Here is a 144,179-nt window from a genome sequence, read left to right as displayed (position 1 = left end):
GGTTTCTTTCTGAGAAAGTTGCAGAACTCACTGGCCTCTGACCAAACACTTGGCCTTGTGGCACAACATACTCGTCTTTCAAAGGGAGGCAGGACTCATAGCAGCGATAAGCATCAGTGTGTAATTCTTCTCAGCTAAAGTGGAAACCTGCCCAAAGTCTAGGTAGGATTGTGGGGAGTATGTTAAAACTAGTTTTAGTGGTCCTGGCTCTGCCTTGAGGAATTCTGGTTTTGTTTTTGCTACAGCATTAAAATATCTGTTGGAGAATGTTCCACATGGACTGGGGGAAACCTCAGAAAACACATCATCCCAGACTATAAAAATGACACCTTCAGTACTTTACAGTTCAACCTCTACACCTATATTATTTTAAAAGATCACTAAAAAAAAGATTCAAAGTGAATATTCTGAAATCTTTTTCTTACAACGAATTTTAACCAAATTTTGTTTTGTTTAGCTAGTTTAGAGTATCTTTTAAAGAGAAGGCCAGTACTATGTGATGCATATTGACAGAACTGGTGCAGCAGAGAAGCTTTTTTGTCAGGAGCAACTTGAGAAACTGCAAGTCGCTTCTGCTGTGACAGAATTAGCTATCTGCAAGGATGTTGCCCAGGGGACGCCCAGATGTTTTTACCATCCTTGTGGGAGGTTTCCTTCATGTCCTTGTATGGAGCTGGAGCTGATAGAGGGAGGTCATCCACTCTCCCCAGGTTGGATTCGAACCGACAACCTTCAGGTCAGCAACTCAACCTTCAAGTCATCAGTCCTGCCAGCACAAGGGTTTAACTCACTGCACTACCAGAGGCTTCTAGCATAGCAGCTGAAAAACCAGATCAGGAAAATTTGGAGTTCTCTGGCCAAAATTTCAGCTCTGTCATAAATCTACTAAATGACCTTATGCAAACTACATTTTCTCTCAGGTTCTCCTCCATCTAATCTGCAATAGGGATTGTATAATATTGGATTATTTTGCAGCCACCAGAAGACATTAGGGCACAATCTACCTTTGCTGCCTCTGAATCTTTGGCAGTGGCAAAATCAACTTTTTTTCCAAAGGTGAACAAGATATGCTTATTCCGTACCATATGTTTTAACCTGCATCATACTCTTGAAAACTTTTTTTAAAAGGTACATATTCTACATAAACATTATTCATGTAAAAAAGAGTGTGCAGGCAAGAACTGGGCACTTCAGGGATCACGTTTGTCTTAGGCTTGACATGAGTGGGAAATGACTTTGGACACCCTACAAGAGCTTTATCCTTTGTTTGCCACAAGCAGCAAAGTCTCTTGGGGTGACCACAGCTATTGTTCTACATGAGAGCTATCCTTGACTCAGAAGTTTTGCTTATTTTCTGTTCCATAAAACTAGGGTGGGGGTGTTTGGGATTTACATGTAATACCTCCTCTTTCCGCATAGCTATTAACCAGTTCACTTTGCCAATCTGGCTGCAATGCAACTGAATACAAGAAAGTGGCCTTACGCGTAGAAAATTAAATGATACAACTAACCACGTGAGCAAAACAATTGGCTTACATATCTGAAAATTCTCTAGACCTGAAACCACATTTGGTTTATTAAAAACATTTTGGATATGCCGAGCATCATTGTGCTTTATAGAAAAACTGTTTTCCTCAAGTACATGTTGGTGATGTAATTCAGAAATGCTTCCCTGTGTCACATGCTCCAGTGTCTCATCCCATTACAGCATATATATTTCATACCGGGAAAAAAACATTGGCATTTAGAGGCATGTTGTTCTTTTAATTTCTATTTCTGTGAAATGCAACTCAAGAAACTCAAGAAACTCAACTCCAAGTCAGTGTGGATTTTGTATGTCCTTACTATTGCAAAAAAAAAAAAAAAAAAGCTTGGGTAGGCACCTCAGTTAATATAGCTCCTGATAAAGAAGATATCTCATTTTTAGTCTTTTGGTACCCTACTTCCTCCTTGCACTCTGTGTCTAACTGAAAGTCCCCTCTCACTTTTACACTACCTGGATGGAGAAGGAGGGCTGGAGAAGCACACATTTTGAGTGTTGGATTGCAGTGCCATGGCTGCAGTAAACACTGCAATAAAGCTTAAGCTGGGGACAAAAGGGGTCTTCCTCTAACTGATCTTATTGTATGTATGCATACCTGCCTGTTGGACAATGGTGATTGCCTCCCATATACCTTACTGAACAGCAAAACAGAACCTCATCAGCTACCACCCTCTCCCAACACGTTAAAAAAGCCAAAATCTGTTTTGAAGTTTTACATCAAAATAGAAACAATAAGAAAAGTGGAAGCTGGTGAAAAAAAGTTTTCTCCCCAAGTGCTCTTTGAAAGAAGCTTCCAAGAGGTTTTTTAGAAAAGTCAGTGTTTTTGTTTATTTACAGAGTGTTTAATCTGATTGTTTCATTTTGCATGTGTATAATGTTAGTTTTGGATAAAACGTTTGCTGGCCCACATTGAAATGCTCTTCTTTTTTGTGGTGCAGGAAGTTATCCCTATTCTTTTTATGTTTTTTCTGCCTCTGGTCCCAATTTTTTAATTAAACAAGCAATGGCCAGGAACACATCTATTTTATTAATTGTGGTATAGCTGTGCTCGAAAGCTGACCATCTATTGTTCAACTGTCAGAAGACCCCATTACTTCAGCTACTCATGAATGGATAATTAATGGGTGTCAATTTCAAGAAAATGTGTTTTTGGAAATATAGTTGTATATATTTACCAACTTTCATATATAGCAGGCATAGGCAAACTTTGGCCCTCCAGGTATTTTGAACTTCAACTCCTACAATTCCTAACAGCCTACTGGCTGTTAGGAATTGTGGGAGTTGAAGTCCAAAACACTGAAGGGCCGAAGTTTGCCGATACCTGATGTATAGTATAGTCTTTGTATCTGTAGGGGACACATTCCCAGACTTTGTGTAGATATGTAAAACTGCTGATAATAGTGAACTCTAGTGAAATGCTACTGATTCAAGAAGGTCATAAAGCCACGCTGGAATACTTAGAAAATGCCTAGGGAGGGCATATTTCATTGGATATGGAGAAATAAAACCATGAATATCAGTTCCGCAGATATAGCGATCATACTGTATGATATAATTCCCCTTCCCTCAATTGAAACCCACCTTCTTCCCTACTACTATGTGATCATAAGGCAAAGAAGAAAAGTAGACAAAATGAATAAAAAAGAATATTGGTTCTATATGAAACACACTTTTAAAAAAGCACCAGAGCTTCCCAATTTTGTCCCAACTGTATATTATCAAAAGTAACATGCAAAGCAATACTAGCTAGATAGTGTAACAGGAAAAGATAAAACGGCTGATCAGCCAAAGTATTTGCAAGGCACCCAAGCCAATGCACCTCCTTGTCCCAACCTCACCCCCCCCCCGCCCCAAAGAAGCCTACCCTCTGTAGGTGAAGCCTGTGGAACTGGTCTGCAATGCACTGCAACTTCCGTGCAATCTGAACTTCAGTACGCAGTTCCTGTGGACTCTCCTGGGGCTCCTCCTGGAAGTGTGGATTCAATGAGAAACCAATTGGGCTGACGTGTAAACGGTACCCAGCATTCCCTGTGAAATTTCACAGAAGAATCAAGGACTTACAATCTCTCAGCATGAAATACACAGTCTTTTTTGCCATAAAAAGCACAACATAAGATAGCATAGTTTGACAAAGTGTTAACTAAGATAACTCATTATTGATTCCCATTAATTTACTCCTTGGAGGAAAAAAAGTTGAATTAAACATAGCAATGATCACAGCTAAATTCCAATTATCTTTAGCAAGTTGACATCTGAAGCTGTTATCCCCATTCCCTGACAGGTTGTACAAGATTTTGCTTTCTAAGCACTGACAGGTGATAAAGCAGTTTAATTTGGGGTGGAAAGTTGAAAGTGGTCTTTCCGCAGCATTCCCTTTTTGGAGCATGGAAAAATGTCAAACAATTCCCTTAAATAAATGTTATAGAACACGTAGCTCATAGGTTTCATGCCCCCCCCCCCCATCCTTTTACATGGCTATTGTTGCATTGATTTTGCGAAGGAAATTTAGTGATGGGGCAGACTATATTTTTAAAAGGTAAGGTAAATGTTTCCCCTGAGGTTACGTCCAGTCATGTCCGACTCTGGGGGTTGGTGCTCATCTCCATTTCTAAGCCGAAAAAAGAAGAAGAAGGAAGCCTATATCTTGCTTTAAGGTACATTTCATATATCTGCAAGGCCTCTGGAAGTATGAATATTTTAAAGTAAAATGTATACATCCTGCATAAGGTAAAGATAAAGATTTCCTCTTGACATTAAGTCTAGTCATGTCCGACTCTGGGGGTTGGTGCTCATCTCCATTTCTAAGCCAAAGAACTGGCATTGTCTGTAGACATCTCCAAGGTCATGCAACCGGCATGGCTGCATGGAGTACTGTGACCTTCCCGCCAAAGTGTACCTATTGATCTACTCACATTTGCATGTTTTCAAATTGATAGGCTGGCAAAAGCAAGGGCTAACAGTGGGGGCTCACCCTGCTCCCTGGATTTGAACTGCCAAGCTTTCAGTCAGCAAGTTCAGCAGCTCAGCAGTTTAACCCACTGTGCCACAGGGCTTGGTATTAAAATCTAAATGCAATTAAAAGTCACACACCCCCAACAAAGAAAATGCACGCTACTGGCTTTCCAGCACGCCAGTATACTCTCCAACATTTAAAGGTGAACATGGGGACACATGTAGAGGCCATCAGAGAGTGGCCACAATGGTAGAAGTTATTAAGAAACTGAAACACACCAGCTACCAGAGAATATAGCAGTCTGCTTTTGCTGGAGTTTACTGGAAAGAGCAAGGTTCTGCACCTTTCCCTTCCTAAATGAGTTGACTGTAATCTGCCTTTGCACTTTTTTTGCCCAGTTTGCAGAAATGGAAATATGTTGAGGACTAAGGGTAAGTGGAAAGAGCAGAGAGAAACTGAGACGTTTTAAAAGCAGATGAAAAGGTGGGATGACTGAAGTTGCCAAATCAGGACAGCTGAACTCCCCACAAGGAAAATTACTCTGAGATTTATGGATGTTATACGTTATCGTCTTAGACCAACACAAAGCCCACTCCATGACCGCTGCATCACTTTTCTGAAAAGGACCAAGAAATAATCATGATAAAGAGCAAAGAGATACTGGACTTTGCATTGTTGTTGTTGCTGTGTGCCTTCAAGTCACTTATGTTGCATGTAGACTGTAAAGCAAGTCTGTCACAGGGTTTTCTTGGCAAGATTTGTTCAGAAAGGGTCTGCCTTTGCTTTCGGCTGAAGTTGAGAGAGTATGACTAGCCCAAGGTTACCTCATGGGTTGCCATGTCTGAGCAGGGATTTGAACACTGGTCTCCAAAGTTACAGTGCAACACTCAAATCACTACATCACTGGACTCTGAATCACCCCAATTGTAATTTATTCATACAACTTCATACTTGAGTGTTGTGTGGTTTCCGGGCTGTATGGCCGTGTTCTAGCAGCATTTTCTTCTGATGTTTTGCCTGCATCTGTGCCTGGCATCATCAGAGGATCCAGCCACAGATGCATGGTCATAACGCCCGGAAACCAAGCAACTCTCCAGTGACTCCAGCCATGAAAGCCTTCGGCAACTTCATATAGCCACTATTTTCGTAGCCTGCTGGGTTTTATAGTATCTTTTAAACTAATAGGGGTTTTATTGCTGTATTAATGTAAAATTGGGTTAATTTGATTTTTATTATTTTTCTCTTTCTGTATTTTGCTGTATTTGTATACTGCTACACTATTGAGAGCTTTCTGTGGGCCGCCCGAGTCCCTTCGGAGATTATTATTATTATTTGTGGGTTGGCTATATATACACATAAAACCTAGTCACTTAGTCATATGATTTTAAAAATGTATTAAATGGATGTAAAATAAATAACTTGTGCTCATGTGAGAAGCATTATGTTTTTTATATATAATGACTCTGAATAGAGGCATTCTCGCCTCTTTTCTTTCTGGGAAAGATGTCTATGTCAACATGCTCTCTGTCTTCTTCTATTAAAGATAATATCAATTTTAAAAAGATGTATGCAAACAAAACAAAATCTTTTGCATACTGAAATTCTATACACATATACTTTGGAAATTATATACCAAAATACTTTGCTTTTTTCCTCTTGTTTCCCCTCGAAAATGCTAACTGCAAGGGATATTCTGTCATTTCCTGACACTACTTTGGAGCTGAAACAGGGGAAAACAAGGCATTTGAAAGGGGTTGGGAGGGTTCTGTGATTGCTGAAGAAAGGTGATTTTCCCCTGAAAGTTGTGCCAGCGTTTCAATATAACAGGGTTCAGGACTGGTGAATAGATTTGGAAGACACAAAATGGGAGTCTTGCATACTTTGCTGAAGCTTTCCAAGAAGATAAACTTATAATTTAAAAGAACAAAAATGTAAAAATGCCATAATTCTGAAGAGATTTTTTTTAGTATATTTGATTTAATATTTCACACTGAACTACTGATCATAAAGATTTCTAAATTGTCCAGATTCACCATTTTCTTCAGAAGAAGTGCCATAGATCAAGAACCAAGTCCCAGCCTTTCTAGAGTCCCAGGTTTGCAATCCTACTTTCCTTATTATATAATTATTATTTAGTTGGGTTGCTGTGAGTTTTCCGGGCTGTATGGCCATACTCCAGAAGCATTCTCTCCTGACGTTTCGCCCACATCTATGGCAGGCATCCTCAGAGGTTGTTAGGTATATTGGAAACTAGGCAAGGGAAGTTTATATATCTGTGGCATGTTCAGGGTGAGCGAAAGAACTTCAGGCTTTGAAGCTGCAAGGCTATTCAGTGCTAATCAAGTTAGCCAATTGCAACATTCACACTTGCCTCAAACAGACAAGAGTTCTTTCTCCCACTCTTGACATTCCACAGATAAATAAACCCAACTTGCCTAGTTTCCAACAGACCTCACAACCTCTGCGGATGCCTGCCATAGATGTGGGCAAAACGTCAGGAGAGAATGCTTCTGGAACATCGCCACAAACCCCGGAAAACTCATAGCAATCCAGTGGTTCTGGCCATGAAAGCCTTCAACAGCATATTATTTAGTTATTTCTTGGCTTTTGTACATGGTTTTTACTTCATTCTAATGCCACTGTAAGTAAACTGTTCTGGGGTTGGGGTGGACTTTCCTTCTTTGGAGGCCTTTTGTTGAATGGGCATTTCTTATGAAGTGTGTTAGTTATTCATGGCAGAGAGTTAGATGGGCCTTCGCACTTTATGATTCTATGAAGTTTAAGACAGTAAACACTTTGTGCTGCCATGTGGTGATATGTTTGGTCCTTTCCGTTTACTTCACGCACCTCTCTCCCTTTTGACCTGAGAATGTTTCTGAAATGTAATTCAGCCTACAAACTTCAGAGACCCTTGCTATTGTCACAGATTAAGGCTAGGCAACTGTTTAGATGCCAATTTCTACCCCAACTGCCCCTCAGTGAGAAGCATTTCCAACCAGACAGGAGGTGACATCTCTTCCACTTTCAGTTTTGCTTAGATTTCAGCCATCTGGGGTGAATGCCAGTGGGGTAAGGAAAAGGCAAACCAATGTATTTTGCAGGCTTCAGGGATATTTGAGGATTGGGGATTTAACAGTTCATGGGGTCAGGTTTGGAGGATTTCTTGGGAGTGCATTTCTGCAGAATGAGACATGCCTCCAGAAGAATAGCTTAATAATAAATAATACACTTAATTTATATAGCTTAGTGCAGTATAACCCCCATATCCATGGGAGAGAAGTTGTTGGACTTCGTAGTAATAAACAAAATCGCAGACAATGTCGAACCGTATTCAAATGAAGAATGTCCACTGAAAAATAACTTTAAAGTCATACTGGAGGACCTTGAAAATGCTGAGCAATTACATATTTTAATTGTACTGTACAATATTTGTACTATACTATTTTTATGAGAAAAAGCTCACATGCATCACCCATGAATTTAATAAGCTTTTTAAAGTTTCTCAAGTAATTATTTTGTCTATTCTATCGCGTTTTTCAGATTATTTATCAGTGCCTATATTCTTACACTGATATGTGTTAATTGATCACTGTATTCTTGGGTGGTGGTGATATTCCACTGTCCTAAAAAGTCACTGCAGAAAGTTGGAGGAATCTCTAGTTTCTTTATGTAAAGCACCAGATGCTATATGACTTTGAAAGTTAAGCACAGTCAATCTTGGTTGGTACTTGGATGGCAAACTATCAATTAATACAAAGTGCTGCCGGATATAATTCAGAGGAAGGCACTGTAAAACCCAACTCTGAATATCCCTCATCTAAGAAAACTTTATAAAATTCATGGAGTCTCCATAAATTGACAAGTGACTTGAAGGCACATACACACATTAGAAGGTGCACAAAACAAGGTTGGGGGCACATGAAACCTGTGGACTGTAGTTTCCCCACTCCTTGCCACAGATACAGACGATACAGGTTTGTTTGCCCTAAAGCAAAGAAAAACGTAACATTTGAGCATTCTTACCATAGAAGAGTCTCTGGGGTTCTTCTGTGACTCCACAAGGTAACATCACATCCTGGCTGGAAGAGGATGGGTTGAGTGTTTGTGTTGCCTTGTCTTGCTGCCTGGCCTGCCTACTGCCAGGGCCACAACAGTGTGTAAGTGGGAAGAGCTGGAACCTCCCCAGAAGACAGTTGTAGGATTTGCTCTGAGTGAAAATGCCAGGAAAGGTCATCTCACTGGGTTGACTGGCAAGTCCACAGTCTTCTGCATGGAACACATCATCCTCCAGCCCATCCAAAGTGGAGAAGTCATCATCCAAGTAGCCGGGAGGATCCATTTTACTGCAAAAATAACAGATACACACATATTATGAAGCTGTTACCAAATGGTAGCTCCAAGAAGAGATCCTGCTTCTTTTCTCTTTGCATCTTCTTCAGAGAGCTGTCAAGGACAGAACGCCACAAGATTCAAAGTAACAGAGTTTATTAGATTACAGAACTCAAAAATGCCCGTAAAACACAAGGGCCAGGCAGTTTTTGCCTTTAGGAGCAAAAAGGGGCAAAAGTAAATGTTCAAAAGATAAACCGGATTAAACCGGAGTTTAATCCGGGTAAAAACAAACTGCTTGCTTCAGCCTGGGTATAAACGAAACGAAAGCCAAGGAACAAAAGATACAAAGAATGCAACTAATTGGCAGCAGATTCCTCTCTGCTGCCAACACTGTGCTTAGAGTAACTTGCGTCGCTCCCCCACACACACAGCAGACAGGATCTCCAACACGAGTAAATCAGCCAAGGATTGTAGCAGTTGAGTAGACCAGTTCCGTTCCGTAGATCAAAGCCAGAAGCAGACGTTTGTAGTTTTTCCAAGTCCAAGAAGGGGGGAAGACAAGCCGTGGTCAGTTCAGTCCGAGTTCTCAAAGCAGGAGATGGCGTCCGTCAAGAAGACGACGGAAGGTCAAGCTAATAAGAGTAAGCACAGGTTTGCACAAACAAATGCCCACACAATCCCTCCCGCCGTCTGACCCTGGATTCCAATCAACTTACGTCACAGCACAGGAAAGCACACAAGTCTTCAGGGAAACGTCCCACACACACACGGATCCCAAGCGTTTGCCCAGATTACCTTGCCCAACGCAATTTGCAATTGCTCTCAAGCCCCATTTTATGCCAGTTACAAATCTTCATCACTGTCAGCTGTCCTCCTTAACCCGGGCGTTTCCTCATCACTTTCCTCGTCAGAGCTGGAACACCTCTGACTACGCCCAACAGCATCTCCAGCTGTGGATCCCGTCCCATCCCTCCAGCTAAACCATGGGTCTAATCCTGAAGGTCCCCATTCATCTTCTGTCCCATCATGGCCAGTGGCACCCACTTCCTCCCTTACCCGAGTCCAATCCATCTCATCCTCCTCTGAGCTAACCAGCCCCTCCTCCATTCTCTCCGTAAACCCTTCGAAAGACTCCTCGTCAGATGGTGCTGCAAATATGTCTCGCAGTCTTTTTCTCTCTCGCTCCTCGAGAGTATCTGACTCTCGAGGAGTCTTACGCCCACGTCTGTCAGTAACAGAGCCATGAGGCTCAATCATAACACTATCCCCTCTCACAAAGGCCTCCTCCCCCGATGGCGGAGAAGTGGCAGTGATACCCTCCGCTATAGCACCACGACGACTAGAGGTATCAAGTTTCAACAGCGAACGATGAAAGACTGGATGGACCTTTAAACTAGACGGTAAACGCAAACGAAACGCAACAGAAGAAATCTTTTTAACGATAGGAAAGGGACCCAAATACCGAGGCGCAAACTTTCCCCCAGCCTGTTTAATATGTTTGGAAGATAACCACACCAAATCCCCTTCTTCCAACTCCTCCCCTGCCTGCCTGTGGCGGTCAGCCTGAGTCTTCTGCGTTGCCTTAGCTTCCAACAGTAAGCGACGGGCAACATCATGCAATGCAGCCATTTCCGAAGAGCGGTACACAGGGTCCGAAGAGACCACATTGGTCGACGGCGCCACACCTCCCCGTGGGTGAAAACCATAAGTTAGCTCAAATGGCGTATGCTGACTAGACGTGTGCACCGCATTGTTGTAAGCAAATTCCGCCACCGGTAACCACTTTACCCAAGCCGTGGGTTGATCTAAACAAAAACAACGCAGATACTGCTCTAAGAGCCCATTAACCCGTTCCGACTGTCCATCCGTTTGCGGATGGAAAGCTGAAGACACGTTTAACTTAGTCCCCAAACACTCATGGAAGTGTTTCCAAAAGCGTGACACAAATTGCGGAGCCCTATCTGAAATAATCACCTCGGGTGCTCCGTGCAAACGATAGATGTGCTTTGTAAATAGTAAGGCCAACGTAGGGGCCGCCGGAATGGTTGAACAAGGAATAAAATGAGCCAGTTTACTAAATAAATCCACCACCACCCAAATACAAGTATAACCCCCAGACTTAGGCAAATCTGAAATAAAATCCATGGAAATGATTTGCCATGGCCTCTCCGGAACAGGTAAAGACGATAACAACCCTCTAGGGCGCCCAACAGGCGTCTTACTCTGCTGACAAACGGCGCAGCTGTCACAAAAGCGCAGAATGTCTTGCCGCATCTTTGGCCACCAGTAGCTCCTGGTGATAAGCTGTACGGTCTTGAACCTGCCAAAGTGCCCAGCCATGGGTTCGTCATGGTGGGCTCTAATCACCTCCAACCTGAGGGTCCCTACTGGTACGTAAACCTGCCCCCTACGCACCAATACCCCGTCTTGATCCTGGAGATGCGGCAGTATGGTACGGTTACCTGCAGAGAGCAGCATCAGTTGCTCCTGAGTCCATACATCATCCTTCTGAGCCTCAAGGATCTGGTCATGTAACCCAAGCTCATTATCTACAACACACAGAGAGGCAGTAGGCAAGATGGTCTGACATACTACCTGCTCATTGGTCTTAAATTCCGGCTTGCGGGATAAAGCATCGGCCCGCAAGTTTGCCTTCCCCTCCACGAACTGCACCTTGAAGTTAAACCTGGAGAAAAACAAAGCCCAGCGGATTTGACGCTGGTTTAACTTCTTTGCTGTTTGCAAGTGCTCTAAGTTCTTGTGATCAGATCTGACCACGATCTGGTGCCGTGCCCCTTCAAGCCAGTGCCGCCACACCTCAAACGCCACCTTAATCGCCAACAACTCCTTCTCCCATATGGTATAGTTCTGCTCGAAGGGTGTTAGTTGCCGCGAGTAAAATCCACAGGGACGCAAGGTCCCTGAGGAATCCTTCTGAGACAATACAGCCCCCAACGCGTAGCTAGAAGCGTCCGCTTCTACCACGAACGGTCTGTCAACATCAGGATGGGTTAGTATGTTGTCCGATTGAAAACTAGACTTTAGTTGTAGAAACGCCTCGTGAGCTTCCCGCCCCCACACAAATGGCTGTTTCTTGCGCAGAAGCTGCGTCAAAGGTACCGTGAGCTTTGCAAAATTCGGAATAAACTCCCGGTAGTAATTAGCGAAACCCAAGAACCTTTGTACATCCTTCTTAGTCTTCAGCTCCTGCCATGAGTTGACGGCGTCAACCTTATGTGGGTCCATTTTAAGTTCCCTACCTGACACTACATGACCTAGGAACTCCACTTCAGGCACATGAAAGACGCACTTGGAAGCCTTGGCGAAAAGCCCATTAGCCCGCAGTCGGTGCAGAACCTGCTTGACATGTTGACGATGTTCTTTCTCGTCCTTAGAAAAAATCAAGATATCATCCAAATAAATCACTAAAAATTGGTCAATTAGGTCCCTGAACACATCGTTCATGAACCTCTGGAATACCGCAGGAGCATTACAAAGCCCAAAAGGCATGACTCGGAACTCGTGGCATCCGAAACACGTGTTAAATGCCGTCTTCCATTCATCCCCTTCCCGTATACGGATTAAGTTATAGGCCCCCCGCAGGTCAAGCTTGGTAAAGACCTTAGCCCCTTGCACCCTTGATAACAGTTCCGAGATTAAAGGCAGCGGGTACCTATCCCGAATGGTGTATTTGTTTAGGATCCGATAATCGCAGACCAACCTAAGTTCCCCAGTCTTTTTGGCTACAAAGAATACCGGTGCCGCAGTTGGAGAACTAGATGGGCGAATAAACCCCTTGGCTAAATTTTCATCTAGAAACTCCCGCAAAGCTTGCCTTTCCGGTACAGTCAAGGCATACAGCCTCCCTGCTGGCAGTTTCGCACCTTCTGCCAACTTGATGGCGCAATCATATGGCCTGTGCGGTGGTAATTTGTCCGCTTCTCTTTTACAAAATACATCAGAGAACTCCCCATACTCAGCAGGCACTCCCTCCATATCAGAATGAGTAACATTTAGAGTGCAACAATCCTGCCTCTTTAAGATCACTTTACGTGTTGCCCAATCTACATGTGGGTTTACTACAGCTAGCCAATCCATCCCCAGGATCACATCATATCTAGGCAAGCTCGTAATATCCCACACAAACGTTCCCGTTACTCCCTGCACCTCCCACGTTACTGCTGAGGTTTCATGGTTAACCACCCCAGTCTCCAGCAGTCTCCCATCTGCTCCTTCCACCCACACGTCGCATGCCTTGCGCACTCTAGGAATGCCATGCTTCTTAGCAAACTCAATATCTACATAGGAGACCGTAGCCCCTGAGTCCAGCAGTGCCAAAGTAGAAACAAGTTCCCTTCCCCCAACAGATAATGTAATGGGTACGAAAACATGCTTCCTCCCCTCAGTTGACTGCTTGAGGAGCCCTAGTGCGTTGGACTCACGTCGCACTAGGGCTGGCCTTTTCCCGAAAGCTGGGAAGGTTTCACATTACAATTTTTGGCAAAATGCCCAGCATTCCCACAGTACAAACACAAGCCCAGCTGCCTCCTACGGCTCTTTTCCTCTGTAGACAGCTTTTTAAAGACCCCAAGCTCCATGGGCTCTTCCCCCATCACCACAGGTGCCCTGGTTACATGCATGGGTGGCGCACACATTGCTTTTGAGTGTTTACGAGCCTCGAACCTTGCGTCTAAACGCAGCACCTTAGCTACTAAGGCGTCCCAGCTTTCAGCCGGCTCCAAGCGTGCTAATTCATCCTGGAGCATATCACTTAACCCGGCAGTAAATAAAAGCATGAATGCATTTTCCCCCCAATCCAGCTGGTGGCGATACAGGTTAAACTTATTTAAGTAATCCAAAACAGTCCCCTTTCCCTGTTTCAACCGATACAGAGCCCACCCAGCGTTCTCCGTGCGGAGAGGATCCCCAAAAGTATCAGTTAACAACTTTTTGAAATTATTCAAATTGTCCTTGACTGGGTCATTTCCCAAAATTAAATTAGTGGCCCATTGTCCTGCGGGACCGGTCAACAAACTCAAAATAAAGGCCACCTTGCTAGTGTCTGTAGGAAAAGCATGAGCACTGAGCTGAGAAAAATAAAGCTCCACTTGTGCCAAAAAGGTTGGCAACTTGCACCTGGTTCCGTCAAAGCGTTCAGGAGTCAAAACATGTCCTTTCACAGCCTGAGCTGTTTGGATAACGGTAAAAGCCGTTTGCAATTGGTCTACTTTGGCCCTTAACTCATCCATCGTCTTCCTGACGGGTTTATTGCTGCAATAAACTTTTTATGGGCGTTGGGCAATCTGTCAAGGACAGAACGCCACAAGATTCAAAGTAACAGAGTTTATTAGATTACAGAACTCAAAAATGCCCGTAAAACACAAGGGCCAGGCAGTTTTTGCCTTAAGGAGCAAAAAGGGGCAAAAGTAAATGTTCAAAAGATAAACCGGATTAAACCGGAGTTTAATCCGGGTAAAAACAAACTGCTTGCTTCAGCCTGGGTATAAACGAAACGAAAGCCAAGGAACAAAAGATACAAAGAATGCAACTAATTGGCAGCAGATTCCTCTCTGCTGCCAACACTGTGCTTAGAGTAACTTGCGTCGCTCCCCCACACACACAGCAGACAGGATCTCCAACACGAGTAAATCAGCCAAGGATTGTAGCAGTTGAGTAGACCAGTTCCGTTCCGTAGATCAAAGCCAGAAGCAGACGTTTGTAGTTTTTCCAAGTCCAAGAAGGGGGGAAGACAAGCCGTGGTCAGTTCAGTCCGAGTTCTCAAAGCAGGAGATGGCGTCCGTCAAGAAGACGACGGAAGGTCAAGCTAATAAGAGTAAGCACAGGTTTGCACAAACAAATGCCCACACAATCCCTCCCGCCGTCTGACCCTGGATTCCAATCAACTTACGTCACAGCACAGGAAAGCACACAAGTCTTCAGGGAAACGTCCCACACACACACGGATCCCAAGCGTTTGCCCAGATTACCTTGCCCAACGCAATTTGCAATTGCTCTCAAGCCCCATTTTATGCCAGTTACAAATCTTCATCACTGTCAGCTGTCCTCCTTAACCCGGGCGTTTCCTCATCACTTTCCTCGTCAGAGCTGGAACACCTCTGACTACGCCCAACAGCATCTCCAGCTGTGGATCCCGTCCCATCCCTCCAGCTAAACCATGGGTCTAATCCTGAAGGTCCCCATTCATCTTCTGTCCCATCATGGCCAGTGGCACCCACTTCCTCCCTTACCCGAGTCCAATCCATCTCATCCTCCTCTGAGCTAACCAGCCCCTCCTCCATTCTCTCCGTAAACCCTTCGAAAGACTCCTCGTCAGATGGTGCTGCAAATATGTCTCGCAGTCTTTTTCTCTCTCGCTCCTCGAGAGTATCTGACTCTCGAGGAGTCTTACGCCCACGTCTGTCAGTAACAGAGCCATGAGGCTCAATCATAACAAGAGCAGCTTGAATAGGAGACGTGGGGGTGGTGAGAAAAAAAATCACTCATACTGTCCATCTGATCTGCTTAATGATAAATGTTGAAGGGAAGTATCATGAATAAAATGCAATCACACACACAATTAAAAGCTTCAAAAGAAGCAAATAAGATGAAAAGAAACCAAAGTAGTTCATCACAACCATGTCAGATGGCAGGCATTGTTGATTCTAATCCTTGGAATTTAGGCCCCTTTTACGCTGCCATACAAAATCCACATTATCTGCTTTGAACTGGATTATATGGCAGTGTAGACTCATATAATCAAAGCAGATAATGTTGATTATCTGCTTTGATAATCTGGATTATATAGCAGTGTAGAAGGGGCCTCAGAGATCTCAAACAATGTCCTGGTTCTGCAACCACAAAAATGTTTGACGGCATTAGTCAAGTCTCATATCTGAAAGACAGAACTGAATACTAAGATTTAATCATGGATAAGATACCACTGAGCTTCTTGAAGCTTAAGCAGGACTGAGTCAAAATATTTTGGTTTCCAAAAAAATCCAAGACCTTCTTAGCATCTGGATCATTGCTGGAAAAACATATATGAAGAGCATCCAAATCTTCCACCTTAAACACCTTCCTTTGATAGCATCAGACCTGGCGTTCTTCCAATGGGAGGATAAGTAGGCAGAGCAGCAGAGGAAGTGACCAAGGATGCAGCTCAGGGGCTAGTAGGGCAGCTTTAATCTCTGGAGAGGACTTCCAGATTACATAATGTAATTATAGCACTATGATTCCACTTTAACTGCCATGGTTCCACCTATGGAATCCTGGGTTTTTAACAAGTGAAAGTAAAAAATTGTCTGATCAAACAGGCTCAAAGTATATGCATACAAATTGTGTTAGGATACAGTGTTCCCTCACTTATCGCTGGGGTTAGGTTCCAGGACCACCCGCAACAAGTGAAAATCTGCGAAGTAGGGACTCTATATTTATTTTAATATTTATACATTATTTTAGTAGTTATACACTATTTTAAGTCTTTATCAACCAACCGTGTGTTGATAAATCACCTCCTTCTCCTCTCGTTGCCCTTTGACTTCTCCTTCCTCCCTTCCTTAGGCTGTAAATTGTAACTTTTTATGATTTATAATAGTTTTTAGAGTTTATTGAAAAACCGCAAAACAGCAAATCCGCGAAAAGTGAACCGCAAAGTAGTGAGGGAACACTGTAGTGGGAGAAGGTGTAGACAAAGAGTTTAAAATTTACTTTTAGTGAACTGAAAGAAATTTTTTTATAAGATAATGGTATTTAGCACCAGAGATACTTTTAAAATGTATATGGGCAAATGCTGAAAATATGAGTACAATGTTTGGAGAGCATATCACGTGTGGTGGTCTTGAAGAAAGGTCCAGAAATATTGGACTTAAAAAATCTGGTGCTGGAAGTTATTTTTAAAGTTAAATTTAAGATGAGAGTAGAGTTTTATTTGTTGGGAAAGCTAGACAGACATCTAGAAAGAGTAAGAGTGTTGCCTAAAGTAGGTGTGTGCTTATATTATAATTTAAAAGGGAAACAGCCATCAGATAGATGGGTGAAAACATTTAGTTTTCTGTCGGGTTTTAAAAATAATAATCATTCAGTTGTAGTATACAGTATGTAGTTATATTGTTTTGGTAGTTTTATGTGTCTGTAATGCCTGTTTGTGTGTTTCATTTTCTCTCTTTCTTGAATAAAGAAATAATTTTAAAAGAAATTGTGGAATTTGCAGTTCAGCGAGGGGAAAGATGGAGTATAAATTTAATTAATAAAACAAACAAATAAATAATGCCTTACCAAACTTTAATTGCAATCATGGCAGTTCAAGTGGAATCACAGCTCTATAACTTTGTAAATGGTTCTGGCCCAACTTATCTGTTCGAACGTATCTCCCTCTATGAGCCAGTTATAGCGTTAAGATCTTCTGGGGTTTTTTGCAAATGCAATGGTGTGAACGAGAGACAGGGCCTTCTCAGTAGTGGCCCCTTGGCTGTGGAACTCCCTCCCTAGTGACATCAGACTCCCCCCCCCCCCAATCTTCAGAAAAAAGCTAAAGAACTGGCTTTGTACACAAGCATTCGGGGAGTAGTATAATATGGATAATATAATATGGCTGAAGAATGACTATGGGATTAGGCACTATGTTTTTAATCTTTTTTATTGCATTTATATGTTTTAACTGTTTTATAATTTGAAATGTTATATTTGTGTATATGTATGTACACTGTGGCATTGAATTTTGCCATGATATGTAAGCTGCTTCGAGTCTCCTTCAGGCAGAGATTTAAAAGGTTCACTTACTTCTGGTAATTATACCCATACATCCTTGAAAATATAAGCCACACTTGTCCAGTCATACCGCTGGGTCACAGATTACAAGAACGGGTTTTCATATCTCCTTAAAGCCAGCAGTTAGCTCTCATTATTTTCTGTAAAGCTAGTTTAAGCTAAGGACACAATCAAGTATATCCCCAGTCCCCAAACAAGGAAGTGAAATTCAATCTTTGGGTCATCTATTTTGCTGAGGTTTGCGCAATACAACCTGATATAATTTATCAAGAGCCTTGACTATTGCAACCTGTGATAATACTTAGTTGGGACTAAATCTCGTTGAAACTTGAGAAACTCCCCTCTGATTACACATGGCTATAAATCTGGAACCAATTCTATATACTAGTACATTTGTCCCAAGTTTGAAATAACACAACCAGTTAGGCTTCTTTGGTTTCATTTCAACAGCAACCCATTTCAGGACTGGCTTTCCATAAGGAAGGGTGAGTCAGCATATGGAAAGTGATGGGAAAATGCTGGAGAACAGATCTCCATGTGCTACATTATCTATCCTTCTGTCCTTATATGTGATGGAAAACATGTCCTGTCCCCAGCTAGGAGGAAAGGGAAGAAGAAGTGCTAGCAAGTCCTTTGCCTTAGACAGCTAAACTGTTGGAACAGTCCTAACATGCCCAAACTTGTCATATTTAGAGCTCTACAAGAGGTGTGTTAGTTATGATTTATCCCACCATGAAGAGGATTTTTAATTCAGATGAAGATCTGGCAACAGACAACACTATAATTTTCATTAAGAAGCCCTGTCCTAGTATGTTTTGGGAGAACAAAAGAGGAAAGTAGCCAAGGGCAATGCCTTCAAACTGTGGTTCTCAAACTTGGGTTCCTAAATGCTATGGGATGTCAGTTCTCTGAATCCCTGATGATTTGCCATGTGGAACTGGGCTTTGGGAAAATTAAGAACAACTTGTGAGAACAAGTTTGAGATCCATTGGCTGACTACACACCCCTATAACCCAGGAACTGATCCCAAATTATCTGCTTTAAACTGCCAGATAATCAGGGATAAGAAGATAATCTGGGCTCAGATCCTGGATCCAGCCTTATTTACATTTATTTGAGGTTTGAACACAAATGAGAATAGGAGAAAAAAGATGAGTAAGTTATGAATGCATGGTGTTTAAATCTAAATACTGTACACTTACCAGAAACTATGTCTCACAACAATGAAAATAGACGCAAACTTTTTCCAAATATGCATTTGCAATATTATGCTATAATGGTGATTCTGGGGGTGAGGGGGAATTCACATTATCTACAGCACTGGTGGGGAGGAGATGAAAGACAGAAAATTCACATGATAAACTAAGAGTAAATTTCTCCATTTTACTGAAACATTACAAGTAATAATATTTTGTTGGCCCAGGCTTGGAAGAGCATCTCATGCCATCTCCCAGTCATAGTGGGACAATATATGGATATACATACTACTTCTAAGGGGATATTTTTGCCTGCCCTTGAGAACTGGGCCACATGGTTTCACTCTGTTTTCAATGTGAAAGTCAATCAGAGGAAACAGGCAAACCCTGAACAACTTTGAAATGCAATAGGAATAGTGGGAGCATCTGAGCTCCTACAGAACCCAGGGTTTGTTCTATAGGCAGTACCTAACTACACAAGTGAAGGAGGAGCAGAACATTTGGTCATGTTCAGCACTACTATTCTCAGATCTGGCCTATATGTGCAGTAGGTAGAAAAAAACTCTTCCGTTTAAGACTATAGGAGATAATTTTTTTTAGGAAAAACGTACTCGTTTATGTAAGAAATCAATAACACTGCCTATTTGTCAAAAGTTACTGGATCTACAGTAGAATCTCACTTATCCAAGCTAAACGGGCCGGCAGAAGCTTGGATAATAAGGAGGGATTAAGGAAAAGCCTATTAAACATCAAATTAGGTTATGATTTTACAAATTAAGCACCAAAACATCATGTTATACAACAAATTTGACAGAAAAAGTAGTTCAGTACGCAGTAATGTTATGTAGTAATTACTGTATTTACGAATTTAGCACCAAAATATCACGATATATTGAAAACATTGACTACAAAAATGGCTTGGATAATCCAGAGGCTTGGATAAGCGAGGCTTGGATAAGTGAGACTCTACTGTATATGCAGCTCCTCCATGTGGTGAACAACTGAATTTAAGGGAAAGACTATTAGACCCTGGAACAAACTCTAATGCCTTTCCTATTCCAGTATAGCCTTACTTCACTTACAAGATATTATGTTTAGATATCTTCCTGTATCCTTGATTCTGATCTATTCCTTGGTCCTGGTTAATGCCATGTCCAATGGCTTCTGGCTCATCTGAAACTGCTATTCATGGCCATAGCAATTGGGAAGCTTGTTTTGGGGGGACTCCAATTCTCAGAATTTCTATCTCAGTACCACTCAATATAGCAGTAATGTGGCATTGCTTGTTTGCATTGTACGGTTGGCCTTCCACATTTGCTGGTTTACTTTTTGTGGATTTGATTATTCATGGGCTTGATTATTATGCTTTTCTAAGAAACTCAAGGTCCTCCTGCATGACTTTGTAGTCAGTTTCTGCCAGAAATTGACCACAGAATTGCACTGCAAAGTCTAAAGATTCCTAGAAAGAAAACTTTTCTAGACACTGTAGATCCACTGTAAAACTTGATATGCTCCATGTCACTTTGTGATTCTCATTTTACTATATATTCTGATAAGCCTAGGTTACAAGTGGCAGAAGATGACAGGAGCACACAACCTGGGAAATTCTAAACTACCAGAAGGAACAGGAAGGAAGCTGCCGGCTCCATCCAGAGCTCCTAACATTTCATTCCAGTCTTAACCGCATGTTATCTAGTAAGGTGAACCCTAAATACTGAAGTTGTGACAATGGCACTGAGACTTATTTCTGAGTCCGCATGCATCAAATTGAGCTGTTTGTATGCTTGGTGAGAAAATATCTGATCTCTCTCACTTGGCTTTCAACTACATCCACACCTTGCCCCTAGATGTACCTACTATTAAATACCTCCCTCTCCCCCACAACCCTTCACAACTTAGAATGTGAGCCATTGGCCAAGAAAGTTTCCTTATCTGTCATCTATAGGCGCTCAATGTCCATTTAATCACTGCCACAGACTTCTGAGGTACTCTCTATATATATTTTCAGGTGAATCTACATAACAATCTGATGCTACTTTAACTCCATCCTCCAAAACCTTGGGATTTGAAGTTCAAGTACCTCACCAAACTACAAATCCCAGGATACTGTGACTGTAACCATGACCAGTGCCAAACTGCTATAATGGTACAGGATATAATTAAAAAAAACATCAAGGCATCCAAACATGCCTCAGAGATTAAGTGGTAAGAAGAAATTTCTAGCATAAGCTTTTCTAGAGAAGTGTTTCTACATCAGGTACTACGGATATGGCCTTGAAAGCTTACGCTAAAGATGTCTTCTTCCCAGTTAGTCCCAAAGGTGCTACTGGATTATGCTTTCTTTAGTGCCAAAACAGGTTATTACAGCTATCTCTTTGAACACAGGTTCGCTGGTGTGAGGTAATGTAGTTCAAATATACTCATGGTGACCATAAACAACAAGCTAGAAGAGATCAATAGAAACGCATTCAGTACAAATCTAAGTGACACAGATCTCACTCCAAACATTTACCTACAGCACTGTCTTGCACATGTTTACTCTGAAGAAAGTCCCACTGTGTTCATAGGTCACTGTGACTCACTCCCAGCTAAGAGTGTGTGGTTTTCTGCATTGGGCTCAGTTACTATTAAAAGCAAGTTGAAGTGCCTCCTCCTTTGTGAAGCTTCAGACACGGCTATGAGGTCTGCCATCCCTAGAAGTCTGAGATCCCTTGCCAGGATATAAACAACGTTTTATTATTATTATTTTCAAGAGGAAGGCTTTTTTAAAATCAGGAAATCCTTCCAGAGAGCATTTTCAGGATAAGGCATTTACAGTAGAACCAAGTATTCCTTAGAAATCCCCTACGGGTCTTAAGGGCATAATGCTGTTAGATGGTAGATGACTTTTAGCAAATCCCACTCTAGCCAGCATCTGGATAAGAGAGGCTGCCTGAAATCCCATGTAAATAGTTCCTGAAATGCTGAAACAAGCAAAACAAACCACAACCATATCTTCTTGAAAGAAGGAAGTCACCTCTGCAGGCACGTTCCAACATAATAATGACAGTTAACAATAAATCACAATAAAGTGAAAATAGTTCTGTCCGTTCTCCCTGGAAACACCTGTTGGAAGCCACACAATGCCTACATTCTTCCATCTGCATCCAGCCTTCTCTAACAAAAAAAAGGGGGGTACCCCTACATACACGGCTTGCTCAGAAATGGAGCAATAAGGATGGATAGAGGGCGGCCTATAGGACACACAAACAAAACTGCAAACTGGGCTGAACGAAGGACTTCTCAAATCTTTTGTTTCTCCCCTTCCCCTCCTGTCCTACATTTAAGCGCTGCAGACTCAGTGGTACCTTTACGCCTTAAATGCATTATTTCAGCTCGAGATGAGGTCAAAACAAATCCCTAAAACTAGATGCACAAACAAAAAGAAGCAGCACTCCAGCTGACTTGACCTTACAGCAGAGATGGGTATATGAAGTCATTTGATCCTTTAAGTACTTGTCTCACAGCACATTAGTGGCCAAACCTCCCAAGTGAATGACTCCTTGCTGATCAGTAATACTAATTCAAATCAGCAGGTTCAAAACCATTCTTTTGGGCAAGCACTTAATCTATTTCTTTGTGGGAAGAGTACCCAATCTGTTTACTACTGACCTGTCTCAAGGGACCAAACCAAGTTCTTTAGAGAATGAATGATGTCTTGAAATCTATTCTTCAGGGCATGCCAGGAACCCCCTCCCCCCCCCCCCACCAAAACAATCACAAGCTATTCAGATTAACTGCCAATTGGTACCGCGAGTAATCCATCCATCCGACAAGGAAAGTCTGCCCAGAAAACCAGAATGGTTACATCTCAAATATACATTCAGGAGATGAGTTAAATTTCCCCTGGAGTTTCTGTCTGCCAAGCGGCTGTTAAAAGCATCTTTTCTCTAAACCTCAGCTGCTGTGGTAATTTATGTTCTCACTTTTCTTTCAGCTCAGTTAAGTCTTAATTTCATAAAGATGTTGTTTCGTGGTGCAATGGTAAATTTTACCAGATAAATTCAGAAGTAATGGTTATAGTGATCTAGCTTCCAAGGAAATCCAGCTCGACTGATTCATTGAATTAATCTGTTTGGTATAATGGTTTGCGCATTAGACGGTGAGTACATCTACACTGTAGAATTAATGCAGTTTGGCACCATGACTGCCATGAATCCATGTTATGGAATCCTGGGATTTGTAGTTTGGCGAGGCTCCAGCCCTCTTTGGAAAAAGCTGAAGACTTGGTAACCCTATAACTCCCAGGATTCCATAGCATGGAGCCATGGCGGTTCAAGTGGTGTCAAACTGAAATAATTCTGCAGTGTAGATGCACCTTATAGATGCATGAGTGTAGAGCCGGGCTTTAGCACAGCGGGTTCACTGCCAGCTGCAGAAAATCTTGCCAACCAAAAGGTTGGTAGTTCAAGCTCGAGTATGGGTGAGCTCCCAACCGTCAGCCCAGCTTCTGCTCACCTAGCAGATTGAAAACAGCAATGTTAGTAGATAAATAGGTACTGCTTTAAGCAAGGATGTAATAGAAAGCACCCATAAGGACATGCCAACGATTCGATCAGAAGGTTGTCTAGGGACAACAAAGCTCCTTGGAGTGGAAAATGGAGCAACAGCACCTCCCCATGGCCAGAGTCAAGCACAGCCTCCAGATGCCGGAGATGGACAAAAATGGAAAAAGCCTATACCTCTGTTTATGTATTGTCTGTCCTTGTCAATTGTATAATGGCATTAAATGTTTGCCGTATATATCCGCCCTGAGTCCCCTCAAGGAGACAGAGCGTAATATAAATAAAGTATATTATTATTATTATTATTATTATTATTATTATGACTCTGGAGAGCAGAGTTCAAATATCCACTCAACTATGTAAACCTCTTGGACAACCTCTCAGCCCAAGATAATCAAATGATAAGGTTGCCAAAGGGCAGAAATAGGCCTTCTGTAAAATGTATGCATCTCAGTTCCCTCATCAAGACTGAGCCCTTATGCCTTCTCCCAAAGGGAGAGCAACACACTTTTGGGTTGCTGTGAATTTTTCAGGCTGTATGGCCATGTTCCAGAAGCACTCTCTCCTAACTTTTTGCCCTCATCTATGGCAGGCATCGTAGAGGTTATGAGGTACTGTATATTGGAAACTAGGCAAGAGAGGTTTATGTATATGGACAATCCAGGGTGGGAGAAAGAACTCTTGTCTGTTGGAGGCAAGTGTGAATGTTGCAATTAATCACCTTATTAGCACTGAAAAGCCTAGCAGCTTCAAAGTCTGGCTGATTCCTGCCTGAGGGAATCTTTTGTTGGGAGGTATGCCTACCATAGATGTGGGTGAAACGTCAGGAGAGAATGCTTCTGGAACATGGCCATAATGCCGAAAAATTCATAGCAACCGAGTGATTCTGGCCGTGAAAGCCTTTGACAATACATCAACACACAGTTCCTTCCCCCAACTACTAGGCGACAAGGTGGCTGATGATTTCATCATTCCTGCTGATCAAGAAAACCCCAATGCTTCCTCCTCTCAGAGGCATCTACACTGTAGAATTAATGCAGCTTGACACCACTTTGATTACAGGACTCAATACGATGGAATCTTGAGAGGTGTAGTTTGGAGAGACACCCAGCACTCTTGGGCAGAAAAGGACAAACTCCCAGGACCCCATATCAATTGAGCCCTGGCAGTCTCAAGTAGTGTCAAACTGCGATAACTCTACAGTGTAGATGCACCCGCAGTAGGCAAATGCACCAAATGGTAATAAAAACCCCGCAATCCGGACATCACCAACCTGCTGCCCCGGTTTCAACGCCAACGCCGCCGCTCGCGGGCTCCTTCCCTCCGAAATCTCCTGCTTTGTGGCGGGAGGAAAAAAAGCGCGGGAGCCGGAAAGTCCCCGGGCTGCAACCTCAGGCGCCGCCGCCGCCGCTCGCGCCACACGGCATTGTTTCCAAAACCCACTTGCTTCCTGGCATGGCCCAAACAGCTGATGGAGGCCACGCCCCGCTGGTGACGCCGCGGGTGGAGCGGACCAATCAGGAGCAGGAGGCACATTCGAGGCTGACACCAACGTGGCTGGTTTGTAGAGAGGCTTCCAGTGCAGGGCGGGCGGGGCTGGCTCGGGAGACCCTTCGGCTTCTGGTTCTCCAGCTCCGTCTTTCCCTTCTGAGTTTAGGGTCACTTGCTCTTTCTATTTATTTACCGGTACAGTAGAGTCTCACTTATCCAACATAAACGGGCTGGCAGAACGTTGGATAAGCGAATATGTTGGATAATAAGGAGAGATTAAGGAGAAGCCTATTAAACATCAAATTAGGTTATGATTTTACAAATTAAGCAACAAAACATCATGTTATACAACAAATTTGACAGAAAAAGTAGTTCAATACGCAGTAATGCTACGTAGTAATTACTGTATTTACGAATTTAGCACCAAAATATCACGATATATTGAAAACGTTGACTACAAAAATGCGTTGGATAATCCAGAACGTTGGATAAGTGAGTGTTGGATAAGTGAGACTCTACTATATTTATTTACTACATTTATATCCCACCCTTCTCACCCAATATATCATATTTTTACAATATATCATATTTTTAGCATAGCACAATATTAGCATTATATACTACTATATTGTACTATACCACTATACTGTAATATTATTAGTAATATTGCATGTAATATATAATTAATATTATAGTGTATTATTAGTATTATATTGTATTACGTTATAATATTATAAATATTATATGTATATACAATATTTTATATTATTTATTATTGTATATTATATTGTGTCACGACCCAGGCTGCAGAGCACCAATAACCATACACAGAGGCCAGAATCTAACTAATATCTTTATTGAAGGAATATATAAAGTTAATAAAAGCAAGTGTATGAAATAGTCCAGAAATAGACCTTTCAGGAAAGGTCAAAATTAGTCCAAAGAAACAATGTCCAATATGAAATATTAAGGTCCAAAGTTGTAATCCAATAACCGAAACACTCACTTTGCCAGGCAAAGTGAGGGGAGATGACAAGGTCTTTTAGCCCATGAAACTTGAGCGAGGCTAGGAAGTAACTTGATTCTTGGAAAAACGAGGCTTGATTCAAGGCAACAAGGAAACAAGGAACAAGAGCAAGATCCGTGGTAATTTCTTGGTAAAATCCGGGAAACAAGACGAGGCTGAGTCTTAGAAAGCAAGGCAGGATTCGTGGAGTAAACAAAGCTGGGAACGAAGGCTTGGCGACAGGAACGGAGGCTTGGAAGCGGAGTAGCTGTCCACACACGCTACTCCGGTTGCTGACGAATTGACTCCGCAAGATCCCTTTGTGGGTAAAACACCTAAATAGGGTCCCGTTTTCCCGCCCAAGAGCAGTTCTCTGGAGAACCAGAAACGAAAGCTATTTTCTGAGTCCAGATGCATGACTCCCTAAAGTTTCCCATGGGAAGCAGGCTTAATCAGCTGAATGCTTAGCAGCTATCCTAGCACTCCTGCGAGACGCCTGATCGACTCCTCTCTGTTGTTTACAAAAATCATGGCGAGAAAACGTAGGAGATTTAGGCTCAGGGCTTGTTTGACAGACTTCTGGAAGACAAATCTCTTGCAGGTGCAAGGTTTCCAAATCTGGCTGGGAAAGTTCCAATTCTGACTGAAACGGCGAAAAACCCAAGTTCTCCTCCTCATCTGGCACAACAGTGCCAGAAACGGGACTACATGGCCCATGACTCATCACATATTGTATATTATATACAATGTTTATATTAGCATAGCATGTTACTGGGGGGAGGGGCCTCCAGCTGATGGCACGGGAGACAAGATGGAGCTGTCTTCCTGGCTTCCCCTCTTCACTCTGGCAGCAGAGCGTCATTGTCATCCCCGAAGGAACTTTTCCCAAGTTGTAACTTGTCTTTTTGTTCTTGCTGTCAATTGTAGGATTAATGCAGTTTGATTCCTCTTTGACTTACATAGCACTACGGTTGCATCTGCACCAGGCATGGGCAAACTGGCTTTCTAGGTGTTTTGGACTTTAACTCCCACAATTCCTGTTTGGACTTCAGCTCCCACAATTCCTGCCTTTGACAAGGTCCCCCAAGACCTTCTGGCAAACAAACTAGTCAAATGTGGGTTAGGCAAAACTACAGTTAGGTGGATCTGTAATTGGCTAAATGAACGAACCCAAAGAGTGCTCACCATCCTGGAAAGAAGTGATGAGTGGAGTGTCACAGGGTTCCATCCTGGGCCCCGTTCTATTCAACATCATGACTTAGATGAAGACCTATAAGGCACGATCATCAAGTTTGCAGACGATGCCAAACTGGGAGGGATAGCTAATACTCCAGAAGACAGGAGCAGAATTCAAAACCATCTTAACAGATTGGAGAGACAGGCCGAAAATGACAAAATGAAGTTCAACAGGGACAAATGCAAAATACTTCACTTAGGCAGAAAAAAATAGAATGCAAAGATACAGAATGGGGGACGATGCCTGGCTCGACAGCAGTATGTGTGGAAAAGACCTTGGAGTCCTCGTGGACAACAAGTTAATCATGATCCAACAATGTGATGCAGCAGCTAAAAAAGCCAACAGGATTCTGGCCTGCATAAATAAGACTATAGTATCTAGATCCAGGGAAGTCATGCTCCCCCTCTATTCTGCCTTGGTCAGACCACACCTGGAATACTGTGTCCAAATCTGGGCACCGCAATTGAAGGGAGTTGTTGACAAGCTGGAAAGCGTCCAGAGGAGGGCAACTAAAATGATCAAGGGTCTGGAGAACAAGCCCTATGAGGAGTGGCTTAAAGAGCTGGGCATGTTTAGCCTGCAGAAGAGAAGGCTAAGAGGAGACATGATAGCCATGTATAAATATGTGAGGGGAAGTCATAGGGAGGAGGGAGGGAGCTTGTTTTCTGCTGCCCTGGAGACTAGGACGCGGAACAATGGCTTCAAACTACAGGAAAGGAGATTCCACCTGAACATCAGGAAGAACTTCCTGACTGTGAGAGCTGTTCGGCAGTGGAACTCTCTGCCCAGGAGTGTGGTGGAGGCTCCTTCTTTGGAGGCTTTTAAGCAGAGGCTGAATGGCCAACTGTCGGAGGGGCTTTGAATGCAATTTCCTGCTTCTTGGCAGGGGGTTGGACTGGATGGCCCATGAGGTTTCTTCCAACTCTAGGATTTTATGAAAACATCTGGAAAGCCAAAGTTTGCCCATGCCTGATCTACACTGTAGGATTAATGTTGCTTCTGAGGTTCTGTTTACCTCTTGTCTGGTTTTAATGTTTCATTCTAAATTTTAACTCTTATCATTGCTTAATTGTTTTTAAGCACGGAACCTAACTCAGCACATAGTGAAGGTAAAGGTTTTCCTCTTGACATTAAGTCTAGTCATGTCTGACTCTGGGGGTTGGTGCTCATCTCCATTTCTAAGCTGAAGAGCCAGCGTTTAACCCACTGCGCCATCGGGGGCTCCACAACTCAACACATAGAAGATAGGTTGGAAAGGCCGCAGATTACAGGAACTGTCTTCATAGAGCTGTCAGCAGCATATGCAGCTGTAAATCATTGCTTTCTCCTGAGAAAAAATTACAATATCATAAAGGACTATCGCCTTACCCCTTTCATAGGAAATCTGCTACAGAACAGGGTAAAGGTTGAACAGAAGCTCTCGGAAGCTTTAGATCAGCGATTCTCAACCTGTGGGTCCCCACGTGTTTTGGCCTACAACTCCCAGAAATCCCAGACAGTTTATCAGCAGTTAGTATTTCTGGGAGTTGAAAGCCAAAATATCTGGGGACCCACAGGTTGAGAACCGCTGCTTTAGGTGTTCTTACTGTCTGTTACAGGGAAAACCAGCTGATTCCTAATCCATCTACAATACAGATGTGTGCTTTTCATCTTAAGAACAGACAAGCATCTCGAGCCCTGAGAATTACCTGAACAGGAATCCCGTTGGAGCATTGCAGCACACTAAAATACCTGGGAATTATTTGGACTGTGCTCAGACTTACAAGAAGCGCTGCTTGACTATCAAGCAAAAAGTAGGTGCTAGAAATAATATCATATGAAAGCTGACTGGCACAACCTAGGAATCATAACCAGATACAGTGAAGACATCTGCCCTTGCGCTTTGCTACTTTGCTGCTGAATATGCATGCATGCCCGGTGTGGAATACATCTCACCACATTAAAACAGTGGATGTGGCTCTTAATGAGATATTCCGCATTATCACAGCATGTCTACACCTTACACCACTGGAGAAATACTGTTTAGCTGGTATTGCACCACCTGACATCTGTCGGGAAGTAGCAACCAATAATGAAAGGCTCAAGGCAGTGACATCTTTGGCCCATCTTCTGTTCGGCTATAAGCCAGCATGCCAACGCCTTAAATCAAAAAACAACTTTTTAAGCTCTACAAAGATACTCGCAGGAACACCTCAGCAAACAAGAGTCCAAAAGTGACAGGTTAAAACCCAGAACCTCAATCAGTGGCTGATACCAGATGAGAAATTCCTCCCTAGGCACACAGAAGACTGGGCAACTTGGAAGGTGCTGAACAGACATTTCTTAAGATTAGCTCTGGCACCACGAGATGCAGAGCTAATCTTAAGAAATGGGGCCACAAAGTGGAGTCCACGACATGCGAGTGTGGAGAAGAGCACTACAGAGTCCTGCCAAATGCAACATTGAGGACCTTCTCTGACACCTGAGGCACTCCAGCTTCTGGTCAAAGGAAATCTAGTATAATGTCAAGTTTTTAACTTTGCTTGTGTTTTTTGAAATACATTGTAACTGTACCCTCAATTCGCTTATGTCATGATAAATGTTTTTAACAGTTTGTTTTAAGGAAAAGGTTTAATACAGTAGAGTCTCGCTTATCCAACCTTCGCTCATCCAACGTTCTGTATTATCCAACACAGTCTGCCTCCCGTCTGGATCCACAGCTGTTTCTCTAGGCAGCAACACACAGCAGGCCAACGCTCAACAACAACACAAGTGCAGCCACGCTCCCAAACAAGTGGCAGACCTCTTGTAAAACATGATGTTTTGGTGCTTAATTTGTGAAATCATAACATAATTTGATGTTTAATAGGCTTTTCATTAATTCCTCCTTATTATCCAACATTTTTGCTTATCCAACATTCTGCCGGCCCGTTTATGTTGGATAAGCAAGACTCTACTGTAGTCTCAAAAGGTGCCTTGCAACACTTCCAAATAAACGTAGTAACCAGGCCTTCATAAATCTATCCTTCCTTGATTTGTCCAATTTTTTCTTACACATTTTGGACACACACACCTTTCCCCTGCTGGACCAATGCAGCTGCTTGTGCTTTTTATATGCCTTCAGAATTCCCAGCAGAGATCATTCTGGGACTCTACTGCTTACTTCCCTCCATTGTGAAAACTGACCATTGATTCATGTCCTTGCTTCCTGTTTTTCAACCAGTCATAGCCCCATGAAAGATACCAGTTTATCTTACAACTCTCGATGGTGCAGGAATATAGACATAAACATAACTATGAATTCTTTGCCTCAGTACAGATGGTAAGACATTCCCTTATTTTTGCTTTTTTTCCCCCTTCTAATTCAAGACCAGGATATTTTGACTGAAACTGGTGCCAGATCCAAATAAAATTCTCCAAAACTGAAACACAGCTGTGATTTCCTTCTTTGTTCACGCCATCCTAGGTGCAACCTGAAACCTGAATAGTACCTAGGAGGCCTGATGGGATTAGATTCCACTATCTCCTCTTATCTTTGCACCTAAAGCTTTGACTAAACACAGACTTTATAATTTTACCATAAAGCTAACCTTTTTCTCCTTGTTCCTTAGCATAATATCCAATAAAGAATTGTGGAGAGATCCATCAGCTGTGTTGTCAAAGACTTTAATGGCTGGAATCACTGGGTTGCTGTGAGGTTTCCATGTTCCAGAAGCATTCTCTCCTGACATTTCGCCCACATCTATGGCAGCCATCCTCAGAGGTTGTGAGGTCTGTTAGAAACTGGGCAAGTGGTGTTTTATATATCTGTGGAATGCCCAGGGTGGAAGAAAGAACTCTTGTCTGTTTGTTGCAATTGTCCAGCTTGATTAGCATTTAATGGCCTTGTAGCTTCTGGAACATGGCAATATACCTCAGACAAGCCACAGCAACCCAGATCAATCAGCTATTTACTCATGTGGAATTTTGTTTATAAAGCACCCCAATGGTGGATTTAGGCATTACAGTACATTGGAATCTCTATTTTTGAGTGTCACAACTTAGGAGCTTTTGCTTATCCTGGGTTTCATTTTTACATATGAGCAAGATTTTGATATAAGAGCTATTGCCAGAATGAGCATTTGCACAATAGTACAGGGCTTCAAGGGAGCAGCCTCAGTGCCTCGTGCTGTTATCCACTTTGGGAGATTGTGGCCTGTTTTCCTCTTGTCCGCTTTGAGGAACTTTGGGTTAGTTGATTTGGTGTGCTTTTTGTTCCTGGTATGTTTGGCTTCATGGAAAGGGGGGGGGGGGGGGAGTGAGAGAAAGCAAGAGAGGGAGGGAGGCTGGAATGAGTACAGTATGAAGAAAATGATGCTTCTGTCTCTTCACTTTGTGCTTTGTGGCTCAAATATGCATCCTTGACACAATTTTGTGATTCAACCATTTTAAAGTTGATCTTTCTTTTTTATTGTTGCATGAGAAAGCATAGGTTTTGCCTTGCCGTTACACTGGTCAACACACATTCTGTTGCCTCAAATGTGCTATTTGTTAAACACATAGTAAAAATGAAGGAGTTACCAGTGGCGGGGGGGTGTGTGGGTGTGTGGAGAGAAAAGATTAATAGCATTTCAATGCATTTAAATGGGAAAATTCCTTTTGAGATAAGAGCAATTTGAGTTAAGAGCTCAGTCATGGAATTAATTAAACTCTTAACTTGAAATATCACTGTAATTTGTTGCCCTATTGTTTGCTGCCTTTACAATGTCTCTCACTTCCATGGTATTTTCCTATTCCCAACATTATGTTTGCATGCTCCTTGGGATCAGATGTCGCAGTCTTAGCTTATGAAATTCTGGAAGGGACTGGACACATTTTTATGGTTCCATTAAAAACAGTAAAGAGTTTCCTGTCACTGGGGATCCAGCTAGAGAAACATAGCTGGACGCTTCTTCACAGCTAAAAGTAAATTAATATACAGGGAGAGGGGAGTTGCAGCAGATAAAAGGTGTTTTTTGCAATGGTGAAAGGAAGACATGTTTCTATGGAAATTTGTGGTGTGCCTATCAATGCAGGATCTTGACCTGGATTTCAATCCAAATATATATTTTGTGCTGGTTTTCATCTTTTGGCCATCTGGATGTTTTGGACTCCATCTCCCAAAAGCCCTTGCTTGTATGGCCAATGAACAGGAATTCTGTGTTGAAATCCCAAATATCTTGAAGACCAATGTTTTAGAGCCACTCTGCAATTCAACTAAGGCTGGAAACAGACTTACAGTTGTGTGTGCTTGTTGTTTATTTGTTCAGTCACTTCCGACTCTTCATGGCCTTATGGACCAGCCCATGCAGAGCTCCTTGTTGGCCATCGCCACCCCCAGCTCCTTCAAAGTCAAGCCAGTCATTTCAAAGATATCATCCATCCATCTTGTCCTTGGTCAGACCCTCTTCCTTTTTCCTTCCTTTTTCCCTAACATCATTCTCTTCTCTAAACTTTCCTGTCTTCTCATTATGTGGCCAAAGTAATAATAATAATAATAATAATAATAATAATAATAATAATAATAATAATAATAACAACAACAACAACAACAACAACAACAACAGCAACAACAACAACAGCAACAACAACAACAACTTCTTTATTTTTGTATCCTGCCTCCATCTCCCCAAAGGGACTCAGGGCAGCTCACATGGGGACAAGCCCAACAACACAAGTTAAAACACAGAACTATCAATTAAAAACAATAAAACATATCAACAGAATTAAAACCAGGACAATATTAATAACTAAATTGTGTAGAACTTTGATAGGGCTACTAGGAGGTATAAGGGCGGAGGAGCAATCTCAGTAAACACTAAAACCGTAAAGGGTAAGGAACAGTGATAAAATGCAATAACTGATAATGAGATGTAAGCGGGCTAAGTATCTGGTGGGACTGCTTACTCTAAGGTGCACTGGAACACCCACGTCTTTAGGTACTTCATTGTTGCCTCTAATATCCTTCCCTCCAGTGAGCAGTTGGGCTTTATTTTCTGGGGTATGGACTTGTTTGATCATCTTGCAGTCCAAGGCACTCTCAGAATTTACCTCCCAACACCAGAAGGTCATCCATTGGAAAATGTAGCCATCCCTCTAATAATCTCTGCCTTTAGAAATCTTATTTTCTGATTCTTTGTGGACAGTGTGGCAGTCAATATTGGGTGTATGCATGTGTATGTGGAAACTGACACTGCTTATTACAGGAACACAGATAGCCCTTCTTTCCTCTTGGATGGTTCTTTAGGGGGAATTTGACTGCCAACACCTATCACTCTGCTGCCTAAAGGAAGAACACAGCTAAGTACTTGCTTTCTTTGGCACTGTGATGCCCAGGAGTAATTCCAAAGGCATGGTGCAAGTGAGCAGGGGGAGACTTTTGCTAATATTCTTTCTGGGTAGTGCTCTTGCATATAATTTTATTCACCATGCTGCGTTGGGGGGGGGGGGGGTGTTGCAAGGAGAGTGCAATGGGAGGGGGGAGGAAGACAGATGAAGGAAACCATTCAGAATCCTATTTGTGGCTTATTGGTATTTCTGTTTATGCTGGTAGTAATTCTTCCAAAGTCAGTTGTGGAAGGAGATATCTATACCTCCTTGTGAAATGCCTTTATCCCCAGAACTTCCTGGGTGTAGCTCTGCCTCTCTCCTCAGCCATTGATTGGCCATAGAGGTGTTACAAGAAGCTGTGCAGCTGCTGTTGTAAATCTAGAACCAAAGAATCAATGTTTACCTGTTGCTGTTTTTTCTCAATTGAGGGCAGCCGGACAGATCATTGGTATATACCTGTGGCAGGGGTGGGGGGTGGGGGAGCCATGCTGCACGCTTGAGCCTCCACTTTGCCATGTCTGCTTGAAGGTTAAGAAAGAGCCATTACCCTTGAACTACCAACTATGCTTCTCCAGTATAAATATTGGTTCTCAGCCAACATCTGCCGCTGAGTACCTTTTTCAGTGAGGAAAATTAATCTTTGTAATGGAAAAACAATAAGAAATGAAAGGAACTTGATGAGCACAAGGAGGTTTTTTTTTTTCCGTGTCAGGAGCAACCTGAATCACTTTTGGAGTGAGAGAATTGGCCGTCTGCAAGGACGTTGCCCAGGGGATGCCCGGATGTTTTGATGTCTTTACCATCCTTGTGGGAGGCTTCTCTCATGTCCCCGCATGGAGCTGGAGCTGATAGAGGGAGCTCATCCATGCTCTCCCCGGTTGGGATTCGAACCTGGCAGCCTTCAGGTCAGCAACCCAACTTGCAAGTCACGAGGCTTTAAACCACTACGCCACCGGAGGCTCCTAGCACAAGGAGGTGTACATACTGGTAAGGCTTTTTCAGAAGATCATACACCCCAGTTGTAGGCTCCCATTCACAGGCAGCCTACACATGCTAGAATTGTGATAGGATGAGAAATAAACCCTTGTGAAAAACAGCTATACTGCTAATGGCATTCGCTCCCCATCCAAATCAGAGCATACATGAAATAGAAAGATATGAGGTGTACAATGCATTCAGAGAAATAAATAAAATTATGTGTAGGCTTCCAATGCATCAGGAAGCCAGAAAGGTGCTCTTGATGTTTGCCCTTTGGCGCTGGTGGGAGAAGGTGGGTTAGTTTGGGTTTGATAGCTGGCATTGTTGAGAGGGAGAAAAAGAGATCTTGCTCACACTTGCCATCCTAAAAGCCCAAACCAGCACTCATACACTACATGGCTTTAGTAGGTGAGTGTCTGTATTTCAAAATGTTACATTATTAGAGTCATCCCAAAAGTTATAAAAATGACCTAAGCCAAGGGGTTTGGTATGAGGATAGGAGATGCGTATCATTTCTTCTTCTAGCATTACAAGGAACCCCTTTGTAGTTATCTTGCTAGTCTTGATTGTATTTAAAATGTGATTGATATTGTAATGAAAACAATCCACGGTAATATAAATTAGGGTCTATTTTTAAGCATTTTAGAAGTGTAACAAGCTGTCTGTTCACCAGATAGACCAAGAGTGCTTTCAAATTAGCAGTGAAAATGTCTAGTAAAATAAATGTGTAATTCCCTTGGAGCTACAGAAGCGAATAATGCAATGAGGTAAGTCAAATAAGGGTGATTAATTGCAGTAATTGCACTGCTATATCTTCTGAAATTTAATCAGAATAGCACAGGAGAATACATGATAATAATGTTCTCCTTGAACTTGCATATATGAGATAGAACAATAGATCTGATTACAGCCAAAGAAACATTTATCTTCTGGCAAAAGAGAATCAGTCAGCATCTGAAAATCTATAAAGAATGAAAAGAATAATTTCAATTAGGTATTCCCAGTTCAGAAATGACAGCCAGGAAGCCCTGTTGGGAGCAGTGAGAATTTTGTGCAATTTTCTCTTGGGACCCTTTTGTACTACATAATTATAGCACTATGATTCCACTTAATTGCCATTGTTCCATTGTATGGATCTGCAGTTTAGTATTTTGAATTCTCAACCAGAGAGCTGTAGTGCCTCACCAAACTACAAATTCCAGGGTTCCATGGGATACAAACTCAGCTACTAGAATAGAATCACAATGCTAAAACTCTAAAGTAAAAAGGACCCAAGAACTTTGAAAATACAATTGGATTTCCTGCACACAAAACAAATACAATGTAAGGTTGATATCTGATTGAGTTTGATTCTAGGATCTGCTATGAATACCCAAACCTGTGGATATTCATGACTCATTATATACAACAGCATAATAACATGGTATACCTCATATAAAATGGCAAAATCAAGACTTGCCTTTCGGAAGCGTTTTTAAATTTTTTATTTTGGTTATTTGGTTTTGAATGATTTCAAGCAGATGATGACTGAATCCATGGATTTATAGGTCTGACTGTATTTTGCATTTAAAAACTGATGTGTATTTCTCTACAAAGTAGTTCCTAAGCAACACTTCAGGATATGGGCAGTATATGATGGAACAATACTTGTTTTCCCCTAAGGTAGGGAGAATACCACCTCTCATATATACTCTTGAATAAGTCAACCTCATGTATAAGTCAAGGGCAGGATTTGGGGGCCACAATTATGGATTTTGATATGACATGTGGATGCGTCGAGGGTCATTTCCCTCCCAGGCATTCAAAAAGGCCAGAGGTGGCACCACAGCAGAGAGCAGAGGGGGCAGGTGTTTCTTTTAGTTTCTCCTTGGATGAATTAACCCATCTACACTGCCATATAATACAGTTTCAGAATGCAGTTTAGCTGCATTGAACTGTATTATATGAGCCCAACTTGTCATATAATGCAATTCAATGAAGTTAAGCTGTATTCTGAAACTATTGTATGGCAGTGTAGATGGGATTTGAGAGAAGGGGATGGTTTCTTTTTGTTGTTGTTGAAAAGAATAAAATTACAGAATTTATATTGACTCAATGGATAAATAAAATAAGGTTTTGGAGGTTGATTTTTGACTAAAATTTCTAGACTTATACATGAGTATACAGTTATGAATTATTCAAACTTGCATGAAAGAAAGAAATAATCAAGGATTTATATCCTTACAAAGGGTTTTTATACATCTGAGATGCAATCGGAGCTTCCAATTAGTGTGTCTAGGAGCGTGTTTTCTTAAATCGAACATTCAAAGTAGGTAGGGAGAGTCTATTTATAATTATCCTATAATTCACTACCATCTTAGTAAAAGGTCTAGTTCCTCAGGATTCTTCACATTTGCACACTAGTATCCTTTAAAAACTCTACCCTGCTTATACAATCATTTTTATAGAACCATAATTCAGAGAGAAGAACAGAGATAGAAGACAATTGCATGTCACCTGATGAAAGATTTAACACAACCAATAAACAAGCAAGATGTAAGCTAACGGAAACCGAAGCCTCTATAACCTAGGTAACAGAGGCATGCAACAAACAGGGAACAGCAACAAATACATTGTACAGAAGCTACAGTAATGGCTAGAAACGAGCCTTTTGAAATGCACTAGTATGCGCTGAACTGATCAGTAGAGGGCAACATTATCAACAGAAAGCAGCTATTGAATGGATGGTGCTTACCATAAAGATTTAAGATTCTGATTAATGAAAGCAAGACTGCTTTGTAGAAGATGTTATTTATGTTTTTATGATCACTGCTGCATTTCCATCTAATTGAGCAACTATTTAAATCTGTTTTAATTCCCTCTGTAATAATGTGTTTTAATGACTCTAGCCACATAAACAGAATTTCTGCTTTCTAAGCATGTTTTTAGTTTGAGTTGTTGTCCAAAAAACATAGCTCCAGAGAGACAGACGATTTTTCAGGAATTTCACTTTGCACTTAAAGTAAGTTAGCAAAGAATTCAAAAACAGAGAATTATGTGGGCACAGCTGAATCCTAATGAGAAATGACAACCTGATTCTTAATGCAAGACTTTCAGACTCCTCGGATTTTCATTTGGCTTATTTTGCATATAAGTATGGTGCTAGGCTTAAAATCAAGGTTAGTGGGTAGGCAAACTGAAGAACTATGAAATTATTATCTTTTAATGGATGTGTTTTTATAGAGAATCAACTCATTTTTCATGTGGTGTTGAAGGAAAGTTAAGCAGATACCATTTAAAGACAAATCAAACTTAACCCCACAACATGACTCAAGAGATACCATTGTACTTTGTATATCTATTACGAGACAACACGATTCACTGGAAAAGACGATAGTGATGTGGAAGACACTAAAAAAAGAGAAAGGACACATAAATTAAACAAATAAATACCCAAACAGGATGGATGTACTGGCTGGAGGATTCTATAGTCTTAATCCTTTTGATAGCCCCAGCTAGAGCAAACCTATTGAATGTTCAATCAACATATATGTAAATCTCACTGATTAAATGGGTTATTGGTAGTTCCCAATCTGTCTAGGGCTGTAATTCAAACAAATATTTTTCTCAAGCTTTCTCCAAGGGTACTGTATGCAGAATGCATTCCCCAACCCCTTAACCCAGCGTTTCTCAAATTGTGATCCTCCAGATGTTTTGGACTTCAGCTCCCACAATTCCTAACAGCTGTTAAACTGGCTGGGATTTCTGGGAGCTGAAGTCTGAAACACCCGGAGGAGCAGAGTTTGAGAAACACTGCCTTCACCTATTGAAAATAATAAGCCTGCAGTAGTTTACGCAGATTTGTTATTTTCTATTTTTTGTGAAGATTCTGAGTGTTGTTCTTTTTTTAGGACATAGTAAAGAGAAGAATAGAATGCAAGTCATTGCATTAAAGGTTGCACTATCAAAATGATAAGGTTGCCTTTCATCTTGCTAATCAAAGATCTTATGGCCCTGGATCCCTGCCACCTTGGATGGCCCTGGTTCCAATAACGAATACAAAGCCATTGCAGCAGATGCCCTGGCAGCTCCTGGCGAAGTCTGCGACTGATTTCGAACTTCATCTGCAGCAGCCAGTGTATTTTCAACCCGAACAATTGTTTGTTTGGGCTTTGAAGACTCCCAGAGGCTTTTGAAGTCTGAGCACTCCACTATGAGGGTAAAGGAAACAATGAAAAACTCTCAAATGTGTATTTATGTTTTTAAGCCTATGTGCCGAATGTGAAAAAAAAATCACGATTTGTAGGAACAAAGAGGGTGAGTAAAGGGGCAAAATATTCTCAGGAGACTTCTCTGGGAAAAGCCCTAACAGGTCACACAAAACATTTGGGGAAGAAAAACAAGAGGCAGTCACAATTTTGGCTACCCCTCCTATTTCTTTTTCTGAAGTTGAATTCTGGCTCTAGCTATGACAATGGTGCAGCTCACATTCCCATCAGAGGCATGGCGTCAAGCCCTGGCACACGGTACAATACCATATCATGTGGTCTTTTTTAAAACCCAAGTAACCTGATCACTAGGCTTAAAGGCTCACTTGTTGTCTGAGTAATTACAATTCCTGTCTTGATAACAACAGAATTATTAGGGTTTGAAGAACAGAAGTAGTTTAGAAACAGAGTTTGAAAAGTAACTTTCTGGACTGCACCTCCCAGATACCGTCCATGATCTTTTTGGATAATGCACAGAATACCGCTGCCAGCATGGCTAGACAATTCATGTACTACTGGGTATTGTTATCAAAAAAGTAATTTTTCCAAGATGATAAAAAAGCGATGCCATATTTTCCAATTTGGCAGAAGACTAATTCTGTGTTGTTGTTGTTTATTTGTTCAGTCGCCTATGACTCTTCGTGACCTCATGGACCAGCCCACGCCAGAGCTCTGTTCACCGTGGCCACCCCCAGCTCCTTCAAGGCCAAGCCAGTCACTTCAAGGATAACATCCTTTTTCCTTCCACTTTCCCCAGCATCATGATCTTTTCCGAGCTTTCCTGTCTTCTCATGATGTGGCCAAAATACTTCATCTTTGCCTCTAATATCCTTCTCTCCAGTGAGCAATTGGGCATCATTTCCTGGAGTATGGACTGGTTGGATCTTCTTGCCATCCAAGGCACTCTCAGAATTTCCTCCAACACCACAGTTCAAAAGTGTCTATTTTCCTTCACTCAGCCTTCCTTTTAGTCCAGTTCTCGCATCCATAGGTTACTATGCAGAATACCATTGCTTTAACTATGTGGACCTTTGTTGCCAGTGTGATGTCTCTACTTTTCACTATTTTATCGAGATTGGTCATTGCTCTCCTCCTAAGAAGTAGAAGTTGTCTGATTTCCTGGCAGCAGTCTGCAGTAATCTTCACGCTTAGAAATTCTGTATCATCCTACTTTTAAAACTGCTTTTGAAAAGTTTTTCTCTTCTTCTCCAACTCATCCACCATGTGTCCTCAATTTGCTTCTATCAAAAGCCATTCAAAGTCTTTGCTATTTTCTGCAAGTAATATGGGGTCATCTGTATATCTTAAGTTGTTGATGTTCCTTCCCCCAATTTTTATGCTGAATCACAATATTCTTCTGAATCTGATCTTGTCTCTTGCATGAAAAAAAAATGGGACACACCTCACATTTTAGATCCAGTGTAGAGATTCCATTTGCTCTGGATTGCCTACACAGGCACTACATGAACTGCCTGAAAGATCAAAGAGAGTTCACAAAACTCCATCAGATCATATTCTAATCCAGATTAATTGTCTCTGGCAAAACCCAGGATTTGATCCCCCTTACCTCCTGGCAAACAGCTTCTCCAACGTTTGCTTTACCACTCCACAAAGCAAGGTAATAAATGTGAGCATTCCCATGGGAACACTGGACATTCGGGGGAAGTTTTGTTTACCTTCTGGCTGAGCTATGCAGCTGCTTTCTTATCCCTACTGCTGTTTACATGAGCATTCCGTATTTTAGCACGCGGCTCTTACCTGTGCTGGTTTAGACATAGAAGCGATTCAGCATATATTCTAGCTAGAATTGGGAATTTTGGTCATTTTTTAAATCTGGCTGTTTCCAGCTGGATGCAAATTGGAGGCAGCACTGGGGGAGGGGAAGCATTTTCTAGACACTGAAATCTCAAGGTGGTTTCAAGCTGCGTATTTTGTTGACTGTGTAAGTGGGACATAAATCAAGAATAATTTATTTTCTAAATTTAGGAAAGTGTTTTTGCTGAGAGCTACCCCTAGGAGGACCATACCTCTCCTCCATGTCTTCCGAATTAAAAAAAAAAACTTGAAAAGGCAGCTTCACATTCTCTAGGAGCTTTGAGAGTGCAAAGTCTGGTCCCCATGTCTCCTAAAAGAGGACTTATGATGACTTAATTATACAAGATTAATTCAGAGGAGATTTGCAATTGCCTTACTCTGTGGCTAAGAGTGTGTGACTTGCTTAAGGTCATCCAGAGGGTTTTTGTGGCTGCGTTGGGATTCATTCTACTATAACCCTCATTCTGCTCCAGATTATATGGCTGTGTGGAAGCCTTAAAATAAAATACAATGCTTTTTTGAGAATTGTAGAGAAAAGGAACCCAAATTTGATCCTTAAGGAGAATGAATCTATAAGGTAGTTACTAGCACTAGTTGATATGATTTCCTGTACCAGAGATAAGAAGTCAGTAATTATGGTGCTAGAGAAAACCATTAGAAAGTGCATATCCTGATAGGTAATTGCCTCATTAGTGTTTCAAACGTAATGCTAGACTAGATGGGGCCTCATTTATTCACATTTCCCATTTTTTGGTATGCTCTCATTCTCCACTGATGAGTTGCACTGCAATATTTTGGTTTAAGCCATTAATAACAAATGGAATAGGAGTTATTCAAAAGTACTGCTAAAGTGAATGAGGCTTCTTCCTTAGCCAATATGTTTCAGTTTAGCAAGACATAAATGAATTAGTTTTTACAGGCCCAATGAACATTAGTTGGCAGTTCCTCAGCCTGTGCATATACCATTAAAATGTTTATATATCATTAAATAAGAGCCTATAACCTGGTAAAAACTATAATTGTAGACTATAGGACCTAATATTCATGACAATGTCTGCTCATTTTCTGTTTTAAAATAAAAGAAAGAGAAAGCTTGTTTAGATTTTACATCTGGGGAAAATGCCAAATGTTCTTTAAAAGAATGCAAACAAAGGCAGCAAAGAATGACTAACAGCCATCCTGCAAGTTAGTACATTAGAGATACTTGACAACAAGTAGTAGGGTGTACTCTTAAAAGTGAGGTGTGCACGAATTTCTACTGTACTGAACAAAAAGATAAGATCCAAACCTCTGACTAGATAAAAATGCTTTCATGGATGTTAAGAGAGAATAAAAGAGCTATGTTATATCCACGTTGTAAGGCTACTATTCAGCAAACTTCCAATATGGTGTAGCCTACCTAAATGTTCCCGATAAGCCCTGGCATGCCATTTTATACTGCTCTTTCATGCAGTGACAGTCTGAAAAATCAGGAGGGATGCTTCCATTCCTAGCTACAGTGTTCCTCTAATAGCCTTTTGGAGTACTGTCCTATATAAAAGAGAACATGTGGCCACTTTATCACTCTGTGGACCCTTCTACACATGCCTAAAACCCAGAAGAAACTGGGATAAAAGGGGTGGTGGTGGCTGAATGACATTTAGGGAAAGTGCAGGTGGAATTGGATAAATGGCTGAAAAGCATGTCTTGAAAAAGTGCTCTTAAACCTGATTCCACCCCAAAATGTGCACCCTTGCATGACTGCATATCCCTTCAGTCAAGGAAAAGATGTAACTTTCTTCCAAGCCCTGTGTGGACTGCTCCAGTGCATGTGTGCATTTAAAAGCCCAAAAGAACTGTTCAGTCTGTCAAAAAATGGAGCTATGGGCACACAGGTGGCTAAATGGAAGCAGAGTTGGAAAGCAATTACAATTATAACTCTTTACAATCATTCATTTGTTCAAATGTTTATAATGTTAAACAGAGCTTGATTTAATAATTGGGTGAAGATAGAGATAAGAAATCTGCTTGTGTTTACATTAGGATCTCCACATGAGCACATATGAGGTCCAGTGTATCTCAGAGATAAAAGTCTTCCACATCTTATGGATTTGTAAAATCTGCTTTATAGGAAAGTGTGAGGATGGTGGGGGAGCATTTATTGGGACTGACAGATCTGTGTGTGGACTTGCTGTCAGATCATGGGATTTTTTGCTCCATTTTTAAAACTCACATTTTGACGCTGTGTGGAAACGCCCTGTGTCTTCATCTCATCCTGAAGAGAAGCAATGATAGATTGGCCTAAAAAATGTGCAAATTCTTTTGTTACTCCAAGTCAGCAAATGTAAATGATCCCAACTAACAGAGAATCATGCATACCCTAAATCTGCTTTCAGCCTATTCAGACACTTGCAAGCAACTCAAAGCCAGTATATGGTATAGTAATTTGAACATAGGACTCTGACTCTGGAGAGCAGGATTCAAATCCCTGCTCAGACATGGAAATCTACTGGGTGACCTTGGACATGTCACTCTCTCTCAGCTTTCACAAATTCTGCCTTAAGGTTACCATAAGTTAGATACGACTTGAAGGCATAATCCAAAACAATATCTAAGAAGAGGAGAGCTTCTCTGAAGGCAGGGTTTGTGTTTCTCTGTCATAGAGAGAATTTTATCAAGTCTTGCCTTCGCTATTTCCATCCCTCCAATCCAATAGGCTTCCTATATTCCAATTACTGTCATGCATGTAAACTGAAATAAGAACTGGGCCTAAAGCAGAAAAAGGCCTTGGCTTTGATAATATAACATATACTTCTGTGGTTATATATCTCTGGTATTGTTTTTCTAAGGAATAGGAGATTAGTCTGGCTCAAAACATTTTGCAGCATGAATCAATGCTGCAAATTTGTGCAAATGCACAAGGATGCACACACACATCACACAAGTATATCTGTTGGTTTTATTTATTTATTTATTTACATCACTTTTACCCCGCTTTTCTCCCCAAGGGGACTCAAGGCAGCTTACAATAAATAGGCAAAAATTCAATGTCTAAAAACAATGTACAAAACAACAATTCATATAAGACATATTGTTCTGGTTCCATTTTTATAAAAAATAAAATAGTCAACAATTTGTTGCCTTTGGGGATGGACAGTCAAATCAGTGGAGGTGGATGCCTTATTCTGCTTAGTGGTAAGGCTGGCCCTTATCAAAGAGGTGGACTTAAACGAGGTAAATACTAGGTTTGCTAAAATATTAATATAAGATACACTGATGTTAGAAGAGGTCCCTAAATATGCTCAAGTGTTGATAACTTTTGCCTTGATTTTAGCCATTTTTACAATACATAGATGGAGACCTCTTTCCTGCTCAGTAAGTATACATTTGCTGATCCTTTACAAAGCTCTTACATTATATTTCCTCAAGGCAGTATTTTGCTGAAGGGATATAGTATTTCTCAAATACTAAAAATATAGCATTTTGTGCCTAGGAAACTGTAGCACTTTCTTCAGGTAGCATATGCATTGTCATTATGGTTTCTCTGGTGTGTGGTTCTTGAGATAGTTTTCCCATTATATTTTATTTTTAAAATTGTTTTTATTTATGTTTCATTGAAACAAAAAGAAAGACATGGCTGGGAAACTTGGAAGGGTTAAAAGTGGAACACAACAGACTCCTCAACCTCATATAATTATATAGATTACATGATAAAAGCATAGCTGAGAGGTGATAATGATGTGATGTATGTGCTTTCAAGTCTTCTATTGATTTATGGCAATCCCATTAATTTTATGGGGTTTCATAGTAATCTTTTATGTAATCTTTTATTTATATCTTTTATGGATGATTTTCATACAGAGCTTGGACAGCCAATGCTGAGGATTGTTTTAGCTGTGAATTTCTGCATTGTCAGATGGCTCAACTTGATGGTCCTTCGGGTCTCTTCTACTTCCATTGTCTCTTTTACACCATACACTTATAGCATTTTGATACCATTTTAACTGCTGTGGCTGCATCCTACATAATTCTGTGGACTATAGTTTGATGGCACCAGAGCTCTATGGCTAAAAATTCTAAATAATTAATTAAACTACGAATCCCAGGGTCCTACCAGATGGAGTCTTGCCAGTTAAAGTGGCATCAGAGTGCTATAACTGTTTGTATGAAAGAGACCAAAATTCTATGATGATAGTATATGGGGGGGTTCCAATATTCCTAATGGATAATCACTAACATTTTTTGTTTTATCATTTAAGGGAGATGTTGACAAGCTGGAATGTGTCCAGAGGAGGGTGACTCAAATGACCAAGGGTCTGGAGAACAAGCCCTCTGAGGAGTGGCTTAAAGAGCTGGGCAGGTTTAGCCTGTTGAAGAGAAGGCTAAGAGGAGACATGATGGCCATGTATAAATATTTGAGGGGAAGTCATGGGGGGCGGGGGGGAGGGAGGGAGCAAGCTTGTTTTCTGCTGCCCTGGAGACTAGGACACGAAACAATGGCTTCAAACTACAGGAAAGGAGATTCCACCTGAACATTAGAAAGAACTTCCTCACTGTAAGAGCTGTTCAGCAGTGGAACTCTCTGCCCTGGATTGTGGTGGAGGCTCCTTTTTTAGAGGCTTTTAAGCAGAGGCTGGGTGGTCATCTGCCAGGATGCTTTGAATGCAATTTTTCTACTTCTTGGCAGGGGGTTGGAGTGGATGGCCCACAAGGTCTCTTCCAACTCTATGATTCTATGTTTTCTTATTTTCCCCCACCTTGACTTAGCCTGATGAGTCACCATTTTCCCATTTTCCATGCTTTCTTTTCTAAAGCCCTTACATGTTTTTATTTTTCGTATCTACAGGCTTTGGCATCGTGTCTGTCATAGATTACTTTGTTGTGCTCATTTTTGTTTCTCAAATAAGTATTTCATGATTTAAAAATAATTCTGTCTGGAAAGAGGTTTTTCATATTTGTAGAGACTTATTGGGTGTGTGTTTTTAATGTGTGTCATGCAGTGGTGGTAACCATGAATGTTACAGGAAGAATGGATCACTCTGCCTCCCCCATGCTAGCAGTTGGTACAGCAAATGTCAAACAATTAACCAAGTTGTGCTTCATTTTTTCAATTAAGAGTTCTTCCAAGATACGAATTATTTCAGCAGCATTGGCATGAGAACTGAATTAATTTTTGCATTAGCATTGAACAGGAAACAGTAGGGGATAGAACCTACTTGAAATTGTTACAATTTAGTTTACACTTAAACAATACTATACATGTGTATCCAATTCATAACCAAGTGGCAAAGCTACATCACATTGTTTGGGGAAAAGTATGCAGAACCTTAAACGCTGAGCTGATGTCCATCACACTCCCTGGTGCAGATTAAATTCATTGTATCTACCTGCCTCTACAAGTGATGCTAAGCAAAGCACAGGTCCCTCGGAGGATCCAAACTGTGAGTGAAGAGCACTTTCTCTACATGAAGAATAGCCACCACACATTTCTATCCTTAGAGGCAATGGAGATTATTGGCTTAGAATAGAATAGTTACTTCCTTTTGAGAAGTCAGCCAATAATTTTACTTCGCATCTGATCTCTTCATTAAAGCACCTTGGCTTTATACAGCCCGTCTTCAAATATCTAATGAGGTGTCAGTCAAAGTGTTATCTGCTACTATACCAGTGGTTCCCAACCTTTTTTTGACCAGGGCCCACTTTGACCAGGGATCACTCTCCAACATTAGTACCAAAAGGGTTACGAATCAGTTTAGATTCAGTTTGGTTATTTGGGGTGCTGATTCAGAAAGTTGCATTGGACAGACCACATCAGCTCTAGTTTCTGATACAGAACATATGTCACCCAGTAGTCGCCATCTGCTCACCCACAGAAAACCATATTTGATGGTTTGGCCTATCCAGTGCAATGGTCAGCTCTGCAGAAAGGAGCAGAAATAAAATAAATTAAACAAAGAGGAAGAAGGTTCGCGGACCTGATTTTTGTTCTCCCAGCCCACTGCTGGGCCACTGATCTATATTAACATAACTCTAGCGGTATAGCAGGTTAGTGTGATAAAGTCCTTAGTGGAATTAGCTAAGGGTGAATTAACGATGTAGTATAAATGCATTTTGACATCATGTTCTGGGATCTCCCATTAGCATTTATGCATTTGTACATATATATTAATAAGAAGCCTTGTTCTCTATTCTTCTGAGTACTGGTGGCAATGGCAATCACGAAGGCACAGAGAGGGTGGGGAGATCTTGCCTCTCATTAGTTATGCTTGGCCTTCTTAGCACACCATTAAATTTTCATGATGTGTTCCTCAAATGTCTCCTTGCTCTTTTGTTTTCCTCAAGCCATTACTGACCAAAGCGACTCCAAGGCTCATCAGAAAAGGAGAGATGGGCTGTGGTTGGGTTTCGGCCGTCTTCAAATATCTAATGAGCTGTCAGTCAAAGTGTAATCTGCTACTACAAGAGGGGCCAGCACCAAGAGCTCATTCTAAAGGGGGCAGGGGTGGTAGTTGTATCAAAACACAGCATCCTTCCTCACCCCACCTGTCTAGATGTCTACACTTTGCCTCTCATCAACACCCTTTTTGGAGGGAACAATGAGACCAGGGAATGGAATAAATGGGAGAAGAGAATGTCCAGTGCCTCCAGTACACTATTATCCACAATTCACGAGCATGGGAAACAACAACAGTAAACTTTAAAAAAACATATAGTCTAATAAACATATAATAAAACAAATAATAAAACAAAATGTCAAGAATGATTAGTGCTTAGCCCAGTCCCTAGGTAACCAGATAGCACTAGATACTTCCCTGGCCCTATGATACATTGTTGCACTATCCCTGGTACAGCCCTTTTATAGTTGGCCACGTTCATCTTGTAATCCTGGTCATTGGTTTTTTGAACTTTTTACTGATGGAGCTACAATAAAATGGATTTTTAATATTTTATTTTTACCTTTAGGGTGTTTTTAGCAGGTTTTTGGCATTTTAGGATGCTTTTAGTCGTTGATATTTTGGTTATTAAGTTAATTGTTGTTGTTCATTCACTCAGTTGTTTCCGACTCTTCATGACTTCATGGACCAGTCCACGCCAGAGCTCCCTGTCAGCCATCGCCGCCCCCAGTTCCTTCAAGGTCAACGCAGTTACTTCAAGGATACCATCCATCCATCTTGCCCTTGGTCGGCCCCTCTTCCTTTTTCCTTCCATTTTCCCCAGCATCATGATTTTTTCCAAGCTTTCCTGTCTTCTCATGATGTGGCCAAAATACTTCATCTTTGCTTCTAATATCCTTCCCTCCAGTGAACAGCTGGGCATTATTTCCTGGATGGACTGGTTGGATCTTCTTGTGCTCTAAGGCACTCTCAGGATTTTCCTCCAACAACACAGTTCAAAAGCATCTATCTTCCTTCGCTCAGCCTTCCTTATGGTCCAGCTCTCGCATCCATAGGTTGCTATGGGGAATACCATTGCTTTAACTATGCGGACCTTTGTTGCCAATGTGATGTCTCTGCTTTTCACTATTTTATCGAGGTTGGCCATTGCTCTCCTCCCAAGAAGTAGACGTCTTCTGATTTCCTGTCTGCAGTCTGCATCTGAAGTAATCTTCACACCTAGAAATATAAAGTCCGTCACTGCCTCCACATTTTCTCCTTCTATCTGCCAGTTATCAATCAGTTTGGTTGCCATAATCTTGGTTTTCTTGATGGGTAACTGCAACCCAACAGTTAATTAAGTTAATTAACTAAGTTAATTGGGCTGTGTTACATTGTTGAATATGTTTATTTTGATGTATTGTCTGTTCAGTTTTCTTTCTGGCCACTGAATAGTTGCCTTACACGTTGGAAACAGTCATGAGCTCCTTTGGGGAGATAGGGCGGTATACAAATAAAGTTGTTTATTATTGTTGTTATTGAGCTATGGCAGTTAAAGTGGTGTCAAACTGCATTAATTCTGTTGATGTACAGTTCAGCAAAGACCTTCATCACAGTAACCTACACATCTGCTAAAGTTACATTAGTGTAGATCAGTGATTCCCAAAGTGGGCACTACTGCCCCCTGGTGGGCGCTGCAGCGATCCAGGAGGGCGGTGATGGCCACAGGTGCATTGGGGGGCGATGAATAACTGTAAGTGGGTGGTGAAAGCATAAAAGAAAGAAGATTTAGAAAAAATGATTTATGTATTCTGTTCATAATGCTTAATTTTTCTTTGAACAACGTACTGGACGTTGGCTCGGTTCCTGCATACTCCCTCACTTGCATTGAGGTATGTGCAATCACGCACTGCTACTGTTCACGTGGTGCCACTGAATTGCCATTCCAAAACATGTGAGCACTACGAGCATTGCTGCGGGCAACTGCCACTCATGCGATTGATCGATCACAAGGCCAAAGCCTGGAACAGCAGCAGCAGTACTGGCTACTGGCAGTACACCAACAGATTTTGGAGCACACTATGAATCAGGAAATTGTTTTTAGATTGTGACAAGTTAAAGTTAACTAACAAATAGTGCGACTATAATTGGCGAGTATTAGTTACTTATTTTGTAATAATTATATGCGCTTTACAATAATATGTTTATTTATTTCATTAGTACTGCATTTGTTTTAGTTTTTTTAACGAAAACATTTCAAAAAATTACAAAAAAATTAATTAAAAATACCTCCATAAAATTTTATTTTTTCTACAGATAATAATGGCTCAACCAAAGAAAAAATGTTGACAATATAATATCGAATATTTGAAATATGGCTTTATTGAGTCGCCTGTAAACAATACATCACCAATGTGCCTGATTTGCCAGAAAGTTTTATCAAACGAAGCTATGAAGCCTTCCAGACTACGAGAACATTTGACTAAAATTCATGGTGATAAAAAAGATAAGGATTTATCTTATTTTCGAACACTAAAAAAATATATCAAACAACCAACACTGGCAAAATTCTTTTCAACCGCAACCACACAAGATGGCGATGGCATGCTTGCTTCTTACAAGATTTTGTTAATGGTTGCCAAATTGGGAAAACCTCATACTATTGGTGAAGAACTAATTATACCGGCTATAAGTGAAGTAATACATACTGTGCTACACAAGCCAACATCTGATATTATCAAGAAAATTTCGTTAAGCAATAATACAGTGCAAAGAAGAATTGATGAAATGGCTCAAGATGTTGAAGATTCATTATGTGGCTATTTAAAAACATCTCGGTTTTCTATTCAACTTGATGAGTCAACTTTGTTAGGAGATGAAGCTTTACTTTTAGCATATGTGCGGTTCACAAAGGAAGAACAAATTTGCCAAGAATTATTATTTGCTAAATATTTGCAAACTGATACTAAAAGAGAATCAATATTTCATGCATTGGATGAGTTTTTTAAAGAAAAAGAAATACCTCCGAGTATTATCAGTAGCACAGATGGTGCTCCAGCGACGGCAGGGTGCTACAGGGGTTTTCTTGCATATTTAAAATGGAGGTGCCAAATGCTTTCACAGTACACTGTATCATCCATTATCAACATCTAGTTGCCAAAAATTTAAGTGCACGCCTACATAATTCATTACAATATGTAATTAAAGCTATCAACACAATCAGAAGCAAATAATTGAATTGACAGATTATTTAAACAGCTTTGTATTGAAAACGACGAAGAATTTAATTGTTTGCTGCTTCATACAGAAGTTTGTCAGTTGTCAAAGCGTGCCTGTTTAGATAGGTTTTGTAAGCTGTTTAACTCGGTGCTGGAATTCTTGAAAGGTAAAAATGATGCTTTGCGATCCAATTTAATTCAATCCAGAAGTGACATCGCTTACTTGACCGACTTGTTTCAAAAATTTAATGAAAGCAATCTTCAGCTTCAAGATGATGAACTGAATTTAATAAAAACAAAATCTGTTATTTCTGCATTTGTGACAAAACTTCTTCTGTACAAATGAAATTTTGGACAAAGGGAATTCAGCCAGTTACCAAATTTATCAGGAGCAGAAAAAAAAGATGAAGACATACTTTCTTATTGTGAGCACTTGGATGCTCTCCATTCAGATTTTAATCAATGATTTGATGATATTTTGAAAATGAACATACCTGATTGGATTTTGGATCCTTTTTCAAGTGCAAACATAGAAAAATCTCCACAGCTACAAAAAGAACTGATGGAAGTAACTACAAATGATGAATTGAAATTTAAATTCAAAAGCAGCTACCAACAATTCTGGCTGCAAAAGGAGATCCCTACGGTTTATCCTGAAATATAGGCTATAATTCAAAAGTTCTTAATTGCATTTACTTCATCATATTTAGTGGAACGTGGATTCAGCGTGGTAACCAATTTAGTAACAAAAAAAAAGAAACCTATTGCAAATAGTCAATCGTGGTGATTTAAGATTACTGCTGACAAAAATAGAGCCAAGGATTACTAAATTGGTAGCAGCATACCAGGATCATCCTTCTCATTACCTTTCTATTCTGAGTTCAAAAAATAGTTTCATAATTTCAAACTTGAATGTTTCTAAATTACACCTTTCTTTACTATATTTTATGAAAAAGGTAGAAACATTAATACATATATTTTTCTTTGCTATTAACATTTTAAAAAACTAATTTCCAGGGAGCACTGAGTAATATTTTTTCTGGAAAGGGGGCGGTAGGCCAAATATGTTTGGGAACCATTGGTGTAGATAGTACATATATACTGGGTTGAGCACCTTCAATATCACCCCTCCTTTACCTCCTGCAATGAGGAGGTTTAACATATTGCCCTTATGCTGGCAGGACTGCTGACAGATAGGTTGCTGGTTTAAATCCAGGGAGAGCAAGTGAGTTCCCTCTGTCAGCTCCAGCTCCCCATGCGGGGACATGAGAGAAGCCTTCCACAAGGATAGTAAAAACATCAAAACATCTGGGCGTCCCCTGGGCAACATCCTTGCAGGTGGCCAATTCTCTCACACCAGAAGCGACTTGCCGTTTCTCAAGTTGCTCCTGACACACACACAAAAAACCACCCTCCTGCAATTCTACTTCCATGCACTCTTGTGACTCCACTTTACTTCACTACCGCAATTCCTTTATTTTTCATTTTGATTTTAATTACGATTACACAATTCCAGAATTCAAAAACAAAAAAGGGAAATTACAAAATTAAAATATAAAACAAAAGGAAAACAGTCAATTTGGGAATAGCAAGGGCATAGGAGAAGAATTCTGCCGGCTGTTGTCGCTTTACTGCTAGCATGTCAGCACAGAAGCAGAAAAGAACATAATGGTCCTACAATTCATTGTATTGAGCATGCCAGCAAGAGAAGCAAAAGAGAGAGAAGTGAGCAATTATTAGGCTCCTAAGCTCATAGTTCCTGTATCCACATGTTCAGGGAGTTTTTGTAAAGTGGTGTAAGAGTAAGTGGTTTCAATATAGAGCCAAGATTTAAACCTCTGACTTCTCTCAATCTATATATGGAGTAGATAAGGGAGTGAGTGCAGTGACTGTACATCCTGTGGGTTGTGAGAAAGCTCAACTTGTACTCTATGTAGTGAGTGTGATCACATTTATTCCTCCCTATCCCCATGGTACATTAGCACACCAGCATGTCCGCTATTGGAGTGATGCAGCAAATTGGCCTCAGTGGCCCCATCTACACTGCCATTTAATCTAGTTTCTGAATCCAGGTTATCTGCTTTGAACTGGATTATAGGGCAGAGCAGACTCATATAATCCAGTTCAAAGTAGATAATCTGGATTCAGAAATTAGATTATATGGCTAGTGTAGATCCAGCCAATGTTGCCAGGCCAAAGGAGACCACAAGGGGCCAGACCTTTATTTCCTTTGGAGCCATTGTATACCCAAATAACAATTAAATGGTTTTTATTTCTGTTGCAACAGATTGTACAAATACATTCCTTCTACTACCTATTTATAACATTGAATGATTAATTGTATAACACTTTATAATCACTGCAGGTAGATACTATCAAACTTAACTAAACAGAAAACATGAAAGTATGCTGTGGCGCAGCTGGCTAGTAACCAGCTGCAATAAATTACTACTGACCAAGAGGTCATGGGTTCGAAGCCCGGGTCGGGTTAAGCCCCCGACCATTAAATAGCCCAGCTTGCTGTTTACCTAAGCAGTCTAAAAGACAGTTGCATCTGTCAACTAGGAAATTTTGGTACGCTTTATGAGGGAGGCTAATTTAACTAATTTACAACACCATAAAACTGCCAGCAACACATGGAAAGGAATGAGGAACTACAGCACTCAGTGTCACTCATGAATGATGAAGCAACAGCTCCCCCTGTGGCTGGAATCGAGCATATCCTCATAAAAAAGCTAGGAAATGTTAAAATTACCTCTGTGTGTGTGTGTCTATACTGTATGTTGTTTGTCTGGTGGCATTGAATGTTTGCCATAGATATGTTCATTGTAATCTGCCCTGAGTCCCCTTTGGGGTGAGAAGGACGGAATATAAATACTATAAATAAATAAATATGCTAGTAAGCAAATAATGCAATCTTAATACATACGCACATGATGTCACTATATTGATATGTTTGCACATAGCTATAGAAAGCCATAAGAATTTTCTGCCCTGGAAGAAATTGTCTGAATAGTTCTACAGTATTTGCCAAAAATCACAAAGACATCTGATAGTTTAATAACGTTCTGAAAAAAATTGAAAAGATTTTTCACATAATTTACTTTCATTTCCTATATATACTGTATATGATGCTATGGTACCATAAATAAAAAATAATGGAGTTATTAAATATTGAAAACCCATTGTGACTTTTGGCCCACCCTGTACAAGCTAACTGTAAAAACTACAGTTCTTGTTTGTGAACTCTATTGAAACTTTCAGGAACCCCTTCCCCCTTGTTAGTTCCTTGTGTTTTAATGAAAGCTTCACATAGAATTATCAATCACAAACCCAAAACATCTGTCTGCAATCTGTATTAATCAGAGTTTAGGCTTGAGGCATCTGCAGTGAATAACAGACAACATTATTACGACTTGAATTAAGGATTTGTGCCAAGATAGGGAACATGAAAACAAGTCTGAGTACAGTGCAGTTGAAGGTCTGGATCATGTTTGCTGGATCATGTTGTTCAAGCCATTAGTGGCCTCAATCACTAGGGTTGCCAAGTGAAATATGGCCAGAACCATGGATTTTGCATCTATGGATTTCACCTCCCATGGCTTTCAAATATTTTTTTAAAAAGCTAAAAAGCAAACCTTGATTTTGTCCCTTTGTATAAGGGGCACCATTTTACTATGCTATTGTTTAGAATGGCACTTGAACATTCATGGATTTTGGTATCCAGAAGGGTGGGGGTTGTAGAACCAAACTTCAGCAGAAACAAGGGCCCATTGTAAGGGATTCGGCTTCTGTCCTTTTAATGATTGATCATGCCAACCGTTCATGGGACATGAGCATTGTTTATATCTCACTTGGCAACCCTAACCTCATAATACATTTAATACAGGGGACAGTGAAACAAGTGAACATTGTTAAAACACTCCTACAATAAAAAATACAGCAAACTGCCACAAAAAGGTAGGCAGGGGAAATCCCTATTGAACACACCAACATTATTGGGATTTTTTTGCACAACACAGTATTTATATTTGTGCACAATTTCTAATATGTATCCACTAGGTATTTCAAATACTTAGTTAAGTTTACTATTTTGTCAATTTAAATTAGGACTAAGCAGTGCCATTAAAGTGTTGTCAACTGAGCCAAAAAAAAGAGCAAGAAGTAAAAGATAGATATATTTTTCATTCATCATAATTACTACCTAATGTTAGCACCTATTGATCTACATTTCTTTATGTTTTGTACCTAGGGGAATCTCTATGATATATTAAAGTTCATCCAAAAGACATAGAAGAAGAGAAATGGCAAACATTTCCTTTTAAATTAAAAAAGTCAAAACTAAATAAAACAACAGCAGCAAACAGACTTTAAAGTTCTACTTCCACAAAAATCCCAAATTCCAAAGTTTATCAGAACTTTGGCAGGTTTCATCTTTTAGAAAATCATCAATTGAGAAAGTCATTAACATGGTGCAATTGTCATTTAATGCAATTGAAAAGGGAAAATGTTGTAGACATTTTCCCCATAATAATAAAAAGGGAGACATATGAAGCAAAGGAGAGACATGAAATAGTCGTCAAAGTGAGGATTAGGGCTGCGAAGTATCAGAGTGCCAGCTGAAGTCACAAGGAACAAACAATTTTGTTTAGAATCAAACAAAACTTCCCAGAAGACATCACAGCCCTGTTTCACCATTGCCTCACCACGAGCTACTTTCAGTGGGACACTGGATTCTATGAACAGAAGGATGGAGTGGCCATGGGGAGCCCTCTCAGCCCAGTAGTAGCAAATTTCTATATGGAATACTTTGAAAAACAGGCCCTAGAAACAGCACCAAAAAAGCCAACTGTTTGGTTCCGATACGTAGATGACACCTTCACAATTTGGAGCCATGGAGAGGAAGAACTCAGCAAGTTCCTGGACCATCTTAACAGCATCCACCCAAACATCCAATTCACCATGGAAAAAGAAAAGGAAGGAAAACTGCCATTTCTAGATGTTCTGGTCATCCGCAAACCCAATCAACAATTGGGCCACACAGTGTACAGAAAACCTACACACACAGATAGATACCTTCATAAAAACTCCAACCATCACCCAAGTCAAAAAAGGAGCACAATCAAAGCCCTGACAGACCGTGCACAAAGAATCTGCGAACCTCACCTCCTCCAAGGTGAACTCAACCACCTAAACTGGGCTCTACAGGCCAATGGATACTCCACCACAGACATCAGAAGAGCTGCAAGGCCAAGAACAAGCCATGAGAGTCAAGACAAAGATCCACCCAGAGGAAAGGTGTTCTTACCATACATCAAGGGAACTACTGACCGCATAGGGAAGCTGATGAAGAAGCACAACCTACAAACTATCTACAGACCCACGAAGAAAATCCAACAAATGCTACGGTCAGCGAAGGACAAGAGGGATCCTCTCTCTTCTGCAGGAGTCTACCGGATACCATGCAGCTGTGGACAAGTCTACATAGGGACCACCAAACGCAGCGCCCAAACAAGAGTCAAAGAACATGAAAGGCACTACAGACTAATTCAACCAGAGAAATCAGCCATAGCAGAGCATTTGATGAACCAGCCTGGACACAGAATACTATTTGAGAACACAAAAATGCTGGACCATTCTAACAACTATCATGTCAGACTACACAGAGAAGCCATTGAAATCCACAAGCATGTGGACAACTTCAACAGAAAGGAAGAAACCATGAAAATGAACAAAATCTGGCTACCAGTATTAAAAAACTCAAAAATCAGAACAGTAAATAAAAAGCAATACTCTGAAAACAGAGGATTTCCAGACATGAATCAACCAAGGGCAGTTAATGACTCTAAACAAAGGATGCCCCAGAGGCAGGAAGAAGACAGCAGATAAGCTTTTCAATGCTAATTAAAGTGATTAACTACACAACATTCACACTGACCTCTCTCACCCTAGACTTTCCACAGATATATATTAACCTCTTTGCTTAGTTTTCTCCATACCTCACAACCTCTGAGGATACCTGCCATAGATGTGGGCGAAACGTCAGGAGAGAATGCTTCTGGAACATGGCCACACAGCCCGAAAGACATACAACAACCCTGTCACAAGGAACTGCTTGGCTTTCCTAAATCTTTAGGGAAGATAAATCTGATTGTCAGAAATGCTAGAGAAGTTATATTTTTGTGTGGTGGTGGCTTTAAAGACTAAACAAAGCAAGAAATGCGGTGCTGGTATTGTGACTCAGGTCCAATCTACACTGTCATATAATGCAGTTTGAAAATCATATAAATGCAGTTCAATGTAGCTAAATCCTTTGTTGCCATGTTACTTAGCTAGTGGCACTTTATCCAAATTTGCTTCTCCATTACTTCTATTACAACACAAAGGGTTGTTGTTGTTTTTTCCAACTCATCCCTGTGGCATAACAAGGACCAACCCCCTTAATCCCCAAATTTGGTCCTGAAATCTCAAGGAACAGGATACTTTTGAACCAACAATGTATATTCTGATTCAGACCTGTGCCAAAATGGGTGATCTTCAAACAGACTTAACCAAATCAGAAACCTTTCCAGAGTGTCAAAGTGGAAACCCAAGCAGATCTAGAGCTTAAGAAATGTTAGTGAATGGATTTTTTTGGAGCCCTCCTTAGTCAGCACAATTCTCTAAAGCTATAAGTCAAAAATCTAACAATACAGCTTCTGTTGATCAACTAACTCCAGTTTCCCTGTCCCACATTTTGTAGCACACTTTTGAACAACAAGAGGGTGGGAGGGAGGGTAATTTAAACTAAGAAATAAAAAGTTAATTATTTTATTAGCATCTATAGCCAAAACCGTTTTCTCAGATAGGAATGGAAAACGTCTCAAACTGATTTGTTTTTAAAAAGAAGAGAGGGAACTAGAAACCAAAGCTTACTTAGAAAAAGGATTGCTCTGTGTTTAGCAGAGAGCATGTCTTATTTAATAGCAAAGCAAGAAAGAAAAGTGAGATAGAGACTATCAAAGTGAAAGATACTGGAGTACAATCTCAGTGTTAATAATTGAAGTGGAATCTGGAATCCACACCACATTATCGGGGACTTGTAGAGACTGCATCTGATCGGAAGAACTGACTGTTACCTGAGAGGTAATGGAGATGCTCTTGGCCCAAAGCTTTGTAGTCTCAGCTCACTGTTGAATAGTGACACCAGGGATATAAGGCTGCGGAGAAGGGGGGCGGGTGAAGAAGGAAATCCTTGAAGGCAGAGGGACTTTCACGCTGTGCACAAAGAACACTGGATTTGAAAACCAGGCACCAGTCCAAAGTCTAAATACAACCTCATAGGTCAATTGTTTCGGGATGCCAAGAGCTAGCCTCCATGGAAAGGATGCCAGGATTTCAACAACAGAGATGCCAGAGTCAATGTGATACTCAAGTGATCAATCTTCACCCACTTTTGCAATTGAGCAACTTTTCAAAACAGAGCTTTCTGAACAGATAGCTTAGACACCTCCAGCCTATTCAGCTACAATTTGGCCAGATGGTATTGCTGAACCTTCAATTTATAGCTCACAAAGCTAGCACATGTATCTTAGGTTCTGTTCACACCTGTAGTGGAAGTAAGTTTTTACTTACCAAGATATAGAACTTTTAATTTAGTATCCAGTGTTACTTGACTTCAGGATCTGATGTCTGGCATATAACAATTCATATATTTTATATGTAGTACATAACTGTGTTTAGTTATTTTACTCTGTCATAGGATCTTCACCTCAACAGGGGTAAGGGGTTCAGAATCTCCACAAAAGAGGAAAAATTAAATGTAAAAATATGCGTTTTTTAAAAATCCGAGAAAACACCCCTCTAGGAAACTCTAGGGACCTTTTCACATGGCCCTTGGAGCCGTGCCATTTTGCCCCGTGCACCCTCCCTCTTTCCCATCATATGGTGAGGATGAGACAAGGCACATTGGTGCCCTATCCCCATCATATGGGAGAAAGGGTGGTCAACAAATGGAAGAATAGGGCAAAAAAAAAAATCCCCATGTGAAAAAGGTCCCAGGTCCTCCTGGTGGACCAGGGGATTCCTAAGTCCTTCAACAGAAGTTGACTATAAAGTTGCTATGGAGGATTGCTAGCGAGAACATATTAATCAAATCAGCAAACAAATCTACAATAGTTAAAGCCACAAATGTAAGGGCCAATTGTATTTATGCAGACTGATATATTACAGTAATTTCCTAACTTTTAGAAACCATTGATATCAGCCAAAGAATCTGCCAGAAAACTAAAGCATTCTGTGTTTAGGGGTTTATATGGTTCAAATATTGATCCTGTGTGGACTGAGATTTATCCTAGAATGCACCCAATACATTTGTTGTTCTAGATGTAATCACAGTCTTATTAAATTGTTGGGATAGAAGTTAACCTCAGACAGTCAATCTAACTCTTGGTTTGTTACAAGGATCTGTATTTGTGCCTCTTCGAAGACCATGGCACCATTGGTAACAGCTGACCTCCAGTTACCACACTCGAGGGCCAGAGCTTCGCAGTTCTTGGTGTTTATACTACATTTTTTAGTTTAGCTTTAAACCTATCTTTAAATCCCATTTGTTGTCTGCTGACATTCTGTTTTCTGTTCTTAAGTTGAAAATAGGAGACAGTGATTAGGTTAACTTACCTCTAGAAGACAATCATACTCAGTCACAAGTGATCATCCATGATGATTCAGAGATTATTATGGCATCACTTTCATAGTGATATGAAAGTACAGTGTTTCCTCACTTATCGCTTGGGTAAGATTCCAAGACCATCCGCAATAAGTGAAAATCCGCGAAGTAGAGACACTATATTTATTTTAATATTTATACATTATTTTAGTAGTTATACACTATTTTAAGTCTTTATCAACCAATCTTTTGTTGATAAATCGCCTCCTTTTCCTCTCGTTGCCATTTAGGTTCCTTTTCTCTCAATTTGGCTTTTCCTTACTCCCTTCCTTAGGCTCTAAATTGTAATTTTTTATGATTTATAATAGTCTTTTAGAGTTTATTGAAAAACCGCGAAACAGCGAATCCGCAAAAAGTGAACTGCGAAGTAGTGAGGGAACACTGTACTTCCATCATGGAAGTGTCCACAAATACATTTTGAGATGTTCAACAGGGCAGTCCATCATACATTTGCATACCTCAATATTTAAACATATTTAAGGAGAGTACACATAACAGATTGTGTATAAAAGTATATCTTTATTCCTAAAGAATAACAGAAATTTATTTTCATGAGCAAAGAACTAAGATTATTTGTACTCCTATTACAATGTAGATCTGTTTACTCTTCTCAAGATATATGAAGATGATAGTGAATAGTGGGAAGTTACCAGATCTTGAGAGATGGGGATCACGTGTAGCAGGAAACACAGTCAAAAGATGATAGCTGATATTTCAGCATCTGTAGTACACTATCCTGTAAGGAGAAGATGGTTTATTCAGTGGCTTCTCAATGACAAATGTCAGTTGTAAACCTTTCCGGGGTCCACATCATCATTGTATCTGAGCTGTATCTCAGCTGTCTGGAAGCCAGTAACAGAAGATGGCCACTTGATCTTGGCTTTTAAAAATCTAATCTTATCTGTCTATCACCTGCTCCTCTGAGTGGTACCTGACCACTTTAACAGAAATTACACAAAGTCAACAACCTTCTGGGAAGAGCCTTTGTGTGTTAAAGTATTATTTACTCCAGTAAATAATGTCTGTCTAATTAGAATTAGAATAGCTGTCTGTCTCTTTCTTTGAAAGAAAAGGAGACTGTTGGGTATCCATATGCAGTGCAAGTAAGTATTACAGGACACAATGTAAGTAGAGGGGAGATGGAGACTGAGAGAGGGGTTCAGGTGTGTTGAGCCCATACTATGCCCATGCTACTTGGAATATGTGACTGTATAAAGATATTGTTGTGGTTATTATCCATAGTATTCACTAGCTGAGACAGCAGGTGTTATTTACACTGCAGGCATACCATCAATGTAATTAACTCCCCATTGATTACAGATATACATCTCATCTTCATTTTGAATTGAAAGCAAAGAGCCAGGTTTGCCTTTCTCCCTTGGGAATGTTAAACGTTAGCCCACTTTGCCTCTATATCTGGAACATATGCAAAGAGAGAATCCAAAACAAGGCAGTAGTAGCAGATATCTCACAGAACTGGTCAATGACTGCACTTTTCCTGTATCAAAACACAAAGAAGTGAGTTCTGTTGTATTGCCAGAACTTATCTTTTTGCCACATTTCAGTGGTAAAGTTTTCCAAATATTGTACCTTCAGATAATCTGGAGTGGGGAACTTTTAAGATTTCCAAATGCTTTAACCTAGGAACTAATGTGGTTGTTTGAGCACTGGATGATCTTGGGCAAGCCACGAGCTTTTCGCCTCAGAAGACCCCATGATAGGTCCATGTTAGGGTTGCTATAAGTTGGGAATGGTTTGAAGGCACACAACAACAACAACACCACCACATAGTGTACAGTTGCCATCAATGCTACCTAGTATGACCAGTAGTGATTGGGAGGGCTCTAGGACAAAACATTTGGAGAACCAAATACAGGGTGTTTAAAAAAGAACTCCCTAGTTTTAAGTTAAAACACATTAAAACCAGGGAGTTCTTTTTCAAACACCCTGTATTTCCCATTTTTGAGGCAACTCTTCCCACATAAAGTTACCTTAGAGAAGCTATCAAACACCTCCTATAGAAGAACATGTCTAACTCATAAAAGATTCTGGGAATTCTGAGGATGCCCCTTCAGTAAACACAAAGTGCTGGTTGGGGCATTTGGGCTTCACTATCAAGCTGCATGAAGTTGTAGTGCAGCCTGGAGCATAAACCTCTAGTTCTGGGTTCAATCCAAAGTTCCAGATTCAACCTTTAATGTCTTAAACAGCCTTGAATCTAGGTATCCTATACATATCTATGCAGAAGTACATTCTGTTAAGTTCAGTGGGATTTACTCTTATGTAAGTCTATTTTGACTGTAGACATAAAAATCTCTGTGTTTCACATGCACTTGCTAGCTATATGCAATGGGATCTTGTAATACCTAGATACCAATTGACAGAATGAAGTTGCTAGAATAAGCGTTTGTAGATTAAGGGTGCATCTATACTGCAGAATTAATGCAATTTGACACTACTTTATCTGCCATGGCTCAGTGCTATGGAATCAAAGCCAATACTATAAACATATACCTATTTTTTATAGCATTGGATATTTGCCTTGTATATTGTGAGCTGCCTTAAGTCCCCTTGGGGAGATAGGGTGGGATCAGGGCCGGCCGGAGATATTCTTTGATGTGAAGCGGGGGTGCTGAAAAGCGCCCCCGCCACCGGCGCCATGGCCCCGCCCAGCGTGCCCTGGCCCCGCCTCCCACGCTGCGTGGGAGGCGGGGCCAGGGCGAATAGTGAGGGGGCGGGGCCAGAGTTGGCCCCGCCCCCGCCCAGCGTGCCCTGGCCCCGCCTCCCACGCAGCGTGGGAGGCGGGGCCAGGGCACGCTGGGCGGGGGGGCGGGGCCAGAGTTGGCCCCGCCTCCCACACTACCCCCGCTCGCCCGTCTGGCCTTTTGTAGCAGGCCAGACTTCAGCGGAGGTTCCTCCAGGCCGCAATCGCGGCCTGGAGAAACCTCCGCTGAAGTCTAGCCTGCTAGAAATGGCCAGACGGGCGAGCGGGGGTAGCGTGGGAGGCGGGGCCAGCTCTGACGCCGCTCCCCCCCCCGCCCAGCGTGCCTTGGCCCCGCCTTCCACGCTGCGTGGGAGGCAGGGCCAAGGCACGCTGGGCGGGGGGGGGGGGGGGAGCGGCGTCAGAGCTGGCCCCGCCTCCCACGCTACTCCCGCTCGCCCGTCTGGCCTTTTGTAGCAGGCCAGACTGCAGCGGAGGTCCCTGCAGGCCGCGATTGCGGCCTGCAGGGACCTCCGCTGCAGTCTGGCCAGCTAGGAAAGGCCAGACGGGCCAGGGCGCACTGGGCGGGAGGCGGGGCACCGTCAGGGCGGTGCCCCGCCTCCCGCCCAGCCTGACGGCGCCCCCCCCGGGCCTGCGCCCGAGGCGGCGGCGTCAGGGGCCTCAATAGTGGGGCCGGCCCTGGGTGGGATAGAAATAAAGTTTTATTTACTTACTTACTTATCTTGAGGCCCCTGAAAACCAACACCATACTGGGAATGGACAATACAGAGTATGACAAAGAGTCTGGTCCAGCCGACGGATGATTCCTACATTTCAGAGCCCACTGGAGAAGGCAACATTCTGAGCTGAGTACAAATTACCTCTGCACTTTGACCTCAATTTGATGCCAACTGAGATTAGCTGAGGACAAAGAAAGAAGAGATAAGAGAAACTAGGACATTTTAAAAGCAACTGAAAAAATAGGATGATATAGGATAAATTGGGACCATCTTTGCCAAATCTTGATAGTTGGGGGTATTCAGCAAATAAAGAAAAAAAAACTATAACTATAACACAAATATTAGTATCCTCTGTTATCTGAACAGCAATCCTCTGTAAACAAACCACATGGCTACAATTTCTGTTGCTAAATTTAAGGAGGCCTAATTACACTCCAAGCCCAGTGCCAGAAGTACTATCCCTTTTTGGTACTGGTTCCTGGCAACTGGTGTGCATGCGTGCGCGCAAATTAATATGTTAGTGTAAAAAGCCTGTGGCCAACACTACATTATCTCAAGTCACACTAAGTTAACAGCGCCTGCAATTAAAAGGAGATCATGTGCCCAACTTATATAAATAAATGAAAGGGACAGAGTCATCCTTCAGAAGCTCGTCACCTTTTAGGCACTCATGCATATCTTAAGCTCACTGGGCCAATACAACAGCCGGGGAACAAAATGAGCAATTAATTAAACAAATGCATAGTAAGAGAGGTAACAGAGTAACTATGAGCACATGGGAAAGCATCCCAGAGCTGTATCACTTAACTAGGACCACTCATGAAAAGAGAAAATAGGGAGTGAGCTAGACATAAAGTCATAACAGACATGTCTCCATCATTATGCCCACTGAATTCCTATTTTACAACAGTAAGTGGTACTTGCTGTACATGTGTGTGTTTGCATAGCCATTATCAACCCAGAGGAGAGCTGCGGTAAAGATGATACAAGTAAATGGCTATGTCATAATAGTCTTTTTATCTGAGACAATATCTCTCTAGGAATCTCTAGGTCTTTCAGCATGCTGAAAGTTGACCTTAGAGTTGTGCTGGAAGACCTGGAGATTGCCAGAGTAACGTATTAATCAAATCTGTGAATAATCAAATCTGCAAAAAATAAAACCCACAGATGTGGGGGGCTGACTGTAAATTATGGTGTGAATTGGAATTTTCAGCACCTGTTGCCATTAAAACAAAACTTGAAATGGAACTATATCAAAGACCATGCACTTTCCTCATTGATGACATAACATAAGATAACACCTTTCTCATTACAATAAAACTTTCAGTACAATTAATTTTACTATTGTTATATTTGCAAAATTTGAATGTATTTTCCTTTTTAGACAGTAGCTATGTGTTTTTGTAAAAGAAACCACCTGACATAATTTTTGTAAGGATGCTTTTGTATTCTATGCAATAAAATAAATTGCAATAAAGACAAAAGAAAATCTTGTGTGTTGATGTGCATTTTTCTGGATTAAGGGGCCATAGTTTTCATTGGATTATCTATGACTTCTTCCAAAAGGTTAAGAATCACTGTGATGATGTTTTATATCTGTACTGATTAATATGTACATATTGTTATACTTTTCTGAAACCGGGCACCCTGATCTTAATTCTACGCTAGTATTACAACTTACTTTTCCTAATTTCTCCTCGTTAGGATTATGTAATACATATGATAAGCTTCTGTCATTTGTACTATGTGGATATTCAGATTAGATGAGATTTCAAACCTTTAACTAATGAGTTAATTAACAGATATGACAGCTGCTTTAATCTGTAGATATCATGCTGTTGCCACTTCTTGAGTTGCACCAACATGAAATCCAAACTAGTTCTCAGGGCGAACTGAGATAAGGAACAAGTATGAGAGTAGTAAAATGCTGCAAAGGCAGTGAAGTGTGATGCTTGGTGTTCCTCCAAAATCTCCAATTACTGTCTTGTACTTTAAGTAAAAGTTAATATGTGGGGCGATATAATTCTATGCTTGCATCACCAAATAACCACATATTTCGAAGAAAGGAAAATAATGAAGGCCCGGGTCATTTGAAAGGCTGCTTGAAGAAAAATAATCACTCCACATCATTTGCTCTGGTTAACTACTTTAGACTAACAGTCTGTACTAACATTTTAGGGTTAAAAGAAGTGCTGCTTGTCAGCGCAATTTTGGACCTTTTACCAAAGCAGCTGGGAAGGGAGGGGAAAATCTTTCTACTCCAGACCCTACTTACTATGAGTATGTTTCAGTATCTCTCAGCTGGATACTTGTAGTAGTGAAAAGGAACACTCTGCATTTCCTTGCAGAAGGTGAGCACAGCGTCTGTAACATCTGCTTTTTGCAAAGGTCTTGTATAAGTGGAGTCTTTCCCTTCTTTCTCTTCTTCTCCCTGTTGTCGTTGTCGTCCTCCTCCTTTGCCTTCTCTTTATTTCTATCCTGCCTTTCTCCCCATAGGGGCTAACAATAACATGATAAAACTCAATAAAATTTAAAAACAAAGCAAATACAAAAAATAAAAAAACAAATATTTGTGTGATTACTACAAAATTAAAATACAGTTAAGATACAATAAAATTACTATTAAAATTACATCTAAAACTAAACTTCCCTGTCCCAAATCCCGTCCACAACATTCCCAGAAACATGCTTTGCAGCTTCTTAAGGAAAAAAACAGGGTGCTAAATGTGTGACTAGTCCTCTTTCCTCTAAGGGAGAAATAGGCAACTAATGACAAAGAGTTTGAGGTGTTGGAGTATTTCGGATTCTGAAAATCTGGATAGGGGAGCTCAACCTGTACTGAGGAAGGTGACCACTGAAAGTCTAGCTTGAGAAATTTTCCTGCCTGAAGCTGAGAAACAAATATCAGCTCATATCCCCAAGTGAAATAGACAAAAAAAAATGCTTCAAAAGTCAGAAAACCCCAAAAGTGTATGTCCCCTCTCTACTATTGACTATAGCCTGTTTTCCAATATGAGAAGCTGAATTCATTAACCTAGAGCTCTCCAAACTGTGTGTTGCAACATGTTAACACAGCGCTTTCCAAACATTTGATGTTGGTGACACTTTTTAGGCACTTGTAATTTCTCAACACAGTACTTCAGCCCCCAGATGGCGTAGTGGACTAAGTGACTTGAAGGTTGGGTTGCTGACCTGAAAGCTGCCAGGTTCGAATCCCACCCGGGGAGAGTGCGGATGAGCTCCCTCTTTCAGCTCCAGCTCCATGCGGGGACATGAGAGAAGCCTCCCACAAGGATGGTAAAAACATCAAAACATCCAGGCGTCCCCTGGGCAACGTCCTTGCAGACGGCCAATTCTCTCACTCCAGAAGCAACTCAAGTTGCTCCTGACACGAAAAAAAAAAAAGTGTTACTAGGAAACCAGAGGTGTTAAACCAGCCCCTTATAAAACACTAGCTGTGCCTGGCCACGCGTTGCTGTGGCAAAGTGGTGGTGGTATTGGTTAAAAATTGTGTCATTTTTATTTGACGTTATTTGTATTTTTTAAAATAAATTTTATTGTAAGTTATCTTTTTATTATATTTTATTATTTTCTTGTATTTTTAGTTATTTTCTGTTATAGTATTTTATTGTATTAATTTTTGGGGGTTTTTAATTATTTTTTAGTGTTTTTTATTTTTTATTGGGTTGCTAGGAGACCAAGTTGGAGGAGCTTAGCCTTCTAACTGGCAGCAATTGGATAAAAGCAATTATTCCTCTCTCTCTAATTAGGACTTTATTTTTCTTTTCTTTTTGTTGTATCAACCTAGAGGCGTGGATGATGGGTTGTGTTGTCAAATTTAGAGGTTGGGGGGCCTGTAGTTTTGTTGTTTTGTGAATTGTCGTGATGCCATCACTCTTTTATATATATATAGATAGGGACACATACACAAATTGTAATAACAAAATATAGGGGGACACATCATATCTCATAAAAAATCATTTATATATTTTAAAATATATGATTTTAAAGATAACATACATTTCCAAGATTTTTGTTATTTCTCTTTACATTTGTGTGGCACACCAACACCCAACACACTAATGTCTTGTGACGCACAGTTTGGAAGGTTTTGGGTTAGTGTGTCAACTACAGTCTGTTGAATGAACATAACGGGAAACCTCTCTGTCTATTTGAAATAAGTAATACATTGTATATATTTAAAATTATAAATTAATTATTGTGTTCCCATAATGTTGTTGCTACAATTTCCGTATGTGTCTAAATCTCTTATAAGGCATTGGTTTAACTATCATTTTGCTAGTGAAACTGAATTACTGTGTTGCAAAATGATGAATATCTAAAAAAGTGTGTCACAAATATGAAATGTCACGAAAGTTCATATAATTCTTTGTTGTTTCTGCTGAGACAGGGTCAAATGGTGACCTGCCCATCCCCACCACAAGAAAATAAAAACACAGTAATACATTAAACAACCCCAGATAATCTCTCAGAAGTGATCACTTCATTCTGCTTAATGGGAAAAGTGGCCTTGGAACCGCTATACAGTTTTGAAAGGAGCATTAAATCCTCTTCTTGAGGAAAAGAAATCTGATGATTCTAGAAGATGGTGAGAGAAATTTCATCTTCCTCCCTGTTACAAAAAGCTTGTATTCTAACAGCAACACCTAGTGGTCCGAAATGCAAAAAGCAAAAGAACACAATCATGCTTGAAGAGCTGGGTCTGTTTAGCTTGCAGAAGAGAAGGTTGAGAGGGGACATGAGAGCTATGTTTGAAAGGCTCTCATGGAAACTAGAACTTAGACCAGGGGTCCTCAAAGTTTTTAAGTGGAGGGCCGGTTCATGGTTCCTCAGATTGTTGAGGGGCCGAATTATCACTTGAAAAAAAACGCACACATTCCTATGCACACTGCACATGTCTTATTTGTAGTGCAAAAAAACCCCCAAAACAATTATTTGTTTGTTTGTTTGTTTACTACATTTATACCCCACTCACTCTCATCCCGAAGGGGGCTCAGGGCAGTTTACAAGTTGTATGTACATACAATATATTATATTATTAGCATAGCACAATATTAGCATTATATATTACTATATTGTACTATACCACTATACTGTAATATTAATAATATTACATTTAATATATAATTAATATTATTATATTGTATTATTATTAGTATTATATTGTATTACATTATAATATTATTATCAATATTATATGTATATAGGTACACATTATTACATAGCACAATATTAGTAAATAAAAAAACAATACAATATTTAAAAATAAAAACAATTTGGATTCAAAGGTGGATTCAATTCCACCTGAACATTAGGAAGAACTTCCTGACTGTACGAACTGTTAAAACTGTGGAACTCACTGCCGTAGAGTGTAGTGGAATCTCCTTCTTTTGAGGCTTTTAAACAGAGGCTGGATGGCCATCTGTCGGGGGTACTTTGTGCTTTTCCTGCAAGGCAGGGGGTTGACTAGATGGCCCATGCCGTCTCTTCCAACTCCATTGTTCAATGATTCATTTGTGATTAGGCAGGAAGCTATTTTGTGGTCATTCCCACAAGAGTTTCAGATATTTCTGCTACCACCCCACACCCATATGTGTTACAAAAAATGATGGGTTACATATTAACAAGGGTAGTGTATAAAATAATACAATGTATAAATAGCTTCCTATATTCACAATCCTATTAAAATGAGAGGGCATTCCTTCCATCCTCTTCTTCCTCAAGATGTAGATCAAGGCGGCTATTCTACCGAAAAGAAATTAACTAGGATGCTCTTGTACTTTTCATCTAGTTTTTCCAGAAGACAGAAAGCCTAATAAATCATTATAGCAGTGAAGACCATGCAGTGACCTAGAATGAACTGAATGAGAAATGTATGAATTGGCAGTCTGGCAGAAAGCTCCTAAATCTAGCTTTCTATCAGCCAAGCATCTTTGTGAAGACCAACCTATCCTGATAGGATGGCTTTATTTAGCCTGTAATTAATCATTTTGCAACCTATGCAAAAACAAATAAACCAACCAACATTATTATAATGTCCAGATTGAGGGAAGTAATTTTGATTTGCTTAGATCCCATCTGGAATACTATATCCAATTCTGAGCATCAGAGCTCAAGAAGAATAGGATGTGTGTGGTTGGGGTGTCCACTCACACAGACAGGCCCCCACTTCCACAAATAGCTATAGCTCCCACTACTCAGGAGCCACTAATAGCCCTCCCTCCAATGACATTGCAGGTTATTGCAAGCACCATTAACATGTCCAAGAGCCTTGCCAATGTCGTCCACAAACACCATATTATCCACCACCCAAATGAAGGCTACCATATGGGGACAATTTCACCCTAGACTTTCTGTTTTTCCTCCACCACAGACATTCCAGTGTTCCTTTCTCTCTTCATTGGTGTGGAATTTGCATGACCCCATCCACTGCCTCTCCCATAACCCTTTCCTATGACACACATCAAACAGAAGAACTGATCAGCAACTGAACATACTAGAGAGGAGAATTCACCATGATTTATAGGAGTTGTGGGGACAAGGATGTATAGTTAACCTGCAATCAAAGAGCACTCTGAACTCCATTAATGATGCCAAACTTGGCACAGACCCACTAAGAAAAACCAACAAATGCTACATTTAGCAAAGGACAAGAGGGATCTTCTCTCCTCTGTAGGAATCTAGCATATGCAGCTGTGGACAAGGCTACATAGGCACCACCAAACGCAGCAATGCCGAAACACGAATCAAGGAACATGAAAGGCACTGCAGACTAATTCAGCCAGAGAAGTCAGCCATAGCAGAGCCCTTGATGAACCAACCTGGACACAGTATATTATTTGAGAATACAGAAATGCTGGACCACTCTAACAACAATCACATCAGACTACAGAGATAAGCCTTTGAAATCCACAAGTATGTGGGCAATTTCAACAGAAAGGAGGAAACCATGAAAATGAACAAATTCTGGCTACCAGTATTAAAATAACCCTCTAAAATCCGAACAGTAAATAAAGAACAATACAGTAGAGTCTCAATTATCCAACATAAACAGGCCAGCAGAATGTTGGATAAGTGGATATGTTGGATAATAAGAAGGGATTAAGGAAAAGCCTATTAAACATCAAATTAGGTTATGATTTTACAAATTAAGCACCAAAACATCGTGTTATACAACAAATTTGATAGTAAAAGTATTCAATACACAGTAATGGTATGTAATAATTACTATATTTACGAATTTAGTACGATGTATTGAAAACATTGACTAAAAAAATTGACTACTAACAAATTGTCTACAAATAAAGATAGGCTTGCATAAAATGAACTTACAGTAACAATATTGTCAGAAATTAAATCCATAAAAAGTTCAATTCTTGCTGCCTAGAGAAACAGCTGTGGATCCAGGCGTGAGCCAAACTGTGTTGGATAATCCAGAATGTTGGATAAGCAAATGTTGGATAAGTGAGACTCTACTGTACTCTTAAAACAGAGAAATTCCGGACTAGAAACAATCAGGGACAGCTAATCACCTCCAAAGGATTCTCCCAGACAGGAAGAAGCCAGGCCTTGAGGCCACAGGGTCATAAAATGCTAATCAAGGTGATTAATTCTAACATCCACGCCTGCCTCCAACAGACAAGAGTTATTTCTCCCACCCTGGACATACCACAAATATATAAAACCCACTTGCCTAGTTTCCAACATACTTCACAACCTCTGAGGATGCCTGCCACAATATGGGCGAAACGTCAGGAGAGAAAGCTTCTGGAACATGGACATACAGCCTGAATGATTAGTTTCCTCTTAGCAACCCAATGATTCCGGCCATGAAAGCCTTCGACAATACAAAGTCACAGACTAACCAGAGCCTGAGAAGCAGGCAGATATCGCCAACTGTTGCCCTGGCTCCCCTTGCATATCTTGTATCTCCTGTCTACTTCCCAAGCCCTGGCTGCTCTAGAAGGCCGGGGAAACTACTACTCCCGTGATGCAACGGGGTGCGCATGGGCTTACGCTTCTCCTCTCATCCAATCAGCGGCGGCGGAGCGAGGCGTGGGCCAATAAGGCAACGCGAGCCCTCACTGGCTGGCTGTTGGCGGTTGCAATTTGAACGCGGTCGGAGGAAGGAGTAAGAGGCGTGTTGAGGCCACAAACTCGCTGGGTGGGTGAGTGAACGTGAGGAAGGCTGGTTCCCAGGGTTGGGGAGGCCTTTCTTTGCTTTCCTCCAGGAAGAAAGCCCCGGTCCCAAGTTTCATTCGCCAGAGGAAGGTGGGTTTTTGAGGCCCGGGCTCCTTGGTGTAATAGGCCTCCATTAAAACGGAGACCAAAATATCGGTAATAAGCTCTTCTTATTTATTTATTTGGGGACTTCTGTATCCCCTTTCTCCAAGGACTCAAGGCGGTGTACAGCAATATTAAAGCATAAGAGTATAAATAATCCATTAAAATAATCCCAAGTCAGTCCTTGTCGGACATAAAATTATCAAAAATGATTAAAAGCACTCCAAAATGCCCAGGACGGTAAAATATTATTATTATTGTATAAAGCATTTAAGTTCCCACTGGTTGTGACGTGAATTTCTAGCGCCACCATAACGTTTTTTATTTATTTGTGTGTCTTCAGGTCTTTATGGCCTCCCTAAGGAGAATTATTGCCAGGTTTTCTCAACAAGGTCTATTCAAAAGGGAGCTTGCCAATGCCTTCCACGGAGTCTGAGAGTGTGACTTTCCTAAGGGCTACATGGCTAAATACATCTATTTTTGTTCTGTGTTTGGAGCAACTTGAGAATCTGCAAGTTGCTTCTGGTGTGGGCGAATAGGCTATCAGCAAGGACGTTGCCCAGGGGATGCCCGGATGTTTGATGTTTTATCACCCTGTGGGAGGCTTCTTTCATGTCCCCGCATGGGAAGCTGGAGCTGACAGACAGGAGCTCATCCCGTTCCCTAGATTCAAACCTTTCGGTCAGCAATCCTGCCAGCACAAGGGTTTAACCCATTGCAGTGCCGAGGGGCTCCAATACATCTAACACTGGACCTCTAGGTGTTTTGGACTGCAGCTCAGAAGAAGGCAATGCCAAACCCCTCCTGTACAATTCTTGCCAAGAAAATGACTCAAAGCCAATGAAGACCACAGGTGCATCTCTATTGTGGAAACAATTCAGTTTGCTATGGCTTGAACTGCCATGGCTTAATACTATGGAATCCTGGGATTTGTAGTTTAGTGAAGCAGCAACCCTTTTTGGTAGAGAAGGCAAGACAGAAAAGTTCTTTCTCCCACCCTGGACGTTCCACAGATATATAAACCCCAATTGGCTAGTTTCCAACAGACCTCACAACCTCTGAAGATGCCTGCTACAGATCTGGACAAAATGTCAGGAGAATGCTTCTGGAACATGGCCATACAGCCCGGAAAACTCACAGCAACCCAAGGCTAAAGACCTTCTAAAACTACAACTCCCAAGGTACCATAGCTGAGAAGGTGGTAGTTCAAGTGATATCAAAATGCACTCATTCAACAGTGTAGATGTGTTCAATGTTTTTCCATTTTGAACACAACAGAGGAAAGTCAGGATATAGATCAGGCAAGGGCAAAGTCCAGCCGTCCAGATGTTTTCGACTTCAACTCCCACAATTCCTAATAGCCTACTGCTACATGTTGCCCAGACTACAGTTTTCTAGCCTCTATTAGCTGGTACACTTGTATTCCAAATGCCTTCCTTGATTCTTTACATACATTTTAAATCTTTCCTCTTCTCCAGTGCTCGTTAAAGTCCAGGAATCGAACACAAGATTCGATGTCTATGTGTTGTGACGAAGTATAAATCATAGGCTGCTATGTCTCTGGAAGGGAATGAGTGGGAGCTCAGCAAGGAGAATGTGCAGCCTCTGAGACAAGGGCGAGTGATGGCTACCTTGCAGGAAGCTCTGGCTCAACAAGATGCTTCCATCCACACCACCATCCAGCAGCAAAAACGGTGAATATGTAATGGGTTCATTCTGGCACCTGCTAGATGTTTTGGACCATGACTTCTGTATTCTACACATAGTCTAATGGTTAGAGAATATGCGAGCTGTAAACCAAGATACCTAGAGAGCCCCATGTTGCCTTCCAGATGTAGGGAGTGTTTTGTGTGTTACATAACTACTATTACTGTGGGCTTGTTTTTTTTAATGATTTCACTTTGAGTGTGTCTTCAAGTCACCTGACAACTTATGCAGACCCAATGCATTTCATAAGGTTTTCTTAGATGAGGAATACTCAGAAACAGTTTACCAGTTCCTTCCTCGAAAATATAGCCTACCATTCTAGCATGAATGGTCTATATACATAGTTAAATTTCTATAGGCCCTGACATCTGAAGGAGCACTGATTCCTCACCTTTGTTTTGAACAGTCAATAGACTATAATGCCTGTATGCTATCCTATTATATATTGCCAATGATATATTGTGTATAAATTCTGCTTCCTAAACTGAGAAATATATAATGTTACGCCTCAAATTATGTCTAGAAAAAAAATGAATTACGCTTTTTGTAGGTAGTATTTAGGTATTTTGCTTAAACAGTTGTCTTTAATTTCAGGGAATTTGAATCTGAAATTCGATTTTATTGTGGAGATGATCCCTTGGATGTTTGGGACAGGTAAGCTTTACTTTTTCAATGGTTAATTCTTATTCTTAAATCTAGGTGGCTTTTTCTTGAATTCATAATTATTTTTATATCTCTAGATATATCAAATGGACCGAGCAAACCTTTCCCCAAGGTGGCAAAGACAGCAATCTCTCAGCTGTGTTGGAGAGAGCTGTTAAAGCACTGAATGAGCAGCAGAGATATTATGAAGATCCCCGCTATCTCGACCTCTGGCTAAAATTTGTAAGTTTTCCTTTTTTATATTCTTTAAATGCTTTCAGTATAGTCTTCTCACTTTCCATCATCTTCATTGTCTACTTATAGTTTTCTTAAGCACAGATACATAAATTAGTTCTCATATGAAATAAAATATTTACAAAAAATCCCCACAAATATTTATTCTGTGGTATTATCATATATTCAACAAAATTCATTTAACTGTTTCCAGACACTGGCCCAGGTTAGCCAATTAGAAGTTGTGGCACCATCAAATTTCCTAATCTCACAGACAGAAGGGGGGAAAAGACATATATAAATCTATTAACCAATCTCTCCATACTGTTTCTCTCATCAATGTTCTTCTTTTCACCACTGCTGGTCTTTTATAATAAAAGTTATTAGGAGGCAATATTTCAGAGCTTTCTTTAAATAAGTTCACCTGCATCTATCTGTTGACCTGTTTTTCTTTTTCTCCCATTTCGTCTTTGGTCAGATTCTTCCTTGTCACTGTCTGAATGATTTCCCACTAGAGTCTTGTGTCATTCCACTTGGCTGTTCTTGTTGTTCTCCATCATGGGCTTTAATTCCTCTTCATTTTTCCAGATCTTGTTTAAATTTGTGGTAATAGTCTTTTACTTGTTGAGGCACGATGATCCTGTACTGCTTCTTGTAGAGAAAAGGGAAGACTTCCTGCTTTTCCTATCTGTAACATATTTATGCAGTATTTCCTTTCTTTCAAGTCCTATCATTGCTTCTTCTCTCTTCTGTTGTTTTTTGATCATCCAAAGAATCACATTTAATTTCCAGTTTATAGACACACTATCAAGTCAGTTTTGAAACTGTTGTTGCTTGCTTCAAAGCCCACTTCTCTTCAGCCCAATCTTCTCGGAATTCTGATTTCAACAAGTCTAAACCTTGTCTCATCACTTTGCAAATCTGCAGTTCCTCCACAAGTCTTGATTCTAATGTGAATTGCAATTCTGCTGGTCCTCTGTTTCTCTTCACTCTGGTTGCTCTAATTGTTTTCATAACTGTCCTTTGTTTAAAATACTTATAGCTGTTCACAGTTTTCTAACAGTCTTATCTCAAAACCTGGCTCTGATACTCTGAAATGATGTTTTGTTTCGTTTCTTGCTGTTTCGTTCTTAAAGGAGAAAGCTAAGCTTTTCTCAGGGGCAGGTCTATGCAGGAACACCCAATCAAAGCACTCCTGACTGATTCTCATCCAGCCATTGGTCAGGAACAAAAGAAAATAAGCGTTTACCCTCCTCCATATATCATACTTTCAAATATTTAAACATGGCTATTATGTCATATCTTAACCTTCTCTTTAAGTTAAAGAGTTCGACAAACTTTGGCCTTCCTAACAGCCGGTAAGCTGGTTGGGATTTCTTGGAGTTGAAGTCCAGGAAAGGCTGAAGTTTGCCAATGCCTGGTCTAAATCATGGAGAGTAATTGTACTACTCTATTCTGCTTTGGTCAGATCTTACCTGGGAAACCCTTGAAGAGAAGGTTAAGAGGTGATATGATAGCCATGTTTAATTATTTAAAAGTATGACATATTGATTGAGGAGGGTAAAAGCTTATTTTCTGTTCCTGACTGATGGCTGGATGGGCATTGGTCAGAAGTACTTTAAATGGGTGTTTGTCTTTTTCACAGGCCATGATACATACTGAACTCTCTAGTAGGATAGTTCAAATGAGTTGATCATCTTTCTTCACTGTTTAGCCTTTCACAAACATAGAGGCAGGAAGTACAATGGCATTGGACAATCCTGAGTTTAGTATTCAGTGATATATCCTCACACTTGAGGATCTTGCTTTGTTGCTTCATAGTTGCCTTTCCAAGTTCTAGCCTTCTTCTGATTCCATAGAAGTATGAAGTTTGAAGAGGACACATGGGCCATCAGGTCCAACCCCCTGCTTAGTGCAGGATCTTCAACTCCTGACATCCAGAGGAGGAGATCCTATCTAGCTGATTTCGCTGTTGAACAATTCTCACAATTCTCACTTTCAAGAAATCCCATCAAGGGATATCTATTTAAAATAATTAGACCTAGTTCTATCCTCTGAGATAACAGAGAACAAGCCTGAGCCATGATGTCGCCTGTATCTGGAATAGAATCCTCTTATTTCCCAGCTCAGCCTTTAAGGAATTGTTTTTGCAGACATGATGTAGCAATTTAACACTGAAAGACTGTTTCTCAGCCTTCTACAGCTTAATGCTGATGTGGCTATTAAAAATATCTAACTGGACAGAAGACAAAGTAGAAACCGGGATTGGGAAGCGTAAAAAGACTTTGTCAACAAGAATATCTTTGTAGAATCTTTGTTAATTGATGTATGTTGTATTTCAATACCTTCATCACCTAATTTCAAGTTATGTAAATTATCTATGGGTTTTGTTTTGTTTTCTTATTTTTCAAGTTTAAACTTGCCTATGCACTTTCTTCTTTCACTTTCATCAACAGCGTTTCCAAATCTTTGTTATGTTCTTTATGGTGTTACCTGTAACCATTGTTTTTCTGTCTGTTGGCAGACTTTAGTTGGAACTTGCCTCAGTAGCTCGAAATAGTTTTATTGGTATGCCATCTGTTCCTGGTGATTTATTTTTCTCAAGTACTATGAGTGCAATTTCCACTTTATTTTTTAAAATTGTGGGTTCATCTTCTTGAATGAATCTGTCATCCTTTCATCTCTTTGTATTTAGTAAACAGCAAAGTCTTGCTTGTCATGTTGGTCAGCAAAGCCTTTCTCAAATATAAGTGTAAAAAGATGGCTGAAGATGTGCTTTGACATAAATAGAAATCAATACATTTCAAAATTGGTTTTTGAATAATGAAGTAAGATTTTTATTATGGTTCCCTGGCTGCCTTGTTTTAAACGTAAAATGGAAAGTAGAAACAAAGTGGAAGTACAGCTGGTTTACTTCTGCTGCCAAATTTAGTCAACACACTTTGGTGATAGGGTGTTCTGGTAGGGAGGGTGCAGGAATTACATATCACTTGCACTTACTAAAGCTTTTCCCCCCTGGATTATATGAAAGAAGCACAGAGGAAGTAGATGAAACTACTTCCTCTGTGTAGCTCTTTTGAAATGTTAGTAAGAAACTAATTGACAAGAGCATTTCAAAACAAGTAATTGGAGTAGGCTGAGAAACAAAAATGTTTTTAGAAGCTTATTCAAGAACTAAATACATAACCTTTGAGAAAAGCTTTTGGATGTAAAATGAATTGTGTGCATGGCAACATTATAGTTCATTCCTATATTTGTGCATTTATTCATATTTTTCCAGGAGTCTATGAGAATATAGTGAGCAAATGGATAGTGCCACTAATGTACACTGGATGTTAAAAAAGATTTTGAAGTAGTGCCTTAAACCTAACAATGTTTTAATGAAGGAAGGTTTGATTTTGGAGTACAAATTAGACTGTTTTGAGATCTTGCAAAATTACTTTTGAATGAAGGTAAACTAATGTAGACTCCAAACTTGATATGTTTCATATCTTTTGGATATGGTTATCACTGAATAGGAGGTGACAAGTCCATCAGTACTCTGTCATTCAAAACGAAAATCAAGAAGATTAGAAATATGCTTGGGAGGGGGAAATGACACATCAGGAGGATTACAAATGCCTTTGAGGGGATGAATGCAAGCATTATTACTGAATTCTTGAGTTGCACCTTAAAGAAGTATTTGGACATTACAGAGGCTTGATTCTTGATTCTTACACAGGGGAACTGCTGCAGTGAACCTCTGGATTTATACAGCTATCTCAGCAGCCAGGGGATAGGCACATCACTAGCACAGCTCTATATCACTTGGGCAGAGGAACTTGAGGCAAGAGGAAATTACAAGAAAGCTGACTTGATTTTCCAGGAAGGGATTCGCTGCAAAGCCGAGCCTTCGGATAAACTACTATGCCATCACAGGTATCCCAGAGCACGCAGTTTGATTGTTTAGTTTTTGGGCTGGAATCCTAAGATCCATCAAGTGGAGCCTGGTGCAGAATCATGAAATTATATATTTTAGAGTTTAGCAATTTGTGTTGAATGTAAAAACCAGTTTCATTCCCATCATTCAGTCTGTCCTCACACAAACTCAAATTTCTTCCATTCAACAGCACAATTATGGGTGAAAGACAGGGATTGGGCTGGTTTCTGATGTCAAACATATTTACAGTTAAACAGGAATTACTTTATTCATACAAAATGTCTAAAATCAGACTAGATATATACATGTGGTTTTAAAAAAAAAGAAATATGTTTTATAAGAAATCTCAAATTCTTTTAAGATTAATATTAAGATTGTGAATAGTTTTCCTTACAATTTATATTTATATATACTAGATAAAACTAAATGTATATACTGTGTTTAAAAAAATTAATTGAAAGCTGAATAGGAGACATGCTTTCTTTTGGGAACTATATGTAGAGCCCCATAAAAATGATTCAACAACACCCAAAAGGAGGGAGGGAGAGAACAGCTAGACTAAATGTTCACCCCAAACAAATTATTTGATGCTAAACATATGAACATTTTTAGTATATGAAAAATGGAAAGAAATCTGCTCATTAGCATATGAAGAGGAGGATGATTAATTAATGAGGGACCACTTCTGGATCCTGATTGAGAACTATGCTCTATCTGGGCTCTGTTAGTCTATGTCAGCACAATTTACCACCATAGCCTACATAATTCAACTCACACAACTGTGCTGAACTTTAGTTGACTTTTGTAAATTGCTGTGAATGTTTATTTAGATTTTATGTCACTATATAATTGTCTGATTCTGTCTGACTATATTGGTTTAATTTGTCGATATTATGTTCAATTCACTGATACGAAGTTTTATTTGATAGGTTTTTAACGCTGTTTTCGTATGTGGGTTCTTGTTGGGATTTAATGCTAATATCTCTCTGTTTTATGAAGGCATTGAATGTATGCTGCTGTTTGTTGGAATCCGCCCTGAGTCCCTTCGGGGAGATAGGGCGAAATAGAAATAAAGTTTATTATTATTATTATTATTATTATTATCATTATTATCTTGTGAACCAGTTTGTGGGCACTGTTGTTAAACAATTGGGATTTTATCTTTGCTGAACTTCAAGTCATCTGTAGATGTTCTTATATTTATTCATTACAGTAGAGTCTCACTTATCCAACACTCGCTTATCCAACGTTCTGAATTATCCAACGCATTTTTGTAGTCAATGTTTTCAATGCATTGTGATATTTTGGTGCTAAATTCGTATAGTAATTACTACATAGCATTAATGTGTAATGAACTACTTTTTCTGTCAAAATTGTTGTATAACATGATGTTTTGGTGCTTAATTTGTAAAATCATAACCTATTTTGATGTTTAATAGGCTTTTTCTTAGTCTCTCCTTATTATCCAACATATTCGCTTATCCAATATTCTGCCGGCCCGTTTATGTTGGATAAGTGAGACTCTACTGTATATTTATATCCCTCTTCTGTCAGAGTTCAGAATGTAGCTTTTTATAATAATAAAAGTAATAGTAATGATAATAATAGCAACAATAACAATACATTTCTATTTATTACCCACCTATACTTTTGACTGCTCCTTAATTTTTTTTTAAGTTTAAAAAATATAATGTTGCTTTTTATAATCACTTTATCAAAACTGAACAAAAATTAGTGACTTGAAATGTCCCATGCAGCATTACAGCCAAAAGGTTGTAATGCTTCAGTTTATTTTAAGAATTGCATTATGTATTTGGTACAATCATATTATTACCTTATTACACGTAACGTGTTACTTTTATGGGTAATGTTCTCATAATATATTCCCTTCAAGATTTGCTCTCTACCTTCTGACCACCAGATAGTTGGGATTTAGAAAAGATCAAGAGGAGCTTGCTTGTGCAATAAGGATTTTCTGATTTACCCACTCACAGTAGGACCTCTGACGTGGAATGGAGTATGCAACAGCAAGGGGAATTGAAAGAATTCCATGAACCTTCATCATACAAGTAGAAGTGCTTTCCCACCTACATTAAAATGTCTCTGAGAATAAACCAAAGGATTTGTGGGATCTTGAAAAAGCAGCATGATACAGTATAAAATGGAAATCTTTTTGTTTTAATGTTTAGGCAATTTCAGGCTCGTGTGTCGCGGCAGACTTTGGAAGGTTTAGAGGAAGACTGTGATGCAGAAGAGCTAGTGGGTGCTCTTTCAGCTGAACCCCAAAGAACCACATTGGCAGAACTGAAAGGAAGAGGAAAGAAAACAGCGAAAGCTCCCATCAGCCGTGTAGGAAATACTATAAAGTGTAAGTTGGGACTTTCTATGAAACCAGAATTAGTTTTGTTGAACACATGGTGATGTTTTAACTTTTTAAATGATTTTTTAAAGTGCCAGGCCAAGGACAGAGACTCCAGACTCCATCTCAACAAACATCAAATCGCCCAACTTTTGCAGTATTTGATGAAAATAGAGTTGTAACTTCTGGGCCTGAGCTTCCAGCACTTGTGCCACAGCCGTGGGTTGCACCTCCACCAGTAAAGGCCAAAGAGAATGAATTGCAACCAGGAGCTTGGAACATTGGCAGGGTAAGGACAAATTACACATCTGTCCAGTGCAGTTGAAACATCAAGTGCTCATGTAGGAGTATTTTCATTTTAAAAAGCTTTCCTATAGGTATAGCGAATTCAAATTATTCTTACTAGTATTCATTGGAATATAAACGAAATCTCCTTTTCTCTTTACTATTTTTAGACTGCAAAATTTCAGAGGCTTTAAACATTTTCTGGCTAATGACCTGACATTCAAATTACTTTTGTAGTACTTTTGCAAGCATCAACTGCCTAACATGTTTAATCTTCAGATTAACAGGAATCTGCTTTCATTTCCTTGGGGATTATGTAAATAGCACTATTGCATGCAATTATGGAATGAAATAACTGATTAGCAAAGTAAAATTGCTATGTTCTCTTCTTGCATCCTGACCCATTTTACAATTGTTGGAAAAGCCAAATTACAATGAAGGAATTTGGATAGGGTGTATCTTTTCTGACATGATTCTTTCTGTTTTGTAAATTTTACTGAAATAGGCTAAAGAGTTGAAACTGATGTGGACACAAACTTTGGCCAATCTGTTTTTATAAAAGTAATTATAAAGTGTGTATTAAGTAGCAATATTGTTTAGAATTGACATTTTAATATTTATTTTTAAAATGCTGTTTCCACCAAAGGCAGAATATCAAACATAGACATCGGAGACAGACACAGTTAAACTTAACACTATAACCATATCTAAAACCCTAAACGATCTACCAGCCATCACTCTTACTAGCAACTTCAGGCACAACTTGGAAACCTAATCCAGTGAATAAAAGGAAAGTCTACAACCTCTTACAACAATGGGGAAAGTCCTTCTGCAGCTAGAGGGCCAAATATGCGGAGCCATATTGAAACTCACAGCATTGACAGAGCTGTGCGCATTGGTCAAACAGACAATTACATTCTTTTAGAAAAGGTCTCTTCAAACTGTTGCCCTCCAGGTGTTTGAACCTTCAATTCCCAGAAACTTTAGCCAACTTTTTCAATGGTTAGCAATCCTGGGAGCTGAACTCCAAAACAACTGAAAGGCCATAGGGTGAAGAGGCCTGATTTAGAATTTCCTAGAGATTATGCATATTATGTCAACTACAGGGGGGGTCTAGAGCCCTAAATACAAAGAGAAAAAGTTTGAAATGAGCTCTGGTCTGAACTGGTCACCAGTGAAGGGATCTATGGGAGGAGGAAACATTTAGGAAGATTTGACACCCCCCCCCCCAAGCAATTTGGTTTATTTAACATGGTTATATCATACCCCCATGTGACACTAGGCTTTCAATGTAGTAGCTTACAGTAAATATTAGAGCATAAACATCTTTAAGGATTACGGTTGTGGTGACTGAGAGAGAGCCTATATTTCCAATTTCTCTTCTTCAAAGGTCTCATACTGAATGGTGGAAAAACAGATTGGAACTGTATTAGAACACTATGTTGGCTGCAGTTGGGTACACCTTTTAGAGATTTAGTAAATGCAGTACCTAGGGAAACTGAATTATTCTACAAGCACACAGAGGGCACTTTCTGTGTGCCGCATGGACTCTTAGACACAGTGTGCATTGAACAACTATGGGATCTAGCATGGGTACACTAATGTGTAATTACAGTATGCAGATAGTATATAAAATCCTGGCAGTAGTTCTCTCTCAAGCATGGATCTTTCTCTAGGGATGGGACTCAATTTCTCATGGCTAAATAGTGTACAGCTTATGGCTTTTCATTCCTTAAGCTTTGGATGTGGCATGTCTAATTCTTTCCAAAGCTTATGATAACAAAGGATATTCTTTACCTTGTTTTGCATTACAAAATATGGTGTAAGGCAGCACTTATCAAAGTGGTGCTACACAAACTGGTATTAATCCCAAAGACATCCTGCCAGTCTTTGGAGAACTTCTAGAAAAGAAATAATCAGTTATTGCCAATGGGCACAATCATGGTACTGCTCCCTGGCATATTGGAAAAGAAATGCTGTACCCCATATCAGAGAGCTTAAGAAACACTGGTGTAAGATATACTCTAATTTTAAAATAGAATGGTTGAGATCATGCCATTAATATCAGTGTAACTGATCCTACATTTCTCCTGAAAAGATTCAATCTTCTATGTATATTTTTAACCTTAATTTTCTATAACTAACCAAAGACGCTACTTCATTATCCTCCAGTACAATTGGAAGCTATGGTTTGCATTTAGCTGCTCTAAGAACAAATGTACTAGTGCGGTTGTGGTAAACCAATTTGTAGATTAGGGAGTGCAGACAATTATAGCTCTTTGCATGTTGTTTTCCATATCTCCTATCAACCCTATCCAGTGATTAAACTGATGAGACCTTCAGTTCAAATTAATTGAAAGGGCCAGAAGTTGCTATCTCTGACCTAAGGACCTAGCTGATAGAAGAACCCAAAGGCAAACAAGTACACGGATGTAACATTAAAATACTGATGTAGGTTTTCTTTTCTTTTTTTTTAGCGTCCTCGGAGCAACATGGATTCTTCTACCGCAACTGTTGCTATGGTGCCCAGCTTTACCCCATATGTTGACGAATCCCCTCAACAACAAGCCATGTAAGCATTATGCCTTGACCTCTGTTTCTTCAGTGATTATGAAGGAAAGAGAGCTTCCAAAATCTGCCTTGGCAACAGGTTCTGCCAGGGTTTTTCTTAGTGCAGTGGCTTGAAACCCAGAGATGAAGATACTGTAACAGCTCCCAGACAAAGAAGTGTTTGTGTTTGCTGCAGCTTTTTAAGCTTAACAGTCTGTGAACATCATTGTGACCTAAAATAGTAAGGAACATAACATATATTTTGCTTCAATTACTGACTTGAAATTTATAATAAATTTTGAGTTGGATCACTGTATACTTCCATTTGTGCTGGAGTAGATATGGCCATTTTTTCATGCCTTTTAGTAGTTCTGCTCTAATTTTGTAGCAAGTTTGTTTAAGAAGTAATTCCAATTTAGAATAGAAAATGCTATTAATTGAAAGTTTCCAAAAACAAAATCTGGACCAGATCAAACACAGAATCTGAAGCTGTAATGCCAATATAAAGCAGGCAGTGCCCATCTACACTGCCATGTAATGAAGTTTTAGAATTAACTACATTGAATTGGATTATATGAGTGTATACTATCATATAATGTAGTTAAATGCAGTTAAACTGCATTCTGAAGCTGCATTTCATGGCAATGGGGATGAAAAACAGGACTGATGTCTTGAATCACATGCAAAGGTTCGGTTTTGCTGAAGTGTATCTTTCTGTAAAGGCCCTTGATATGCTTGCAAAGAGTTTATGAATGTCAAATACTTCATTCCCAGTATTTTTGTTGGCAAAAGGCCCACAAAAAGGAGTTTCAGTGGTAGAATAGAGATAGCCTTGGGTCCAAGTTCCTTCTGTTTCCTTGGTCCACTCCAGGATTGAGGCACTTCCTTACAATGAACTGGGCATTTTGAGAAGCAAACCTGACAGTAACCACAACAAAGTTACATTTAGCTACCCTAGCTACTGAATCCTGGCAGTGATTTGTTGGAAGTAGCAAACTTATTCTGCATCTTTGTTCCCCAATTATTTCCCAACATTATTTACTTTTTTGCTGCATATGTATATTTTAAAATGGTGTGCCTTTTTATTATGGGTAGGTGATTTTTCCTAATAATTAAATCATATATTTGGTTCCATCTTCACATGTACATATGGTTTTTTTCCTTCAGGACCCCTTGTAAAATAGAGCCTAGCATGAACTGTGTCTTAAGTGTTAGAAAGCCAAAGAAAGAAGATGATCCGCTACATCGTGTGCAAAACCACCAGCAAGATGGTCAGGAAAAGAAAGAACAGCCAATGTATTGTAAAGAGAAGGTGTATGCTGGAGTGGAAGAATTCTCCTTAGAGGAGATCAGAGCCGAAATCTACAGAAAGAAAGCAAAGAAGAGAAGAGAAGGTATCTGTTAAGACATGTATGCATAAATAGTAAAATCCTCCAGTACTGCTTAATGTCAGTCAGCATTAGAAATGTTTTAGGCAAGAATGTATTCATATCTTACAAAAGTTGCCATAGTCAGTTTCATGTGGGTTTAAAAAGAAATCTATTCAAAGCACTTCTGGATTATGCTGGAAGTCAAGCAGATTCCATGCTTTCATCATAAAATGGCATACCTTCAAAGAATTCTCTCTCAGTAAGGGCTTTAAAAAATAAAATAAAAAGCTAGATGAAGCATAAAGCAACTTTTGTTGACTTTTGTTAGTCTAATTCTTCTAAATAAGTGGAATGGTTTACTATGGGGTGGTTTTATCTTGAACAATGATCAGAGATAGAAAGTGAACATACTCAATAATTGAAAAAAAAACATGCAGTGGGGTGTGTGTATGTGTATGTGTGTATCCTTGCCCACTAATCCAGAATTTCTTTGAAGGTCCTGTATAAATTTGTATTCAATGCAATTGCAATGCATGTGGAAGAATAATCATACACTTTCAGTTGCTTCAGTTCTGTTCCAGAGTGGAATGAAGCAGTAATTTTTTTAGACTTTGTTTATACCATGTTTTTTCCTTCTTACCAAAGAAATGGGATAGAATTGGATTTGATTTTAGATGTGCTCCTGCTATGAAGAACATATGTTACCTTCCTTTTCCTATAGAAGAACTGCAGGCCATAGCACGGAAAAAAACTGAATTACAAAGGGAGATTGAGGAAATTGAGAAGGTGGTGAGAGAGCAGCGAGAAAAACACAAGGAAAAATCAGATGCACAGGTAATATCTCACTTTGGTTATAATTATTAATTATAATTATAGTGGAGAAGAGAAAAAAGTACAAGAATTATCTCTGATATGTTCAAGAGCTGAAATATACTGCGGCTATTTTGGAAGTGTCCTCTGTGTTCCTTTTATTCATGCGAATCTGTATCCCCAGGGACTCTGTCATCAAATCTGCCATTCACATTGGTGACAGAAAGCCTTGGAAGTTCAGTGTTCTCTCCAAGGAAAGGAAGTCAGCAACTATTGACTTTGGTGGCAATAGAGCTTGGTAAAAAGTCACTGGTCATAGAGGATTATGATTTGGAAACTCCTTTGTCTCCCCTGAATAAAAAAATACTCAGAAAATTTGTAGCAAAGAGATGGACAAGCTGTGGTAGCTAAATATGCTCACCCGAGTTAACAACTCTGTTAATCTTGTTGTATGGATTTTAATAGTGTTTTATCTCTTGTTTTAACAATGTTGTATCCCATCTTGAGCAGGCAGGTAATAAATGTAATATCATCAGCTTCATCAATAAAATGCTTCACCAGAAAGCAAGGAGGTTCTCTTTTCCTCTGTAGTGTTGGGGAAAGTTTTGCTTTGTTTTATTTAATTTACGGTATATATTCCAGCCTTCTCCACGCTGAGAATTAAAGATGGCTTATAATAATTTAAAACAAAGCATATCAGCCCACCAGGTCATGGGCAAACTCAGTATGACTACTGCCTTCCTTAGTAAGACTGCCATAAAATTCAGTTTAGGTCTGTCGTAATTCAAGCAACTGCAGATAATGTTCTGGCAGTTGTAGGTAGACCTATTTCCAACTTACAAATAAAGATATACTTTCCCAAATTTCTAACATGAATAATGAACACTCTGGCAGTTCCTAGTACCCATTATGCCTTTTATCTGATTCTACTGTTTGTCAGGATGCTGAGAAAGACCTGCCTACAGAGGATGTGTAATACTAGTGATTGCGATTGCACATAAGCATTGCAAGCCATGGTTTTCGGAGGTAGCACAAATGTCCATGGTTCATTCCAAAGCTGTCTCATCTCTCTCAGGGTCTGTCTACTCCCAGAATAACTTTGTGTACCTGGCATTTGAAATGGACTTGAATTTCGTGGGCTACTAATACTCTTTCCTCTTGCCACTGTAGGACTCAGTATGTATAGAAATAACAAAACAACTTGGAGAACTCACCAGCCCCCCAGGCCACTGGTGCTGGTGTAACTTAGGCTTCTTGTTCCAGAGTAGTTGGAGTTTCTAGAAGCAGGTTTCAATTTAGGTCTCAGACAGAACACCTTGAAAAGACAAGCTTTGGCACTCACCGTTGGTCAAAGCTAAGGAAACCACCTCTGATTTCTTTCCCAAACTTCAAGCAAGTTTTTCCAATGAATGGAGAAACCTATATGCAGTTCTTAAAGCATAGACGTTAGTTCCAATTTAACTCTCTAGCAATCTTCTTTTAAAATTGTGGTGTCTTAGTGTTTTCTTTAGTTGAAGTCCACTCATCTAGAAGTATATCTTCACTGGGGACCTTCTCTGAGAGCAATTTTTTTTTATATTCAGGAAATGCACCTTTGTCTTGATCCTTACTTTGGTTTCTAAACTGAATTCTGTTTCATACCATTGGCCCACTTACTATTTGAGACCTTCTTATATGTTAAAGTAGAGAGAATAAATATCTGATAGACCAAAGGTGTTAAATGTATGCATTCATATGGGACATTTTAAATGGGCGATGCAGATTTTGGCCGAGATTTCCTCTAGGCAGATTTTTGACCAGTCCATCCATTGATATATTGAATTTTTGCCATCTTGATAATTAAGTGTGATAATTAATAATTAAGTGTGATAATTAAGCCTGTTACTGGTTGGTTTCTTCTGGTTCCGAGAATGTTGTATCAGTTACTTGCTGTGAAGGTTTATTGTAGATGTGGAGAAAGCAATAACCACCTCCTAAAAGGTTTTTTTTTGATGGTTGGAAGTTGAACTAACAGCAAGTAATTGATACTGTTTATATTCTCTTTTTACATTTAGAAACATTATTTCATTTGGGCATCAAAACACATCTTTCTCTGATTTTACTGTCATTCATTTCTGTGTTTTGCAGTGGAATGATCTAGGAAAAGCCACAGGTCTCCTACCATTAACAATCTTGTGTCACTTTTACTGCACTGGGAATTCACCCAATAATTGACATTTCCCTAGAATGAACTTCACATTAAAAATCAACATATTGTGATGCCTGTTGGACTGGATTTGGAGATGGTTACTGACCAATTGATCTTTTTTTTTTCAGTGTTCACAACATGCAGAGGAGCAGGAACCTGAAGCTGTTTCTTCTATCTTGGCAGAGAACCTGAAGCCTCCTATAGGAGAAGATCAATGTGCTCTGATGGAGTCCAATGTATTTGTTGGAGTAGTCCCTTCAGAATGTTTTTTCTTGAAAAGGTAGTGTGAGAACTAGATTTAAGGAAAATATACTTTTTAAAACAATTCACTTCTTTTTGACACAGACTAGGCTATTTGGGAGAAAAATGGATTTGTTGAGAATTTTTTTCAGAGACAGAGAGATGTGTTGTATTAATGGTTAATTTTTTCACTCCACTTTAGCAAATGTTGTGTTTGAAAACACAGACATAATCCTTGTACTTTTTTAAAATAGCAATCTGGAACAGGATGAAAATGTTCAATGCAAGAAGTCAAGCTCCTCAAGTGGTGAGTTACGTTTGTAGGTTGCATTTTTTTTTGTCTCTGATGAGAAGTTGAGCTGAATGATGTTAGCTTTACTGGTGGCATCCAACATACACTCTTAATACTCTCACCCAAGTCAGATTTAAGCATAATAAAAGCAAACATTTATTGTGTTTTGGCAAGTAAACCATTGCACCATATTGTTGTCCTGCACTGGAAGAAGCCAGTAGCCATCTGTCACTGAAAAGGTCACCACCATGCTATATCCCTTATTTGCTTTCATGTATGCTCTAATAATATAACCTCATTGTTGGACACTGCTCCTTTTACAAGCATCTGTACAGAATGGTCAATGGATATGAGAACGAGATTCTGAAGCAGCCTTTTCAAATCTCATCTTTTTAATATATGCAGTATAAAATACCGTCTTTCAGTTTTTTCCTAGACAATAAAATTCCTTTGTTTTCTCTTCTAGATTGTGATATCCCTCCTGTAGTGAATGCTTTGATACCTTTCTCTATTTTTGATGAGTCTGTTTTAGAAAATGAGGGAGCCAGGTAAGTACATAGAGAGTATAGCAGTGTATATTCCCAGTTTTATTTTAAAACATCTCACTGAAGAGAATATTTTATATTTAGATCAATTTCATGATCGAGGGCTAATGCTTGGAAGTTCATTTCTTACAGCTTTGTTTCATATGTTCCTAATTGTTTCCCCACTCTTATACTATCATTACTTTATGAAAATACTGGTTGAATAGTATTTCTGCAGGAGATTTGCCTTTGTCTTCAATAAGAGACATAGGTGCAAGCTGTGAAATGTTTGAATGGAATAAATGTGTTTTGTCATAAATCTAACAGCATATATGCTATTTTTTCATTTAGTCTTTCTGCTGGTCCTTTGGTTCGTGCCAGATGTTCTCTTACTCTTCGTAAACCTTCAGAAAGTAGTGTTGCAAAGGAAAATATACCTCCTGAAAATTCTGTAAGTTCTTCCAAGTGTGTTTTTTAAAAGTATATTTTATTCTTCAATTGTTATATTTTTATTTTTTTATTTTCCATTTCAGTATCTCTCCGTTTTTCCTTTTTATCTAGATTGATCTTATTTCCTCCATCCCACATTAAAAATTTTGTATTTTAATCTCTTCCAGTATATTTCATATACAACAGGTTATCCCACCAATCCACCAATTATCTAATTCGGTCCTTGTAATTTCAGTTTTATCTCAATGTATCCCCCAAGTTTTTCTTTTTATCAGAATAGGTCAGGGGTCCCCAAACTACGGCCCGCAGGCCACATGCAGCCCCTCGAAGGCATTTATCCGGCCCCCACCCTCCAAGGAAGGTGCATGCCGCTGCTGCCTTTCCTGCTTTCTCCCTCCCTGCATAAGCCTTGGAGCCTTTTCTTCTTTCTCCCTCTCGCTGCACAAGCCTTTGAGCTTTGGCTTTAGAGCCTTTCCTCCACTAGCCTTTGAACTCCTTCTCGCTGCCTTGGAGCCTTTCCTTTCCTGCCTTTCCTCCCTCTGCTGCACGAGCCTTGAGCCTTTCCCTGCCTCCTCTCTCGCCTCCTCTCTCCCCTGGTGCCCTTCCCCACCTCCTCTCTCACCCGGTGTCTTTCCCAGCCTTCTCTCTTCCCCTGTGCCTTTCCCAGCCTCCCCCCTCGCCAGGTGCCTTTCCCAGCCTCCCCCCTCGCCCGGTGCCTTTCCCAGCCTCCTCTCTCGCCTGGTGCCTATCCCAGCCTCCTCTCTCGCCCGGTGCCTTTCCCAGCCTTCTCCTTCACCCGGTGCCTTTCCCAGCCTCCTCCTTCACCCGGTGCCTTTCCCAGCCTCCTCCCTCACCCGGTGCCCTTCCCCACCTCCTCCTTCACCCGGTGCCTTTCCCAGCCTCCTCCCTCGCCCAGTGCCTTTCCCTGCCTCCTCTCTCGCCCGGTGCCTTTCCCCGCCTCCTCCTTCACCCAGTGCCTATCCCAGCCTCCTCCCTCGCCCAGTGCCTTTCCCAGCCTCCTCTCTCGCCCGGTGCCTTTCCCAGCCTCCTTCTTCACCCAGTGCCTTACCCCGCCTCCTCCTTCACCCAGTGCCTTTCCCAGCCTCCTCCCTCGCCCAGTGCCTTACCCCGCCTCCTCCTTCACCCGGTGCCTTTCCCAGCCTCCTCCCTCGCCCAGTGCCTTTCCCCGCCTCCTCCTTCACCCGGTGCCTTTCCCAGCCTCCTCCTTCGCCCGCTTTGCTTTGTGTTTATAAAGGTATTTTAACAATTATTTAATTATTAAGGGGGTGTTTTGCTTGTGCTATTGCTGCACAAAGGCAGAAGCTGGTTGGACTACATTGCCCAAGGGGTCTCTTCCAACCCTCTTCCTTATTTTTATTTGTATTATTATTATTAACATTGAGGCTGGGTGGCCATCTGTCAAGGGAGCATTACTAGTGCTTTTGGTGCACAAAGGCAGAAGGGGGTTGGACTAAATGGCCCAAGGGGTATCTTCCAACCCTCTTTATTATTTATATGATGATGACGATGATGATGATGATGATGATTAATATTATTAATATTGAGGCTGTATTTGTTCCTGTTTTTTTTAACTTCAAAATAAGATATGTGCAGTGTGCATAGGAATTTGTTCACAGTTTTTTAAAAAAAACTATAGACTGGCCTCCCAATGGTCTGAGGGACCGTGAACTGGCCCCCTGTTTAAAAAGTTTGGGGACCCCTGGAATAGATCATACTGTGTTTCACCAATATTCTTCCAAATGTGTTAAGATATGTGTACAGTGAGTCCTTGATGCCTACTGAGATTTTGTTTTGTTTTGTATTTTCAAGCCATTGATAGTTTAATTGTTTGATATATTTGGCACAAAGCAGACAAAAACGATAAGAAAATGACAGAACTTTTTGTAATTTCAAAGGTCTGGAGAACAAGCCCTATGAGGAGAGGCTTAAAGAACTGGGTATGTTTAGCCTGCAGAAGAGAAGGCTAAGAGGAGACATGATAGCCATGTACAAATATGTGAGGGGAAGTCATAGGGAGGCGGGAGCAAGCTTGTTTTCTGCTGCCCTGCAGACTAGGACGCAGAACAATGGCTTCAAACTACAGGAAAGGAGATTCCACCTGACCATCAGGAAGAACTTCCTGATGGTGAGAGCTGTTCGGCAGTGGAATTCTCTCCCCCGGACTATGATGGAGGCTCCTTCTTTGGAGGCTTTTAAACAGAGGCTGGATGGCCATCTGTCGGGGGTGCTTTGAATGCGATTTCCTGCTTCTTGGCCCATGGGGTGTCTTCCAACTCTACTATTCTATGATTCTATGAATTTATATAAAAAAAGAAACAGAATGTAAAGTTACTTGTGGGATTTGAAGATTGATAAAAATGAATGAAATTAGAAGACAAATCTTAAATATAGTAAGTGGGGTAACATAATGATGGGGCTGCTTTGTGGGGTTGGAGTTGAGGGAGAAAGTTCCATAGTCTAAATGGCATTCTGCTCACTGGATGTTAAGTTAGACCCAATAAATATAGTCTCGTCATTTTTAAATTGGCTGGTTGATTTGGTACATTACACTTCTGACTCCTCTTGTCTGGCACCTGGAAGAAAGGAGTCTGAAAATAAATAAAGTAATATGGGAATTTGGAGTTCTCACTCCAATTTTATTCTGAACAAGAAAATCCAGTTTTGTCCTTCAAGATAATGTTATAAAAAACAAACTCTGCTGTGAGTATACAACTATTCACTGTGGTAAATATAACCATAACTTGTGTTTTCTGTCTTTAAGCTTGACATTTCTGGTTAAACTAATGACCCTAAGATTAAAAAAAATGAAAACAAATATATTCTAAATAGAATTCTAAGCAGGTTGAATTTTGTAAAAAAAAAAAAACTGTAATGCAGAAACACACATCAGTGTTGGTTGTGTTGATCTCTCTCCCCCTCTCCCTCTCCCGCTGTCTAGCATGAGCCTCCTGAAGCTGAACGCTTGGTTGAAGATGCAATACTCACAGGTTCATACAAGAATAAAACCCTCTGCCCAAATCCTGACGATACCTGTGATTTTATTAGGGCTGCTCACTTGGCATCAACCCCTTTCCATGGGATCATAGAACAGAGAAGTCAGCTTGGTGACAAAACAAAGGGTGAATGTCAGGAATCCAAGACTACATTGCTTATGCAGAAAATGGTTGAGAATGACAACCCTTATGCTGAAGCCCTCTTTGTGAAAAAACTGAGGTAACCAAGATCAGAGTTCAAGCACTCTTCCTGAGTTCTTCTCTAGGGTAGAGCATATCTGATAGTTCACTGTTTCCACAGTTTCTTTAATCTGCTCTACCTATTGGACATTACTGTTTGGATCCAGGACATGAAACTGCCAAAGTGTCCTGACACATGTTTGAATGCTTCCATGTTATTTTAGACCAATCTTTCTACTTATTCAAATTAAGCAGGGTGAAAATCTGTCCTGCTGATATCTAGAGTTTTTTTAAATCCAGTGCCATACAGTGATTAGAAAGTGAAACAAGATCAGAGGAGATTCACGTTCATATCTAAATTCTCCTATGAAGCTTGTTGCATGACCTGGGTTTCTCATTGTCAGTCTAACAGCCACAAGTGCTGTTGAGTTGCAACTTCCATTATCTTTAGTCCACATGCCAGATAATCAAAAGAGTTATTGTTCAGTAACATTTGAGGACTCAAATTGGGGGGAGGGGGAACTAAAGATTACCAACCACTATGTAAAAAAATTATAGTTGGCCCTCTGTATCCACATATTCTCCATTCATCGATTCGATGGCCTGTTAAAGATAACCACAAGGATGATGTGGCTCTCAAGGAAAATGAGTTTGGCACCTCTGGATTAGAAACACAGGACCCTCATTAAAGTGCAAAGCTGCAGATACAGATATTGCTTCTTTTTTTCTTTTAATCTGACCACAGCATTGCTTCAGAGGACCCAGGAATTCCTGGAGAGATGTTTTCTCTAGAAATCTCTAGGTCTGCTAGCATGCCTGGAGAAAGATGATGATAGAGTTGCACTGGAGGACCTAGAGATTCCCAGAGATTGTAGTCGAAATAGCAAATATGGAGAGATAGCTTGTTTAAATAGACATAGTTTGTTTTTCTTGTAGAAACAGTAACAGAAACAATAACAAAAATTATGCTCACTAAAAGAATCTGATATTGTCTATGCAAGGTTGATAGATGCCTGTGCAGTCTGTCAGATGCAAACCTAATTTGTCTTCTGTAATTATCTATAGTCCAATTATGGAGGCAAGTCAAGAAGATACAAGATCTTCATCTTCAACTTCCTCATCACAAATTTCCATTAAATTTCAAAAAATCCCAGAGACACTGGAGTTGACTCATATTTCCAGTGATGACATTGCCAGTGATGCTGAAAATGGTTCTAGTGAGTATTCAATTAATATAATAATAATAATTCCCGCCTCTTTTTGAGGCTCGAGGTGGGGTACAACATCATTAAAACAAGAGATAAACACTATTAAAACACATACCACAAGATTCACATAGTTAAAATACAAGTTAACATCTACCAGTTAAATGCAGATCAAAGTTCACAAGTTCAAACTAACTGGGAAGGCATGTTAGAAGACTAGTGTCTTGAATCCTGACAGCTGATTTAACTGTTGAAGCTCTTCTGGCAAATCATTCTATAGTCTTGAGGGGCAACCAATGAAAAGGTTCTCTGGGTGATGGTTGACATTCGGGTTCTGGCTGGTTGAAGTAGCCGTCCCCCAAAGGACCCAAGTATCTGGGACAGATTGTATGGGAGAAGATGATCCTGTAGGTAACCTAGTCCCAAACTATGTAGGACTTCAAAGGTCAAAACCAATGCTTTGTATTTTGCCCAGAAACGAATTGGCAGCCAGTGAAGTGACTTTAGTATAGGGATGATATGCTCACTCCTAGATTTTTCCTGTATCTAGTCTGGCTGCTGTGTTTTGAGTGAATTGAAATTTTCGAACTTGGTATAGAGGCAACCCAATGTAAAACACATTAAGGATTTTCTTTATAACTCTTGGCTCTGTGAATAGAAGCTTGGGTTATCTCAAAAGTTGTTGCACTAGATGGAGTATATAGCATCACAAATGGCATCAAGAAGCTATTGATGCAAAAAGAGAAGCTAATAGACCAATGATCTTAAATATTAAGTCAGGAAGATATTCTTTGGTAACACATATCTGACAAATTCTGGAATAAATATTTTTAATTATTAAATTGAACTGTGGTAGTAGTCTGGGACAGAAAACATTGTTCCTAAAAGCATGATCTGGCAGATGTCTTACTTTTTTTCCAGATTACTCTCCAGTTTGTTCTGAACAGCGCAAATTGCTGTTGCAACCTCTCTTGGAGACATTGACAAAATGCCCTGACTTTATATTAGAGGCACAGCCAATGCCTTGGATAGAATTGGAAAAAGAAGTTCATTTAGGTAAGTGTGATTAGCAGTCTTCAGTTCTACTAAGATCTATTGAAACATGTTTGTGGGTTGATTTGTATTGATGTTTCTTCTAGATATGAAGACTTCTGTTGAGGCACATTTTTTTCAGGCTGTCATGCTTAAGCTTGTTATGGCTGCTATATGGAGGATAGGATGGTAGTTAGTAAGCAAGCGTGACTGTTTGTCTGAATATATCTGTTACTCCCTGAGTGTTGAACACTTATTTTATTACAGCATTTCTATCCCACCCTTCTCACCCCCAAAGGGGGACTCAGGGCAGCTTACAACCAGATATAGACAAAGTATATATAAAAAATTACAATATAACAGTAATAATAATACATTAAATTAATTAGGTTAAAACATCCATATTAAAACATTCAAAGGCGCATTCCAAGTCATAGTCCAAGTCTGTCAGTTCTTTGTCGTAAGTTCATAATTATTAGTGCTGCATTTATCTCTCAAAAGCCTGGTCCCATAACCAAGTTTTCAGTTTTTTACGAAAGGACAAGAGAGGGAGCCTGCCTGATCTCATTAAGGAGGGTGTTCCATAGACGGGGGGCCGTCACTGAAAAGGTCCTGTCTCTCATTCCCACCAGACGAGCCTGCAAGGGTGGTGGGATCGAGAGCAGGGCATCCCCCGAAGATCTTAAACTGCGAGATGTGTCACAGCGGGAGATATGTTTGGACAAGTAAGCTTCTCTTTCCTTTGAACGAGTACTTTTTGCAACATTGCTGCTAGTGTCTAAAATTACTAAAGGTGTCTGAACACATCTCCCTGTATGAAACACGGCAGAGATTAAGATCTTCTGGAGAGGCCCTGCTCTCGGTCCTGCCACCATCACAGGTGAAATTGGTGGGGACGAGAGACAGAGCCTTCTCAGTGATTGCCCCCCGGCTATGAGACTCTCTCACTGGAGAGATTAGATCAGCTCCCTCCCTCCTGTTCTTTAGAAAAATGGTAAAGACCTGGCTGTGGGACCAAGCCTTTGGTGCAATGCAATGAGGCAATAATAGGAAACCTACTCCACTGACTGGAGCCAGCATGGTGTCCAGAGTTGGTTTAAACAGCTGATTTTAAAGTAGATATAACTGATTTTAATGTTTAATGTTTTTAATGTTTGTGTATGTTTATAATTACTTTATGTCCCAGAATGGAATGCTTGCCATATATATGTTGTGCTCCGCCCTGAGTTCCCTTGGGGTGAGAAGGGCGGAATATAAATGTTTCAAATAAATAAATAAATAAATAAATGGAGTAGAGGAATATTATAATCATGATAGACCCTGGATGCCAGCAATTGGTCCAGCCAAATTTTAAAAGCACCTTTATCTCCGTTAGTTACTCTATAAAGAAATACTGCCAAGTCCTTCATAGAATCAGACTTCAAGTGGGGAACACATGAGGTTTAACATTTTAATTTTAGAACGCAGAATTGTATTCCTGCTCTCCAGAACTGCATCCATAATGGAAGAAATGCTCCATACTTGATCAAATCTGCCTTGGGTGTAACTACTAGGACTGATATTGAGGGGTGCAGAGAAAAAGAAAATGATGTTCAGCTTACCCACTCATGCAAAATTGGATGTAGTCCAATAACTTGAATTTTGTAAATGATATATAAACTCCGTTCTGTGTCTGTATTGAAGCCTATGAGTTAGTAAAATCTTAAGATTATAACTAAAGTATAACTATTTATGGAGACTATTTTGGCTATATAGTAATCTTTTTCAATTTAATCTTGTTTCAATAGGGAATGACATTTACTGTATCACTCGGGAATATTTGAACAGTGAGAATGACAAGATGTTTTCTGCCTTGCAAACCAATTTTGCCCATCAGGTCTCAGCAGCATTTTTAATCAAGGTATATCAGTGTTGTCTTTATGGTCCACCCTTTAGTTTATTTTTTCCCACAAAGTCTTCATTTTGTTGTCTTTGAAATGTTCCATTTGTAATTTCATGACCGCCTTTTTGCTGTTGATCTGAACAGTAATAATTTATAAAGATCACAAAGTAATTTCCAAATAAAAATGAAAAGTATGTAATATTAAAATACTGAAATTTTGAAATATTAGAATACTAAAAGCAGAAAGCATATTATTACAAGGCTATTGAACCTATGTACAGGCAGCCTTGATGATAGATAGCTGCACTTCAAGTATGCTCTGTAGTGGAAAGCTCAAGACTTCCTTTATAAGCACTCTCCAATTGTTCCTCCTCTCTTATTTTGTATCTTCTTATTCAAGAAGAACATTATTTCTCATCCAATCCATGTGAAACTTCCCTCTAAGATGTTGCGGCATACCTACATCTCATCTGTAATGTTTTGATAGACCCAAACATTCTCAAAGCTTTTTGGAGCAATAAATAAAGAGTACTGTGTGAATGCCAATGCTATCTTGATAGTCTGCCAGTCTAGGAATAGCCTTTGAACTGATGTATTAAGGTGTTCCATGTCAGCTCATGATAAATGTTTCTACAGAAAAACTGCTATCCAGCATTGGATGAAAAAATCATATCAGTGTAAATTAACATTTTAGATTTGGACAATGGCAAAGTCATACCTATAAGTCTGCATTTCTTCCCTCCTCTTTTGCAGGTGCACTTTGAGCCGGTGCCATGGGACTTCTACATCTTGCTGCAATTACGTGAACGCTTAGGTGCTGGATTTGATCAGAACTTTAGTGTCAACTGCACTTGTTACTTATACCACAATGGATGTGTGACTCTACAAAGAGAGAGAAACTGCACTACGGTCCAGGTTAGTGTGAGCAATCTTAAAATTGAAGGTACAAATGAGATGCATATTGGAAAGCATTTTCGTTCCACTTACCTACACTATATGAGCATAAAGTATTTATGCCATTATGTGAAAAAATATGGACAGTGCATAGGCATAGCTAGAAACTATTTAAGCTGTTTTCCCCAACGTGTAACTGCAGGACTTTGTATACTTCTATATTTAACATGAAATAAATGGCAGTGGTAATACACTCTTCCCCTAGCTAGTTGACTCCTTCTTCATGCACTAAACTTCAATTTATACGGAGAGAAAACCAGTAGGAGTTGGATCTGTGCACTTGCCCTAATTTGTCAATACTCACTTTGGTCTCTCTCTAACTTACCATTTCTTCAGACCATGTGCCTCTTAGTGTTTTTTGGTTGTAAAATAGAAAAAAAAACAAACACTGAGAATGAAAAAAATGTGATTTCTTGTATGAAGCAACAAAAAAGAGCAAAAGTATTTAGCATTCTGATGGCAATGTTCCTGTACTAGTTAAGACATTATAATACAGATTTAACATGTATATAGATAATTATTTTAACTTGTAACTAACATTTATATAACAGATTAAATTTATAACCTATAGTTTACACACAGATAGTGTTACTACCTAATTCTTTAGGATATAGTGCACTACATTGAAATCTTTGTATAGTCCTTTAGACTTTTTTAATGCTCCACTTTCTCCAAAGAAAATATTTCACTAGATCATTTTTAATGTAACCTGAAATATCCATTACATTAGAAAAACAGAACCATAGAGAACAAGACTGCTTTTAGTAAGCTATTAATTCTAGAAATATCTTAACGTTTCAAAAGCTGTGTAGAAACTTATGTAAAATAAAGCAAGTATTTTTCGGCCCACAAAATTGTTCACTAGTCATATAAATGATAAAAAATACAAGGGTTTAATTCATGTTTTAATCAGTTATCTAGCTCAGAGTAAGATCTGATCACTAGAGTGCACTTCATGCATGACATAATCTACATTTATTAGAAGAATCTATCAAGTTGTTTATATTTGTTTAAATTCCAGATAGCCCTTGGTATGAATAGTTGTACTAAGTGGTAAAGCAGTACTGTTGCTTATGCTACCCTTCGTTTTTTTCAGGATATGATCCAGCGCTGTGAAGTTATTCCACATGAAGTAGTCATGCTGATTGCTGACAATCTCTTAGAGGTGGTTGAGAAATTGCATACAGTGGAAATTATTCATGGAAATCTGCATCCAGAATCTTTGTTCTTAGGAGACAGGTTAGGTGTTAATTTCCGGTAGTCTTGTGTATTTGTATGGAATCGCTATCAGTTTCTATTTGTCCAATTCGTATGGCCCTGTTTCCATCCGCTGCTTCTGAAAACAGGTGCCTATCCAAATGAGTTTTTCCATCCAAGGTCCAAAAGGAAATGAAGACTTTCGCCCCATTGGTGGCAAAGTGCCAGGGCCTACATCCGAGAGTGCCTGGCGCCCCGCACTCGGCTATAGGCCCTGGCAGGGCCTGCCGGCCGGGCCTACAAGTGTCAAGCACTCGGCTGTAGGCCCTGCAAGCCAGGGCCTGCCATCTGGGCCTACAAACGTCAAGCACTCGGTGCTCAGCTGTAGGCCCTGCCAGGGCCTGTACTAGGCCATGCCAGCCAAGGCCTATATCTGAGTGCCCAGCACCCAACTGTAGGAGCTACCAGGGCCTACAAGTGCTGAGTAAGAGGTGCTTGGAATGCCGAAAATCAGATGACCAAATGGCTACCGTTTCCACTTTTTTCTATTTTGCTGATATTTCCGTTCTGGAGGGGAGTGTACCGTTTCGTGCATTCCGAATGAACGAAACAGTATGAAAACACAAAATAAATGAATGAGACGGTAACCAGGTCCATAACTAGTTTGTTTATTTATTTATTTATTACAGCATTTGTATCCCGCCCTTTTCACCCAAGAGGGGACTCAGGGTGGCTTACAATAAAAGCACATATATAAAAATAATACAATACATTGCAATTCAATTAAAATTAATTACATTAGACTTTCATAAAAATACACTTATAAATATGCAGATTGGCATGTTCAGAGTCTAAAAAACTGGATCTGTCATTGAGTTCCAACACAGTAATAATTAATGCTGCTGTTATTGTTCGAAGGCCTGGTCTCACAACCAGGTCTTAACTCTTCTGCGGAAAGATAGGAGGGAGTGAGCCTGCCTAAAACCTTTTGCCCTTGGGTTTACATTTTCCATGAATACTGTCTTGAGTTGGTACAGATCATATTCTTAGAAGCTGTCCTGAGTACCAACTTTTTAGAAAATATGGTATAGTTAAAGTAATAGAATATAGCAGAAGACTGACAGGGGTATCTCTTCAAAGATATTCTTTAAAATATTTCTTCATAGCTAATTCTCTTTTAGTTTTGGAATAAACAGAATGTAGCAAGTATTGGATAATAAATTCAAGCTTTACTTTTTATTTCTTCCTGGGCTGTCCATGTCTTCTGGCTGAGAATCAAAGCAGATGTAGTCTAACACCCCCGAAAGCTGTGAACACTTTGAACACTTTCCTCTGCAGCCTGTCTTAAGCCTCCTCCCATTTATGTATAAATTCAGAACTGCTTCTAAGAAAAATCACACTTAACCATTTTTGAAGATGCAGTCCAATTAAAGCTGACAATTCAGAGCAAGAGACCGCAAAGCTAGTTCATGGGATCTCATTGTCAAAGGCTTTTGTATTGAAGAGCCTAAAATAAAATTGTATTGACCTATATATAGTGAGCTAATTTTCTGGCTCTGGTGGACTGACAATGTATTGTAAATGTAAAGATCATAAGTCTTTTCAACTCTAAAAAAGGCTGGGAATTAAACCTGAGAACAGTGTTTAAAAACTTAAGAGCACACATTTTCAGCCCTTTCAAATCTACAATACTTTGTAGTTATAATTTAGAGTTGTTAGAAAAATACGCTAAGTGCCATTGACAAGAAAATTCACAATGATGCATAAATAATTGTTCTGTCATGTAACCCTCCATGCCTCTGCCCTAAGTCATCTCTTTCTGGTGCAAAATTTGTAATGATTCCTGTGACATATTCGAGCCCAACAAATATATTACGTTTATGTTTGGGAGGCTGCAGGTAGGGGTGTTCATCTCCCCAATGATGTTTTTTTAAAAAGGCTGCATTTTTTATCAATTCTTAAGGCAAGCAGTAGAGGGAGACAGTAACATAGCTACATCCAATTATATGGAAATATAGCAATAATCAAAATTGTGTGTTTGCAAATCTTTCCTCAGAATCTGCAATCCGTTTGTCATGGAAAAGGCTACCAGTGCTCTGAAATTAGTGGATTTTTCACACAGCCTAGACTTGAAGCTGCAACCAGGAATCAGCTCATTAACACATTTTCCAATAGCTCAGGCCCAGTATGGGAAACGGATGCTTGATGAAAAATCTCTTCCTTACCAGGTGAATACATGTCATAGGAAATATACTTTAGGAGGACCTTAGACTGCCTACTTTCATGTCAAATCTATTGTGCTAACCATTTCTGCAGGAAAACATGGGGTTTGGATTTGTGAAGCTGCTGATGCAAATTAAGCAGTCCTTTGTGTTGTGTAGGGACACCCCTTCGCCTTAGTTTGTGTTCTCTGTTACCTGAAAGAAATCAGAAGCATACAATTTTGAATATTTTAGTTCAAAATGTCTAACGTCTTTGCTTGGATCTCTATGCTTAATGTTTATTTCTAAAAGTATTTCTTGACCAGTTTTTACATCGTGTTGTCGATCATGGCCGCAATCACAGGGTTGTTGTGTGTTTTCCAGGCAGTATGGCCATGTTCCAGAAGTATTCTCTCCTGACATTTCGTCCACATCTATGGCAGGCATCCTCAGAGATTGTGAGGAACATGGCCATACTGCCTGGAAAACACACAACAACCCAGTTTTTACATCACTGCCTAGAAGATGCCACAGAAGTATCAGATGGTTGTAGTATTTTTGGAGTGAACTGCATTTTTTAAAATTGAAAAAATATACAATATAGTGTGATTGTGGTGATAAGCCCTGTCAGATCTCAGAAGCTGACAGCGTGAAGACTGATGAATGTTGTTGTCTTTTCAGATTGACATACTTGGTATTGCAAACACAGTCCATATGATCTTGTTTGGGGAAAGTTTGCAAGTGCACCAGGAAGAAGGCTACTGGAAAACTGACAGAGACTTATCCCAGTGAGTATTATACATTATTAGGGTTTGCCCAGACCAATTTATTCTTTTGGGGTTTTTTTTCCAGCACTTTACTCCCAGCCCCAGCCCTAGAGTCTGCGTTTAGCACAAACTCTTGCCCTGACCTCTCAAATCTGAACATGCCCACTTTTTCCGGCTACTGGTTGTTGATGTCAATTGATGTATTTTTATTATGTATTTACTTTTCTGGTTTTAATGGTTTTAATTATATTGTTTATTTGTTACATGTTTTTAATTGTGTTTTACCTTGAAATCAACTGCCCCGAGTCCCTTCCGGGAGATGGTGGCCAGATACAAGAATAAAGTTGTTGTTGTTGTTGTTGTTGTTGTTGTTGTTGTTACAAGTGAATAATGCTGTACCTACTTGCTGTATTCTTCACATTCATATCTACAGATATGATATCTTTATTTCATAATAGTGGTATAAATATTAAAAGTAGGCCTTATACACATTAAGTAAGGGTTGGTTTTAACCTATAATTGTAGATGCATTTTTGTGATACTGGTATGAACATTTCAACATTTGATTTTCTTTAGTGTATGCATTTGTTACAAGGGACATGATTGACAACAAATTTTTCCTCGATCTTGAAAGACATCAAAATAACAGAAACCATGCCTAATATAAATTCTTTTCTTACCTAGGTATTTCCTCTCAACACTGTAGAACAGCCCTTTTACCTAACTTATTTTTGGAAGAAATGACAAAAAACCTAATATCTTGCCTTATTTACCAATAGCATTATCTTTTTTTCACCTCCTCTTCATATCTTATCTCAAAACATATCCCTCTAAATTTGACAGTCCAGTTTTTAAAGACATCTGGGACAAATGGATTGGCAAGTGGGAGGAAGCATTGGTGTCAGGAACGTATTTATAGTTCCTGCCTTCTTATTCTGAGTTTCAAAGCGGTAAGAAGTGATGGTGAAGGGTTTTTTTTTTAAAGGGAATGAATACTAGTGTGATTGTATAACTACATTTCAGCATATTTTAATGCTTTGTTTTGTTATTTTGCTGCACAATGTATTTCCATGGGCTATCAAATCAATGAACAGATACGTTCAAGAAATGAAATGAATGAATACTTTGGCCTGATGGATTGAAATTTCTCCAACTAAGATGTTGGAGACACTGTAAGTCAGTGGTTCTCAACATGTGGGTCCCCAGATGTTTTGGCCTTTAACTCCCAGAAATCCTAACTGCTGGTACACTGGCTGCGATTTCTGGGAGTTGTAGGTCAAAACACCTGGAGAGAACCACTGCTTATAAGCCATGACACCACTGGTGCTTACCCAAAAATGTTTTAGAGGTTCAGGTAATATTCTTGACTGTCTATAACAGACATCTTCAAACTCCAGCTGTTTGGGCTTCCAACTCCCCAAATTCCTGATCATTGAACAAACTGGCTTCTGGAAGTTGAAGTCCCTATCAGCTGGAGGGGTGGAGTTTGAGGATGTCTGGCCTATAAGATGGAGTGCAGGTTGGAAGGGAAGCCTGAGAGTTGATGTGCCTGTGACCCAAGTCCATGCACACCATTCAAAGCCCAAGCCAATCGGTTTCTAAAAACCAATCAGCATACGACTGGATTCAGGCTACCCACGTGAAGCTTGAGTTTAATATACTTTTTTCTGCTCATACTTATATCACATTGAACTATTTTCCTGAATTGTTTCAAATCAGCAGTATACCAAACTTCTCATATTTTGCTTGAAACTCTGTAAATGATAGTCCACTTTGTAGTCTCTTATTCTTGGGATGGCAAGAAGGGTCAATCCACTACAATTGGATTTTACCCCCACATTTAACCAGAATTGCAGATCCATGATTCTTGTTCATTTGAGCCGTTAAGCCCCTCCTCCCTTTTCCAACAATTTTTTCTATCCTGCCTAACCAACTGGGTATGTTTGCCCTTCTCTGACAAACTTATAAGGCAAGGGTGTTAGGTAAGGTAAAGGTTTTCCCCGACATTAAGGCTAGTCGTGCCTAACTCTGGGGGTTGGTACTCATCTCCATTTCTAAGCCGAAGAGGTGGCGTTGTCCATAGACACCTCCAAGGTCATGTGGTCCGCATGACTGCATGGAGCGCTGTTACCTTCTCATTGGAGTGATACCTATTGATCTACTCACATTTGCATGTTTTAAAACGTCTAGGTTGGCAGAAGCTGGGGCTAACAGTGCGATCTCTCCCCACTCCCTGACTTTGAACTGCTGACCTTTTGGTCAGCAAGTTCAGCAGCTCAGCGGTTTAACCCGCTGCACCTCTGAGGGTATTAGTAAGGATAAATAAAAAGAGTTACAGACAGCTGTTTTTTCAACTGTAGTAGTGGAGTCAAAATGGTGTTTAGACATTTATTTGATGCATATTGACCTCTTTTCTTGTCAGCTGTTCTGACAACTTATATTTGAACAAGTTATGCCAATCCCAGCACAGAAACTTCAGATTTAGGAGAACTTATCCCCCCCCCCCCACCCAAAAAAAGGGAATTGAGTATATGTGTATCTATGCCGACGAAAGCTCTTGGATGAAGTTGGGGTTTTAATAGCTATTTGGTATCACAGAAGGGCTTAAAATATATTAGTTTGCATTAGCAGTTATATTTCATGGAGATGACTCATGGTGTGGGTGTGATGAGTTTGCAAGGAGCAAGTATGCTTATGGTGACTAGAATGTTCAGAATACTGCAAAAAGGATACCTTTGCCAAAACAATTGCGTGCGCAGGAACTCCTTGTTCCTGCTTTTAAGCAGATGGATAAATTACACAGGTGGAAGATTTCCAGCTGGACAGACATATTTTATTAAGATGTTTTCATTGACATTATTTCTGCCTAGCTGAATCTGGCTTGCAGAAATCAAAGTATTAAACATATTTGCTTAACGCAGATTAAAATTATAATGCTATTTCCACTTGTTTCATTCCTCTCCATTTCATTATGAAGTTTCCTTGATGGGTCGAATGCTTTGGGTTCACAAAAGATGGGTTGAATGCTTCGGGGTTCACAAAAGAAAAGACACACAAACCTGTTAAAATTACAAAATAGATTTTCTATATAGCAGTTTCTCCTGTACGTTAACATTACCTCTGTATTTTTCATTTTTCCTGGTAGCTAAAGATGACAAAGAATATTATAAGGGCAAGTGAATGGGCTGATGAAGAAAGAATAGACCTTTCTTCACCAGTCTGCTTGATTTCCATGATTGACTGTAGATGAAGGGAAACATCTACCTTGTTCACCTAGGGCTGTATTGGCCTTTAAGGTGGGGGGGGGGGGGATAGTTGAGGCTAGTATTCTGTATTTCTATGCTAACTATGGAGGAGGGAGCCAGCACCTCCTCAGGCCATAGGCTGGTAACCAAACTACAGCTGGAATTTTCTGTAACCTCATTTCCCAAATTGTAAGACAAGGTTGTCCTTTAAGATTTCCGGTGTTACTCATATAAACTTTATACTCTTGTCATGGAGTTGGAGCAGTTTCTTTACATAGAAATGCTGCATGCTGAACAAGCTGACAATGAGTAATACCTCAGTCTTAACCTATTTGTGGCATTATTGTGTAATAAAAGTTAGTGTGTTAGATGAAGTACACAAACTATTTTCCATTTTAAAAGGAGGTAATTCATATACAGTACAGTCAGCTCTTGAAACTAGAAATGAAAGCTCTTAGTTTAACTATCATCTATATTGCATTAAGGTGTAAATTAAACTTTATGGCTTTTAGTCCTCACCTGTTTCTCATGTGTGTTGCTTATACGTTCTGGAATACAAATAACCAGAGTAAAAATTGTTAGTAATATGCTTGTATTTCCTTAAGCAAATGCAAAATTTTTGCAGTACTTGATGTAAAATCCCAAATATATGTGATACCTTTTCTCACTCAAAAACAATTTTGCATCAGGAGAATTAAAAATAAAGCACAGTGGGAATCGTGTGTTCCTCCATCGTGGTCAACTGTGAAATACGCACATATGGTATCCCTCAGCCTATGCTGACAGTTCACGGAATCTTCTAGAGCTCTCCCAGCGGAAGCCCCACCCACTCTACCCCATGACCTATATATAGCCAGTCTGAGGGGCTGCCGCCCAGTTCCCTTTTTTCCGTTTGACAGTTAAGAGAATCCTTTCTCTGCTCTCCACTTTAAAGAGTAAATTTTGACTAATGACATCAACTACTGCCTTTAAAAGATGTACCTCTTGCAGAGGAAAATTACCAGATACTGATGGGCACACAATGTGCCTTCTATGCCTAGGAGAAGGGCACATAGTGCAATCCTGTGCCATCTGTCAGGGATTCACCCCCCAGGCAAGAAGAAATAGAGAATCGCGTCTAAAAGCGATGCTCTATGAACAAGCATTGCTGCCTTCCTCAGTTTTGGAAAGTCAAAATACCTTATCAGAAGTTTGCCAAAATCCTGCAGTTCCTGAGAGAAAAAAATCCCAAGAAATTCAAAAATTCAACGACTATAACGGCCCCCCAAAATGGCGGCAGACGTCAAGATGGCTCAACTTTATCTCAGATAAATAAAGATAAGAATCGGCAATCCTCAGCACCATTGCTAGTCGTGGCTGCTAATGAGGATCAACAAATTAAGCCCTCTCCGACGCTCCCGGAAGAGGTGCTTGCACCCCAGCCTCAGACTGTTCAAAACCAGGAGGAAACAGAGGCTTCCCCGGGGGCAAAAGCCGAATCCCAGGAGCAAGTACAGGCTTCGGGCTCGACGCCCGCAATGCCAATCCTGGAAGGGCCTGAAGGCCAAGTATCAAAATGGAATGGAGCAATGCAAGCTCCCTCCTTACCTATTGGGCTCCATAGCCCAGGAATGGAAGTTTCTCGCCTCCGCGAAAGGCATCGGAGCCGAAGCCCATCCCGAGGCTCCAAACGCCTGCGCAGAGGCCATGGCCACTCCCGACGCAAGCGTAGGAGTCGTAGCCACTCCCACCGCTCACATCAGCATCGACGTAGAAGGCCGAGTGTGATCCTGCCTAACCTGTCAGACTGCCACTCCAAACTTTGACTATGCAGGCCGGAATGTATTGTTGTAGTCCAGCAATATCTGGTAGAACATTCACTTTCTCTGTGTGTGTGTGTGTGTGTGTACACACACCCACATATACATATACATACACACACACATACATACAGAGCCTGTGTACTGGGTTTGCTTGTTTAAATCACCCCATGGTTGAAAATCACATTGATATCTATGACCTAAGAGCTCCAACTGAAATGTATATCCTCTTTAGGGTTGAGTTTGTCCTTTTGCAGACATGATATTTGAAGCAAATAATGTAGAACTAGCAAGTTCTTCAAAGTCTAGCTTTGTAGTTGTTAATAGCTTTCTCTTAGTACTAGATAATTTCCAGAATTTTATGCTGGGTTTTGAATTAGTATTTATTTGCACTGTTCTTATTCCACTTTTTCAGCTTTTGATCCTTTGTTTGGGAACCATAATTCTCAAATGTGTCTTTACAGTTGTTGTTGAGAATTCTATTTTTTCTTTAAATTCAAGACCATTTTATCCTTGTAAAAATAAGCATGAGAGATTCTACCAAGTGCAACTTGAAGATTTTCCCAAGTAATGGTATAAAAGCCTTAAGAGAACTAGGTAACAGCTCTAACTACAGCAGATATTTTAGCAGCTGGAATATACCTTTGACTCCCCTTTATATCTCCAACATTTGTAATATATTTGTTATTGATAAGTTCCGTAAAAGCATTTGTACTAAATGTTATGAATTATAAATTTAATAATAACTGAACCACTTGGCTAGGAAACCAAATATTGAGGCCACTGAGACTGCAACTTTAGCAAGAATTCTGAAGCTTCCATTATGTGACGTACAAAATAAACTGCTTTTCAATCTGATTTTAGGTTTGTTGACAGCGATTTGTGGAGTAAATTCTTTGGGAAAATTCTGAATGGAAATAATGAGTTTACCGTGCCTCTTCTGAAAGAGCTGAGGGAGGAATTGAGTGGTGAATTTGACAGTTCTTTCTCAGAACGCCTCTGTGATTCCTTGACAAATCTGGAAGGCATTCTTCATGTTGAAAACACCTTCTGAATTGCAGAAAATACATTTATATTATATCCTGGATTTTCTAATTGCCCAACCACCATCATCCTTTGGCAAGTAAAGATACATGCTTCCTTCTTTTTTAGTGCCAGATATTTAAAAATTGGAACAATGTTCAAAATAATTTGTTCATGATTTGTTCAAAGAATTCTAGTTGCTGCCTTAACTATACGTACTGTTTTTGTTCTTTGCCAATCCTCCCTGTGCCTTTAATGTCTACTTGTGTATAATTGTTGAGATGTGTTTGGTATTAATCATTTTGTGATACTACAAGTTCTTCATTCTTCTCTTGTAAATTTATCACCTGTTCTCTTTGTTCAATAAAACTTTTGTGACCACTTCTAATATGATTTTCCCAATTTGCCATCTTCTTTCTGGAGTTATTGGAGTGTGGAACTTAGATGATTGAAAGGTTTCAGGTGCTGCTGATAGGTTTTTGAAGCAGTTTAGATTGCCATGGAAATCCACTTTTTTTTTTTCGTGTCAGGAGAGACCTGAGAAACTGCAAGTCCCCTGGGGTGACCTTGGGCAAATTTCATTCTCTCTCAGCCTCAGAAGAAGGAAAAGGTGTAACCATCCTCTGAACAAATTTTGCCAGGATAACCCTGTGATAAATATTTCTCAGGGTTATCATGAGTCAAGTCAGAAACAACTTGAAGGCACACAGTAATAGGAGGGGGGGGTGACCAACTGCAACTCCATTTTTGTCCCTCCTGTGGGAGCTAGTTGCATGAGAACGAAAACTCCCATCAGCACACAGTGCAAATAACACCAGCGCCATGGCAAACTGGACCTTCTCCACCACTCTGCTGAGTTACTTTACAGAAATCCCCTATACCAGAGTTTCTCAAACTATGCTCCTCCAGATGTTTTGGATTTCAGCTCCCATAATTCTTAACATCTGGTAAGCTGGTTGGGATTTCTGGGAGCTGAAGTCCAAAACATCTGGAGGAGCACAGTGTGAGAAATACTGCACTATACTACTGCTAATTATGTGCGTAATATGGCATTATTTGGTCCTAAGATGGCAGATGTGTCAGCTGATTCAGCTGACATGGATTAATGGGCAAATGCATATTGAAATGCATCACTCCATCAGCATCATACAGTTCTGTATCTGTAACTTGATTATGACTCTATTTAAAGGATATAAGCAGAGGCTGGATCGCCATCTGTTGGGGGTGCCTTGAATGTGATTTTCCTGCTTCTAGGCAGGGAGTTGGACCCAATAGTCCGTGAGGTCTCTTCCAACTCTATGATTCATTTGGCAATCTTAACTGCCTGCATCTTTGCATTTTTGTACAGAATAACATGCTGTGGCTATAAAACAATCAGAAAGAAGCTTCTATTACTGTATAACTGTAAAGGAACTTGAGTTTCCTTGTGGAGAGCATGTCTAACATGTACAGCTCTTGCTCAATATTTATAATTAAGTACATTTTATGTTACTATTCCCCCCTCCCTCTTAAATACTTAAGCTGCTACAGTGATTGATTTAAAAGGTATTTTGGATCCTCCATGGTTTATCTGAAATTGATTTATGGTATCATAAATCAAATTATGGTATGGTATCTTAATACTGAGCAAAGCTGGTGATGGGATGGGTCCAATTGTCCACAAAGCAGGATCAGACAATGAGCTGCATGTACCACTTTTATAATAAAACAACACTCTTTACTATCTATACCATTTATCTCTGAGTTAGCAAAGGACTAAATCAGAGCATAAGTAGAAACTCCCACAAAAATATTCTGAAGCAACTAGAGATGTGAAGTACAGGGAAAATGAATTGTAGAATATTTTTGCACTTGAATTTGATAACAGAATTCATAGAATCATAGAATAGTAGAGTTGGAAGAGACCTCATGGGCCATCTAGTCTAACCCCCCGCTAAGAAGCAGGAAATCTCATTCAAAGCACCCCCGACATATGACCATCCAGCCTCTGCTTAAAAGCCTCCAAAGAAGGAGCCTCCACCACAGTCCGGGGCAGAGAGTTCCACTGCCGAACAGTTCTCACAGTGAGGAAGTTCTTCCTGATGTTCAGGTGGAATCTCCTTTCCTGTAGTTTGAAGCCATTGTTCCATGTCCTAGTCTGCAGGGCAGCAGAAAACAAGCTTGCTCCCTCCTCCCTATGACTTCCCCTCACATATTTATACATGGCTATCATGTCTCCTCTTAGCCTTCTCTTCTGCAGGCTAAACATGCCCAGCTCTTTAAGCCGCTCCTCATAGGGCTTATTCTCCAGACCGTTAATCATTTTAGTCGCCCTCCTCTGGACGCTTTCCAGCTTGTCAACATCTCCCTTCAACTGTGGTGCCCAGAATTGGACACAGTATTCCAGGTGTGGTCTGACCAAGGCAGAATAGAAGGGGGAGCATGACTTCCCTGGATCTAGACGCTATACCCTTATTTATGCAGGCCAGAATCTCGTTGGCTTTTTTAGCTGCCGCATCACATTGTTGGCTCATGTTTAACTTGTTGTCCACAAGGACTCCAGCAGAGGCTGGATGGCCATCTGTCGGGGGTGCTTTGAATGCGATTTCCTGCTTCTTAGCGGGGGGTTGGACTAGATGGCCCTTGAGGTCTCTTCCAACTCTACTATTCTATGATTCTATGACTCCAAGATCTTTTTCACATGTACTGCTGTCAAGCCAGGCGTCCCCCATTCTGTATCTTTGCATTCCATTTTTTCTGCCGAAGTGAAGTATCTTGCATTTGTCCCTGTTGAACTTCATTTTGTTAGTTTCAGCCCATCTCTCTAGTCTGTCAAGATTGTTTGAATTCTGCTCCTGTCTTTTGGATCATCAGAAGCCTCAAGCATTAAACAACATACATTCAAACATTTAAACACATGTAACATAGAGTGGCCCAGCAATATGTACAACCTGTTGGGCATGCTGTTTCATTTTTGCTTACCTGTCCTGGCTCTTACATGAACACCGCTGTATCTTAAACTGTGTTGGAGCTATCAGAATAGAGTTCAGGTCTGGCCTATAAGTTTTAGTCAGTTTCCTGTAATCTCAACACCATGTATGATCTCCCCTAATGAAATGAGTGTGTCCACGATTATCTTACCAGACTCTTCATAGTCACAGCTACATACTTTGGTATAAGCCAGTGAAATCATGGCTTAATGAATCTCCTAGCACTCTGCATTCTCTCCAACATAGTTTTGATAGTGCATTATTGATCTTGTGAAACTTGAGTGGATAATATCATTTATGGATACCTTTTGACATGTTCTTTGATTTGAGCCGATACTGAATTATAAAGTATTTTACTCAAATCTAGCAGTGTACACATGGGGTATGAAACAACCAGGTCAGGTAAGCCTTTCATAAGCAAGCCAACACATTTTGTGCCCACTTGAAAACACTCAAATGTATCCAGAAATATTTTTTTTTCTTTCACTAGCTTTTTCTTTGACAATTTCCATTTTGGTGGCCAAACATCAAATCATAGACTTATAAGAGACCACAAGGACCATCCAGTCCAATCCTCTACCATACAGAAACATAAGCTTTATGCTTTTAAAAACTGTGCTGAAGTATTTGATGAAGCAAGCTAATTCATTTCTTTTTGCTGTTCATGCATAGTCAGTAAGGGATTCCGCAGGTTGTTACTTTACCTGTTAAGGCAGATATACACAACTTGAATAGGGTCAGTTGAGGAGTACTCCATTTTTTTCTCTGCTCAAGTTTTGTTGCACTTTTTTACTGAAGATATACTTCTGCATCCCAGCAATTGAAAGTTTGTGGTTATGCAGTTCTTCACCACACTCAATTCCTGTGCTGTGCGGCCAAAAAACAAACAAAAACAAATCTCTTCATCAGAAGCTTTGCTAACTAAACTATACCTTTATTATGGATGGTGTCTCAAGACTACAATACGTTACTTTTCAAATTACAACAGCAATTAACTACCATTTGGAGCCTGCAATTAAAACTGCAGCGGGCCATTTGTTTCCCCTGGGGTTTGGTTCCAAGACCCTCTGTGGATACCAAAATCCATGAATGCTTAAGTCCCATTAGATACAGTGGTGAAGTAAAATGGTATCTCTTATATAAAACAACAGCATCAAAGTTGCTTCTCCATTTTTTGAAAAATATTTTCAAACTACAGTATGTATGGTTGAACCTGTGGATATAGATCCTGTGAATACAGAGGTCTGACTGCAGCTAATTATCTTTTCAAGCCTTAAACTCTGCTAAAAATTATGTGCTATGACTCATGGTGTCACCACAACCATCCATTTTACATGATGACTTTCTCTTTGATTCACCTGCCTCCTAGGGTTCTTTTCTTTATATATCCTGTGGCAGCAAATTCAGTATCACCACTTTAGAGTACATACACTTTTGAGGATGATTTAGCCCGTATTCTGCTGAGTGTACCCAAAATGCATACATTACCAAATAAGTATTTGTTGCATTCACAGTAACAGAAGAGGGGAAATCCATTAAATTCCCAAGGGAGCTTGTCATAATACGGCATAGAAAAATGTCAGTAAACCACAAGACAGCATATGTATGTAATTCTTTAGTTCATTATTAGATTACAGCCACTAGCAATAACTCTGTGGATGAACTTGAATGCGACACAAGTTCATATACTGTATCCTGATTAATATATGTGGCTACCGAAGGCATATCTTTTGTCTAAAAAATGAAGAATGAACAACATATACCATGATATATCTTCCATAAATGTACCTGCTTACATTTCCCTGCCATTCCACAAAATATTAATGACCCATTTGAGACTGTATGGCTTTCGCGTGTAACCTTGTTGCAATTTTTCTTTATATCATTTCTAGCAAGTGAAAAGACAAGCCGTACATTGGGAAAAATACTCTGCTCCTTCCATTATTTTACAGTTATGTAGTCTTACTTTTTAAGTGAAACTGACTTCATGTTCATTAGCAGATAGATGATAGGCAAAGAATAGTAAAATACATGAACTGTTAATTTTTATGGCAATTTTTTTTGTGCCACCTTCCTGCAAAGCTACTCTGCCCTTGCCTGTTTAAAAAGTCTAACATTTCTATATCTATCTCTAGTCATGTATCTGATTTCCCTAATAATAAATATTCTAGAATAGCCTTTGGCTAAATTCTAGTGTTTGGCGTGCAGTGCTGCATGCTACAGTGCTGGGGAACATCCCCAATGGTGCTTGCATGAACTAATCCTTTCTGTGAGTTTAACTCAGTAGGTTTTTTCAAAACCAGTTAGGTTTGTCCAATATTTTTGAAGCCTGAAATATAATTTCCCCTTAGGCAGTAATTACTGGAATATTGTACAGCACTGAGTACATACAGTCTCACAGCAGAGTGTACTTAGCAAATGTTGTCATGTGCAAAAGGCTCTTGGAGGGTACCCATTTCTCTCTTGCACTTTCCTTGCTATGGGCTCTGCATAACAGTGAGCTGTCCTAGATTCTAGGGGCCCATTTTACCTGAGAGTCTAGCTCTATCCACTTGGGAAGCCAGTGACCTGGTCACCACTAGGACGGAGCTAGTTATAAATCATAGAATCATAGAATCATAGAATAGTAGAGTTGGAAGAGACCTCATGGGCCATCCAGTCCAACCCCCTGCTAAGAAGCAGGAAATTGCTTTCAAAGCACCCCCAACAGATGGCCATCCAGCCTCTGCTTAAAAGCCTCCAAAGAAGGAGCCTCCACCACGGCCCGGGGGAGAGAGTTCCACTGTCGAACAGCTCTCACAGTGAGGAAGTTCTTCCTGATGTTCAGGTGGAATCTCCTTTCCTGTAGTTTGAAGCCATTGTTCCATGTCCTAGTCTGCAGGGCAGCAGAAAACAAGCTTGCTCCCTCCCCCCTATGACTTCCCTTCACGTATTTGTACATAGCTATCATGTCTCCTCTCAGCCTTCTCTTCTGCAGGCTAAACATGCCCAGCTCTTTAAGCCGCTCCTCATAGGGCTTGTTCTCCAGACCCTTAATCATTTTAGTCGCCCTCCTCTGGACGCATTCCAGCTTGTCAACATCTCCCTTCAACACTTATAAAGCTAGCACTCATTTTCATTCTAGTCAGTCACCAGTAATGCTGGTAATTCCTGTGACAAAGGTGGCCTCAAAGCAGCCACTTAGAGCAAACTATGGTTGAAAGACAGAGATAACGTGGGGACACATCTATACTTTTAGTAATGAGTGTCATCCTATTTCTCAGTTGTGAACTAATTCCAGTACAACTAATACGTTGAGCAGGCCACACATAGTCAAGCTGCCCTACTTCTTACCTTGATTCACCCAATATACAGTATGACTCCTGTACTTTGAGGACTAGCCACCATAGTTTCACCTATTTGCAACCAACATAGTATGTCCTCTCCTGGATTTTTTTAGGTTCTCCAGGTGATTCTATGGCATGCTTCTGTTGGGAGTTATCCAACAGAGTAATACTGGAGAGGATACTTTTCTAGGAATTTGCTATGTCCTTCAGCAACAATCTATGGTGACTCCTGGCAGAAGTTGTTCATTTCAACAGAGTTTATAAATATCCACTGCTTTCATAATAAATTCAGGAACATATCCTTCCATAGATATGAGTGTTATACTGTAATTGCTTCCCCCGCCCCAGGGAGTTGGAAATACACTCAGTTCTAATAAAAATAACAGAGTATAACACTTTCTAGAAGCAGAAGGTGTTGCTTCGTATGTTCTCATGAGCACCCAATGAAAGTAATGCAAATGGCACTTACTAGGCTTGATCGATCCATGAAAAATTTGATTCTAAACTCGTTTCAAAACTAGAGGGGGCAGTTTTTCGTTTTTGTTGCTAATAACGAATTTGGCCCCCAAAATTTTTCGAAATTAACGAAAATTCGTTATTTTCTAAATTAATTCGTTAATGGCGGACGCGCATGCGCGGTGGCCCAAAAACAGCCCGAAGGGGGGGGGGACTTAGGGGGCTCTCCCGCCCTCATTTTTTGAGTGATCTTCTTCAAACTTGGTACAGTGGTAGAACACATTTAACACTGATAGCTCACCAAAATGTGGAACGTTTCCCTTATCCTCTGATTTTTGGCAAATTTTCATAGCTTTTATAATAAACCATTTTTTAATAATTGCAGAAATCTGTTCCTGGTTTGAAAGTCTTATTTCCTGTTAAATTGGGTTGTCTTTACTGTGAAAGTCATTGCTCTACTTTAGAAACTTTGTTTTTGTGGCTGAAACTTTGTTAAATTGGTGTAGTCCCTGCATATGTGTGTGTGTAAAGGTATCCCTTGACGTTAAGTTCAGTCATGTCTGACTCTGGGGGTTGTGCTCACCTCCATTTCTAAGCCCAAGAGCCAGTGTTGTCCATAGACACCTCCAAGGTCATGTGGTCGGCATGACTACATGGAGTGCCATTACCTTCCCGCCACAGCGGTACCTATTCATCTACTCACATTGGCATGTTTTCAAGCTGCTAGGTTGGCAGAAGCTGGAGCTAACAGCGGGCGCTCACTCTGCTCCCGGGATTTGAACCTGGGACCTTTCAGTCTGCAAGTTCAGCAGCTCAATGGTCTTTGCCTTGGCTGCCTTCCAGATCAGGCATATAACCAGCCTATTATGGGCCACAAATTAAAGAAAATTCAATCCCATTTAAGCACAACATGAACAGTTTTGATGCCAAAACCATAAACTCTGTTTATTAAACTCTACGATCCAAACTTTAGAACAACTTGCAAACAATTGAAGGTTAGACCACAGTAATAATAACCAATTCTATTCCTTTCCAAAATTTAAACATAAAATAGTATCTTTCTTTCCAATAGCATATAAACTTTTCCTTTCTTTACAAAACAAAATTCTAGACAGTAGCCATTTAGAAGATATTTCTATATTTTCCCTGCAAAGGATAGGGCTGCATCCCTCTGGAGACACACATGATAACCCGGACATGATATAAGGCACTTATATACGTTAAATAAACATGATGTCATTGCATATATAAAAGAAGCATGATATTAGGCAATTATAGTTGCAAATAATATAATTAAACATGTAAAAATTATACATCCATACATAAAAGAAACATGTAAAGTAACTGCATATATAAAACACAATATAAAATATGATATAAGGCAATTACAGATGTCAAAGGAACGTGATATTACATATGTAAAAAACATGATTATATGTATAAAAAAGCATGATACAAGGTGTCAGGATCTAGGCTGCTGGGCACCAATAACCATACACTGAGGCCAGATTCTATCTAATATCTTTATTAAAGGAATATATAAAGTCAATAAAAACAAGTGTAGAATAAAGTTCAGAAGCAGACCTTTCAAATGAGGCCAAATATAGTCCAGCAGATTATTGTCCAATATGAAATATTAGAGTCCAAAGATTATAATCCAATAACCGCAACACACGCTTTGCCAAGCAAAGCGTTGGGAAAACAGAAAAAGTCTTGAATCCAATGAAGCTTGACACAAGGCTGAAAGTTACTTGGAACGTGGCTGGAGCTGTGGCTAAAGGCAAAGCAACTTGAAGCATGGAACAAGATCTGTGGTAAATCCGTGAGACGAGGACAAGGCTTGGAACTAGATTCAGGAGGCAAGGAACAGGATTCGAAGTCCACACACACATGACCTCTCTCCAGGAGCTGACGAATTGACTCCGCAAGGAATCCTTCGCGCAATTTCCCTATATTGGGTCTCGTTTCCCCAAACAACAATCACTTTCCCTAGAGAACAGGGAGCGAAGGAAACCAGCTTGCAGGTGCAAGACTCCCCGTATTTTCTCAGGGGAAATACTTCTAATCAGTGGCATATTTGGCAGCAAGGCGAGCACTACTTCTAAATTTTTCTCTCGATCCTCTATCAGTCGTGTAAGCCTGTTTTCTCCCATAAGGGGGAGAGTTCCCACCAAGGTCAGGTTTAATTGGTTCTTGGACTAGAACTTCAGGCAGCTGCCAAGGCTCTGACTCCGACCGGAAATCTGGGGAAAACTCCATATTTTCCTCCTCATCTGCCACAATACTGTCAGGAATAGGACTGCAGGGCCCATGAGTCATCACACTAGGCAACTGACACATCTAAAAGAAACACAATATAATTAACCTAGGTACAACAAATGTGAAAGAAGGCAACAATATACATAAAAAAACATTTCTGGACTCACAAATGTAGTCTAAGAGAATTGGGCTTCCATTCTCCAAACCTGAAACAAAGTGGGAGGAAATGTAAAGAGTGTTAATGATGCTCGAAATCAAATGTTGTTCTTTTACAAAGTCAAACTAAAACTAAGAATAAATGCTTCGGTCTTCTCCTGATCTTCTTATCTCCTCACCTTGCGTCCAGCCGAGTTACGTCCGCACTTGCGATACAGCGACCTCTTCCCTTGGCTCAGTGGGCAGTATTTTAAAGTATGGGCCTTTTCGCCCGTGGCACCGCAGAGCGGACAGGTGTATTTGCGCAAGATGGGGCACTCCACGGTGCCGTCCATCCCCTTCAGCCGGTGGGACGAATAGACCTGCTTGGATTCCCCGTTGTGTTTGCAGAAATTGCAAATCTCCTTGTTTTGGGAAGCCTGGCCATTGGCACTACCTTTGGAGCTCTTGCTGCTGGAACTGCTTCCATTAACCCATTGTGATGCTGTTTCAAAGTTGTCCTCGTTGAGGACTAGCTGCATGTCGTACTCCATTGTGTCCCAACTCTGAGATGGAAATGGGACCTTCTTGCGTTCCGCGATGATCTCCGTAACCACTTTCGCAAGGCTCAGATAGCCCTTCCATCTGTCAAACTCCCTGAACATGGAAGGGGCATAATGTGGCACGTGCATGGCTGATCTGGAGAGCATGGTGCCAATTCTACCCTGGTGTGGACACACACTGAATGCCACATATTGGAGGCGGAGTCTTTGTTTTATTTATAAGGGGAGGGGTTCCAAACCTTTCACATTGGACCCTCCCATCTATTTTTACCCTCCTTTGCCCTAGATTTAACCCCCACATGTCTAGACAATCACAGCTTTTCAAGGAAGAGTTTGGTTTTTCCAATTTTTTCACTTCGGAGGTAATGCCACAGTTTCTCCCTTGAGGCTGTGGTTCTCGACTTGTGGGTCCCCAGATGTTTTGGCCTTCAACTCCCAGAAATCCTAACAGCTGGTAAAATGGCTGGGATTTCTGGGACTTGTAGGTAAAAACACCTGGAGATCCACAGGTTGAGAAACACTGCCTTAAGGGAACGTTAGCAGTTGTGGTTCTGTTTGTCCATCCAAGAATGAGTTGAATTTCTGCCTTGGATGAAATAGCAACATTGCACATCCAACGTTTGCCAAAGTCCTGAAGGACGGATCCAGTAATGATGAAGCCTGCAAGAGTGTTATATTGCTTTTGCATGGCAGAATAGCATTGGACTGGATGGTCTCTTCTACCTTTATGATTCTATGATGTTTGGCGCCATGACTCTATGATTCTATCATTTTAGGATTCTAGGACTTTTGGGATGATTCTGTTACTTGGTTCTTTGAGTCTATGACTTTAGGGACCATGTTTCTATTATTCCATGACTTCTGTGACCATATTTCTATGACTTTTGTGACCATTCATGGGCCATCTGGCTAGTATTCCGGGACGGTAAATGATATATCGGTTACAGCATCAGATATTTCTGGATACAGTAGAGTCTCGCTTATCCAACATTAACGGGCCAGCAGAACGTTGGATAAGCAAATATGTTGGATGATAAGGAGACATTAAGGAAAAGCCTTTTGAACAGCAAATTAGGTTATTTTACAAATTAAGCCCCAAAAAATCTTGTTTAACAGCAAATTAGACAGAAAAGGTAGTTCAATACGCAGTAATATTACGTAGTAATTACGAATTTAGCAACAAAATATCACAATATATTGAAAACATTGACTACAAAAATAAGTTGGATAATCCAGAACATTGGATAAGCGAGTGTTGGATAAGTGAGACTCTACTGTATATTGTTTTTGCATGGCAGAATGGCGTTGGACTGGATGGTCTCTTCTAGCTTTATGATTATATGATGTTTGGTGCCATGTTTCTATGATTCTATCATTTTGTTGTCGAGCAATTTAGAACAGTATAGGATACCGCTAACTGTTTCTTTGAGTGGTGTTCTGTGGAAACACAACCCGCCCATCCTCCCCCGCTGATTTCATGAAAATAAAAGAAAAGAAAGAATAAGCCACATCCGGCAAGGCCCACACACTGAAATACTAGGCCGGCCATCGTTGGCCGGCAAGCTTCCCTGACTGGAAGAAATAGAGGCCGCCGCCCCAAAGAAGGGTTCTGTGCAAGATTGCACCAAGGGGTAAAGAACGACAGCCGCGAGAGAAGACAGAGGCGGTGCATCGTGGGAAACACGTCGACCACGTATGCCGACAAGGCCCACACGTTGAAATACTAGGCGTGCCACCGTTGGCCGGCACGCTTCCCAGACAGGAAGAAAGAGGGGCCGCCGCCCCAAAGGAGGCTTCTGTGCAAAATCGCATAAAGGGGGAAAGAACGACAGCCGGCGAGAGAAGAGAGAGGCGGTGCATCGTGGGAAACCCGACCACGTAGGCCGAGAGGCAGCAAAAAGAAAAGAAAAGAAAAGAAAAGAAAGAAAAAAGCCACAGGCGACAAGGCCCATACATTAAGCCGGGCCGGCCACTGTTTGCCGGCACGCATCCCTGAGAGAGAGAGAGAGAAAAAAAAACAGAGGACACCGCCCCAAAGGAGGCTTCTGTGCAAAATAGCATAAAGGGCTAAAGAACGACAGCCGGCGAGAGAAGAGAGAGGCGGTACATCGGGGAAACTCGGCCACGTAGGCCGAGAGGCAGCAAAGACCAAAGAAAAGACAGAAAAAGCCACCGCCAAAAAGGCCCACACTATAAAATACTAGGCCGGCCACCGTTGGCCGGCACGATTCCCAGACAGGAAGAAAGAGGGGCCGCCGCCCCAAAGGAGGCTTCGGTGCAAACTCGCATAAAGGGGTAAAGAACGACAGCCGAGAGAGAAGAGAGAGGCGGTGCATCGGGGGAAACTCGGCCACGTAGGCCGAGAGGCAGCAAAGACCAAAGAAAAGACAGAAAAAGCCACCGCCAAAAAGGCCCACACGTTGAAATACTAGGCCGGCCACCGTTGACCGGCACGATTCCCAGACAGGAAGAAAGAGGGGCCGCCGCCCCAAAGGAGGCTTCGGTGCAAACTCGCATAAAGGGGTAAAGAACGACAGCCGAGAGAGAAGAGAGAGGCGGTGCATCGGGGGAAACTCGGCCACGTAGGCCGAGAGGCAGCAAAGACCAAAGAAAAGACAGAAAAAGCCACCGCCAAAAAGGCCCACACGTTGAAATACTAGGCCGGCCACCGTTGGCCGGCACGATTCCCAGACAGGAAGAAAGAGGGGCCGCCGCCCCAAAGGAGGCTTCGGTGCAAACTCGCATAAAGGGGTAAAGAACGACAGCCGAGAGAGAAGAGAGAGGCGGTGCATCGGGGGAAACTCGGCCACGTAGGCCGAGAGGCAGCAAAGACCAAAGAAAAGACAGAAAAAGCCACCGCCAAAAAGGCCCACACTTTAAAATACTAGGCCGGCCACCGTTGGCCGGCACCCTTCCCAGAGAAAGAGAGAGAAGAACAAAAAAAAGGAAATGTGGGCCCAAGCCCCTCAGACCCGGGGGGCCGGCCACCGTTGGCCGGCCCCACGCCCACACGCCGCAACCCACGGGGAAGGGCAGGCTTTCTTCACGTCTGCTTGCAAAATGTGGGCCCAAGCCCCTCAGACCCGGGGGGCCGGCCACCGTTGGCCGGCCCCACGCCCACACGCCGCAACCCACGGGGAAGGGCAGGCTTTCTTCACGTCTGCTTGCAAAATGTGGGCCCAAGCCCCTCAGACCCGGGGGGCCGGCCACCGTTGGCCGGCCCCACGCCCACACGCCGCAACCCACGGGGAAGGGCAGGCTTTCTTCACGTCTGCTTGCAAAATGTGGGCCCAAGCCCCTCAGACCCGGGGGGCCGGCCACCGTTGGCCGGCCCCACGCCCACACCGCTGAACCCACAGGGGGAAGGGCATGCTTTCTTCACGTCTGCTTGCAAAATGTGGGCCCAAGCCCCTCAGACCCGGGGGGCCGGCCACCGTTGGCCGGCCCCACGCCCACACCGCTGAACCCAGAGGGGGAAGGGCATGCTTTCTTCACGTCTGCTTTCAAAATGTGGGCCCAAGCCCCTCAGACCCGGGGGGCCGGCCACCGTTGGCCGGCCCCACGCCCACACCGCTGAACCCAGAGGGGGAAGGGCATGCTTTCTTCACGTCTGCTTTCAAAATGTGGGCCCAAGCCCATCAGACCCGGGGGGCCGGCCACCGTTGGCCGGCCCCACGCCCACACACCACAACCCATGACACAAAGATACACTCCATAACAGCAAACCGTCTAGCCTCTGGAAAAATCTAGCCATTTCTGTAGTCAATGATTCCATTATATTGTGATATTTTGCAGCTAAATTCATAAAGTAAGCAATAGCAACATATCATTTCAGCATATAGAACGACTTCTTATGTCTCCTTGGTTGTATAACATGCATTTATGGTGCTTTATTTGGAAAATAATAACCTGATATGATGTGTTATATGCTTTTCTTCAACAAGTCCAATCCAAGAAATTTGCTTATTTCAGCACTGGTAGGCCCGTTCGGCTTTGATCAGTGAGACTCTTCTGTGTTCATGTTGGGTCAATAAGACATAAGATATAACTGAAGTCACAGTCAGCATACAGCATTACCAGCTTAAAAAACAGTGGTGTAAAAACACGGCTCTAGTCCGAGGACTGAAGAGGAGGTAGTTTGACAGTTAAAAAACTATACAGTGCGAAATACTATTGGCCTGTCAAGCTATTCTTAAATAGGCTACAAACGACCACACAGACCTATAATGCTTTTTGGAGGAGGAAGGTTTTAAGGCTCTGATGTTAGGCACATGTTTCCATGCAGTTCCACTGCAGGTAAGACTAGTGTGTTCTTCAGGGGTTATTAAAGTTCTCCTGCAGATGACCTGGATAGAGGGAAATGACTTCAGTTGGTATACATAAAGTTTAAGTAAACTTGAGGAAGTACAATTATGAAAGATATAGTGTGTAATGTAGTAGAAAGTAATTCAAAGTAGAAACAAAGCAGAAATGTTGATTCCAAAGGAAACATGAAGGCATTATTAAGTAATTGTTTTTAATAGCAAAAGAGATTCTGAGTGGATTGATTCTCTACTTCTTACTCTGCGTAAGATTATCATCACATGCTCTCGACTACACCCGCACAAGGCAATGGTACAGTAAAAGAAGACAATTTTGAGAAGTGGTAAAGGCCAAGGTGTCCCACTTCTTTCAGTGATTCCGCGTGCGCGGCCAGAGGGCGAGGGGAACCAAAGGCGGCCGTTCTGCCGCCACATCGTTGAGTACACTTCCTTTTAAGGTGAATGGGACACTGTCCCACAGTCTGTGATCACTCCACCCTCGTTATTACCAACAGACCAGCAAGAAACAGTTTCCACGAGACGGAACTTGCGCCCACTCCTTGAAAGCAGCAGCAAAGGCACACGCCCTGACGGGCAATCGGCAACGTCCGTGTGCGCGGACAGTGGGCAAGGGGAACCAAAGGCGGCCGTTCCGCAGCAACAGCGTCAATCACAACCTCTCAGGGTGATGGGAGACTGTACCACTGTCTTTGATCGTTCCACCCTCTTCTATCGTTTTACCCAAAGGCCAGCAAAAGGCAGTTCCCACTCTGGGTAACCTGCGCCCACACATTGCAAGCAGCCGCAAAGGAACACGCCCTGAAGGGGGAAGGGCATATACAAAGACCCCACCCTGAGCCAGCCGGCCACAGTTGGCCGGCATGCATCCCGGAGAATTCGGCACGGCCCTCCCACAAAGTTTTTTGTTTTTGCGACTTAAGCCTCTACCCACAGCAACACTCCACCACCCCAGGGGAAGGCCGTGTACCTCTTCTATCGTCCTGCCAACAAGCCAGCAAAAGGCAGTTCCCACTCTGGGTAACCTGCGCCCACACATTGCAAGCAGCCGCAAAGGAACACGCCCTGAAGGGGGAAGGGCATATACAAAGACCCCACCCTGAGCCAGCCGGCCACAGTTGGCCGGCATGCATCCCGGAGAATTCGGCATGGCCCTCCCACAAAGTTTTTTGTTTTTGCGATTTAAGCCTCTACCCACAGCAACACTCCACCACCCCAGGGGAAGGCCGTGTACCTCTTCTATCGTCCTGCCAACAAGCCAGCAAAAGGCAGTTCCCACTCTGGGTAACCTGCGCCCACACATTGCAAGCAGCCGCAAAGGAACACGCCCTGAAGGGGGAAGGGCATATACCTCTAGAGTCTGGCGTCACGTAGTCCGAGAGGCAGCAAAAAGAAAAGAAAAGTAAGGGAAAAAAACAAAGGGCAGCAAAGACCCCACCCTGAGCCAGCCGGCCACAGTTGGCCGGCATGCATCCCGGAGAATTCGGCACGGCCCTCCCACAAAGTTTTTTGTTTTTGCGATTTAAGCCTCTACCCACAGCAACACTCCACCACCCCAGGGGAAGGCCGTGTACCTCTTCTATCGTCCTGCCAACAAGCCAGCAAAAGGCAGTTCCCACTCTGGGTAACCTGCGCCCACACATTGCAAGCAGCCGCAAAGGAACACGCCCTGAAGGGGGAAGGGCATATACCTCTAGAGTCTGGCGTCACGTAGTCCGAGAGGCAGCAAAAAGAAAAGAAAAGTAAGGGAAAAAAACAAAGGGCAGCAAAGACCCCACCCTGAGCCAGCCGGCCACAGTTGGCCGGCATGCATCCCGGAGAATTCGGCACGGCCCTCCCACAAAGTTTTTTGTATTTGCGACTTAAGCCTCAACCCACAGCAACACCCCACCACCCAAGGGGAAGGCCGTGTACCTCTTCTATCGTTTTCCCAACAAGCCAGCAAAAGGCAATTCCCACTCGGCGTAACCTGCGCCCAAACATCTAAAGCAGCCGCAAGGCACACGTCCTGAAGGGGGAACGGCACCCTCTGCGTGCCAGGTCAAAGGGGGAGGGGACCCAAAAGCGGCCGTTTAACGACCACAGCGTAGACCACGGCATATAAAGGAGAAGGGACACTAGACAACCATTTGGAGAAATGCTGGCAAAGGCGGAGGAGTACCACTGTCTTTGATGATTCCCCCCTCCGAGTTATAAAGGCACCCTCCGCGTAAGCGGGCAGAGGGCTAGGGGACCCAAAGGCGGCCGTCCCATGACCACTGCGGCAACCACACCCGCTCTAGACAATGGGACACTGAAAGATGACAATTTAGAGAAGTTCTGTCCCAAGTCGAGGTGTAGTAATTCCAGTGGATAAAGACATCCTCAAAGGTTCAGATGGACAGATAGTATACCTCTGTAAAGTGAGAGTCTGGCGTATTCCATTTCCTACACCTGAAATGATTATCTGAAGTATCCACATCAAATATAACAGTGCTCTTTCTGTACAGGAGCTGCGAGGATCTGTAGAAGACCAAACAGTCATGGCTCGTGATGGTAATATTTCCCCCCCCCCCCCCAAATAAAAAGGGAATTGAATGAAATCCGAACAGAACACAAAGAGGAAGCATTATCTACCTTGGCTTTTATGGTCTAATTTTCCACAGAATATCCTTCAACCTCTACAGAGCCAGTATTACATGAGAGAAAACGTTTTGTAACTTCCGAATACAGAGATGGGCCAAAAGTATATTAAGTTCAACAGGGACAAATGAAAGATAGTACTTCTCTCCGCGATGGTTGTTCGGGAGTGGAACTGTCTCCCCCGGACTGTGTTGGAGGCCCCTTCTTTTGAAGCTTTTAAGCATAGGCTCGATGGCCATCTGTCGGGGATGCTTTGAATGATACTTCCTGCGTCTTTCTTGGGGGAGAACTCGATGGCCCATGAGTTCTATTCCAACTCTACTTTTCTATGATTCCATGATTACATGATTCGTGAAACGGCCCCTTGAGATGGATGAACCCAAAAACGTCAGTGGGGCAATGTTGAGTGATGAAAAAGAGGAGAAAGGAAGGGAAAAGAGAGAGGAAAGCATTGTAGGATAGAGGAGAGAGTTGTTGGACAGAGTCCAAAGGGGCCACCCCCCCCGCCCGGACGCCCAAAAAATTGGCCAAAGTTACTCTGAAGCAGAGTTGGTTAAAGGAGGAGAACTGTTGCTCTAGGAGCAGTCGGTCTCAAAATCCAAATCTGGGAAATTCAACACAGGAAGGTTGGCCTTCAGGAAAACAAGTTTCTCAACTGTTTGAGGGTCCAGCAAGCTGCGGTGGGGCGTGACTACATCTCCCGCTATGCTGAAGACCCTTTCGCTCTGGACGCTGGTGGGAGGACAGCTGAGGAACTGGCGGGCTACGTGCGACAGATCCGGCCACATGTGTTCGCGTGAAGCCCAATAGGACAATGGATCACAAGAAATTATCTCAGGAGGCTCCTCAAAGTACCTGTTGACCGAGCATTCGGCCGAGTCTACCTTTTGAGCAGAAGCCAGCAAAGAGGATTCTTCAGAGCAGGCAAGTATGGCCACCGTCTCTGCAAAGAAAACGTTTCCTGTTCGCGGCTGGAGATCCGTATCCCTACGGCAACCCCCTACCGGCTCCGCGGGACTTTCCGTCTCGCCACTAGCGCTAGTGCTTGGGGTGACAGGCAGTTCTGGAAGAGGGGCCGCTGTGCCCGTTTCCTCCACCCTGGCAGCAAAGACCTCCCTCACAAGGTCAACAAGTTGGGCCTTCCACATGGTAAAGTCTTTTGGGCAGACGTTGTACTTTAGCCGTGGATCACACAAGGCCGCCAGCATATGGACCTTGCTGGAAAGAAGTGGCTCTAGCCGTTTCCGTACAGCAAAGGACAACCTCCTCACCACCTCCTGGACCGGCGGTGTCAGCGGTCCAGCCAGGGAGTCCATTGTTCGACCGGCCCCAAGCCTTTCTAGGTGCCTCCTTAGCCTCAAGACCATGGGCACTGCCTGGCTCAGAAGAGCTTTTGATTCCGAAAGTGTCTCAGTGGCATGTTTGAATGGCTTTAGTACGTCTACTAGCTGGGAGATGGTGTCCCACTCTTGCTTAGTTGGAACAAGCTTGCTAACAGGCGCAACCAAAGTGAGGGAGATGCCGTGTACCGCCTTCTGCTGCTCGACCATGCGTTCGAGCATTTTTAAGGTTGAATTCCACCGAGTCGAGACGTCCTGGAGCAGCTTGTGCTGCGGGAGGCCTTCAAGGCTCTGCCTGTCTCTCAGCTGCCGGGCTGCCTTGATGCTCCGGTGGAAGTAGCCCGCGATCTTTCTACAGCGCTCGATCAGCAGGGAGATGTTTGTGTTGCTGCCCGACTGCTCTTCCTGGCTCTTTAAACCTTCCTTGACGGTATTGTGAAGCAAGTGGGCCATGCAGGACACATTCTGAAACCCGGCACTTTCAACCGCTTTGATCATATTTTTCCCTGCGTCCGTCACCATAAAGCCCCTCCTCATTTCTTCCGGCCTACACTGCATCCATTCCCCCATCATGTTTTCCAGATAGTTGCAGATGGTCTCTGCCTTGTGATCACGATCAACTACCTCCAATGCGAGGAGTGCCCAACGATGGGATGTATCCATAGTGCCTTCCTTCTCCCACCAATGTGCCGTGAGAGAGAGGTAGGAGTGGCCTCCTCCCAAGCTTGACCAAATATCAGAGGTAAAATGGATGTGTCCTCCCATGGCGGTACGCAACATCTGGATAATGCGTTCCTTACAGCCCTCGTACAAGCCGGGGATTACTTTTCTGGAAAAGGTGTGACGGGAGGGGATTTTGTAGCGGGGGCACAGTCGTTTCATAAGGCGTACAAAGCCTTCTTGTTCTACCAGGCGGAAGGGATGGTGATCTAGGGCAATCATCTCTCCCACAGTTTGGGTTATCTGCTGGGGTGTGAGCAATGTTTCCCCCGTTTTCTTTCTGTGTAATGGAATGGCCCAATCCTCCAAGGTGGACTGTGTCCGCCTTCCACTATCTTCACCTGGTGAACTTTGCGTGCTAAGGCTGCCACTGGAAGGGCTTGCAGTTCCCCCTCCCAGCGAAATGGAGGGATGGTGTCGCTTCATGTGAGAGCTCAACCCCGAGGTCGCAAGATGTCTCGTGTCTCTGCCTCTGCTGATATTTGCCCCACAGTGTCTACAAACTGCCAAAGTAGAACTCTGAGAGTGGACATGGAAATGGTCCCAAATAAATGACCTTGGCCTCCCCACAGCCACTGTGGCGACGCCCTCAGAGATGGGAGTCGTGGGCACCCTTTCAGCAGCATGAGAAAGTCTACGTTTTGATGGTAGTACCTCCTCTACCTCCTCCTCACTGTCAGTAGCTGGGGGAGGGGTGGGGTTATCTATATCCTCACTATCCACCACCTGTAGTTCCAGGACGGCAACACCTGTATGTTCCAATGATCGTCCAGTTGTCTCAGCTCCATGCGACAGCCGGCTCCGGGTGGATGCCTGTGAACTGTCTGCATTAGAACAGCCTGGTTCTTCATCAAGTCCACCCACTCCCATAGTTCGGCGTTCCAGACGTATGGGACCCACCTTAACTTTTTTGGCCCCCCACAGTGTCCTGGCCGTGGCTTGACCACTACCAGGACTTGCTCCCCCAGACCCGCGTACAGCTGAGCGCTTCATGACAAGGGGAGTGTTTTCAGGTAACAGAAGGGATGATGGTAAGGTGTTGTGTTACTGGTGGGAAATATTTGTTGAATCTTGATTGGCAACGTGTTATATTCTGGCCAATTTACTGTTGCAAAAGCGTAGTCTATAACATTTAGTTAGTTTTATTTATTTACAAGGGGATACCTGTACTTTCCAGTTCTACAGGAAAGTATGGGATATGCAACTCTTTCCCAAAGTTGGCTTGGGAAAATCAGGAAGCGTCCCTGGCAGACACACACCCACGCAGCCCTGGAGGTGTTTGAGACTGGGAAAGGCAAGGCACAAAGGCAAGCTTTTATTTTCCCCAAAGGAGTTGTATTTTGAACAGGATGGGATATGCAACTCTTTCCCAAAGCGTCCCTGGCAGACACACACACACCCGTAGCCCAGGGGAAGGCAAGGCACAAAGGCAAGCTTTTATTTTCCCGAAAGGAGTTGTATTTTGAACAGGATGGGATATGCAACTCTTTCCCAAAGCGTTCCTGGCAGACACACACACACCCGTAGCCCAGGGGAAGGCAAGGCACAAAGGCAAGCTTTTATTTTCCCGAAAGGAGTTGTATTTTGAACAGGATGGGATATGCAACTCTTTCCCAAAGCGTTCCTGGCAGACACACACACAAGGCAAGGCACAAAGGGAACCTTTTCTTTCCCCGAAAGGAGTTGTATTTTGAACAGGATGGGATATGCAACTCTTTCCCAAAGCGTTCCTGGCAGACACACACACAAGGCAAGGCACAAAGGGAACCTTTTCTTTCCCCAAAAGGAGTTGTATTTTGAACAGGATGGGATATGCAACTCTTTCCCAAAGCGTTCCTGGCAGACACACACACAAGGCAAGGCACAAAGGGAACCTTTTATTTTCCCGAAAGGAGTTGTATTTTGAACAGGATGGGATATGCAACTCTTTCCCAAAGCGTTCCTGGCACACACACACACAAGGCAAGGCACAAAGGGAACCTTTTCTTTCCCCAAAAGGAGTTGTATTTTGAACAGGATGGGATATGCAACTCTTTCCCAAAGCGTTCCTGGCAGACACACACACAAGGCAAGGCACAAAGGGAACCTTTTCTTTCCCCGAAAGGAGTTGTATTTTGAACAGGATGGGATATGCAACTCTTTCCCAAAGCGTCCCTGGCAGACACACACACACCCGTAGCCCAGGGGAAGGCAAGGCACAAAGGCAAGCTTTTATTTTCCCCGAAGGAGTTGTATTTTGAACAGGATGGGATATGCAACTCTTTCCCAAAGCGTTCCTGGCAGACACACACACAAGGCCAGGCACAAAGGCAAGCTTTTATTTTCCCTAAAGGAGTTGTATTTTGAACAGGATGGGATATGCAACTCTTTCCCAAAGCGTTCCTGGCAGACACACACACAAGGCAAGGCACAAAGGGAACCTTTTCTTTCCCCAAAAGGAGTTGTATTTTGAACAGGATGGGATATGCAACTCTTTCCCAAAGCGTTCCTGGCAGACACACACACAAGGCAAGGCACAAAGGGAACCTTTTCTTTCCCCAAAAGGAGTTGTATTTTGAACAGGATGGGATATGCAACTCTTTCCCAAAGCGTTCCTGGCAGACACACACACAAGGCAAGGCACAAAGGCAAGCTTTTATTTTCCCGAAAGGAGTTGTATTTTGAACAGGATGGGATATGCAACTCTTTCCCAAAGCGTTCCTGGCAGACACACACACAAGGCAAGGCACAAAGGCAAGCTTTTATTTTCCCGAAAGGAGTTGTATTTTGAACAGGATGGGATATGCAACTCTTTCCCAAAGCGTTCCTGGCAGACACACACACAAGGCAAGGCACAAAGGGAACCTTTTCTTTCCCCGAAAGGAGTTGTATTTTGAACAGGATGGGATATGCAACTCTTTCCCAAAGCGTTCCTGGCAGACACACACACAAGGCAAGGCACAAAGGGAACCTTTTCTTTCCCCGAAAGGAGTTGTATTTTGAACAGGATGGGATATGCAACTCTTTCCCAAAGCGTTCCTGGCAGACACACACACAAGGCAAGGCACAAAGGGAACCTTTTATTTTCCCGAAAGGAGTTGTATTTTGAACAGGATGGGATATGCAACTCTTTCCCAAAGCGTTCCTGGCAGACACACACACAAGGCAAGGCACAAAGGGAACCTTTTCTTTCCCCAAAAGGAGTTGTATTTTGAACAGGATGGGATATGCAACTCTTTCCCAAAGCGTTCCTGGCAGACACACACACAAGGCAAGGCACAAAGGGAACCTTTTCTTTCCCCGAAAGGAGTTGTATTTTGAACAGGATGGGATATGCAACTCTTTCCCAAAGCGTTCCTGGCAGACACACACACAAGGCAAGGCACAAAGGGAACCTTTTCTTTCCCCAAAAGGAGTTGTATTTTGAACAGGATGGGATATGCAACTCTTTCCCAAAGCGTTCCTGGCAGACACACACACAAGGCAAGGCACAAAGGGAACCTTTTATTTTCCCGAAAGGAGTTGTATTTTGAACAGGATGGGATATGCAACTCTTTCCCAAAGCGTTCCTGGCAGACACACACACAAGGCAAGGCACAAAGGGAACCTTTTCTTTCCCCGAAAGGAGTTGTATTTTGAACAGGATGGGATATGCAACTCTTTCCCAAAGCGTCCCTGGCAGACACACACACACCCGTAGCCCAGGGGAAGGCAAGGCACAAAGGCAAGCTTTTATTTTCCCCGAAGGAGTTGTATTTTGAACAGGATGGGATATGCAACTCTTTCCCAAAGCGTTCCTGGCAGACACACACACAAGGCCAGGCACAAAGGCAAGCTTTTATTTTCCCTAAAGGAGTTGTATTTTGAACAGGATGGGATATGCAACTCTTTCCCAAAGCGTTCCTGGCAGACACACACACAAGGCAAGGCACAAAGGGAACCTTTTCTTTCCCCAAAAGGAGTTGTATTTTGAACAGGATGGGATATGCAACTCTTTCCCAAAGCGTTCCTGGCAGACACACACACAAGGCAAGGCACAAAGGGAACCTTTTCTTTCCCCAAAAGGAGTTGTATTTTGAACAGGATGGGATATGCAACTCTTTCCCAAAGCGTTCCTGGCAGACACACACACAAGGCAAGGCACAAAGGGAACCTTTTCTTTCCCCAAAGGAGTTGTATTTTGAACAGGATGGGATATGCAACTCTTTCCCAAAGCGTCCCTGGCAGACACACACACACCCGTAGCCCAGGGGAAGGCAAGGCACAAAGGCAAGCTTTTATTTTCCCCGAAGGAGTTGTATTTTGAACAGGATGGGATATGCAACTCTTTCCCAAAGCGTCCCTGGCAGACACACACACACCCGTAGCCCAGGGGAAGGCAAGGCACAAAGGCAAGCTTTTATTTTCCCCGAAGGAGTTGTATTTTGAACAGGAAAAACACCCACAGGACAGCCCTTTGCAAGTTTGCAACAACAAAAGAAATAGAAAGACCTAAGACCCACACCACCAAACTCAGCCACAGACCACCCCACCTTTTCTCCTCTCCTGGTCTTCACACAGCCATGCTGTGACGCAGCAATGTTTCCTGCCTGCCTGCACCAATCTACCCTTCCACCCTCTCCAAAAGTCCCAGTGCGACTGAGCCACGAGGCGTGTGCACGCTGTTTTCATTAAGCACGTCCTACCAGCCCCTCCCCCTGGTTAAACGTGCTCTCTGATTGGCTACAAGGTGCAAACAACACACTAGATTGCCCCAGTGGACTTAAAAAAGTTTGGATGATTTGACAAAGCATTTTTTAAAAACGAAAAAAAAGGCGCCATTACGGAAAACGGCCAATCGCGGTTCGAAACCGCGATATCCAGGCGTGTGGACAGCCAAGATTCAATATTGCTTCAAAAAATCCGAAAATAACGAATCAATAACGGTAAACGGGGAAAACGAATTATTTGAGCAAGCCTAGCACTTACATAATTGCCAAGTTATAAAGTTGCCATTGACTGAGTTGGTCTACTCTAGTTGGCATAAGCATTTGGCTACGAAAACAGAGTGATTCACTTCAATGACATCTAAAGAGCCAAATATTTCTTATCCATGATTTAAGATCAATGAGAATTGTTGCTGAGAGATACAGGAAGCAGTGTAGGGCAGTAATCAGAGTAACTAAAGCTGTTCCAGTCTGGTGAGATAGAATTGATGATGGAATAGTGGAGGTAATTTTTTTCTTTTCTTTTTTTGGGAGGATGGAGACAACCTCATAAACTGCCTAATGGGCAAAATGAAGAGTTTTTGCAAATCTTTGGGCATACTTAACTCCATGACCTATACCACCTGCACTTTATCCTTCAGCCAGCCTACTCGTGAAAAATGTATTGAAGTGATCTCCAGCATACCTGGGTGTTTGCCAGTGCAGTATAAGAAAAACAGAGCAAGCTTAATAAGCAAATTGTGAAATCACAACAAAGAAAATATTACAGACTGTTCTATTACAAGGAAGCATGCAATTGCTGACAGAAACTTTAATGTGGCAATACTTCATTACAACTCTTTACTTTTTTCAGGAGTGGTGTCTGGGGAGCCAGCAGGGTATAGTGGTATGAGAGCTGGACTATGATTTTGGAGACTAGTGTTCAAATCTTTACTTTGCCATAAAATCCACTGGATTACCGTGGGCATAGTTTCTCAGCCTTAAGAAGGCAATGGCAACCCTCTTCTGATCAAATATCTGCAATAAAACCCTGTGATAGGTTCATTTTAGGGTCACCGTGGGTTGGAAATGACTTGAAGGCACATTGCAACAAGATGTATCAGAGTTTTCTGCTTTTTCAGTTCAACCTCCCTCCTTAACCTCTACACTCAGTAGAATACCTATAGCACCTCCTGAGGTACAGTCATTATGCAAATGTGACATGTCATGTTTATTTGCCATGTTAAGCAAAATGAAAAGATAGGGTGCGATGAAATATAATAAGGTAAATCAAACCAATACTTGTCACAACTCTCTTTACAGGTTTGTGGGAAATTCACCCAAAAGTTCAAAAACTCACAAAAAAGCAGTGCCTATAAAAAGCACGCTTCCCAAGATACCTTAGTATTTGAGGCAGCAAATAACCTGAAATTGATAGGACTTGGTGAGCAGAAGGATCATTTCTGCTCATCATTTGAAGGTGAGTGAACCTTTGCAAAGAATTTAATACAGCCCAAGAAACGGAGAACACAAATGGAGAAAGGACTAAATATAGCACTTAACCACCCAGAAGAAGAAGAACTGAGCACCATCTATTTTAATACAGTGGGATGAAATATTCAGCTAAAGCAAGGCCTTGGCTTTCCACATTGTCTCTCTTTGCATTTCTCACTGCCATCTTCAAATAGATCACCTTTCTCTGTTCTTGCTAACACAGAAGGTAGCACTAAGTCTCTATGGCTTGCTCATCAGTCCTGTAAAGAACCTAAGGAGGGAAATTGCTATACGAATGAGAAAGGCCCTTCCCGCTTCTGATAGATCCTGTTTTTGTGAATTTACATCTGACTAACTCAGCAGGATAAGGTACACCAGGCCGCATTTTTGGAGCGACCTCTATAATTCTAAGGATTGGAAACATCACACTCTATTTTTAAACAAATAGTCAAAAAAGCAACTGTATCAAATATCCTCACATTGGATACAATGTCCCAGTTTTAAAATAGTAAGATAACATTTTAAGATCTCCATCATCATTGTCTTCCTCATGGAAAGGGTGAAGTGCATGGATGTATTCAGCAGCTTGGAGAAAGAGCCAAACTTAAGAGAGTTTGTCACATCCCCAACAGTGCTAATAGTGGGCTATTCCAGACAACTGCAAATAACCACAAATTATTGCAACACAAAGCTTTGTCTATTACAAGCTAAAGTCTCCTGATGTTGCTGCAGTCTCTGTAGAAGTTGTGAAGGGAGGGAGGAAAGATTAAGGAAGCTGGAAAGGCAATCTAGCCAATTAGCATTCAGATCTCATGATGCTGTAGGCAGTTTGCCAAGCAACATTCAGATCTCTCCTGTGTCTTTGCTCATTACTGGCTCTGGATCTTGTAAGACCTATACAGACACATCATATTTTTTTTACAGGAACGGTGTTTTCAAATATTTCATGTACTGTAGTGAAAAATCTCAGCTCCCTCCTCCCAACCAATGAGGAAGAAAGGCCAAGGACATTCAGTGTGAATTGCAATTCCTTTTTGTTTTGTTTTGTAGTGATATGGCCTGTAATTGGGGGAGGGGTGGGAAATGGCATTCATGACCATTTGGATATCATAACCTTTTGGAAAAGTTTGATCTTTCAGAGAAGAGCCAAAAATCTCTTTGAGTAGAATCTTCTCATATGGTATTATTTATTTATTTACCATATTTATATCCCACCTTTCTCAACCTCTGGGTGGACTCAAGGCAGCTTATAAATGGCACTACACAGTACCTACAACATAAAACAAAAAGTTGCATTAAGATTAAAATAAGCATATATGAAAACATTAAGAGTCACATTGTACAGCAAGGTGGAGAAGATGCTGCAGGAGAAGTTGGTTTCTTGTGTCTGCAGAAATCCAGGTGCTGAATCTTAAGCATATACTTCCATTGCTCTGCTATGGTTCTCATTCGTCATCAGGCACGGCAGAATGGATCCCTTCCACAATCTTTGGCCAATGGAGAGCCATCAGGATCTCATCTGTGTTCTTCGGTGGCTGTTCCAGTTTTCATACGGTCAGACTCGAAGGTCAACTTGACACACAGCTCTTGGTCCTCTGATGACAACAACGGTGTCACATTCTTCTCCCATACAATCCCAATATATCCCTCTGGAACTGAGTTAGACTTCGCCCGCAGAAGGAGATGGATGACTCATTGGCCTGGTCAGGTCCCCGGATGACTGGAGAGCAGTACTTCCAGATGGCCACGTCCCCGTCATGCTGGATCTCGCAGGGGAGGTAATGCATGGCTTCCTGAGGAGCCTCCGGAGAGGAAGACAAGGCTAGCAGTGCTGCCATGCAGCTGCCTCTTCCTTCTCCTGGTATACAACCAAATGTAATATGCAAGGCAATGTCTTCAGTTGTTAGACTGAACCTATTTTCTCTGATCTGTTAGAAACAGAATATGCAAATGCATAAAAACAGCAGTTTCAAAAGTGTTTTTCAGTGCACAAAATATATCTGAGGTAAAGGTTTTCCCCTGACATTAAGTCTAGTCGTGTCCGACTTTGGGGGGTTAGTGCTCATCTCCATTTTTAAGCTGAAGAGTCAGAGTTGTCCATAGACGCCTCCAAGATCATGTAACCAGCATGACTGCATGGAGTGCCGTTACTTTCCTGTTTTCAAACTGCTAGTTTGGCAGAAACGGGCTAACACGGGGACCTCACCCTGCTCCCTGGATTCGAACTGCCGACCTTTCGATCAGCAAGTTCAGCAGCTCAGCAGTTTAACCCGCTACGCCACCTTTCTCCCATAAAAGCAACTTGTTTTATATCATGCACACAAGAGACAAAATGAAGTAAAATAACATATTTGGTTTACTCACAGCTACATGTGTTTATCATAACACAGGTACATAGCTTATCAGTCCAGTTCCAGATATGTTTGAGATAGTATCTGTGTGCAGATGGCACAAGGCATCTTTCTTACAATCAATAGCAGGCAAATTTTGGTTTTAACAGTCCAAAGTCTAAGAATAATCTTAAAATGGACTCTGAGGTGTGAGCAGTCTCAGATCTACAGCTCCTCCCACAACCTCTCAGAAAGAAAAGGTTGCTTACCTGTAACCGTGTTTCTCTGAGTGGTCACCTGTGAAATTCGCACATATGGTTTCTCGCGCCTGCGCAGTCAATTTCAGAATCTTCTAGAAAGCTCTTAGGTACAATATTGGCACAGGAAATACCATATATGCGTTGACCACGATGGAGAAACATAGAACAAATAAAGAAAGCTGCATACCAGAACATACATACAGTAAGCAAACAGCATCATAGATTAACAAATTACTAGAGGAGGCTTGAAGACGCTTGTAATTTCCAACAGGGGGCACCCTCTGGTTGGGAGTAAAATGTTGCTGCTTGCACAGAGAACTGCTGCTGAATGATCTGGGACAACAGAAATATAATCTATTATTAAAACAAAATTGAGAAGAACAGCAATAAATGCAGCAATCAATCGGGACATTTACCTCTGTTTGGATATCTACCGTGTCTCTCCCTCAGAAGATAGTACTTTTTTTAGAACTGATACTGGAGAACCAACAAAATCAGCTCTTCTTCAGAATGAGAGATGGCTGAGAGGCAATGCAGCCTCTGCTCTTGGTTGACTAGTTCAGAAAATCATTGATAGTTCCAGGATACCATCCATTGATAACTACATGACATGGTTCCATGATAAAGCCCTAAGAAAATTTATGGGGAGAAACTGTTCACAGGAAACATTTTCCAAGGCAATTTCTTCTCTTCTTGCCTCTTTCAATCCTTTATGCCAGATGGATGAACCATTTAATGGGAGGTAGTGATTGCTTGCTATCAATTCTAAATTTTCTTGGGTTCCCAACCCAAAAGTATGGTGTTTTCCCACCTGAGGCTTTAGCTGGGTGCCAAGGTATACTGTTCTTTCTGTTCTTCCTTCCCTACGTGAGGACAGAGACAAAGAAGATATGGATATGTTAAACCATGGAAATACTAAGGAGAACGCTTCTGGAACATGGCCATACAGCCCAGAAAACTCACAGCAATCCAGTTAATGCAGCCATGAAAGCCTTCGACAGCCAATGTATACACTTTTATCAAAAGTATATGGTCACGATCTTTACACAACTCTAAATAAAACTTTTTTCTCTCTCCCCCCCCCCCAGTTCTGCATTTTTCTTATCTTGAAGGTAAATATCTTTCTCTTCATCCACATCTTCCAGATTACTTAGCTCTGTTTCTAATGTTATGATAGTTGTGCTACTTTAAATCTTACTATACTACCTCCTCGTTTTCTTAATGCCATTTTGCTTGTTTGGTTGCAATCACCATTGGGAATTCTTTAGAAGGCAGGAGTATCAAATTTGCTAAACAAATGCAGCATGCATTTACAAGCACAGCAAGTCTTATATTAAGGCAGTGATTTAAAATATGTCACCATTGGATATACCCAGCAAAATCAATTCACATCTCTTATGAAAAAACCCTTAACACATTCTACTTCAAGTGGTCTTAATCTCTGTGGTCGTTCATAGAGCGAGATATGTTAGGATAGGTAAGCTGGGCCAGAACTGTTTAGGGCTTTATAGGCTAAAGCCAGCACTTTGAATTGTGCTCGGTAGCAGACTGGCAGCCAGTGGAGTTGATGTAACAGGGAAGTTGTATGCTCCTTGTACGATGCCCCAGTGAGCAACCTGGCTGCTGCCCATTGGACCATTTGGAGCTTCCAAACAGTCTTCAAAGGCAACACCATGTAGAGCATGTTGCTGTAGTCTATTTGAGATATAATGAGAATGTGGACTACCGTGGTCAAGTCAGACTTCCCAAGGTACAGGTGCAACTGGTGCACAAGTTTTAATTGTGCAAATACTCCCCTGGCCACCGCTAAGACCTGGGATTCCAGGCTCAGCGATGAATCCAGGAGAACATCCAAGCTGTGAACCTATGTCTTCAGGGAAGGTGTAACCCCGTCCAGCACAGGCTGTAACCCTATGCCCTGTTCGGCCTTATGACCGACCAGGAGTACCTCTGTCTTGTCTGGATTCAGTTTCAATTTGTCCGTCACAGTTGCCAAGCTCCGATTCAGGACCTGAACAACCTCCTTAGTAACAGGTGGAAAGGAGTGATAGAGTTGAACATCACCTGCGTACAGATTTTTTTAAATTTTTCAGTCAATTTGAGAAGGGGGCAGTAGTATATATTTATTTATGTTTAAACCTCCTCTCAGCACCATTTGGGACCATCCGAAGGTAATCTTTGATCCTATTTTTTAATACAGGGAAAACCTGGAGTTCTCAGAGAACTGACAAAAGGCCAGGAGCTAAATGAAGCCCCCACATACACACTTTCTCCACCCCTGCTTTATTGGAATGAAATTGCCATTCAAAGGATAGTCCAATTAACATTTGGTTTAAAGATAAAGAGCTAATAAGAAGGGAGTGCAAGGGACTTGAACTTGATAATCGTCATGAACATCTGTATGGCAAACTAAAAAGATGGATAGGTCACCTGATTTCAGCCTACTCTGCCACATTAAAATGAACAGAATGCCTATTTAATTTGCAGTACTTATTTCGAAATGAGCATCTATACAAACAAATAGCATATGCAATTTTAATGCAAATAATCGCCCACTCCTATCCTCTGTTTTGGTGTTCATTTAAGTGGCTGCTCTCTTATTAAAATATATTCACAGAAGATCCCTTTTCTATAGGTAGATAACATTCGTTCAAACACATAATAAAATGATCATATTAGAGACAGCAATATTTTGATAGTCATTTTTTTCAACAAACGTATTTGGCTAAATCTGGCATAATGCAATTCAAAGGAAGTTTATAATATGCCTCCACCTATAGGTAAAAGTAAATTTTAAAATGCTAATTTATATAGAATTAAATCAATAGTTTGCTTCGTTCAATATTGTATACTGTGAGGAGGAAAAGTTCTCAGAATTTTAAGACAGAAGTCTTTTAGAATATTTTATTTGGAATTGTGCCAGGGCCTCTATAATTAAAATAAACGCTCACTCTCACCCTTCCTTAAATTTTTGCCACTCCCTCCACTTGTTTCTCTTTGTGCTATATGTTCTCATGGCTTCAGTTCTCATTTTCAAGGCATTTCCTTAGGATTCTCATACAGAGGGACAGAATTATTACAAATGTATTGGTACAGGGAGACCATTGTATCTGTGTGAGTTCAGCTGCAGAACATATTACAAATACAGTACAAAAGAAATCACCATTATTTCCTCCTCCTCCTCCTCCTCCTCCTCCTCCTTCTCCTCCTCCTCCTCCTCCTCCTCCTCCTCCTCCTCCTCCTCCTCATGGGCAATCACTCGAGGCTGAATATGATTGTCTTCCAGAAGTAAGAGTCTTGGCAGTGGATCTGTAAATGATCCTTTTCCGGATCCACATGATCTTTCACAAAGAGGACATAGTTTCCGGATGGAGAGTGGTTCCCACAAGGGATTACTTAATGCTCTTTCCTCTTGGCACATGTCTTCTTTTTACGGATACCTCTTCAATATCCACAGCACTGTTGGTAACAGTGACTTGCCAATGCTTCCCAGTCCTTGGTGTTTGTACTACATTTTTTAGGTTAGCTTTAATCCCATCTTAATTTTTCTTCTTTTTTTGTCCACTGACATTCCATTTTTTATTCTTAAGTTGATAATGAAGTAATCACTTTGGGAAATGATGATTGGACATTTGGACAATGTGGCCAGTCCAGCAAAGCTGATGGCAGAGAATCATCATTTCAATGCTGGTCGATTTTGTTTCCTCCAGAACGCTGACATTTGTCTGCTTGTCTTCCCAAGAGATTTGCAGGATTTTTCAAAGGCAATGCTCATGGAATCTTTCCAGAAGTTGAAAATGGTGTTTGTAGATGGGCCATGTTTTGCAGGCGTTCAAAACATTTGGCAGGAAGTTTTTTTTTAAAAAAAGCATCTTGGTATCCTTACGGATGTCCTGATCTTCAAACACTCTATGCTTCATTTGTGCACAACAATCTAGAGTGCCCAGTGTACTTGAGTGAAAGTTGGTTTGAACAGCAATATGTGATTCCACACTGGCTATATAATGCAGTTCACTGCCATTGTGTGGTCAGTGTAGAACCAGCTTAAATATCACTGTGTTTCTTTCAACAGTGGCTGTCTCAAAATAGATATTGCTGGTGGAACAGATTCCCTCTGTCCTCTTTAACTACTCCATTGGTTCTAGGGAGAAGACAAACTCCCCAGAGCAGATTTGAGGAGAGGACTACAGAAGGGCACATCACCTAAAGTCCACTTGCATTATGATGGGTGTGTCCCAGATGTGACTTTGTGCCACCATAATTGTACAAAAAGACACCCTTATTTTGAAAATACCTGCTTGCCTGTTGATCCCTCACCTTTCTAAAGCTATGTCATCTTGGGGGCTCACCTCTTTGTCTCATCCTTGTGCTGGCAGGACTTGGAGGTTGGGTTGCTGACCTGAAGGTTGCCGGTTCGAATCCAACCTGAGGAGAGCATGGATGAGCTCCCTCTCTCAGCTTCAGTTCCATGCAGGAACACAAGATAAGCCTCCCGCAAGGATGGTAAAAACATCAAAGCATTTGGGTTTCCCCTGGGCAACGTCCTTGCAAACAACCAATTCTCTCATACCAGAAGTGACCTGCAGTTTCTCAAGACGCTCCTGATACAAAACAAACCTCTTTGTCTCCAATGAATATAAAAAGATGCTCATGCCACCTTCCTTAGGGACTAAGATGACCCATCAAACACAAAAATCAGCATTAAACAGATATGCATAGGGGTATCATTGTTGTGGATGTCTCAAATACCCTCTCTGTTTAGGGATTCTCTAGTAATCAACCCTGAGCACAGGAGCCAAAGCCTACCACCGTAGAAATCAAGGACTGGAACCTGGCAGCATTTTAGGAACTCCAAGTAATGTTCTTGACATGTTAGCAAAGTTCATATCTGAGATGAAGCTGACAAGAACCACTGCCTCCCTGCCCTTCACCCTATGCCAACACCGAAGGAGGTGGGGATGCAGGGGGAGTAGATTCTTATAAATAGATCTGTTCCTGTTTTATGTGTAAATCCAGGGCTTTCTGTGCTCATGACATCATTCTCTTCCCCATGGCAACTTCCTACGAGGTCAAAATTACCAGGCAACATTTGGGAAATGTAATGCTCTAAAATGAACAAGTTGATTCTTGATGTAATTGAGAAATAAAACAGAGGAGGACGGGACAGGATCTGTGGGAGGAGCAAAGGCAGTGGGCCCGCTGTCAGAACTGGAAAGGTTGCTTCTATTTTTATAGTTTTAAAGCAGTGTTTTCCACTCTCCCTCCCTCCCCATTTTTAATAACTATCCTTGTCAAAGGGAGGAAGTGGGTGGGCATCAGCTCTCACTTTTGTGTGCCTGGAGAGAAGATGTACAGGTGACTAAGCAGAAGGCTCAAGAATGACTCACTTGTGACTTATTTCTCTCTCCTGCTTTCCCTCCCTTTTTCTTTTCGAATTTGTCAATCTGGGATTTAATTCCTCTCCATTACCAAACAACTTCAGACTGTACTAAGGTGCCAAGTTTATTCTTTTTTCACCATTCATAAAAATAGTTTGTACTTGGATGTAACACATGTGCTAAAATTAAAATGAAGAATTTTCTTTGAGCAGATTTTCCCCCCATACAGCTTGCTGTTATGTGTCTTCAAGACAGCTCTGATTTCTGTGGTGATTTGAACCTTGGTCTTTCAGAGTCCAACTCTAGCATTTGAGATGCTTCCAAATTTCTTCCAGGGATATACAAAGTATATGACAACTGGGAGAAAAAAAAATTGGGCATGGGGATCCACTTTTTTAGTAGTTATCTCAATTTTAACTAATTGAAAAGATGTATTTTTGGAGGAAAAGCATATATTTGTATGTTTGTATGCTCACACACATACACAGAACACTAACCTGGGGTCTTATTAAGAACTTGGATCTTGCTGGTAATATTTGTTTTTATAAGTACTATCAAGCTGGCTTGAATGTTTGGTTACTCTATGAATGAGAGACCTCCAAGTCAACAGCCCTGCTCTGGGCTTGGAGACTCAAGGCTTCCTTATCTGAGTCTATGCACTTATATGATAGCCTTCCTTTTCCTACTGCTTCCGTTCTGTCTGAGTGAATGAATGAAGAATGAAGAAGGGGGCAGGAAAACATCATTCCACCATGTCTCCTATGTCATCAGATGGGAGCCTGCCCCCCCCCCCCCAGGAATAACTGCCTTCCTGAGCCAGAATGAAGAAGGGGGCAGGAAGACATCATTCCACCATGTCTCCTGTGTCCATATAACAATATAATAATAGATAATAATCATATTATACTATACTATACTATACTAATAATATAATATATTGTATATGCATATAATATTAATAATATTATAAAGTAATATAATAACAATAATAATAATAATACACTATTATAATGGTATATGTATATTACATGTAATATTACTAATAATATTACAATACTAGCTGTGCCCGGCCACGCGTTGCTGTGGTGTAGTCTGGTGGTGTTGGTTAAAAATTGTTGAGGAATTTTTTACTTTATTTTATTTGTATTTTTTATTTTTTTATTTATTATATTTTATTATTTTTAGTTATTTTATTTTATTACAGTTTTTTTAGTTTATTGTATTATTTGGTTTTTTATTTTCTGTTATTATTTTTATTTATTTTATTTTATTATTCTTTTATTATTATTATTTATTTATATGTATTATATTTTATTATTTTATTTTATTATTTTAGTTCATTTCTTTCTTTGTTTGTTTGTTTGTTTGTTTGTTTGTCTTTGTATTGGGTTGCTTTGAGTTGTCTGGGCTGCCTGGTGATGTTCCAAAAGTATTCTCTCCTGACGTTTCGCCTGGCCGTATGGCAGGCATTCTCAGAGGTTGTGAGATGTGTTGGGACCTAAGCAAGTGGGGTATATATATATATATATATATATATATATATATATATACACACACACACACACACACACACACACACACACACATATACATATATATATATATGGAATGACCATGGTGGAAGAAAGAAGTGTTGTCTGCTTTAGGCAAGTGTGTATGTTGTCATAGGGATTGAATAGCCTTGTAGCTTCCAAGCCTGGATGTTTCTTGCTTGCCTGGAATGAAAATGTGGCTCCCTGTATCACAAAAATCTGTGAAATCAGGACAGTTCAATAAAGAACAGCACTTAGAAATCAGGGAATTCCAGTCATGATGTAATGAGGGCCAGGTTACACCTCCCAACAAAGGATTCCCCCTCCCAGGCAGGAAGCAGCCAGGCCTTGAAGGTGCAAGGCCATTCAATGGTAATCAAGGTGGCCAAGTGCCACATTCACAGTCGCCTCAGAAAGATAAGAGTTGTCCTATCCTGGATATCACTTCACAGATTGATAGAAATAAATATCCCACTTGCCGGTTTCCTGATTGGCTGCCCTCAAGTAAGATGGCGCCACCGGGGTTCTGTATTTGCCCAATGCAATATATAATGCTTATATTGTGCTATACAAATAATATAATATATTGTATATACATATGACTTGTACGCTACCCTGAGTCCCCTTCGGGGTGAGAAGGGCAGGATGTAAATGTAGCTAATAAATAAATAAACATCATCACCTTTTCTACATCTGGATATGTGCCTTTAAGCTGCCTGTCAATTTATGGCAACCCTTGAATTTTGTAGGGTTTTCTTGGCCAAGGATTTGCCAGCTCCTTCCTCTGAAATATAACTTGTAGCCTCTGGCATTCATTGGAGGTCTCCCATCCAAGTACTACCAACCTTGCTTAGCTTTCAAGTTCAGTTGGGATGTGGTGTTTTTAGGATATTTAAGCAGACTGGGATATGCAGACAGTTTCAAGCATAAATGTGAAACTGGTGTTTTGTGCTTTAATCTCTGTTCTGTGTATTTTAATATGTGTTTTATAGAAATACGTTTTAATATGTATCTTTTATAGAAATACACATAACATGTGTATTTATAGAATCTTTATGCTGTAACCTGACTCAAGCCACAAGGAGACATGCACAAGAAGTGGAAAAGGGGAGAAATCACCAAAGAAGAATTCAAACAAATAGCCAACTCCTGTAGGGAAAAGGTTTGCAAGTCTAAAGGGCAAAATGAGCTCAGGCTTGCCCGGGACATTAAAAAAGGGGCTGCTTTGCTTACATCGGTAGAAAAAAGAAGAACAAGGAGGTGAAAGGGCTTCTGTGAGGAGAAGATGGGGTGATGCTGACAGGGATGGGGAAGAGGCAGAACTACTTAATGCCTTCTTTGCTTTGGTCTTCTCACAAAAAGAAAGCCATCCTCAACCTCAGCAACATGGAACGGAAGAAGGATTAGGGGAAATCCAACCCCAAATAGGGAAACAAGTCATCCAGGAATAACTAGCCACTCTGAACAAATTCAAGTTGTTAGGGCCAGATCAACTACATCCAAGAGTATTGAAGGAACTACGGAAGTTATTTTGGAACCACTGGCAATCATCTTTGAGAGTTCTTTGAGAATGGGAGAAGTCTCAGCTGACTGGAGGAGGGCAAATGTGGTCCCGATCTTCAAGAAGGCAAAAAAGGACGACCCAAATAATTGCTGTCCGGTCAGCCTCACTTCGATACTAGGCAAGATTCTGGAAAAGATCATTAAGGAAGTAATCTGCAAACACTTAGAAACAAATGCTGCCATTGCTAATAATCAACATGGATTAATTAAAAAATGTAATGCCAAACTAATCTGATCTCTTTTTTTGATAGAGTTCCAAGCTGGGTAGATGCGGAGAATGCCATGAATGTAGCCTATCTGGATTTCAGTAAGGCCTTCGACAAGGTCCCCCATGACCTTCTGGCAAACAAACTAGTCAAATGTGGGCTAGGCAAAACTACGGTTAGGTGGATCTGTAATTGGCTAAGCAAACAAACCCAAAGGGTACTTACCAATGCGACGTCTTCATCTTGGAAAGAAGTCACGAGTGGAGTGCTGCAGGGTTCTGTCCTGGACCCGGTTCTGTTTAACATCTTTATTAATGACTTAGATGAAGGACTAAAAGGTATGATCATCAAGTTTGCAGACAACACCAAATTGGGAGCGATAGCTAATAATCCAGAAGACAGGAGCAGAGTTCAAAACAATTTTGACAGATTGGAGAGATGGACCAAAGCTAACAAATTGAAGCTCAACAGGAACAAATGCAAGATACTCCACTTAGGCAGAAAAAATGAAATGCAGAGATACAGACTGGGGGATACCTGGCTCGACAGCAGTACGTGTGAAAAAGATATTGGAGTCCTTGTGAACAATAAGTTAAACATGAGCCAATAATGTCATGCGGCAGCTAAAAAAGCCAATGGGATTTTGGCCTGCATAAATAGGAGTATAGTGTCTAGATCCAGGGAAGTCATGCTATCCCTCTATTCTGCCTTGGTCAGACCACACCTGGAATACTGTGTCCAGTTCTGGGCACCGCAATTGAAGGGAGATGTTGACAAGCTGGAATGTGTCCAGAGGAGGGCAACTAAAATGATCAAAGGTCTGGAGAACAAGCCCTATGAGGAGCGGCTTAAAGAGCTGAACATGTTTAGCCTGCAGAAGAGAAGGCTGAGAGGAGACATGATAGCCATGTACAAATATGTGAGGGGAAGTCATAGGGAGGAGGGAGGGAGCTTGTTTTCTGGTGTCCTGGAGACTAGGACACGGAACAATGGCTTTAAACTACAGGAAAGGATATTCCACCTGAACATCAGGAAGAACTTCCTCACTGTGAGAGCTGTTCAACAGTGGAACTCTCTGCCCTGAACTGTGGTGAAGGCTGCTTCTTTGGAGGCATCTGTTGGGGGTGCTTTTAATGTGATTTTCCTGCTTCTTGGCAGGGAGTTGGACTGGATGGGTAAGAGAAATTATTATTAATAATAATATTAATATTATTAATTTTATTATTTACATGTGCATAACAACACAGCACACATGCACATTAGATCCGTTGTTGTTGTTGTTGTTAGCCAGCAACCTTGGGGACATCTAAATTGTACAACGAATGCAGTTTGATACCACTTTAATTGCCATGGCTTCATGCTATAGAACAGTGGGAATTGTTTAGTGAGGCACTGGTACTCTTTTCCAGAGAAGGACCAAGACCTTGTAAAACAGTGTTTCTCAACCTGGGGGTCAGGACCCCTGGGGGGGTCATGAGGGGGGTTCAGAGGGGTCGCCAAAGTATTTTCTGTTGGT

The 144,179-nt window shown here is 41.1% G+C and overlaps 2 protein-coding genes and 1 long non-coding RNA gene across 16 annotated transcripts in view; 1 reads left to right on the top strand and 2 right to left on the bottom strand.

Moving 5' to 3' along the window:
• Positions 1–24,808, bottom strand: part of bmf (Bcl2 modifying factor) — an 81,221-nt gene extending 56,413 nt beyond the window's left edge. For 3 of the 7 annotated variants that reach the window (XM_062968195.1, XM_008116845.3, XM_062968194.1), the window contains exons 1-3: positions 24,608–24,803; positions 8,520–8,839; positions 3,408–3,571 (exon numbers count right to left, since the gene is read on the bottom strand). In XM_062968195.1, the coding sequence (XP_062824265.1) occupies positions 3,408–3,571; positions 8,520–8,835 (480 nt within the window). In that variant the 5' untranslated portion in view covers positions 8,836–8,839; positions 24,608–24,803. Of the gene's footprint in view, positions 1–3,407; positions 3,572–8,519; positions 8,840–24,607 lie in introns of all 7 variants that reach the window. The other 4 variants (XM_016995934.2, XM_062968192.1, XM_062968193.1 and 1 more) reach the window with 4 other exon arrangements.
• Positions 24,809–59,212: 34,404 nt separating this feature from the next.
• On the bottom strand, positions 59,213–70,161 carry LOC103279853 (uncharacterized). Of its 5 annotated transcripts, none has more exons than XR_010002056.1 (4): positions 70,041–70,161; positions 64,430–64,653; positions 62,149–62,335; positions 59,213–60,211 (listed from the first exon to the last, which is right to left on the bottom strand). It is a non-coding gene; the product is annotated as an uncharacterized LOC103279853 (long non-coding RNA). The 5 variants fall into 5 exon arrangements; XR_010002059.1 differs by lacking the exon at positions 70,041–70,161 and adding an exon at positions 69,885–70,034; XR_010002058.1 differs by lacking the exon at positions 70,041–70,161 and adding an exon at positions 67,536–69,862.
• A 68-nt stretch (positions 70,162–70,229) lies between these two features.
• bub1b (BUB1 mitotic checkpoint serine/threonine kinase B) lies at positions 70,230–131,195 on the top strand. Of its 4 annotated transcripts, XR_010002054.1 has the most exons (24): positions 70,230–70,343; positions 71,937–72,152; positions 72,760–72,819; positions 72,906–73,050; positions 76,763–76,959; positions 79,150–79,328; positions 79,412–79,608; positions 82,082–82,176; positions 83,322–83,548; positions 84,246–84,358; positions 86,651–86,802; positions 87,017–87,069; positions 87,521–87,602; positions 87,930–88,029; positions 90,988–91,262; positions 92,288–92,439; positions 93,349–93,483; positions 95,247–95,359; positions 96,095–96,256; positions 97,392–97,534; positions 99,549–99,720; positions 100,375–100,481; positions 106,369–106,623; positions 130,456–131,195. XR_010002054.1 is itself a non-coding variant. In XM_008116853.3 (23 exons), the coding sequence occupies exons 2-23, from the start codon at positions 72,013–72,015 to the stop codon at positions 106,556–106,558; spliced, it is 3,189 nt and encodes a 1,062-aa protein (XP_008115060.2). In that variant the 5' UTR covers positions 70,230–70,343; positions 71,937–72,012; the 3' UTR covers positions 106,559–106,915. The 4 variants fall into 4 exon arrangements, 3 of the variants coding, with proteins under 3 accessions (XP_008115060.2, XP_016851422.2, XP_016851421.2); XM_008116853.3 differs by lacking the exon at positions 130,456–131,195 and having other exon boundaries at positions 106,369–106,915; XM_016995933.2 differs by lacking the exon at positions 130,456–131,195 and having other exon boundaries at positions 70,241–70,339; positions 106,369–106,915.
• Positions 131,196–144,179: the final 12,984 nt, after the last annotated feature.

The sequence above is a fragment of the Anolis carolinensis genome, chromosome 1, assembly GCF_035594765.1.
Source record: "Anolis carolinensis isolate JA03-04 chromosome 1, rAnoCar3.1.pri, whole genome shotgun sequence".
NCBI lineage: Eukaryota > Metazoa > Chordata > Lepidosauria > Squamata > Dactyloidae > Anolis > Anolis carolinensis.
Note: the sequence above shows the minus strand (reverse complement) of the source record. Positions and strands in the feature narration are given on the sequence as shown.

Bases quoted from the DNA above. Each gene is read 5' to 3' on its own strand.
- bub1b (XM_008116853.3), top strand. From the start codon at position 72,013: ATGTCTCTGGAAGGGAATGAGTGGGAGCTCAGCAAGGAGAATGTGCAG. The intron at 82,177-83,321 runs GTAAGCATTATG...TTTTTCCTTCAG, and splicing joins TCCCCTCAACAACAAGCCAT to GACCCCTTGTAAAATAGAGC. The intron at 92,440-93,348 runs GTGAGTATTCAA...CTTTTTTTCCAG, and splicing joins TGATGCTGAAAATGGTTCTA to ATTACTCTCCAGTTTGTTCT.